The sequence below is a fragment of the Papilio xuthus genome, unplaced genomic scaffold (assembly GCF_000836235.2).
Source record: "Papilio xuthus unplaced genomic scaffold, Pxut_1.1 DF825752.1, whole genome shotgun sequence".
NCBI classification, from domain to species: Eukaryota; Metazoa; Arthropoda; class Insecta; order Lepidoptera; family Papilionidae; genus Papilio; species Papilio xuthus.
Genome location: NW_013532897.1, coordinates 467,988 through 599,809, shown reverse-complemented (window position 1 = coordinate 599,809; position 131,822 = coordinate 467,988). Strand labels below are relative to the sequence as shown.

Here is a 131,822-nt window from a genome sequence, read left to right as displayed (position 1 = left end):
ACTTTTATAATTGAAATTAATATCATTTAAATAGTTAAAAGATTATCAAGTTCTATCCGCTATTGGTACTTTAAATTGCTGTTCTGTTTATTTAATTTACAAGTCTTTGATTTCATGTCGTTGAAATCTTTTACAAGTGAAAACAATAAAGATATAAAATGCATTAAATTTAATTAGTAAATAACATATAATAATGTATTGAAATATGATATTGAAGTATGACTAACAGGGGTAGACAGAGTTCATTAATTTCGAATCACTGACTTGAGAATCTTTTACATACTTAGGTTAGGAAGTATACGGCAAGCAAAAGTAAGTGATTTGGTAGAGATGTGAGACTCATTGTAAGACTACGAAATGTGCCTATGGTGTGGGAAATTAAATTTTACTAGGATATGGTAAATAAAATTAACAAATAGAATCGCTACTATTACTGTTATTATGTTATGATTTTAAATAAATAAATGGATGGATGAAAAGTATATACTTCTCTCCTCTAACAAATGTAGGTACAGATTACAAATTATTCGATATTTAAATTTGAAACAAAAAATGTTAAATAAAACCTTCTTACTAATATTATTATAAAATTTACATGAATGGCGAAAGTTTTGACGGATGGATGTATGTTTGTTCGTTATCTCCAGAATGGTTGCATGGATCTAGCTTAAATTTGGCATACATGTAGAACATAGTCTAAATGTAGAACATATAGGCTATATATTATTTAATTAGGTGGGGATGGAGTCGTGGGCGACAGTTAGTTATATAGTCATTCAGTTAGATTGGATAGCTAACAACGGTAAGCAAATAAACATGATATCACTTTCAATTTTAAACGTCTGTATTTGATGATTCTTAGTTCGTGTATTTACTAAATATATAAATACTTTGATCGCTAGATGGCGGTAGTTGTCATCGCAGTTTTTAAATTGCTATAGATATGGTTAACCGTATTATTGGTGAGTTAGCTAATCTTACTTCTTACTAATATTATAAACGCGAATGTTTAGATGGATGGATGTTTGTTTGAAGGTCCAGAACGGCTGAATGGATCTTACTGAAATTTGTCATAGATGTAGACCACTTTCTGGAAGAACACATAGGCTACCAATTAAGTTTTTTCTTCAATTCCTCGCGGATGGAGTCAGCTATAGAGAGGTATAATTGGTACGATGAATATTTTTTTTTATTTTGCCTTCTATTTCTTTAATAGGGTTAAACAAAAGCTCAATACTTCGCTGTACTAACCACAGCATTGGCTTGTATTAACGCTGTCGAAGTTTTCCATTCTGTCAACCCTCTATTTTCAATTGTGAGGAGGGAACATGGTTTTCAATTTAATAATTACGAGGGTATTATTCTATTGGGGGCGTTTTTCAATTGGATTGTTTTATTTCAAACCTTCCTCGGATTTTACTGTGGGGCCAGTAACTTAGCGAAATGTTAGTACACTTTAAGTATGAGAGTGTAGAATGTCAAAGTTTAATGTTATTACACTATAAAGTTATAATTTAAGACTTCACTTTACTTATCCTTAATTCCTTACGTAACTTAATCAAATAATCTTTTAAAAAGTCAAGAGATATTTTAATGTCTAATACTAGTACTATACTATACCTGAGGGAATATTACTTCTGCCTTCAGTTAATTGACTACGCTTGTTTCATGGCCCCATCGCGAAGGAAATTTCAACAACTTTTGAATTAATTATTAGTTCGGGCGGTCATTGTCGCGACTTGAAGTATTCAGAGAGATTTTGGTGACTTCTTTGTTGAATCAGTAAAGTGGATTTATCTTTTGGCAAGTAAATTAATTTGCCAATTAATTGAAAATACTGTGAAGCGAAGTGTATTTTGATGATTTAATAATTCAGGTGAGCAATATTAATGTTAAATATTTCTTATTTTATGATATCTAGGGAGCATTTAGTTTATTTATTGATCTTTTTTATAACAGAAGAGGGCAAACGAGCAGCGGGAACACCGAGGTGTTCAACGACGCCCATGGGCATCTGCAATACCAGAGGAACCGCAGATGCGTTGCCGGTCTTTCAGATGGTGATACGCTCGCTTCTTGAAGGACCCTAAGTCGTAGCGGTTTGGAAATACCGCAGAGGACAGACCATTCCACAACGCTGCTGTGCGAGGCAAGAAGTAATGTACTCACTAGGTGTCGTCCGTGACTCCGTCTGCGCGGAATTGAATTAAACTTGATTAGTAGCCCATGTGTTCTTCTAGGCTATGTTCTACATCTATGTTAAATTTCAGTGTGATCCGAGCTGTCGTTCTGTAGATCTTCAAAAAAAACATCCATCCATCCATCTAAACATTCGCATTTATATTAGTAAGATATAATATAAGGCCTATTTACATCATTCCAGTCCAGTGATCGAATCCAGATATGGATAACAACTGGAAAAATGTAAACCGGTCACGAATGTATTCTTTTTTCGAAATATTTTAAAAATGGAATACATTATAGTGTTACTAGCATATTGAACGGTTTTCTGCCGTCTCTTGCTCCATTTTACGTGGACGTGGCGTTCGAAGGAAATACATTTTGTGCGAAGATCGCAACAATGGTAGAAGTACGTTATTTATTTAGATGTGCGCATTGTGCTCCGGGTTCGATTCCAGCAGGCGGCCGCCATCGAGAGCCGCGTAGAACGGCGAACCAAATAATTGAAACCCTTTCCGCGCTTTTATTACAAATGTCCGGAGAAATATCCACTCGTATTAATAAATCAGAATTTTATTCAAGAGAATTTTTGATACAAAAAGCTTCTACAGTATGATAAAGTTTAATAGGCAAATGTCCCTTTTTTATGAAAAAACCGGGTAAATATAATTTGTAAATTCATATTATGAGAAAACACAAATAATAAATTGCCAGATTTAAAATTACCGTCTCAGTCTATAAAACGATATAAAGATGCGCAAATACTTAGGAAGGCATAAGTCAAACTAAATTATGACAGCTCACTAGCGCCCCCAACAACGTCAAAAAATGTCACAAAATCCTCTTTGTTCTGTAGTTGTCATGTAATTTTTTCTTTTAAATAACTATCTCTCAAACTACATAATTAGCTTATGTGTTCTTCCAGACTATGCTCTACATATATGCCAATTTTCATCAATATCTGTAGGCGTTTTGGAGATATCTTCTAACAAATATCCATCCATTTATACTTTCGCATTTATTATTTATTATTAATATTATTTATTATTAATATTAGTAAGAAGTAGGAATTTCTATGTTTTATATGTATTCTGACAGAACTGAACGCGATAGTAACGCCTCTCAACAGTTTAGATATCCTTGTTTGACTATAGCTCTGTCATTCACGTTGAGTTTTGTGACGTATACAATCGTCGTTGTCAGTTGCGACGCGTTTTTAAACTTCCCGCCCGCACCTTAAGGTTTGAAAGTGATAAATGATGCACCAATCCACCACAAAGCCGGTGTCAAGATTAATTAAAGACGAATAGTTGGTTAAATAGCTAGTTAGGCGCTGTAACTCTTTGAATGTACGCCTACAATACAGATGCGTTGTTAGGCTCATTCTTTTATATTTTCGTGTATTTTTTTTATATTTTACGCAAATATGTCAATAGGTCAATGACCCTACGTGTTGCCTAAGTCATGATAATTAAACAGTAGAATTAATTTTGTATGAATATTAATAAGTCTAATATTAATTATTATTCTTACAGTGAAGGAAAACATCGTAATGCAACCAGCACGTATCTGAGAAGAAATTCAAAGAGATGTGTGAAGTCAACCAACCCGCACTTGGCCAGCGTGGTTGTCTATGGCCTTATCACCCTTAATTCAGGATAGGCTCCGAGCACCTCGGTGGGGACGTATAGTGAGCTGATGATGAATCTTGATGATTGTTAATGTATCATACGAGTTCGATGATTAATAAGTCACACTTGTAACATGTAACATTGTCATCTCTTTCATTTTATTTGAGTAAATAGAGAGAACAAGAGACCGTAAAATAGTTGCGAGGGAAGTGGTTTACAATTATTCTGACATTTTCAACTCAATCTAAGATCTCTGGGATTTACTTCAAAAATATCTGAGTAAACCATTTTTAAAACTACCAAAAAACCCTAAACAGTGTGTATTTGATACAATTATGTATAAATTCACGTGTAAAGAATTGATAAATATAAAAGATTACCAAACATTTTCTCGTAATAATACTTAATAGAGTCTACAGAGAGATTACTCCCCCACACGTTACGAAAAGAAAATAATAATAAAACGACTTATCAATGAGCGAATACAAATAAGGAATATATACATGTTTTTGTGATTTCCTCCGTATAACAAGCGAACCCCTTATTCCGAGACGACTTGCTCTTTGAATATAATGCCATCGATTTTTATTTCGTCAGCGTCAAAGAAAGTATTGGATGTGTCTCGTGACACGTATGAAAAGATTTGCTTTTTATACTTGAGAGCTTAAATTTGTAACAAGTTTTTGATAAATTTCATATCATTTCAATCACATTTGTTAGTAATATAAGACTGAATTAATCATTCTCGAGAAATTAAAAAAAACCTATTTAGTAGACAATGTGTTCTCCAAGACTATGTTCTACATCTATGCTAAATTTTAGCAAGATCCGTTCAGCTGTTATGGAGATATCTTCTAACAAACATCCATCCATACATCCAAACAGTCGCATTTATATTAGTAAGATATTCATCTCTTTTAATTCAGTGTCTGTTGGACAACGACCTGTCAATATGTTTGAAAAAAAAAACATTGCTTTACTTAAAAATTTAAATAGAAATTTGAAATTGGAAACACTTTTTGAAAACACCATAATGCGTTTAATGTCATAATTTAATAATAACAGATTTATTTCAACTTATCTCACGACAAACTTTTTCGATTCGCTTCATTCACTGACAACTTCATTCGGTCATTCATTCACAAGATTGAAGTTAATATACTCAGAAATGTTCGGGTCGCGAGTATACTATCCTAAAACAACACAACAATGGGGTAAATAAGCTTTGTATGGCCACACAGCGCTATTAACCCGGCTTGTAACTGTCGGACCAACTTTGACAATTAATACCGACAATAATAGAAACTGTAGCACAATACTACGCACTACAAATTAATATATTCATAGAGGTCACAATTATATGTTAATCAAAAATAAACCTTATTCTAAATGAATACGATATTAAATTACAAATTTTTAAAAATATATGCAATTTTTTTTCCGATTAAAACAAAATGAACTTTAATTTAAAAATAATAAAATTCATTTTCTAATGTTTAATTTGTTGTAGTTTTGTTACGTTTTTATTATTTTAATTACCCAGAGTACATAATACGATCGCAGTTTTATTACACCGAGTAACAGCGATGATAATACATTCGCGACAGTGTAATTGTGGCCATTATTCTTTGTTAAATCAAAGCGTATTGTGGCTTGATATATCGTGTACCAAGTTTTAATTGAACTTTAATTGCATTACTTCGATTCTTTATACAAGTGATGGCTCTTCATATATCTCTGTCGAAGCTTAATGGTTTATTTGACAGACACATTGTTCGGCAAAAGATTCGTGAAACAAAGTTGTTTGAACTTCAATATACATTTTGCTCTTTCTTATAAACTATCAATGAATGTAATTAAGAATCAAAGATACTTTTAAAATTCCATTAAGATAATCTTGATGAGAGCGTCGCTGGCTCAGTGGTTTCAGCACTTGACTTGTAATCTGCAGGTCCTGGGTTCGAATCCCGCAATGTACCAATGTGTTTTTCGATTTTCGATTTACATATGTACATTGATCCGACGTTCTTACGGTGAAGGAAAACATCGTGATGCAACCTGCACATATCCGAGAAGAAATTCAAAGAGATGTGTGAATTCAACCAACCCGCACTTAGTCAGCGTGGTTGACTATGGCCTAGTCACCCTTAACTTAGGGTAGGCTCCGAGCCCCTCGGTGGGGACATATAGTGAGCTGATGATGATGAATCTTGATGATTGTTAATGTATCATACGAGTTGGTTGTAAAGTCAATTTATTCATATCTTACTAATATTATATATGCGAATGTTTGGATGGATGGTTTGTTTAAAGGTATCTTCTAAACGGCTGCATAGATCTCGCTTAAATTTGGCACAGATGTAGAACATAATCTGGAAGAACTCGTAGGCTATTAGTTAACTTTTTATAATACCGCGCCGATGCAGTCGCGGGCAACAACAAGTTATTTATATAAATAAATATGATTGTTTGTCCTCTATGTGTTCGGACTGTTAACTAAAGAAATGTTTTTATTAACATTTTTTTCATACATGAGATTTGTGACAAGCCTTTTCTGTTGCCTGTTCTTTTGAGCAAACATTTCCTCTGTATGTATCTGTAAACTGGTCACGCACCACATAAACACCCAATTAATATTCCAAAATCATCCCTCCGCATAACTGGATTAATGTTAGTGATAAATCTCGCTAATAATACATAACAATACATGTTTGTGTGTGTGTGTGTGTGTTGCTTATAAAAAATACACACGTGTCTACTATCCGCGAATAAATGTCACCCGCCATGTCTTATACGATTTATCTCTGTAACAATCATTTTTACAGCATTTCCCTACCACCCTCCAGTGTGATTAATGATGGATGGATTCCTGAATAATTACCAAGACTTTTAATATTCAAGTGATTTTTAAAACGGTAACGAAACGTTTTGAATTTTATAACGTTGTAAATAGAGTTGAAATTATAGTGATTGTTTCAGATGACCCTTCAGCTTTTGTTTAGTTTGTTAATGATTTAAGTACAGTGTACTGATACATACGATTACATGCTTTGTGTTGATGGAATAAGGTTGTGATTGAATTGGTAATGTTTTGTATAACTAACAAAAGCGAGAATACCATTGAATGCAAATCTCCACTCGAGTTTCGAGGGTAGTGTACGTTATTAATTTGTTATAATTGTCCCCTACATCTCATATTTGCTCGCATGCGGCATTTTTATTGCGAATTAGAAGCAATCATTAATTTTGTTTTTCTTTTCAACGGTTTAAAAGTAAATGTGGAGTGGACTTATTGTTCCTCGCGGAAATATATACATCAATGACTTTTTGTAGGTTTTTGATTTATTATTAAAGCTTGATATCGGTTACAATGGCTTGTACAGTTTGTATGGATGATTGTTGGAATAAATATGACTTTTATTGTATTGGTAATGGCTCGCTTTGAGTGCGCAATACATTTTTGTTATTATAATAATTGTAGGTTAATGGAATATTAAAATACATATAAAAAAGCCACAGAGAAGGATTGATAAGGAAGAAATAATATCGTTGATTTCATATTTTTTTAAATAACAGTAGTAGAGCCCGCTTTAACATCTTCGCACGCATTGGCCCGGCTCCCCCGGTGAAACACCACGACCACACAGAAGACGCGCGTGAAGTGGAAGCAATTCCGCGTTTCGTCTGAGGAGTGTGCATGCCGGAGGCCTAATTTAGTCCTCTTCCCCTTCCTACCTTTTTTCTTATAAGGAAAGGATGGGAAGTGGAAGTGGACTTTCCGGATCGGAGGATGCATGGAAATGATTTCTTTCTGTGCATCCCCTCCTAAGTAGACTAAAGGTAGGCAACGCATATGTTATGGCGTATGTCTATGGGCAACGGTCACTTCGCTATTTCAGCGATTTCAGGTGGCCGCTCGCTCGTTTGCCACTTTATATTAAAAAAAAAAACTAAAATTACGTAAGAAATAATTTAGTCTTTGTGCATTTACCATAGAAAACGATGTTTAAAATCATACATTGTGTATTTTCTAATGGCACATACAAATCTTTCTGGAATTAAACAGCAAAAGTATCAAAATAATTTATACTCTAATAAAAATAATGCTCTGTTCCCATACAATATCTTAAGAGTAGCTTTTGGTTATCTTAATAAATCTCAAAGGATGGTATTCTCGCCCTGTCTCTTGTAATATCCGTTCAATTTTCACGCGTGTGCATTGTGTTCCACCCTCTATTTGGCAATAAATTAATTTGCATATGTTTTATCATCGGGGCGCTGCGTTGTGCTGTCGGCGCGGCGGCCATATGTATTGATAATGTTTATTTGCTAAATTGCATTTGGAGAGGATTAGAGAGATCTCTCTAACAGTCTGCGGACATTATTTTATTGAGAGGGAATTAATTTGAATAACAATTAAATTTTGAGTTGTATAGTTTTGTTTGTTTTGGAAGTTGTTTTTTTGTTTAAATTTGTTTATTTATAAGGAAATAAATTGCATAATTTTGCCATTTTGTGTACGAAGATTTATGTATAAGTTTTGTTGAAGCTCAAACTTTCAGATCTGCTAAAGGAACTTAGGAACTCAATCACCAAGTCGTCAGGCGTAAAAAGAAAGAGCCGTAGTAAAAGATTTGAATTATTTTTGTAGATATTCTGGCAAAATATTATAGTAAATTAATATAATTGTGTATGACGTAATCTTTTTAAAAATAATATTTGTCCTCCTACCAGTATTATAAAACCCATTAAAGCAATCAAGTATAGGTACGCGCAATCAATTCCTTTATTTTTCCCTCTTTATTTGTTGTGAATCATTAATCGGCGATAGCTAACGAGGCGGGAGGGGCCGCAAATTGTCGCCGCACTCGAGGCAAGTGACTCGAGGCAAGTCATTTGAGGCAAGTCACTTGAAGCAAGTCATTTGAGGCAAGTGCTCAACCTCAGTAACCGTATTGATTACATGGTGCGGTTGTTTTCACAATCGGCAGTTTGTACAATCGGCTCTGTATTTGTGAGCTATTAGGCAAATATTAGTTACCAAAGATAGGGTGTTCTCAGTATGATGGCTTCACAATATGGTAGGAGAAAGCAAACCATACTAGAGGAAATGATTTCAGGCGAATGGCACTTTATCAGTGCAGAGACAACAACTACGATAGTAAAAAAAAGCTAGGGGATCATTTGAATTTGTGTCAGTTTTAATTTTGTAAAAATAATTTTTAAATTTAGTTTTGTATTTTTTTCGATCTTAACATTTAGAATTTCTCATCAGCCAGCCTATTATCTTATCTGGCTAGCCCAAATTAACATAATAAACAATGCAACATGTACAAAAACAGAAGCGCCCTCTGTAATGCCAATGAAAAATTGTATACATCGGCGTACGAGGCCGCTCTATGTCTATTGTTGCCGTCCTGTATTCATTCACGTATTTATTAAATTGCGTTATTATAATTCTATTAAAAAGATATAGGTACGGCACATCAAAAGTATTCATTCGGAGTCGGTCGCGCGCGAAAACTGACGGGAACTTTCCGGTCTTCAAGTGGATCCGCTCACTCAGCGGCTCTTTGTTCCGTTCTGGTTTGAATTCCTTCAAAACACACGTGTTCCATTGTAATAAGGTTCAAAACGTATCGCTCTTTGTGTACCTCTGTCATTTTTTTTGTTTACTCCCTGAAGTGGTCACGTTATCTGAAACCGATACAGGCTATGAATACGTACTTCAGTTTTAAAAACGTTAAAGCAACAGCCCCATCTCTGGTTATCCTTCAAATCCAGATATCCCAAAAGCAAAGCATACATCACTTCCTTATTCTCAACTCATTCTTACCACTCCATTGTAAATTATGTCATGAAGAAAAGCGAAATGATTTAGACAAAGATCTTTTCAAAATATGCATCTTTTTTACCAAGCTTTTTTCCTATAAATAAATCTGTAGCTACGAAGTCAATATTGCAATAAGCTGTGTTTATCTCATCTTGCATCTACCTTAAAATATAAATGCAAAACCAAGACGTATAAAGTGGACAATACAATGGTTAACCAACTAAAGTAGCGTGATGAGGATAATGGAATCTATAAGTCTATCTACAAGTAGTTATTGTATGAAATTGCCAAACAGTGTACACTATCATTCTCTGTTCTCCTAGTACCCTGTTCCCTTCATCAGGGAACAATCGGTGCTATCTGAAGAGAATCTTGCAGATCGTAATCGAGGCGAAGGGTCCGAACAGTCTCCAACTATGCATTAAACGGTTCCGCAGTATTCCTGGGGGGCCGGACACGTGACTTGCTCGTTTAACCCTAAAATAACGCAACGTGGACTGTTCACATTGACGAGAGTAGTTCCGAACGCATTTATACATTAATATGAATTTGTTTTTAATACCAAAATTATTTTTTAATATAATTTAAAAAAGAAATTTAGTAAGTAAAGCTTGATAGCACTATTTTATTACAACCAAAGATTTATTTTGAAATCTAAATTAAATAAATTTATTGTAAGTTTGGTAGCGATAATTTAAGAAATCTGTCTATTGAGGTCAATTGTCAATTTTAATATAACTATGAATATTCTCTTTGATATTCTAAGATTTGTTCAATCCTTCTTTTCCAGGCAATGTGAACGCACCCTTATGCAAAAAGGGTCCTGTTCAAGATTGATTGTCTAAGTATCGCGCTTTGAATATATTGAGAGCTATTTGAGTTATATTGCGTCGCGCAAATTCAGTAAAAGCCTCTTTATAGCTTCGTTGCGTTGGACTTTGTTGAATAAATTGATATTGATTGACCGCTTCGTTTACATTTAATTTAAATACAGTATCTAAATAACTGGTTAAATTTATATGTACGGTAGTAGAGACGTAATCTCATTATAAAAGTTTCACAATTGAGAAGTAGAGTCATGTAAAAATGATGTGTTTTTGGCGAGGGAGGTGATGTATGTCTTATCTCTTCTGTCTTATTAAACTCTTAAATTAAAAAAAAAGACTTAGTAGCCTATGTGTTCTTCTAGACTATGCTCTACATCCATGTCAAATTTCAGCGACATCCATGTAGCCGTTCTAGAGATATCTTCTAACAAACATCCATCTTAACATACGTATTGATAATATTAGTAAGATGCAATGAAGCTTTTCATTTTTATCATGGTTTTTCTTCATCCCAAGTGTTGTAAATTTATTTCCGCACAGTCTAAACTACATTATGTGAATTGTCGAAAACGATATGTTTGTCGAGTACGGCGCCAATATCTATAATAAAAAGATATAACATCCTCCTACCTTCAATGCGATTGTTCAATTCATTTGTTACAATCCTTAGTTGTCACAATTTGTTAGAGGTTTGTTTTGCGAGCATTTTTAGCGGCCATTGATCACGTTGTGTACACAACACGTAAATGCGTTTAAATATTGTAACAAGTTAGGAAATTTTTTACATAGTTCTCTTAAGAAATACTTGGGAATTTCAACCGACGATGTAAAAATGTAATCCACGAACCATCTTGATAAGTGAATCTTAGATTAAAAAGAAGACCCGAATAGATATTAATGTTTTCAAAAATAATTTCGCTTATATTCAATAATATTTCAAGTTTTTAAAAGTAAAAATTAAATTAGATTTTTTATATAGTTACATTTTAAGGGACTCAAAACAACAAGCACTTTATATTATTAGTAATATATATTAGATATAATTATAAGGAATATCAGATTTATGATTTACTAGCTTTCACCCGCCACTCCGTCTGCTCGGATTAAAAAAAAAACATAATTAGTAGCCATGTGTGTTCCAGACTATGTTCAATATTCATCGAGAACCGTTGAGCCGTTCTGGAGATACCTTTAATCAAACATTCGTCCATCTAAACATTCGGATTTATAATATTAGTAAGATTTTTATGCATTTTTTTTTTAATTTTTAACTAATATATTACTGTGACAGGGTTGTATGTCTCTGTAAATATCCTAACGATTTCAATTAGGAAGACTTCTATCATTCGCTGGTCGTGTGTTGTTACATAAGATAAAAAAACATTTTTGTAGTCATAATGTTCAAAATATTAAATCAAACAATTCATCAATGTCATATTACATTGCGTCTGTATATACTAATATAATAGAAAAATACGTACAAAATGTGTAAGACTCGTGATAAAAGAAAATAATAGCTTGAAAAAACACTTCATTTTTATACGAAGAGTATTTTGCTGAAGTCCACTGATGGTACATTCACGTTTTAGATTTAAGAATTTTCGTATTTCAAAATAACTTATATATTAATCAATTGATTTTCAACTTTATAGTACGTTCTGGACCGATGACCTGGTCAAGGTTGCGGAAGCGTCCTGGATGCAGGTAGCACAGGACCGGTCATCTTGGCGATCTTTGGGGGACCTATGCCCAGCAGTGGACGACTCATGGCTGACAAAAAGAAGTATATTAAAGGACGCAGGCTACGTCGATAATTTGACACTACAACTTTGCCTCCCTGGTCTTCATAGACAGATCCAAAACTAGATGGAAAGATGTAGTCGTAAAAGACACGAGAGCGTGCCAAGTTTCAGACGAAGGTATCGAGGATAATGCGATGTGGAAGAGACTGATTGGGAAATCTGACCCCACCACATTGTGGGATGCAAGCTACGTAGAGAGAGAGAGAGAGAGAAAGGGGCAAAGTATGTTTAAGAATTAACAGTCAGACAATTTAATCTGGATAAGCGAGAAACCTCTAGAAGCGAGAGTCGTTGACCAATCACAACGAAATATCTCCATAAGCGGGAAACTCGGGTTAGAGAGAAACCTCTATAAGCAAGGAAAATATCGCTGTCCCTTGGACTCTTACTTATCCAGGTTTTACTCTATACTCTATACTAATGATTTGTCTTGCGTTGGAACAAAATAAGACAAACAAATTGTGTGTTTATCTGATTGAAAAACAGCGTCATTAGAGCGATATTCATTTCACCGGTGAGATAGTATACATCGCTGTAATATGACAATGACAAGGTACCATCTGGGAATATCAGTGAATCAGTTTACGAGAAGTAATGGCGTTCGCTAGAACTTTGTCTTATCATGATCCAGATAAACCGCTTTGAGTTGAATGGATACATAAAATGTGTTTCTTTATATCAATCAATTTTATCAATAACATATGCGGCTGATTTAAAATACAATAACATAACCAAATAAATGAAAACAAGCACTAGTATGATCAACTAGCTGTAGCCCGCGACTCAATCCTTTTGGTAGTAAAAAAATCCTATATGTTTTTCCAGACTATGTTCTATACCTATGTCAAATTTCATCGAGATCCATACAGTCGTTCTAGAGATAACTTCAAACATCCATCCATCCAAACATTCGCATTTATAATATTAGTAAGATGAATTAATATGGTTATAACGACATATTTAATATATGCTTTTAAAGCTAAATTAATTTCACCACCTTGCTAATTTGCTAAAACTAATATTAACATTAATTATTTCAACCCTCGACCCTTATCATCAGGCTTATTTAAGCATAACGTCATAGTATCATTGCATCAAAGTATTAAGTCTTATTACAAGGTAATAAAGGCGAAATTCGTGTATGTTTAGTTCAAGGATAATGGTGCATGTCGTTAATATTATGTACAAACAAATAGTTAAATATTTTTATGAGAGATTGCTCGTAAAAGTTGATTGAAGACGCGTATTATACATTTTAATGGGACAAGTTATTGGCGTGTTTGTTATGGCGAGATATGTTTGGTTTAATAAAGGTACGCCATTAATCGACATGATGACTATACTTGTTGGTGTATTGTATACAGAAATTGGCGAGCTTTGGTTTTCTTTTCATGTTAACTTTAGCAACACATTTTTTTAGTCCTTTTTATTTTTACGAGCGTTATTTTTTTTAACTATAATTTAATCTAAGATTCTTTTTGTCGCTGTACTTGTATAAATAATGTTTATGTTATAAATTAAAAATTATTTTATTGTAAATTTAAATGTATTTAATATGGTTGAGGTATCAGTGCGGGCCGCGCAAACGCACCCGTCAACTATATATAAAACACGTCATAACGTTTTAATATTGAATTATTTCACCGAGCGTACAAATCGATACTGTGTATTCATTGTTTACGCAAACACAGGAGCATGGGAATTCGAACCTACAGCCCGGCCTGAGCGGGAACACAATCCTGCAACAATGCCAGTGCCCACCCCTTCCCTAAAACGAATTTATTAACTGGTTCCGAATAATACGTATTTAAAATACATGTGTCCGCGCTTACTTGAATACATTATTGATATTATATGATAGTTTATTTTACTACATTGTATTGACTAAGAAAACATTTTTCTTCTTTGTGAAGGAAAGGGTTAGAACTGAGTCTAATGCTTTGCGACGGACGGGAAGCACAAAGCAAATTGCTGGGGATTTTGGTCTGCGTCGTTAGTACGGGTCATCGGCCCCGATGCGATTTGGGCAGCTTTTGACGGCCTCACGTCACTTATTATTAGCTTTCTTGATTGACAAGCCCCGGACAACGGAGACGTCTCGTTATTTCTACTTTTGGTTAATCCTTCTCCTGTGTTCTGTGAAAAATGGGTCCCAACACCCTGTTCATTTCATAAATTATATCACACAGTTCGCTAATAGATTGTGACGTAACAGTTCTTGTTACTTTTGTAATTGTTTTCTACATCTTAATTTAAGTGTGTTGCATAATTCAAATGCAACTAGAGATATCTAAAATCTATTTCTTCCTGATTTTTTTTTCTGTTCAAATTTCTGTTATCAGCCAATTCGTGTCATACTTTATTGTTTCATCATAAATTCATTGCCAATGTTATTGTGTGTTCGTGCTGTGAACATTTTTGTCAAATCCATCGTGACAATACATTAAGACATGAGTAGATATAACGATCGAAATTAAGCATCTATTGTTGTTCAGTTTGAACGGAGTGTCGCGTCTGTTGTCGATTTGTATCTTTAATCTTTGCTCGTTAATCTTCCGCCTGTATTGCGGAGCTGTTCTAGTTACATTGTTTGAAGCCACATCTGTTTATACTCTTTGTCTTAACAAGAGCTTTAGTATTTGGAACATTCAATTTAAAATGGCTCTAAGATGCTTTAAATATGATAAACAAGCTAATACTTAATTTCACAAGTCACCACAGCTTAAAAACCCAAAGCTTACAAATCCATGATTATCACTTAGACTTCCAAGAAAACAAAGGCTACCAATCTTACACACAAACGGGACCCAATTCAATGTTTGTTCGTCCAGTTAGCGCCAACGTTTGGTATTGTTCGGCAAATACCGCCGCTGGCCCAGCTTGTTTCTGCCGGATGATAATTAGTGGGATAAAGAGAAAAATTAGATCGGCAGGCAAAGGGTTAGCTTCTTATTTGACTAAGCCCACATCATGTAGACACGCAAGAAATAAACAAACATTATTTGTTCCCTGTGAGATTTTGTTGGATGAGTTTTATTACTAGGTCAGTAGTTTACTTGACTTATGCGACTTATGTGTTTAATAGAGTAGCTATTGCAAGAACAGACCCGTTCAATTGAGGTAAAACCACGATCTTATAAATTAATGGTGTGAGTAAGATCTGTCTATTGATCCTTATTTATTTCTGTCTTACGTAAAGGTTGGTAGAGTTTTGGTCTTCTAACCTCAACATAAATGTAGTGATTAAGGAATGACAGATGAGGTTGGTCGATGGCCACTTTCTTCTAAATTCATATATGTACATATATTATTGTATACATTGGAATCTTATAGCAAATTTCGACTTTCAATAGTTTCGTTTGCGAATGCCTCCTCTGGCGCTGCCGATGTCCATGGTCGTCGGATCAAATAATATTAGGCGATTCGTTGCTCGTTTGCCCCCTTCTCCTATAAAAAAAAAGTTTTCTGACCTTCATATTTCACCCAGAAAATGCTTTAATTTTAACTAAATAAATAAAAACATCAAAAAACAAAGCCATTGTATCGTCCATTACAAATGTCAATGAAAACGAGCAAAACAAACATGACCACAGCAAAGCCAGGGTCTTCCTTTCGAGCGAAATACAGGGAATTTTAGAGAGGACTCTGGTTAAAAGTGTTAATTTGGTCAAATAATGATCATAGCCCCACTTAGTGGGTGTGTGACGCTTCTCGGAAGGATATTGTGGGCAGTTTATGAAAATAAAAGAGACTTCTGTAGTACGCGCCGGTGTATGGAAAGGAAACTATGGAGAAGATTACACTAAACTTTTTGCTAATAGTTTCTAACTGTAATACATTTATTAATATCACTTACTATTCCATATTTAAAAAGATATGAGACAGTCATTTTTCATATCTGGGATGGACTTTGAAAGAACTTTCGAATCAGGTCATTCAGCCAAGAATTTTTTGTTAAAATAAATGTCACAGTATGCTGCATACCGGTTTAGAATAAAACAACTATAAAGTCTAGCAACTATATTATTAATTGTAGGACCTATAAAAATAAATTGCGCAGAAGATATTCGTCTCTACGGCAGTCGTGTGCTGCGAGGCAATGTTCCTGGCGTAGTCCATTACTTAAACAAACCGGGGTGTGTAGTGGCACCACTTTACACCCACGTGGGGCTGTTTACCCGCCACTCCCCCGCGCAAAGACGAATGACAACTTAACAAAGTAGACCATAATAACATTTATAATATAAAGAAGCTCGTTTTGCATTAAAAAGTTTACATGTTAATCTTTATTATTTGTCTTGTTGAACGTAGTCTTCGGGTCTCTTATCTCCATCTTTCTCAAGGTCACTGACCAACAATTCACTATTTCTCACAACGTTTTTATTATAATAGATCGTATGAAAATTTTACTCATTAATTATGTGACCATTTTCTTTTCTGCGTGTTATCGACAATTTTTTATTTCTATCGCCTAACGGCTACAATTTGTAGACTCCGTATAACTCAAAAACTACTGGACCAATTCCAAACGTTCTTTTTCCATTAGAAACGTACCACGCCAAAGGATATTACTAGAATATAATTTCACGTGGACGATGGTCAAAAGCTAGTACATCATACAGCTAACCGTTTTAAAGCAAAATTTTATGTTTCAACAAATTTGTTATAGAAACACGGAGAACAAATTGATACAGTCTACATTGGTTGTAAGTTATATTGAATTAGATTTACTTTTCAACACTAACAGCCGGGACGTGTTTGCGCAACTACTTTGTATACGACTGCTGCTTTGACACGTCTTCTATGGGCAAGTGATATGAGCTATGAGGTAATAAATAACATCGAATTTAATCCATTCTTATGTCATCTTCATATAAGATAATACTAGCGGTCGCCTGTGACTTCGTCCGCGCGGAGCCGCGGTATAATCCACGATAGCTTTTCGATAAAAATCTGTATTTATAATAGTGAAACTAAATGTAGGAATGTAGAATGAAATAACGTTGCGAAACGTGTACTATTTGTTATTAGCCGAACTAATTTGTAGTAAATTCCACACTACGCTACGAGTTGAAGAAAAAAACAACCAAAATCGTACAACACATTTATTGGCCACTAAGCAGTTGTTAAGGAACCGAGGTCTGGTCGTAAAGAGTCGTGTTTATGTTGTTCGAACAATGGAAGATAAATAATGAAAGTGATCGAAGCCGACACGGTCTGGCCGACGACCGCGCTAATACGACAACTCTTTGTGCTCTAGCTTTTAGAGTCTTTAACACCATTAAAATCTTCTATAAGTCCTGGTGCAGCGAATTTGATTCTATTAAGTATTAGCTGACTTTATTTTGGTCAGATTATAGGTGGATTCTTACGACCTTTCATGTTTACTGACCATTTAAGAGTGGAAATATAAGTGAGCTTAAAATGAAATTAAAAAGTCTGGGAATACTGGAATTTGTAGAAATTGTAAACACATTATGTAAATATGAAATAGATATAATATATAGAATAGAGCCTCGGTGGCTCGGGGGTTAAGTAATTGACTTGCAATCTACAGGTCCTGGGCTCAAATCCCGCCATGTACCAATGTGCTTTTCAATTTCCGATTTACATATGTACATTTATCTGACGTTCTTACGGTGAAGGAAAACATCGTGATGCAACCTGCACGTATCTAAAAAGAAATTTAAAGATATTTGTGAAGTCAACCAACTCGCACTGGGCCAGCGTGGTTGACTATAGCCTAATCACACCTAACTTGGGGTAGGCTCCGAGCCCCTTGGTGGGGATGTATAGTGAGCTGATGATGATGAGAATTGAAATATAACCAATATGATAGATTTGTCGGAATTATATTCTATCATCTTTTAAGTTCTCTTGAATTTTGATGTAAGAAAATTAACCATCGAAAGCACTAAAAATTGAATCACGATTTACAACCTGAGAAGAAAAAGTCATTAGACTTGCTTGTTTTTATCCAAAAGAAGCAACAATTTTATATTTAAAGTTGTATCCTGTAACTTAAGCAATTAGGATCAAAGCAAAGGGCTTACAAAAGGAAAACAGAGAAACGTGCACCTTTTGTGCTGTCGAAACAAATGGACAGGCGGACGGCACCTCGTAAGTATATTGAAATATTGTATCGTAAAATTTGCCTCAAAGCCCCACTCGTTCGGCCTAACCGCTCGACGCGTTTGACGTATGACTTCATTCGTCTGATTTCGATATACTTTCACCAACATTCACTTACACTAGTGTAAAGTCACCAACGACTTTACGTCTTTGGAATACGTCAGAATATCGTATAGCATTGTGAACATGAACCGCACCATTATTTGCATTTCCAGATGATTTCGAATGCATCCCGACCGCAAAGCAATAAGATCCTTCGCTGTTGTGGAAAACAAAGATGTGTTTCGATGGGCGTTTGCGTGATTTAGAGGACCTTATATCTCACATAGTATTGTTAAACAACCAACTAAAATAGAGTCATGTTGTAATAGGCCTCACAATAAAGGTTTGCTCAGGAAAGAGACGCGATAACACAAGATATTTTAATACTCATTAATCCTTGGTTACTGAGTTCAAAATCATACGAATATTATAAACGTTAATGTTTAGATGGATGGATGGATGTTTTATTGAAAGTATACCCGGAATTATTTAATGGATGGACGTAGAACACAGTCTGGGAGAACACATAGGATACTTATTAAGTTTTTTTAAATTCTGCGCGGAGTCGCGGACAGCTAGTCTTTAATAAAAAAATAAAAAATATCGTCATCCCTGTCATCATTATCTTTGACAAAATAGAGATACTGACATTTTTTAAACGGGGATTTTAGTCTCAGAAACCCACGGTGAATAACATAAGAATGACCTGTCTAGTCTTGATTAAGATCATGAAACAGAATAGGATATGATATTGGAAGAATAATACCTAGGACTAAGGAAAAATTCAGTTTATGTTATTTAATTAGATTTCATCAAATATACAATTGTTGCATAATGTCCAAATTAGTAAATTTATTAAGACAAGTTTCTAACAACCAACAAAAAGCAACGTATCTATTAAAGTTGTCGTGGTTACTATTAAACAAATTTATAAACTAATAAAGTAAAATGAACTTTATGTCTATTTGTTTATGGTATATTTTCGAATGTATGGAATGTTAAACATCTGAATATTAAAAACAAAAAGTCATAAAGGAACAAAGTTAGTATTTTCGTAGGATTTATTTTGACAAGGCACAGCATTGCATTTTTGTACGTGCATTGTTGAATGAGCGTGGTTTCGGTGTAGTATGTTCATTAATTAGTCAGTTAATTGTTTCTACAAATGTTTAAGACATTTAGTGAAACGTCTCTAAATTTTCTTTTGTTTATATTATTATTATCGTTTGATTTATTTCAACGGTTTCAATTTCAATAGGTGGGTTTCTGAGACAAAAATCTCCGTTTAAAACATATAGTTATTCATGTTCAGTCAACGATATAGACTGGCATGACGATTGTTTTGTACAAAGATTTTGGTCTCGGAAACTCACGGTAAACTAACATTGAAGTATTTATTACTTGAAATAAGTTTTAATTTATTTTGCTTTTTATATTAAGTAGCTTTAGGTCCTAGACTTGATTTCTACCAACTTGATTTATTTCTGTGTTAATAGTTAAAAATAGAAGAAATTACTTGTGAAACTAGTAATTTTTATATACATATGTAAAGATGTTAAAATTTCAATTGAATACAGCTATTAGTAGACAATATTTTTTTATAACACACTAGTTTTAGGAGAATAATCATTCATATTAGTTACGTATTAGTATTTAATTTCTTTCTAATCTATCATTCTGATCGTGCATTTTCATTGTAAATTCCAAAATTATTGTATTATTTAGAACAGCAATAAAGGCTTATTTTATTTTATTTTTATTTTTATTTATTTATTTAGTATTAAATTGACTAACTTCTTGTCTTTTAACAGTGGTAGAGCCCGCTTTAACATCTTCGCACGAATTGTCCCGGCTCGCCCGGTGAAATACCACGACCACACAGAAGACAGGCGTCAAGTGGAAGCTATTCCAACTACAGTCTGATGATTGTGCGTCCCTTCCCACCCTGTTTTCTTATAAGGAAAGGATGGGAAGTGAAAGTGGACTTTCCGGATGAGATGATGCATGGGAAGGGAATATATTTTCTTTTTGTGCATCCTCTCCTCCGTCGATTAAAGGTAGGCAAAGCATATGCAATTGCGTAACTATGGGCAACGGTAACATCGCAATTTCAGCGATTTTAGGTGGACGCTCGCTCGTTTGCCACCTTATGATATAACTTATTTTAGTAAACTTATTAAGGAATTGTTCTTTCTTCTTATTGCTTTTGATTCAATTTTTATTACTTTGTAGGTATTTAAATGAAAATTAGTCTAGGTAAAATGTTATTCTCCATCTTCTCCAAACTTCAATCTTGAAAGTAATAGAACAACGTTGATATTAAGTAGTTTTTTTTTATCATCTGAGACGAGTTTGTCTCAGCAGGTGTCCTCTAAGATGCGGTGGCAATTTACTGGCGTCTTACGTGATGGCCCGCAGCGGTATTCGTATTATACCGACTTAACACGCACGTGAACCTGTGCGAAATGCTTCCTACAATTTATTTTATTTAATTTTAACATAAATAGGAATTATTGTGAGTTTTGTAATGTTAATATACAGGAGGAGTTCTGTATAAATAACTAAATTTTGAAGTATTTATTATTATTATTTTTTATTTGCTATGTGGCTTACAGTCAGTTAAAGAGCAACGGATATATATTTCTGGCGATATAATATTTGTGTTCCCTCTATTGTTCATTGGTCTGTGCTCCAGTTAATACGTTTCCCAACAATCGGCGCTGTCGGTCCGCGTTACTGTCTCCTAGGGTTTTAATTTTATATTCATGACGTCACTTCTGCACATATCCACTAATCCTCTGCCGATGCCCGATGTACGGTCTGCAAACAAAAGTTTTGTTTTTAAAATTTTATTTTAAAAGTGTTTTGCACTCTGTTAAAATAATCTGTTGGATTATGTTAATTCATTTTTACTGTATGATTATATTTAATTTGTTTTACTAGATTATTTTAAGCATAGCCAAAATAATATAAAGAATTATAATAACTGACAAATGATTAAAATGATAAAATGATAAATGTACAATACAACACACATTATTTCTTTAAATTATTATGGACCAGTGAATTAGATTTAGGAGAATTAAAAATTAACTTATTTTGCTGTCAGTACTAGCACAATCACCCACGGTACTGCACCTCAGAGTTCGCTATCCATACCCTATTGTAACACAAACTTAAAGCGCATCCCCTTTGTAACATGTAACATTGAGTGACAGCGAAACACAAGTCCCATTGTGATCACAACAAACGCAAGCATTTGCGTTACATCGCCATTGAATTAACCTATGTTTTATTGAGTAAACTGATTCGACGATATAATTGAAGTTGAGATATGAGTGATAGCAGATGTTTCACGATACGAGGGTGTTTTACGAGCTGGATGTAGTCTTATACAGTGTACATCATAAATATATAATTATGGCCACATCTAGATATATATAAAAGAAATTCGTGTTAGTTACACTATTTATAACTCAAGAACGTCTTTACCGATATGGTTGAAAATTGGTGAGGAGGTAGCTTAGAGCCAGGAGACGGACATAGGATATTTTTTTTTTCGAATTAATGCCTTGAATAGCTGCTTTTTATTTAACTTACTAATATTATAAATGCGAATGTTTAGATGGATGTGATGGGGATGGATGGATGGGTGGTCTACACTAATTAAGTTTTTTTCATATATCCACGCGGACGGAGTCGCGGGGGCAGCTAGTAACAGTATAAATTAATTTTAAAACACACTGTAGAGCAAAGTACTATAATGTGCTTTTGTGAAACAACATTTTTGGACATGTTGTGTATGTTTTTGTTCATGAGCTGAAATTGTACTTTTCTAATGAAACATTTTTCGGGCTTTAATCATTGGTGCTCGTGCAAGGCATGAGCGTTGTCGTAATTTTCGTCAGTGGACTGATTGAAACCGCGGCGGAGCTCATTTAGGCAACATTTGGCAACTGAAACTAGAAGCAAATAGATAAGAGACCAAATTTGCCAAATGTTAAGCTACGTATTTATGAAATAGTTGTAACAAGACATATTTTTATGGAATGTCAAGGAAATTAGATTAGAAATGTTTTATTCATGACAGTAGTTCAGAGTGTTACACAAATATTACGGATTACCATTCCACGCGATCCTTACTAGATTCTTCATCCATACATTTAAGTATAATACCCGAAATTCGATTAAGCCAGTTGGGTAGAAAAGAACACTGTTCTCTACCAGCCAAATTATATATCATGCAGTATTTTACGGATGGATGGACGTTTATTACATGGTATCTCCAGGACGGACGCAGCATGGACCTTACTAAAATGTGGTACAGACGCAGAACATAGTCTGGTAAAACACACAGGCTACTTATTAAGTCGCGTACGACAATAGTAATTTATTAAATCTAATCGATATAAGTTTTCCTATGTTTAATAACAAAGTTAGCCAAGGTATTAGACAAAGTCTGAATAATGGAAACATGAGTGCACAACAAACAGTATAGTGAATTGAGACGTACAGACAGAGGCACTCATTAATTTTCAAAGTCAGCGAGTGTTTCCAAAGCGACCGCTGAAACAAAGAGAAGATGCCAAAGGCTGGCCAGAGCATTGTAATGACAATGAGTGCTGCTGAGTGAGCCGTGTTACACGTTACATCTTATTGTCATTCAGATTTCTTCGATACGCTTGATGAATTGTAATTTTGTATTGTAAAACTGCGTCAAAGATTCTGTCAACTTAAATATTGTCAAGAATTGATGACTCTAATGTCTCAAATCTCACTTTACTCTGTAATTAACTTTAGCAATTGTGTAGATAACTAAAAAAGAATATTATCATGTCGCAATCTTGGTTCCCATATTACTTCGAAACTGACAGATTTTTATCAAATTTAATATGCATATTCAGTAGGTTAGAAACGGTTATTGTCAATTTTTAATACCGCACAAAGCCGCGAGCGACGGCTAGTATTTTATAAAATTTGTATTAGAACACAAATCACTGTGACATTTTATACGACAAAGAAAATGACAGCAATTAAACTGAGTACTAATTGCGTTAAATACAAAAAAATTAAACGTAATTAAAAGAAATCTTAGTAACATTTTGGACAGGTTAGTGTCACTTAAAAGTAGTCAAAAAGGGTCATTATTCATTACTTTGTTTGGTAATGCCACACTACCGCCACGGTAGTCGCTGGTGGCAACGGTAGATGCCACCACAATGCTACAATACGTGACCACTTATTATTTGACTATCCGTTGTTTTACTCTTACAATTGTCTTAATTATGCGTCCAGTTTGAATGTAGCAACTCTTTGACTTAAAGTTTAATATAGCATAATACTTAAATAAACATACATTAATACTTTTTAATGTTAGTTTTTTTATTCTTCTTATATGACATGAGGTACAAAACAACACTAAAATTATCACGACTCTTGGCCTTGTTTTAGTTACCTTCTAACAAACTTCCATCGCAACATTTATATTTATAATATTTATAAGATTATATGACACACTACCAGTCGCTTGTGACTCCGTCCGCGCGGAATTAAAAACAAACTTAATAGCCTATGTGTTCTTACAGACTATGTTCTACATATATGCCAAATTTCAGCGAGATTCATGAAGCCATTCCGGACATAACTTCAAACAAACATCCATCCATCCAACCATCTAAACATCCGCATTTATACATTATTAGACATAGAACTGTATCTAAGTAAATTTTTAATCCTGTACAAGAGTAATCGTCACCCCCAGGGTTGTTTAATTTTATTGCGGGATTAATTGATCGGCAATTGAAGTAGAGGCGGTTAAGCTTGTTGAGTGGAGCATTGTCGATGAGTCGTGGGTAACAAGCTGGTAGATAATTGTACTCAATACGTTTTTGTAATTTTTTCATAGTAACATATTACAAACCAATAAAAAAAAATTTAGAATTAATTTAATTATCCTCTACAAAGTCATGAAGAAATTGCGACAATGGAAAATTGCTAATTTAATTTTTATAACTTATTTTTTTAGGATAAAATTTCAATTTTGTTTTTTACCTCATATAGATACTTAAATACTAAATAAATATTTTATTAACGTAAGACTTGAGATTCATTTGCATTATAAAAATTAATTTTGAAATAAAAAAATTTAATGAAAATAAATTAAATCAAGTTCACATCAATGACGCATCTAGTTCTTGTGAAGATAAAAAAGTTGACACAATACTTCGTTAAGGTCTCCCTCTGAAGACAGTGTCTCACGTACATATGTTTACGTTATAAATCTCCGCACAACGATCCCGCTTCGGTTATAATATGTTAATTTATATTTAATGTAATAAATTCGTGTGTGAATAGAGAAATGACCGGGGACAACGCGCTTTGTTACACCAACTACAATGCTTAAGAAACCTTCAATTGCTTTAATCCATTTTATGGCGTGTCGCGAGCGTTTTTTTATATTTCGTGCAAGGGATGTGGACGGAAGATCAGTGTGCTTTTGCCTCGAGTGATGTTTTGATTTAAAAAAATAAATGTCACAAATGTCATGTAATCTTTATATCTTTTGAAAAAAGAATGTCTTCGTGATTTTATTTGTTTTTAAGTAAATGGTTGCTGATATGCAAGCTGCCAGCTAAACAGCTGTTATTATCACTTATTAGATATCAAACTCAAATGTTTGATGTCGACGTCGAATGTAGTTAATTATTTATATTTTTTTTCATTTACTAAACCTTAACCTTACTAATTATAATTGCGCATGTTTAGATGCATGGCTGAATGGATGTTTGTTTGAAGATATCTCCGGAATGGGTGCATGGATCCCGCTGAAATTTGGCATAGATGATGAACATACTCTGAAAGAAGACATAGGCTACTTATTAAGTTTGTTTTTAATTCTGTGCGGACGGAGTCACGGGCAACAGCAAGTAAGTAATGAATTACATTCATCTCAGGACGTAAGAGCGGGATGTTTTTTTAATTTCTTAGACCAAAGCATTAATGCGTTCGGTCAATCGTTACTTTATGATATATTTTAATAAAATTCCTGTCCCCTAAATCATAGTGAATTGTGCATAGAGAATGTAGTGTATGGTAATGAGTGACTAGGCTAGTTGGGATTAGCACCAGTTGAATCGCGGTAATTAGGAGATTTATATGCAAAGCTTCAGTTGCGGTGCACTTTATTACGTGACAAAGGAGTCCGGGAACATGCGCTAATGCCAGTTTGAGTGCGGCCATTGTGCGCACAAATTTGTGGGTCACTCCCATTGCAACAGATTTATGACGCGTAATGATTTAATATCATAGAGTATAAAGGATTATATTTATGACGCGATGCGTTCCCAGGAATAGGAAACTAGCCGTTGGTCATCGCGGAATCTGATTTACTTAAGATTCATTGCTTGTTTAAATTTGGAATTTATTCAGATATTTTAATGTATTTCACAGCGATTCAAGAAAAAAAAGCTATAGTTATAATTTATAATTAATTAAATTATTGTTTCGATGAATTCAACCTTAATAAGATTGTCTACATTCTTCTATTTAGACATGGCACGTATGCACGTATCTCTGTAAGATAAACAAAATAATTTCAAGCATCAAAAAACACCGTAACACAAGAAATGCTAATTAAATATATTGTTATTCTTATTTTTGATACTGTCATTGTAAAGGTCGTATACAAGAAGGACGGATCAAAGACGTTATTGTTTACGTGTCAAAAGTGTGACACTGCCTTTATAGTGAACAAAGACGGGTCCACACTACGACCTACGAACTGTTTGAAATGGATTTGTGACTTCAATGCACGCTCTTGCTTCTGTCAATCAAATTTCCCTAAGACATGTTTGCTGATTTTTTTTATCTATTTTTTATTCGATATACCGTTTATTGTAGACTATGGGAAGATTTTTTGACGTATTTCTTAAACTCACTGCCTGTATATATTTTGTTGAGTGTACTATTGTTTAATGAGATGGAGGGAATCGAAAAGTAGGTACAGAAAATGGCAAAAAGCTCTCTAACCGCGAGTTTCTGAGTTTAAAATCCCAGTTTAAAACATATTTGTTTCTCGATTTTGTCAAAGATACAGACAGGGATGACGATATTTTATTCTAAGATTTTAGTCTCAGAAACTGACGGTTAGTAATCGAAACCGTGAACTGTGATTAGTAATAGTGACATACGGTGGTTACGTCTGCTACTATAAGGTAAAATTTATTTTTTTATTTTCAAATTTTACGTTAAATTTATGTCAACTGGTCAATCATTAATACGATGCGGGATTTCTCAGTCACGTTCATCTTTGAGGTAAATATAGCTTAAGTACTTTTTAAAACGAACCAAAACTTTAATTAACCTGAATATTTTCCGTCGTTACTATGGTATCGGTTGGATTGATCAAAGGATCACGAAGGTAAGACGCCATAGGAAATACGGTATAATTTATTTACCGGTCCTTGCCTACATCGGAACATTAGTTTATTAAGCCGGTAAAAAACGAGTTTAATTCTTTTCTAATAAACTTTACGTAGCGAAACCATGCTCTTATGTTTTCAAACTTTCGATACTGGCATAAAAAAGTTGGTTGTAAAAATAAAAAGGGGGTGGGGTAAGCTGAGAGGAGGTAAGTAACAAGTTTGAAGGAAAATTTGCGGTAAGTTTAACAAGTTACCTGATCTAAGGCTTCAATGTTGTCAGGCGGACTCCAGTTTCCAAGTAGGTATTGAAAAAGTTAACCCTTCGGTACAAATTAAGGAGACGGTGGTTGTTTCAATCTCATTGCGCCCGCTAATTTTACAACTGAGAGTGCCTGCCCTCTTCTGTTCGATGAAAAAACTCTTGGAAAATTTAGCGGGTTACTTCTTACTGTTTATTTTGTATATTAATTTATCCATATATAGTTCTTAAGTAGTTTATTTACATAAATTAATTTATTGCAAGGGGTTTTGCACAAGTTCTTTTCTGTTCCTCGTAATTTAATTTTGCGAATAAAATCGAAAACGTATAAAAAATACAAAATACAAATCCAAATGTATAATTTTTGATGCGACTGATACTGAAAATTAAGTTGCCATAAATATTCCCAATAAAAGGATAAATGCCATGTAAAAACTGTCCCGATGAGTGTCAACACTTACACACTAAATCGAATTTTTATAAAGAAATAAATTAAAGATATTCGATGAAGGAATACTGACCAAGAATATCCAATACATTTGATAACATTACAATCAAGAACCATTTCTATTCTTCGATATATGGATACGTTCCCTATATTCGTTCCGTACTCAAATGTCCAAAGTATTTTGATCCACTTCACTCTATTACAGTCTATGCCATTTTCAATTCAGTATATGACCGATGAGCTGAAAGGAAGGTCCAGTGACACTGGTCCATACCGAATGTATTTGTCTTTAAGCCTAGAGAGTAAAGGCCGCTGTATCTGAGACAGGAAATTAGGTTTCCACGTTCGACTGTAACGTGGTTTCAGTTGGATAGCGTTATGCTGTAATGCCCTATTATCAATTTAAGACGGTAAATCATTAAAAGAATGAAATTAACTCGGTGCCATGTCTCTTTTTTAATGCGGAAATAAGTGGTAGCGATTCACATTTGTCACTTCAAACCTCAAAAAAGTTTTATTTAAAGTTCTCTTTAATGATAAAATAAACTATAATATGTTTGTGCAATTTCATTGTAAAAGAATAAATGCAATTCTGGAATTATATGCAATAAAATATTATTCAAACAGATGTTTCAGTCTTGCATAAATACGTCTTGCATATATTCAAGCGTTCCTTTCGTTGTGCTCGGCGCGTCGTTTTGGGCGATAAGCTGTAGCACATCACGAGTCATACAACCGTACACCACACACATACAAACACACAAGTCACAAGGTACTGAGCTTTCAATTATCAAAGCTTATTTGATTAGAGCTTTCGTAACTGTACTGGTAAGAGTTATTTCTGTACGTATCTATATGTTTTAACACGTTTTACTTTGCTTTATCATGAAAAGTAGAGCTTTAAACAAAAGTTGATAATTTTACAGTTTACTTAATATGTTTTGTACATAAGCAAAAAAGTTTATTTATCAATTGCAGACTTTAAAATTGCATTTTTTTTTCAATGCAAATCTTACTAATATTATCAATACGAATGTTTAGATGAATGAATGGATTTATGGATGGTTAGATGGATGGATGTTTGTTTGAAGATATCTTTGGAACGGTTAAACCGATCTCGCTAAAATTTGGCATATATGTAGAACATAGTCAAAGAACACATAGGCTTCTTATTAAGTTTTTTTATTTCATTCCGCACGGACGGAGTCGCGGACGATAGCCAGTAAAGTATAATAATAATCATAAAACCCATATTCAGACATAGAAACTTTTGGCTCACAGATAGATTGATGGAAGATAGAAACAATAAGTTTCAAAGAAAGTCTGAGATTATGTCATTAAAAACATTGGCCTAGATAAAAAAAGAACACAGTTGAAGAAAAAGCTGGCAACTCACACTCTTTTGTATGTACCTCCTACTAGGAGTGAGTCGACAGAAAGCATATTGTTCTGATGTGTTATTCCAGCTTTAATTAGCGGGTGCCATAAGGCGGGGGCATAATTTCACGCGAATTATAACCTCATTTGTAAGAACAATGACACAGGCGCCGCTCTTTGAAAAAAAAGTAAAAAAGTTTTTTTTTTAACATATCGCACTATCAATCTAAACATATGAGATTGATTTTTGTTGAAGATTTAAATAATATGAAAGTAATGTACAGGTGGTCGTTTAAAAAAATATGCGTACAAATTACTTTAATATTTCAGGATTATTTAAAAATGTTGCGCACAGTTTTTTTTTTATAATGAAACCCGGTAAATGAGAAAAAGAAAAAAGTTTTGTGTAATTATTTTTCAAGTTTTTGACTAGTATGTTATTTCTTCTTATAAAGCGTAAAAGAGGCATTCCTCTTACGCAAAACCATTGTTTATTTGTTGTTTTATTTGGCAACATTTGTTATTTACACTTCATAGTTTAATTATATGCACTAGAACACATTGCATATACATAATTCAGTATAAACGGTGGCAATATTATTAAAAATAGAAACACGTCGAGTCGCGCGAGGCTAAGCGACGCGACACTCGCCGGCAATCGACGTCGCCGCGGGGCGTCTCCAGCTACTGGGGTTGGGACTAAACCAGCCGAGAAAATCACCGACTACCCTCTTAAAGCAATTAAAACTTTAACTCTGTGGAATAAAGTCATTTGTTCCTTGAATGGTTGTAATTTTGCATGCTAATTTCGTAGCTAATAAATGGTAAGAGCTTATAAACGATGATGATAAAGACTAAACGGACTTGGAAGGAGTTGTCTGTTTCTTGCGGACGTGTTATGAAACATATTGTATTAAAAACTTGGCGATAGTTTTCCACACAGACAAGGATCTCAAGATCTTTAATCGAAAAATGAGGCTACAAAAAATTATTACATTTACATGGATACAGGTCTAACTATGAGTTCAGATTCTTAAGTTATTCCATGTACTATGTTACAGTGATATCATAAATAGTGTTGTTTAAATTTGAACCTAGGTCACCGTAAAATAATTGTAAAGAAGCTTTGTAAGACCAGGATAAAAGCATGTTTTATGAACATCAGTGATTCACACAATTATAAACGAAACAGTTGTTCTTTGTGTTCTATAAAAGGATTTGCAAGTAACGCACCTGATAAACTAACTGATTACTATTCTGCCTTCAATAAAAGGTAGGTATAGCTGGTACAAAATAATCTATAGAATAGAGGGGCGCCAAGAATGCTATTAACATCGCAACAATGGAAAGCCGATGGTCCGCGGACTGTCGATATAACAGAAGCAATCCAGATAATTGTAATTACATACAATTCTATTCGACGTTGTCCGTCGATTTTAGAACGCATTATAAACAGCCGCGGGCGGTCTCCGATCAGACAGACAGACCGTCGCGCTCTTGTGGCACATCACTACTGGGTTAGCGGTTTTCATTCAGGGTTACCATAAGAAAGTTACCAAAAAATGGTAAAATAACACAGCATTTTTTTTTAATTTTTTTATAATTTAATGAGGCCCTTGCCACGCATAAAACTCTTTTGTAATCTAGATGTAGACAAATATACTATATACTTCTTATTTCGGTGTATTTTATATACAATTGTATGTGAATCTCGTCAAATGATAAAACTAGTCAAAGTCAAAAAACATTGGGCAACAGCAAAAAGTTTTCCTTACCCGGAAAAAGAAACCGTTTAAACTAGGTACAAAGTTTGGCAATTAAATGAGTACTTAAAAAGAAAATTTCTTCGGAAGTAAAATTTACCTATAAAATTGTTACTTATAATTTTGTTGGAAAGAAATGAAATGTACGATAGAATATATTTCACGCTTAAATAAATAATGTACAAATACATTACACACTATACAGTTTACATTTTAAACAAAAAAAATAAAAAACGCGCGCCATTTTTCTAGCAATGGTAACCCTGTGCGCGCCAAAAATCAACTGTCATCGTCCCAATTCGAAATTCAATTACTTGCAATTAATGCGAGCGATGTGGCGGTGGGTCGCGGGGGGAGCGGGGCGGTACAGATAGCGAAACAATGGCACGGCCCAAAGCGACCCGACTGCGCCTGGCTGCAACTCACGCCGCCCTTTGTCTTATTTTTTCTTATTTTTTTTTAATCTGTGAAGTCGATGATAGGCTATTAGAGCAGTAATGATTAATTTACAAAGCATTTTATACCGCCTTCGGCGTTTCAAGATCTTTATTACAATGCGAGGAATTTTGCATTTTAAAACCTTTTCACGTGTACGAGTAGTCAGCCATTGGTAGAAATTCCATCGTAATTCATAATTAAAGATTTATTAATATTTTTTTTTAAATATATGCAATTCTTTTTCGTATTAACTTATTTGTTAAAATTTCCTTCAAATATGTACAAAGCTAACTAGTAGTAAAAAAATTGCTTGAAATTTTATCATAATTCTGCATACCACTACTTAAATAAATAAAGCTTTGTTATCTTAAGAAACTCTAACCTAATGACAATTTTTCCTAAAGTGGATTAATATAGTTTTAATAAATTGATTAACAAATAGTTGAATACAAAAGAGGAGACACAAACACATCACAGAGTATAGAATCAACACAGAATGGTCATTGCCTCGAAGTAAATAACAAGTAGGAGTTGGTAATTATTCAACGGGATGCGAGGAACAAGTATCACAATTATACAACAGAAGTTGAACGTGTTCCGAGACAATGGAACAACTCTGACACATTAACAACACAAAGCAATGACCACGATATGTAATAATGGGGAATTATTTGAAGAATTCAATTACTGCTTAACATCGAATGACTTTCAAACATTCATACTGCCCTGAAATGGGCAGTATGAATGTTTGGGCAACGGTCACTTCGCTATTTCACTGATTTCAGGTGGCTGCTCGCTCGTTTGCCACCTAATAATATAAAAAAAAGAAACAAATAAAAATATTATCCTATACTTAGAAACAACTTTTGGATTTTTATAAGCATCATGCGGAATTTATAAATTAAAAAACGTATCTTTCAGCTCGATTTAGTAACAGTGCATATGCACTGACCAGTCGTTCAGTGACCACTTTCTTACGGACGCCATGTGTGGTCGTGTCGTGTCCGTGTCGTGGAGTGTAAATCACCTCGCCGTACCAAAAGACCGTAGGTAGCCGGAACAGGTACGCACATAATTAGTACGTGGGCGATGCGAGTGTTACATTTAAAAAATGAACATCAACAATGCAGTAAGCATCCGCCTCACAATGGCGAGGTGTTAGAACTATTGTTCGAACTTTGTTGCTTTTTTTTCAAACAACCCGCTTCTTATTTGTAAGTCATGCATAGTTTTAACTTCCTCGCATTGAATGTGTTATGACTTAACTGATTCTGTTTATTGTTTTACAAACTTTAACGGAGCTGATTTAATATTTACCAGTTGTAAAGTTTTGTTTTTAATGTTTCACGAAATTTCTGTAAGAAAGAAAATTTTAGAATAATCAGATAATAAATTCAGTTCATCATCAGCTCACTATACGTCCCCACCGACTGTCTCGGAGCCTACCCTAAGTTAAGGTGATTAGACCATAGTCAACCACGCTGGCCAAGTGCGGGTTGGTTGACTTCACACATATCTTTGAGTGACTTCTCAGATATGTGCAGGTTGCATCACGATGTTTTCCTTCACCGTAAGAACGTCGGATAAATGTATATATGTAAATCGGATATCGAAAAACACATTGGTACATGGCGGGATTTCAACCCAGGACCTGCAGATTGCCAGTCAAGTGCCTGACTCCTGAGCCACCAACACTCTATTATATAAAGATAATAAATAACACTTATAAAAATAATATACGTATTTGTTATCTTAGGTCTCCATTCATATTTACATTCTCTTCTTCCTAATCGGCATTTAAATATCAAATTGTTTTGAATTATTATATCCAAAATAAGAATTTAACGACATCCTAAAAGAGAAAGTACATGGTATTTAATTAGTTGAGAAAGAAGGGCGAGGCCCGGGGCGCAGTCCCCAACGCCCCCAAAGAAAAACCACCGCCGCGGCAAGATGTCGCCGCGAGCCTACAAAGCATCACTCATCCCTATGCGAGTCACACCTGCTGCCAAAGTACCTTATTAACGGCTTTCTATGTAGTATGGCTTATCAAGCTCACAGGCAAAAGGCTCGGTTTTAGAAAAAACTTCAAAGGTGGCCGGGAAATGTTTTCAGCCGGGCTTTCGCCTTTTTTCAATGGCAATTAGTTAGCGTTTCTGCCAACGCTTGCTCTTACGCCTTGTGCAATTATGATGTCGAGTAGTTGAGCGCGCATCGATCTACGAGAAAATGGAGGCGGCATACAATATATTTCACTATTTACTTTAAATTGGATAAAAAGTATTAGATTTATCGAAGACTTGTGATTTTCCTACTTTAATTTTTAAGTTACAATCAGCTTGTAATGTTTTCCTTTTACAAATGGAGTCATCATAACAGATTAAAACTTTAATTGACTTTTTATTGAGTTCCCATTTAATTCCAGTTGTTATAATTTGCGGCCGGCGAACTGCTGACATGTTAAGTAACTTTAACCTCAGTGAAAAGGGTATTTAATCACCTAATATTTTATGTAAAGGAATTTAATAATTGTTTGAGTTAAATTTGTATTTCGTTAATAATGTATAAAAATGAAAGAAATACCACATCCATGAAACGCAAAAATAGAAAAAATCACAGTTCTTTGTAACTAGAGAGGGTGTCTTAAACTAAAAAATTATTGATATAAAAGCGCGGCCGCGTTAATTAAGGCTTTCACTCGTTTAATTTTTTACTCAGTTGCGCGCGACTTTCGGTTAGTACTAATTTATTCAGTCATTAATTAGCAATGCATCGTTTTGATCGGCGAGGCGCGCTGCGTCAGCGGACAACTTTTTTTATTTTATTTGCTATCGGTCGCGTTTGTGTTCGCATAAAGGAAAACATAAAAGAGGTTTTAATGTTCAACTAATACGTGTGAACGGGCATTCAAGTCAATTACTCGTGTGTTTTTATTTTTTATTTTGTTAATTATAGCTGGCCAGCTTTTGTCAACAAGTTTTAAATCAAAGCCTTTTAATTTTTATGTTTTTTCTTTACTTTAAAACCTATCTTCTCATTAAAATAATATTGTTTTGTTTGTTATACAGTTTGTGTATCAAAATAAAAGTCCGCAATTACTGGATTATAAAAGGAAAAGAAATCAAAACTCGTTAGCAAACAACAATTTAAGTCTTAACGTCTCGTACGTTTACCCGAAATTTTAATTCAATAGAAACAGTAGCATTTGCAGCCGCGGATGCTCAGAGGCGCGGAGGCGAGCTTCAAAGAAGCGACTGTTACCCAATCAACAGATGCAGCGGACTCGCGAAAACGCCCCCGAATAAACAAAATCTCGTTAAAATTGTACAAACTTAGCATGAACTAATTGGCAAAGCAGACGCATTACCGAGACGGGCCTTTCCAACCAACTTCTAATTAAACAGCGCCGACTTATCTAAACGAACAAAGAACTATACCGCTTACGACCCTTGTACTAAGAGGTATTTTTGTGTACGAAAATCGCATTAATTATAAGATTGTGCGTGGATGGGGATGTGTCGAGGGAGTGGGAAGTGACAGTGGCGACGAGTGTTCACAATGTCGACGTGAAGAGGCAATTGCTTCTCAAACAGAACAAGCGTTTAAGGCGTCGATGGGGAAAATGTAAAGTGCTACAGTTTATGTTTAACGGAATACCTCATACATAGACAACGGACAATAAAAACGGAGAATAGATTGATCTCATTCAAATGTATAAGCATAAAGATGAGACTTATCAAAATGAGAAACATTCAACATCTCAGACTCCTCTGGTTATACTTAAATCGGTGGTCCAATGCAAATAATAAATGAAGAACTAAGCTGAATTAAAAACAAATGAAAAGCTGAAAGACTTCTTTGAAATTGATTTGCGAAATAAAACCATCTGCGGGGTTAGAAAAAGTGCATTCGCTAAGAAGTGATTCCATAGCGAACTTCAAAAATGTATGAAATTAACTGAAAATAGCTTTCGATGAGTCACGTGATTGTTGCGCGTCAGTTCCATACATTTTTGAATTCGCTATAGAATCACTTCGAAGCACTATGTCAAACCCCGCTGCTGTTATACAAAAAGAGATGTTTATTTAATGTTATTATTTCCAGATAGTTACAATAGTTTGTGTAAATATTTTACGAGTATTAAAACTTGAGATTTAATTGCTTATACATAATACCATGTTACCTTTACCGTAACAAATAATATTCAAGGTAACTTTTAAGGTTTCAACCCTTCTGAATATCAATTGTTTAGAAGGTGAACTAATTGTTCAGATGTCGTTTACTTTAATTGGACTTGATACTTTCGTGGAATAAAAAAAATCACAAACTTTATTGTCGTAACAATAGTGTAACCGTACAAAAAAAAACTTTTACATCACCGAGGAATCAAAAGAAAAAAAAAGAAAATTGAATAACAGAAAGAATTGAAATAAGTTATATAAGTTGAGTAAAGTTGCATAACCCTTGCAATACTTTAACCTTTTTATTTTCTTTGTAGAAACTTTACAGGGATGCCTTTTCTTCAGGTAGAGAAACAAAAGCCGATATGAAAACTTTCTCAGACAAAATGTTACACAATAGAACGAATAATTTTCTTGTTCAAAACTTCGCAAACCAATTTTACTGATGAAGTCTTTTCAATTGTTATTTAATGTAGGCTTTAGAAACTATTATGTGGTAGCTAGCACCCGCGACTCTGCGTAAGATTAAAAATATATAGGAGCTGATTCTAGAATTTTATAGAATTTCATAGAAATTGGTCAAGTCGTTACAGAGGAGTATGGTAACTAATTTTGTGACACGTAATTTTATATAATATATAAAATTATGTATTAGTAATTACTTTCTTAAGCGATTATCGCAATTGGAATTCAAATACATAATCTTACTAATGTTATAAATGTTTGGATGTATGGATGTATGGATGTTTGTTTGAATGTACGGCTGAACGGATCTCGATGAAATTTGGCATACATATAAAACACAATCTGGAAAAACACGTAGACTACTAATTATGTCTTTTTTATGTACGCGCGATCAGAGTCGCGGGCGACAGCTAGTAATCATATAATTTGTCGTAAAAATATATTTTTTAATCTTTATGTTGAAATTATTTCGTCAATTATTAGTAACTCAATAGGTATGACAAATGCGTTACATATGTATCTAATATTCCACGTGGCATTTGGAATTATATTGTTGGACATGAATATAAATAATTACACGGTCAAATAGCTCATTAACCACTGTTGATTCGTCCACCGGACAACCGGACACTGTCACGATTTAAATGAATAAAAAAATTACATAGGTCATTTAAAAAAGGACCTCTCTATTCCAACCACAACTGAGCTTCGAATCGACAAAATTACCAAAGATTACACGAGTGAACATATCCAATAAACGATATGATAGAATTATTTAAACATACATGTGTCGTACTCCATAAGGTTCAAATTTGAATGTTTATGTGTTTGTGAACTGCATCTGTTTATTTAGCGTTAGTTTAAGAACGCGCCAATTCACAATGGCGTCTGACAATTGAAAATTTATCGTTTATAAACACATCAGCTTCAGATTTACCTTCAATAGATACATCAAGAATATACTATCATTTGGCTTTCTACTCTTACAGATTTTAAACATTTAGCTATAGAATAAGCAACGTTATTACGTTGACTTTTAGGATAAAAGTTGCTTAAATCATATTTGATTGTACTGCAAAATACTTGAGTAGATCCGTAACATCTGATTTATGATGTGGCTCGGACACCCATATAACAAAAACTTCTATCAATAGAACAAGAAACATAATGAATACCAGATACAATACACTCTGTAATTGTTTAGACAAAGACATTACATTATTAACTTACAGCTTAAAGTTATTAAACACCAAACAATTTTAAACTTTAAATCCATATTGTAAAATTCAATTTTCAATGTACGCCAATTGACGTACGTACCAAACGTTATGATGTGTAGTTGAAGAAAGAACGTCTTTTACCATCAAAGCTATCGCCGAAGGTTCTAAAGTTAATTTTTATGACGTCTTAACAACAAAAGAGACGCTTTATAAAAGAAAAGACACATTCCATAGTTTCTTATTCACTAATGGCGCGCCTAGCACCATAACTGTTGTTTTAAAGTTCCTTAGTAATTGTCCCTTTTGTTGCGCGATCTCTTACGGTCATGCTTCTATAGAATTCTCCCAAAGCACGGTCGTAACAAAATTAATTCCTACTCTTAAATAACAAAGACATGTTTGTGGACAATTCTTTATATTCATTGCTAGAATTATTTGTATAAATTTTGAAACAGTTGTACGCCGCTAATATATTCTTAACAAAGAATTTCATCTTTAAGTCTATAGTGTTATGAGTTATATTTGTTTGAAGCGATGTAGTCGCCCCCCGCTGATTAGGCACCTCAATTCCGTGGGCAAATTACTCCTTTTTAGTTGAAAATAAACAAAGTAAAACGTTCATGCTAACTAACTCATTTGCTATGGTCATATTTTGTCTGTAAGCCAATTTTCTGCTGGTACAGTTCGTAATTAACATTTAATGGTTTCAACGAATCCATTTTTCTTGTTTCTTTTGTTTGTTTCTACTTTTAAATAAGATATGATATAATCAGGATAGATCTTTTATTAATATTTATAATTACAAAAATACTTTTACCTTCATTATTTCATGTACTTCTTACTGTTAGGAAGAAAATCCGACACCGCCGGTGTACTGGCGCAACACTAGCCTTACTAAAATGTCGACGTTTACGTCCCGTCACTATTTTGACACTTGACTTTTGTAACGAAAGCGCGCGATTCGCGCCAAAAGATTCTAGCTAATAATGTCTAAAATTACTAATATAAAGTTCATTAGAATGTTTCACTTGAACGGCTCAACGGATCTAGATGAAATTTGGAACAGATGTAAAATATAGTCTGAAAGAAGACATGGGCTTATTAAGTATTTTTTAAGCGACAGATAGTATTAAAAAACACAAAACGATTATAATTGACAAATAAGAATCTCATGATCGAACTCCCCGATTGCTTATAACGATGGTCTTTCAAACTTCCAGCTTATCATTCTCCGTGAGGCCGTGTCTTTGACAGTTCGCCTAATTGATTGTTTTTTATCTGCATTTCCCTCCGATTCAGATGTTTGGCGGGAAATTTGTGAAATCGATAGCCAAGTTCTAGCAAAAGTTATAATTGAAAATTCAATTGATTTTTTATAAACTAAACTAATGAGAACCGATATTTTTTAAACTTTTGTTTAAGAACATTTTATTTTTCCGAATAGAATACTTGATTACGTACACTGCAATAGAAATTATAGTAGTTACAATTTTATTATCTTTTTTTTATCTATATTCACAAATAAACATTTTTTTTAAATAATCCGTATTAATCGATATTAACTAACAAGGATAGAGAACTCTCCTCGTACAAAAGGAAACAATTAAGCACAATCCAGAAGGAACGTTTAGATATGCAATCTGGATTCACACCCTAATCTGAGTGAACGCTAATTGCACAAAAACGTCCCTCCGTATGATACGTAACAAACATAGACAAGCACAAAGAACAGATTAGGGACGATCCCGATCGTATTTAAGATAAAATAAGGTTTTTTCGCTAAGTGTACGCGAGGCTTAAGATCTAAGAGTCGATAAGGGGACAGCTGTGCGACTGGCCTAAACCTGTGACGTCACCGCGGAAGGTCACCCCGGAAGATTGCTTTTGACACACAAAAAATACTGTTTACGAAAACAAAAGGGAAAAGGGAACTAAAAAAAACATTGAAGAATTCCACAATTAATTTCAAATAAACACTTACAAGGGCAAAGTATAAAATCGTATATTCTAAGTTTTAGACTGCATTCAATTTGATTATGCTTTAATCGTAAACAATAAGGACTCTAGCCGAGGTTAGCAAGTTATTTTGATGGGACCCGTAATACTTTAGTGTCTAAATAAATCCCCAATAAAATTGAAACACCATAAATCCTAACAATTGTACAAAGCAAGGACTTTCCTCATATGAAAAGCCGTGACCAAACAAATTATTGACTCAAAAGTTGAATGCTTAGCTATCGCTGTCCCGCTCGCGCGCATACTTCTATCTCTGTCTAGTACACTCGGGCACATTAGGGCTACACGTATAAGCCGCTTATTGTATTTTTATAGTTATTTTGATCGACGCACACACGGTTTATTGTGCGGATTATCCAACATGAATACGGAATGGGGTATTATGTTATTGTTGCACGAATGTACACAGCTGATGCTGTACGAAACAATGAGGCTGAATGTTTGCGAATCGCCGGTAAATGCCATTGTTACGCTCTTTATTTTTTAATAACTTGTAAATATGGCGGCGCACAGTTCAATGTTAATTTTAAGCCATTTTTAATTTTATCTGTAAATGGAGCATGTTTATGTAACGATCGAAACGATAACTTTATTGATATTAGTGTTTATGTTTTTTGTATATTTTTATATGTAAATTGCAAGATATATTATATGAATTTAATTTGAAATCAAAGATAAGGTAGGCAGACCAAAAATAGAAAAGAAACAAAATAAAACGTATTTGTTATTATAACATTCAGAGTTAAGTTTTAACAATACCGATTTTAAAATTAAAAAATATATATTTTCCTTGATAATAGAAATTAAATTTGTGTGTAACGCACGAAAAAAATAAAAAGAGTTACTGTTTCGCTCCCACAAATCCTAAGCCGTAAAATACCACCAGTAAACAACAATAGCAAATTAAATGTAAACCCGCACATAAAAACTATAAAGTGCTCTATGGTTTATGGTACGATACAAATAGAAATATTCTCTTTACACGCACTGAACTATAGACAATTGAACGTCATAAATCAAATGGTTGACAAGAAAACACATCCAACCAACGTGTATGTACGATAAAAAATTAAGTTGCTAAACGATTATGTGCTTAACTGTACATGAAATACGGTTTATTGATATTTTTATTAATTGCTACAAATATTCTAAGGGCTACCAAATTGTTATGCTGTTGTAAAACATATTTGCAATGGATTATATTCTTTATGTCTATAGCAATAAGTTCAAAGTATTTTGAGATGAGAGTAAATATGATTTAATTTATGTGACTTGCATCGCCGCCCCATCGCTTAGAAAGCGAATGCAATCGAGTTTCTCGCGTAAATTATGACACAAGGCTAGACAATGCATAGAAAAAAAACTTCAATCGCTAATGTGTTCGTTCACAAATATTAATTTAGGGTACTTCACTAAAAGCTGTTGTACGCACCCAATATTGAGTAACCCTTGCTATAGGGTTGAGAGCTAAATTTCCAGTTTTATATCGTATTTTTGTAATGTTTTTAATCATATTAGCATGTTCTTTTTTTTAAAAAGAAGATTTCAGGTTAGGTTAACTTATAAAAAGTTTCAATTTCGAACTAAGTTTTAATACTGGCCACTATGAAAATGCTTTCTAACGTATAACTTCAATTAATATTATAGAATTTATAAAAAATTACCACATAACTTATTGCTTAAGCTTGCTCTGATTTATTGAATAAACACAGATTTAAAAGTCCCTTGGTTTACCTACCAACTAAAAGTGAAACCTTATTAAGACTAACACCGTTTGTTACAAAAAAAAGTAAGAAATTTCTAATTTCAAACTTTATATTTTTTTTTGGCTTCTTGTTAGTTAAGAACCGTACCTTTAATGTAATTGTAGAACTTTCTCCCGTCGGCTGCAGTCGCAATGTTCATTGTTTCACAACCCTTAACTGTTTAATTTATTAGCTAGAGGGTTGCAAGTCGTAAAAATTACTTTTATTGTCTGTAACGACGTCTCAGCCTATATGATAATAATATACGCGCCATAATTTACCTTTATGTTAGTCGTAGTTATAGTGGCCAGTTTAAGATGGCCTGTAAAATGTATGATGTTGGTTAGTGTTTGTGGTTTTAATAAATTTGGTTATTTGTCCGTGTGTGATGTAAGTATGAAGTGTCAAGTACAGTCGCGAGTGGTCGGCCAGTGGTGCCAAACCTGTTTCAATTATAACATTGATTTAGTGCGACGTGAATTGTGATATAGGAGACCATAGACAATGATACGGTTATAAATTTTAATTCACCGTGTTTATAACAATGAATAATAAAATTATAAGATACAAGTCGAAAGTAAAATCTAAAAATGTTTTTTTTTTTTTTATCGAAGTTAGTTAACTAAAGTAATATCAAATAGGAAAATTGGAACAATTGGTTTTTAAAAAGATAGATTAAATGTTTTATTTAAAATATTAGATTAGTTTTAAGAATTACTCGGCATAAGAATATTGTAATCAATACAAAAACATGAACTTACCAAGAGTTTCTGAGAGCAAAGTCTTGGTTTAAAGCACATTATTAATCTGTTTTATCAAAGATAATGTACGGGGGTGACGATATGTTGGTCTCAGTAACCGACGGTTAGTTTGTTCAGCATGTGGTTAACTGTAGAGTTTTCCACGATAGAAAATAAATAAAAAGTTTCCCCACAATAAACTAAATCAACCTTTTAACCCTTCAGAATAACAATATATAACTTCACCGAGCTTGTATTGTGCTGAGAAACTTTTGCAAACTAAATTTTACCCCGTATTCAAACGTCGTCTTATAAGAGGGGAAAACATTATCGAAAAACGCGACAGCACTCCGAAGAGACCGTGTTGATTCTATCAAAAATCAACTTGAAAATTCCCCACTCCCGTTAATGTAGTCGGATTGATATACTTCATTTGCAAGGGTTTAATAGTAATAAATCTAATATTCGTTTACACAGCACAACGCATTTAAAAATAAGGCTAAATTAATAAAATTTCATAGTAAAAGCTTACGTTTGTCGATGTTTTTTAATTGATTTATTGTATTTATACTTCACGTAAGTAGTGTGTTAGTTTTTTGTATCCAATTCGCTGTACATAGCGGAAGTAACATAAACAAAAAATTGTAAACGAAAATACCTTCTTGAGAAAAGGTCACGTTGGTTTTGTAAGCAAACATATCTTATGCCGATATAAGCCAATACTATATGAAGTAACAAAGACTATGTTAATACAAGAAGAACATTATTTAATAAAAAATATCTTGGTTTTCTTTATTTTAATTGTCACTTCTAGAAAGATAATAATCAATGATAGTCATAATGTTAATAAAATTATTAGATCCTGATTTAATTTTACTAAATTTATCATTTATTTTCCTTTCTCAAACTTTGATGTCTATAAAAATGTTTAGCATCTGTTTTACATTTGGTTGCCGAAGTCGACAGTTTTTCCCAAGAGGCGTCCAATATTTTCTATTCCAATCGGCCTCTTTCGATTATACGAAAAACCTCGCCTTGGTGTGATGTAAATAACGCATCTAAAATGAGACCGATGTCCAATTTATCGAGACTCTACTGTTCTAGAAACTACATGGATAAACCAACCCTAAGCAGTAAGAAATAGAGTTTATTGTTCTAGAGTTAAGATGACTTTTGTGGTGTCTTTAAATATTGGTGGTACGTAATATCAGGCATTCAAAGTCGATATTTTATTCTTCGTTGTTAAAATGTCATTGACGTTTAAAGATTTTTACTTGTTATTCGTTGCGGGAATAAAGGTTATTTTATTTGAATGCAGCAGATTTCAATGCGTTAATCCTGACTAAGAGGCAGCGCGGTGGTTCATAATGTTTTATACAGTTTATTTTTGATACTCAAATATAACATTTGGATGTTTATTAAAGTCTAGTTATAAAAGATATACGCCTTCGTAGTCGTAATATAAGTAAACTCAAGTACCGTATCTATTTATTATTATTCACATGAATCTGTGAAATATTTGTACTTTAAAGTTTAAGCACACGTATAAACTTTATTTGGTTTATTTCTCTAATTTACTTCTACTTCATTTATTTTTAATATCAAATATTATTGCTTATTTCATTATTAGCTGTCTCTCGCGACGCGGTCCACGCAGAATTAAAAAAAACTAAATAAGTAACTAAGTATGCTCTACCTCCATCATGCAGCTGTTCTGGAGATACCTTCAAACATCCATTTATCCATCTAAACATTCGCATTTATATTATTATAAGTACGATATTTTCACTTTCAACATGGGTTAAAGTTAACTACAATTGGCATTTTATAACATTGAGTCCTTTAAGAAGAAAGAACTTTATTATAAAACTAGCTATCGCCCGCGACTCCGTGTACGTGAAATGAAGAAAGAAATAGTTCCCGGCAATTATTCGAATTTTTCTCGCCGTAAAATTTTTGAACTTCAACGAACATTTAGAAAAAGAATTTGCCAAATTGGTCCAGGCGTTGTTGAGTTATGCGCTTACCAACAAATTTTGCGATTCCTTTTTATATTAAAAAACGTATGATACACACAATATAAATATGTAGAACTATCATAGAGCAAGAGATAGGATAACAATTTGCACCTTTACAATGTCTTGTTGCTATAATTCTAATAGATTTATTGCGGGGACCGAATTAGCACCTGCCTTGTGTCATTGTATCGCATCGTATTAGCGCTTTACTACGAGATACTAAATAATATAATTAACTACCACTAACAAGCTCCATTTATTTATAGTTAATATTATTTTATTAATTTTACTTATATGGACAATTTATAACTGTTTTAAAGCGGCTATTGATAGGGTTCCGGACCTCATAGGAAAAGCGGAACCCTTATAGGATCACTTTGTTGTCCGTCCGTCTGTCTGTCAAGACCCTTTTTTATAACACAATCTTTAATCTATACCTAATCTATAGTGAACAGTTTAGAAACTAAGATAGTACTTACAAAACTGTTTAAATCCCACAACTAAATGTTTACATACAATAATAAATACTAAAACATTAAAATTGTCGACAACAATAAGCACTTTGTTCGCGCACGGCTTTCACGGCATGAATTCCCGCTAAAATTTCAAACCATAGCGCCCGCAGTGTCACCAAATGCGTGAAATTATACAACAATACACGGTAATGATCCTTCACGGATGAAAAAATAAAAATAAATACATAAAATGTTGCTATGGACGGGTGTTACGGTTGAATTGATCGTTGAAATTTGAACCCTACGACTATAGTTATAGAATATATTATTTGATTTATTAACTGTAAAACAGATTTTGTTAAAGTACAATGTTACAATATCAATTGTACGAAACACATTTTTGTCTTATTGCTACGGAATAAGGGTGATAATTTGTTAATTTTTGGTTAATGAGTGAAATTTTTGTAAACATTTAAGAATACAGTACACCTTTACTTGTCATTACGAATTGTGATCCGCGGGGGGCGTCCCATCGATTGTTTTCGACTTTTTCGGGATACGGTTGATTGTGTGAATCGTATAGAAAATTAAATTTACAATACATTGTGGCGTAGAAAAGGGTAGCTTCTGCTTAGTGTTTACTTGGTCGTCGCTGTTGTGATGCGGGCGAATCCTGGGAGTTGATTTCAAGCTACATTTGCTATGACAATACAAACAAAAAACACAAACCCAAATTTTACAATAAAAATATCTCATACCATGACTGATTTGCGACAAATGTCGTGGATGTCGAGACAACTAAACTTTTCTTATGAATATATTCACTAAGAATGTATTGTTTTAAAATTTACAAATAGATTCTAACCTTACATAACCTAACATTACAAAAAATTGCAAATAGCGCCACCTATGTAACTTTTAACGCAACTTATATGCGACCTTTTATACTTACTAATATTATAAACGCGAATGTTTGTAGGGATGGATGGATGTTCGAAGGTATCTTCGGAACGACTCAAGAGATATTGATGCAATTTGAACATAGTCTGGAAGAACTCACAGGCTACACATTTAGTTTTTTAATGCGGACGGAGTCACGGGCGACAGCTATTTATAAACCTATTTATAAACTATTTAATCTGGTATGTATCCTGGAGTTTGCAGTATTACACACTCGACTACATTAGGCGTATATCTCAACGTGCGTATGTCGGCGTCAAAAGGTCTGGCCGCGCCGCCGCCCGCCGGCTTGCTCACGGAATGCGGTCCAGTTGCGATGTGGAACATGAATGTTTCACAATAATCCTTTAACGTTATTAAATAACTCTAGTTAGTAATGGTGCAATTACAGTTACTTTACATATATATTACTACAATTGTTTAAAGTATTTTGGTGACAGAAATTTGGTGAGTTATGTGTAAAATATAGCTCTTTTTAATGAAAAGTCACCAACGTCAAAACATGCCCAGACGTATTATTTACATTTAATTTAAATGTACTTAATATCGTTATCAGTCGCTGTTTTGATTTAAAAATAGAAATAAATCATCATAATATACACTTTCATGCTCACTCTAAACACAAAGAGGACCACATCTCACACGATTCCGACTCAAATAATAACGTTATTATAACCAACAGCCTTTAACAATATTTATATATCAACTGACAAACTCTTTAACAAAGAAATTTAGATCTTAACATCATTCGATAAGGTGTCTATTCAAATGATTGCATTGCAGCAGTGATTGTGGTAAATTTCAAATCAGTTGTATATTTTAAAGCTTCTTTGTCACCTGATCACCGTTCACGAAGCGACAATACGTGCAATAGACGCATTCAGCCTTTCTACTTCTACCACTCGCTTGTAACTCTGTCACAGAGTAAAAAGTTCCTAATCAACTACAACACTGGCCGTTTTGTGTAAAAAAGAAAAAAGCTCCGCGACCGGTCACGTGTACGCCAGGGTTAAATGGAACGCACCGTAAAAAATGTAATGCATTGAGTTTATTGAACACAATTATGTCTACGATTGATCAAATGAAATTACTGTTAAAATAAAATAGGAACAGGTTTTGTGTCTCAGAAGAGTAACTTTATGTTTCAAAACTTTTTACTGTGCAAAGTCTGCCAAAATATATTCATGGTTGATCTTTGCCTTAAGAAAGTCTGCTTTAGATTCCAAAGTAATGAACGTTTTCCAAATAAGATAAGAACTAAAGGTCTATGTTACCAGGACATAAAATTAAAAATAAAATCTGGTTTAGATATCAGTTGTTTTAAGTACTTTAAAATTGCATTTTAGTTTTCTCATTGAGTTGTCTTATTATAACAATGATGCAAAATTAATAATTAAAATTAATTTGATATCGTCAGAAAATGGTCAATGATTAAAAAACAGACTAGACAGTGTGGACCTTAAATATTATTTGATGAACAGATTATGATTTTACGACACTGCGCTATCATTGTCATAGTTATCGAATCACATCGGTATTTAACGTCTCGATACGAATTCCCACATGAGATGACTCACTTAACCGTACCCGGACATTCCGAAATTAATCGTGATTTTGGTCTTAAGAAAATATAAATAAACACAACATAGAAGAAGCAGCATTAATTAATAACAAAGTTATATGTCTCCTGTGACTTCGTCTGAGTGTCATCGCAATACATCCATCTATCCAATTTATAGCTAGTATAATAAGAAACTATATTCTTTTTCTATAGTACGCAAGTTGTTATATTTCTGAACAAAAATGTTTGAATAAACTGATATAAAAACGGCTAAACACTCACGTATTCGCGGCCCCGAAATAATACCAGCAACACACATCCTAATGAAGGGCTCGAAACTAGTCGGTGCCGCCACCGGACGAATATACGTGAGTGTTTAGCCGTTTCTATATCACTTTATTATAATGTCTCACGAAAGTTTGAATAGTTTAAAATGTTATATAATCTTTGATTACAATACCAATGAATGTTCCGATTTTGAAAATAATCACATTTATCGATGTCATCTTACGAACGGCATTTTATAATCTGTCTGTGTGATTCAACCGCAAAATATTTACAAAATTATACACAAAAGAGCGCCATTTGCCATTGACTATTCGGTTCACGCCTTTGAACGTTTGATCTTTTTAATGTACGCTTCCACTGTTGATTTTTTTACTTTATTAAAGTTTTTTTTTTAATTTGAACAAATCAATATAATTTAATTTGACGGTTATTTTATTGGGATGTAATTAGACTTAATATTAAAAATAATAAAAATGTACTACGGGACGCTATTATGAGATATTTCGATAAAACTATTATCCTTGAGATGTCGAAAATAAATTCAGTTATCATTTCGGCTGAAGTTCAACAGAAAAAATATTAATGTTCAGAATAAATATTTAAAAGCGACTCCGATTAACCTGTAAAGTTGATTCGATCGAACCACTCCTTAACGATTTTTGATAAGAAATATTAAAGATTCACTTATTGTTCAAATCGGGTTGGCTTTTAAGATGGCCTGATAGCCGTGATGTTGACAAAAGAGATCGCGGCGGCCGCAAGCTTTGTCATACAGAGATCCTAAGATAATACCGTAAACGATTGGTCATCTACCATTTGTATTAAAATGTGCGGGTATACAAATATGTTTTACTTCTTTGTTGCAGAGGAATTTAAATATCCACAGTTAAAAGACATGGATATTATGGTGTTATAGCAAATATTAATTCTGTAATCAGTCAGGAAGATTATTACGCAAAGAAATGTGCTACAACCAATGGAACTAACGCATCTAACTTCTTACTAATAAATGCGAAAGTTTAGATGTATAGATGGATGTTTGTTTGAAGGTATCTCCGCAACGGCACAACAGATCGTAATGAAATTTGGTATAGATGTAGAACATAGTCTGGAAGAACGTATAGTGTACTTATTAAGTTTTTTTTAATAACGCAAGGACGGAGTCGCAGTACCAGCTAGTACAGAATAATGAAAACATTTTTAAGCAATTGTTATGTTCAAAAGATATATGTTCTTTTCTTTTCTTTAAATATTTGAATATTTTGATGCAGAACCCACAGATTATAAAAGTGAGATGCAAGGGCTGTAATCTTTGTCTAATTCTTGTCGTTATTAATATGACTGAGCCATCGCTCACAGGACACGGGTCGTGTGATTTATTGCTCACAAAACTGATTTATACATACTCGTCTTGTGTTCTATGCTTGTTAAAACTTGATGGGTCTGTAATATTTAATATTATAAAGACGGACATTAATTATTTCTTTATTTGATAAGGTTATTTAGACTTAACTAAGTATCAAATAGTATCTAGTGTTATTTTCGATACTTCGTTCTATATTTTTGTGAGTTTTTAACGAGTCTAATAACAAAGTTTTTTGCGAAAGGACTTGAAAAAATCAAAGTCTGGAGAATTGCCATTTATGATGCATTTAAAAACCTATAGACAATTATTATTTAAAATATTCTTTCCGGACATACTTAACATGCGTGACGTGAGGGCATGATTTATAAAAATCGTCTTTGATTTTAAATGGCGACCCTCTTCACTCTGAACATAATCCGTATCCAAAACAAACCGCAGCTGAAGTCGAGGCGTTTTAATAACTAATTTAACGAATTCAAACATCCACTCGATTCTCGACTCGCTAAATTTACGATTCGTCCGTATCGATGTTTATTATCGATATTTTGTCTTATTTTAAATTATATTTTGAATAGAATATAAGCTTTTTCGTGATGAGTAAATTTTAGCGTAAAAATATAATTTTTGAACATAATTCGAAATTCCATTTAATTTTAATCTTTTATTAATTTTATGATTTATAGTAGAAGTAAAACGAAATAGATAAGCTTTAAGTTTGTAGTCAATTTAAATATTTAATTAAGGTAATCAAACATAGGTTTCCTATACCAGCGGTTGTCAAACTTTTTTGGTCACTGAATTATATTAGGAAGAACACTAACGTCACTATAAATTTTAGGTTTGATTATTCTAGATATTACACTAATCACACAATTTATTATCTCGTTGTACATTAAGTCCTATTATTTTGTTGATGCGTATTATTAGATTTTTCCTAGGGAATGTTGCCGCTTTAGTAATTTATTAATAATGAAGATCAGTAGATTTTATCGTACATAAGCAGTAAGGGCCCAGAGCTCCGCGAATCACACTTTGAGTAACACTGCTTTACGCTATTAATTTTTGTAATTTTATAATTTTGATATATTTATATTTCTCTCGATCATTAAATACTATGTTTCATGACTCACTAACATTCATCATCATCACCTCACTATACGTCCCCAACTAGGGGCTCGGAGCCTACCCCAAGTTAGGTTTGATTAGGCCATAGTCAACCACGCTGGCCAAGTGCGGGTTTGTTGACTTTACACATATCTTTGAATTTCTTAGATATGTCCAGGCTGCATCACGATGTTTTCCTTCATCGTAAAAACATCGGATAAATGTACATATGTAAATCGAAAATCGAAAAACACATTTGTACATGTCGGGATTCGAATCCAGGACCTGCAGATTGCAAGTCAAGTGCTTGACCACTGAGCCACCGATTACCACTAACATTAGTACAGTATTAATATAAAATTAAATAATATAATAGTATTGATTAACATTTAAGTTTTGATTAAATGTACCCATACAAATAGTTTTAATATATTTTAAAGGAATTAACAAAACCATCATTGAAATAGAAACTCGAAGTATTAAATGACAGAATAATGTTCAGTCTGTAAACAATTTAATCAAATAAATATTTTAAGTGAATTCTATTAAAGTCGATTATCGTATAATTTTAAAGCCACAGTGCTAATTGGGACGTACAGTTGTTATAAATTATCGCGCAGCGCGATGATCGTGTGATTCGTATCCTTAATTAAAAAACCGTTTACGATGCCGTAAATGTGTCTTAGAAATGAAGAGTTAAGAAAAAATAGATTTTAGAGTCGACAAATGTTTAATGTTATGTAATTTCTAATTAGAAAATTCAGTAAACGATGAATGATTCGACTAAAGTATTTAGTCATTTCAGAACTTATTATTAGTTTGCAGTCGCTTAATTTTTTTCTAGACCATCAAATAGCTATATGCTATAGGAAAGTATCAGACTCGATTCTATATTTCCAAGCAATTTCGTAATTTTTGATTATAATGCCGTGTCTAAACATTGTTAGTTCGTGTGTTGATAGTATTGCCGGTAGCCCATCATTAGAGGCGGCGTACTTACGACACCGGTTTAATTGCTCGCTATATATCATCTCGTCCGTCTGTCCGTCTGCCTCATGTTTATTGTTGCACCACAGTAGCCGCAATAAACTTGTGAAATGTGAATTTATTCTCGCGCCTTGTATATGTAGATTTGGTTTATTTATCATTTAGATATTTAAATGTTGTGTTTACTGTTTTATTATGTCAATAATATATTATGGAATTAGAATATGTTCAAAAGATTCTATTAAATATTGTAATAAAAGTATTAGGTGTGCTTTAGTCTTAAACTTTCAATATTAAAATATTATTCAATAAAAATACGTGTTAATGCGAATATGTAAATTTTTAATTTAATCGTTAACAATAAATCAAACATATAACCATATTACGTAAAGGTTAATTAAACGTAACTGTTAATTGTTAACTGAATTGGTCGTGTCATGTCATTCAGTCACGTAGTACATAGTCTCGTAGAGATGACTTGAAGTAGCGACACCGCCCGCCGCGCCCCCTGCTACCACAATGACTCATTACGCGATAACATCGAGTTCAATTAACATTCCGTGCGATCTCCAATATGGCCGCCGCCGCGTAAATGTCAAAATGTCTCTTTTATGCCAGCTTCGGATTAACCGTGTGAAATTTTAAATCTTATTATATTTGATTAACTACTGTTTAAATGGACAGGTTGTATAACGATACTTTAGGATTTAAGGAAGAATTAAATTTTTTTTATATGGTGGCAAACGAGCGAGCGACCACATGAAATCGCTGAAATAGCGAAGTGACCGTTGCCCATAGATATACGCAATTGCATATGCGTTGCCTACCTTTAATCGACGGAGGAGAGGATGCACAGAAAGAAAATATCTTCCCTTTCCATGCATCCTCTCATCCGGAAAGTCCACTTCCACTTCCCATTCTTTCCTTATAAAGAAAAGGATGGGAAGGGAAAGAGGACTAAATTAGGCCTCCGGGACGCACACTCATCAGACGAAACGCGGAATTGCTTCCACTTCACGCCTGTCTTCTGTGTGTACACACGGTAATGTTATCATACAGCTGAGAAAAGGCTTTGTAAATTGTCTATCAGCATTTCTTCTGAGATAATCAGATTATATTCTCATGGTAACTTATTGATAGAACTGAAATTGATATATAATAACATATTCGTATAACTGTTTACACGTCAAACACAAAAAAAATTTAATCTGAAAGAAAAACATACACCTCATGATACATATAACCTATTATTTATATGATATTTGAAGATAACTTTATTTACAACCATTAATGAAGGACGCAAAAAAAGATTGCCAAATTAAAAGAAATGAAAAGCACACAAATTATAATTAATCTCGCTCCCACGTCACGCTCACGACGAACTCGATACAACTTCGATATTAAGAATACAAAAAGAACAACAAAACTTACAAACACTTCGCTCCGGTTGCGTTCTTTGTTAATCAAAATACGAGCTCTTATACAAATTAAATTAAGCCAAAGAATTGGCATCTGAGATATATATGGCCACCGGATTAACCAGACATGCAAGAAAATATATGCAACGGATTATAAATCTTATTTCCAAGGATTAAAGTTTAAATTACATTAATGAAGCTTCATCAGTAAGTGGTGGTCGAAACATGTCAGCAATACACTGCGTTGTTTTTTTAAGTTAATACGGATTTTTCGTTTCGACTGACATCAGGTTGTTGCTTAAAAATAATAGCAAGAAAGACAAGTAATTAAATGAACTCTTATTTAAATAATAATATTCATATATATAATTGAAAAAGATCAAAAGAGACTTATTTTATTTGTTACATTTTCTTTCACCTGTTTGCTGTTGGTTTTGTTTAAATAAATGTATTTTAGTAAATAAAGAAAAAAAGTGTTTGAGAAGTAATGTAGAAACTCATGGTAGCAGTTTCCCGGAATATCAAACGAATAAAATTTAAAACACGATTTAACATCTTAAGAAATTGTTGCGGAACTCCCACACTGAATTACTTCAAACATGAACCGATAGAGATGAAGCTTAGGTTATTTACGTAATAGTTTTCAAAACGGGTATCACCGACATCACAGTTTAGTAGTAAACTATAATAAATATCAAATCGAAATTGCCTATGAACTCAATAAAAGTTTTATAAGTATTGTAATGGCGCGGTCACACACGGTCAGTGTGCCGCGGCGAGTCGGTGCGGCGCGCGCGCAGCGGGGAGCTCGATGCCACCGCGATCGCATAAATTCGGCATTTGTCACGGCATTAACACTCCAAAAAGGGTTTTTATCATGTCGCCCTCGCATCCGGCGACTGAGAGCGTATGAATATTTTGTGCTTTACGAATCTTTTGTTGTTCGCCGGCTAAACTGAAGACGGATTATGGTGCAGTAAATCTATTTATGCCTTGTATGTGGTTAAAGTTATAAAGTGGACCCAACATCTAAATGCCAAGGTTAACTTGAAAAGGACCAATGTAGATGAACTCAAAAAAAAACATGTACCAAATACTGTCAATTATTGCCACCATGTAAATCAAAGATATGAATAGAAACTATAATTATTATTTAACAGCAACATTTTTTTAACAAAATCTATATTAAAATAACTGATTTATTACTATCGTACACAAAAACGACTATTAAGCCATGTGCACAAAACTAATCAAATTTCCACGCCACTAGACAAAACATAAATCGGAGTACACGAAACATAATATCAATAGCACAATGAGACACAGGCGCGTTAAAAATCGTCCGAAAAAGCATCGATTCGAGTAAAGAGCGATTGTTGTGCAAACTTGCGATCCGATGCGGTAAATGGGGCGGAATTAAACGAGCCGCGCATGTGAACGCTGCTTAATGACATAGAATCAATACCCACATACAACTTTCAACCCTGATTCTTTTGCACTAAAGCACATTTTTCTATGCATTGTAATGTGTTATAGGATTTTTACGTTTTAAGTGTAAATGTAATATTAACAAAAATAAAATAATTTATTGTGATGTATTATTGATATCGACCGTTTACCTCGTTTTAGTTTTTTTTTCGATAGATTTCAAAAGCGGGCAAGCAACATGGCGGCGCAGGAGTCGGTGCCTTTGCGTAGCGCAAGTGAGGCGCGAATAAGTATACACTCAGAATTATTGAATATCGCAATGGCTTTGGGATATGATATGGCATTTCCGTTTTGAAGGGATCGATATAAGTGGCGGCATCTTTTAATTTAATTGATCACTTCCTATTTGCGCAATTATATCAAAGCTAAGCTTAGTTTAGCTATTATTCGTGCTCAGTATTATGATTATGTTTGAATGTATTATTCAATAATAAAGTAAATAATTCATATTATGTTGCCAGGTATGTCAGAAATTAATTTCATTTCAATCTTACTTATAATATAAATGTACAAGTTACATGGATGGATGTTTGCTAGAAGGTCTCCAGAAGAGCTGCATGGATCTCACTGTAAATTATTCAAACTTTCGTAAGACATTATACTAAACTGATATAAAAACGGCTAAACACTCACGTATATTCGTCCGGTGGCGGTGGTACTGGTATTAATTCGCGGACGCGGCCCATCGCTCACCACTCATCCTGATGAAGGGCCCCCGACGGGCTCGCAACTAGGCAGTGCCGCCACCGTACGAATATACGTGAGTGTTTAGCCGTTTTTATATCAGTTTAAATCTCACTGTAATTTGGAATAGATGAAGAACATAGTCTAGAAGAACGCATAGGAACGAATTAAGTTTTATTTTAATACCGCGCGGACAGAGTCGCAAGCGATAGCTAGTTATAAATATAATAACTGATAAATATTGTATGGTCGTATGAATCTTATTTGTGTTTGAAACAATAAAATTATTTTCCCCTCGGCATATCCATGATTATAATCTTCCTTAGTTAAATGATTTAAGTTAAAATGTTGTTTGTAGATTGAGATTTGGTTCTTTTTTTTCGTAATTAATTTATCGGGAAAATATCAAAAAAAAGGCACGCGAACTGCACCTTAAGTGTATAAAATATTTAAAAAACTCTTAATAGAATTCAAATTACACCGCAAGATGGCGTGTTTAGAGAAAGTATAAAGACCACTTACAAATTTATTACTCAAAAACAATAACTGTTAAAGCGCTTTTAATTATACGAACACTCAAAAAAAATGGATACGTCAAAAAATAAAGCGGTCTATTAAAGAACTGAAAACACCCTTTTATAGAGATACGATCGTTCTAACTACAGATTCCTATTAATCAGATAGAATGCGGCTACGATAGCAGCCAAGCTAAGCTGGATAATGAGCAATGGTTCCGTACACAAATACAAGTAAAAACAATTGAACAAGAGACTAAAATATATCATGAAATTATGATGATTACTGTGTAATTCCAATTCCACAATTTTCACAAGTTTTGAATTATCATAGACTTTAACCTAGTAGAGTTGTCACTTGGCCAGTTCATAGATAGGGTAAATATGTATAATAGTAAAGGTACGCGTCCACTGACCCTCCGGGACGCACCGATTAACCGCACCGCAAATTATTAAACAGAGTTACTCTGTCTTTCGATGCGTTCGGCGCGGATGATGGACGCAGCGCTATGTAAAATCGTACAAAGCAAATGAAAATCCGTTGCTGGTCGTACGATGCGTACCTTAAAGAGTAATCCATCCGTAATCGACTGACTTATACTATTTTGCTAAAAATGCCATATTACACGACGATTTAAAATTCATAACTTCATAAGCATGTTAAACCTTAGAAGAATACGCATATGCGGATCTCTAAAATCACTTGTATACGTCGTATAAGAACAAAATAGTATTAACTAGACGGAAAAAAGTTCATTGAGCGGACCTCGCTTTAAACAAATCTGTTTGCAATAAACGATCTTATTGTATTACAAAATCAATCGACATTGAACTTTATTCCATTGGCTTAAAGTATAAAATAATTTTTCTGTATAAAACAGTTTCGCGTGGCAATCCCAGCGTCAAAGTTCGTACACCTGTTAAGAGATGCATTGAATCCTTTACATATTTTTGTAACGCATTCTTCAGAATGCATTCTTTGTGTTTATTTTAAAAATGACTAGTCATTATCCGCGGGTTTTCCTAAATAGATTTTATACTTTTTTTACTATTAACTTCTACTCCTTGCATAATTGAGATTGTTGAGTAATTTATCCTTGAGAGCGATTTTTTGTGCTAGATTATTTTTGTCATGTGATTAGCCGTCAAATATCACGACAATGTAATTTTTACTATGAGTAAATTAATTGTTTCAGTAATTTTTAAGCAGTAACAGTTACTGTGGGTTTCTAAGGCCAAATACTCTGTCATTATATTGACAAAACAGAGTATTTTAAATGGAGATTTGCTCCCAGAAACCCACGATGAGTGCATTAACAGACAGTTAGAAAATACCGTAAGACTTGAATGTAGGCTAGATTACGATCACTGTGTTCTAAGTAGACGTACATATCACTCTGAGATCTGTCAGTGATTTGAGTGGAAAAAACACCGTCTCATCCTCTTCGCTAAATTCCATATTAATCATAATTGTACTTTAACTAACTAAAAATTACTTCTATTATGCTTCCTACATATATATCAAATCTTACTAACATTATAAATGCGAATGTTTAGATGTATAGATGGATGTTTGTTTGAAGGTGAGATACTGAAACGGCTTAATTCTTGATTAAATTTGGCAAAGATGTAGACTATAATCTGGATGAATACATAAGCTAATCATTTTTCAAATTCCTCGCACGTGGAGTCGCGGGCGACAGCTAGTATACTATAATTATTTTTAATTCGTTTTCTATATCCCTTTCAGATACGATCAGCGGCGTACCCCAGTGCGCTAAGACCCCGGCGTCGACCTGTCTGGCCGAGAACCCGGACACATCCCGGCCAGTCTAATGCCGTATTCAATTCTCCGTAGCGGTTCCCTATTGATCTATGTGTTTCTTTTTGTTATGACCGATGGAATTCGGCTTGAGAAGGATTTTATCTTTTTGTCTATAAAACGAATGTAAGCGATGAATCAATATCATAAAGTTGCCGGTTAACTAATAGTTGTTTCAATTGTACGAGTAACCATATTCCTTGTGTTTATAATCATGTTTAAAACAATAGTTTTATCCGACTCGAAGGACCAGTTTAGAAGGTTTTTAGAAAAGCTACTAGTCTTATATCTGCTTATATGCTTACTAGTCTATTATCTGATTTTTGAGTGACTGGATGTATCGAAAACCTTTTGGCTTAGCTAAAACTAAGGGTTTGATGTCTTCATGTTAAAATAAAATGTACACAAATACAATCCAAACAGACAGCAAGCGGTAATTACGAACGGTGAATCCGAACAAGCGATTTCGAGGCCGACCATTTATCTGACACACTCCAACCGTCAAATTTAAATAACGAATCTTTCATCACATATTTAACAAATATAATAATTCATTATATCTCACTCTTAAAACTTGTGTGATAAAGTCTAAATTCGCTTGTCATAATTGTAATTAGTTTATTGTTGGATTGTTGTAAACGTCAAGTTCTTTTTTTAAATGTAAGACCATTAAACAGTAATGAGTGGTCGAAGAAGTGGTGCTTTGTACGACCACGTGCCCGTCTCCGTATTATAAATACAAAGAGACCAACTACCGTTCGATATGTTACAATGGAGTCAAATAATTGTACAATTAATGTCTTAAAGTTTTGCTCTAATGACACTTGAAACAGTCGACTCCGGGAAGTAATTGGAAGTGAAGACTTCTTTCTTTTTCATTAAGAAACCTTTGTCCAGAGTGCGGTGGAAATAATTGCTACTTTATAAACTCTTGTTGTGGCGTCGTTAAAACAAATTATATATTAAATCAATTCCAATGATTTTTACTTATTGTTTGAATGAAAAGAATTTATTTCTTATATTTAGATGCTACTAGCTGTCGAACGCGTTTCCGTCCACGAAGAATTAAAACAAAACTTGATTAGTACCCTATGTGTTCTTCCAGAATTCTATGCCAAATATCACCGAGATCCATATAGCTTCCTTAGAAACCTTCCAACAAACAACCATCCATCTAAACATTCGCATTTATAATATTAGTAAGAAGAAAGATATAAAAAAAATTATATATTTTATTGAGATACATAAGCAACGAAGCATAAAAACAAGATTTTTAAAAATTCACAAAGCTTTTAATTGATTTGTGATGTGTTTATACTAAAAATTGGACTTACATAGCCGAAGTTCCTTTTTCTTGGAAGAACAAGTACTCATTACAATTAAGTATCAAGATCCTCGGTAACCGTTAACTACTAACAAAAAGAGATCAAAGGTGAAAAAGCGTATTAAAACCCTATTCAATATACATTGTTACCTGACCACAGTCGAACATAAGACAAGGGCCACTGTAATACTATAAAAGCAAAGGGTATTGTTATCCTTTATTATAACTCTAATACTATTACGCAATTATAACCTTTAATATACACTGTAATAAAGACTATATTTATTTAAATATGTTAACAACAATACACTAAAATAAATCCAAGATATCGCATGAGTTAATTTTTCCGCACTAATGCCTCGTCTGAATCAAGTAATTTGGATTGTCTATAAGGGTCATGTGTAAATAGATTTTCACACGATATGTTTATAGAATAATCACATATAATTTTTTATCGTAGCTCAGATAGTTACCAAACAGAAGTGATAGAGATTAGATTTCTAGAGCAGGACAATTTGTAAAGTTAGCACCAGATAAAAAAACACAAAGGCCTGAAATTAGGCCAGATAAAGATACAATAGTTATATCTAGAATTTGTGTATTACTTAAGTAAATAATAAATCTAATGCATCTAACATGGCTGAACTTAAATGAAACGGCATAAAGTGACCACGCCAACCGGTCGTTAACAAAATAATTAACAACAAAGAAATAACGTTCGGAACAAACCGCTCGCACGTCCGCTACCAAAGTGCAGTCGTTGTCATAATTGCCGATGTTTGAATAACAGAAGCCATTCACCGATACAGAAGCCGAAGAAGAGAGAGATTTAAAAATACAAACCTTTGAATTTTTATCTTCGTCTCGACAAACAATGGACAACGCTCGAGTGGGTGCACCGACGGCCCACCACAAAGGTGGGCAGGCAGGTCGCTGGCAAATCAAATATTATCACGCGACCGAAGAGACCGGTGGGCAAACAATAGTAGCGCAGCATGAATGGACCGGCGGGACACAACAGGACTGTACTAAGTAACGTTACGTCGAATCAAGGTTGAAAAGCTCTCACGTTTTTAACCCAATTCGAAGAAAGCAGACAGAGAACTATCTGGTGTGCATTAAATTAATCCGAAAAAATCAAGATGACAAAATATCTTAAATAACATTATTAATCGGATGAGAAATAATTACTTCAAGATTGTCTCTATACCTTGACCTGGTGCCGGGGCGCTAAGATTCAGGGCTATGGTACAGACAACATATTCATTCCAGGTCACACTTAGGAAAAATATTACACATTTCGACAGCTGCCAAGGACTCCAATTCCATAACAAAAGTGAGACGTGAGGCATTATATTATGATGTGCGGCGCGCGCCTGCGGGGACGTTCGTTAGCGCTGCGCTGCAGTGAGACAATTCCAGTTTCGCGAACTCCTCCGCGCACAAAGCCTCAATACAATTCCTCTCGCCAACAATACGCTTATTGTCATAAAATAGCCAATAGGTACAGAAATGACGGGTTACGATCTCCTTTGTCGCGCTTTCGGTGCGAGTCGTGCTCTTTGTTCCCGGCATCCTCGGGGAGACGAGACAACGTACACAATGCCACCGTCAAACGTATTTATAAACGTTATGATATGAATGGGTAATGCTCGCGTTGTGAGCTACAATACGAACGGCGGGACCTTGGGCTCCGGCTTGTACAACTTGAAGATTAGATGCTCCAAATATGAGGAGTACGGCAGCCGGCTCATTGTCCGCACATTCATATTTCATATTTACACGCTTCGCTTTCTTAACAGAGGTAATAATAGGACATAATATATCCATTCATCAGCCAGTCTTATATTTGTAATATAAGAAAAATGGACTGTTAAAGTACGTACAACATGATGACAATCATTTATCTATAAATCAATAAAATCAAACACTTCCAACGAATTATTAATATCTTTTCTATTATGTTAGGACGTTACGAAGACATATTGATTAGCAATACAACCACAATATAAGTTTTTTAAGTTAAATTAAACCGGACACCGTGTACCATATCTAACCTTAACTATATCTACATCAAATTCTTTTTCGCTATTAACCGTCGATGGAATGAGAGATTCGACACGCTTGGCTTTTTTCAACACACAATAAAATGCTTTAATGAGAATGTTGACACCCAAAAAACAATGTTGATAGGTAAGTAAAATACCAGGGCCGCAGCGAGCAGCCATTGTGCCCACGGAATAGAATAAAAGATAAAAGAAAAGAAAGGAGAGAAAAAAGATTGTCTCGTTTTTCTGTTTGAACAATGCGTTGTGTCAACGACAGCCATGTTGCTTCGGTGCGACTCCGTCCAATCCGGGGAATCGAATCTGTGCCTGATCCCTGGATTCTCTTGTTTATATTTAATTCTCTCAGTGGTTTTATTTAGAACTTCGCTAACTCTATGAACACATCGATGTCGACCTTTCGTGATATGATTTTGACTTATTTTTTTTATATATAAAATTTTAGCAGATTTTTGTGTAAATTTACTAATATTTCTTTAACCATTCCAACTAAGCTTATGCTAGGATATGGTTTATGACAATAGTCGAATGGCGGGATTCGAACCCCCGACCTCGTGATCGGAAATCCGTATCCTTAACCATTAGGCTATGGACGCTTAAGCTTTAAATGTAACGTTTGTATAAAAATATATATTATAGTGAGTTTAATTAATTTAAAGTATTTAATTGCTTATTAATATTTATTTGCTTATTAATTGGTTCAAATAAAATTTTAGCTTTAAAATTATAGTTGTACATTTTTTAAAGGAATTTAATTCAAAGGTTTTAGATGGTGTGTTATAAAATCCCATGCCACACTATTGTGGTGTTATTCAATGAATGGATAAATCAATCGACTTTTGATTATACGCACTGAATGTGAAAAATATCACAGAATCTTAAGAACCTAAAATAACACAATTCATTGTACTTGGATATTGGATTCTTGGATTGCGCATAGGATCCATTGTGACAATTTTTTTCGTTGTTTTTTTTTTAAATCTTTTTTCTTGAGATTTGATACGTTGACGGATCTCTTTTATGAATGGATATTTTTTTTAATTTTGACACCTGAATCCAAGATCCCTTTTTATGGTAAAGGGAGTAATGGCTGATCAATTTAGCCCTTTGTTAACCGCCTCCGTTGAAGAGGTGATATACCGGATGCAAGGGTTTTTGGTGTTATATTGTTATAAATAATTATAACTATCATAAACTATTTTACCTATAAATAGTAAGTAACAAACCATTGAACAATTTACTTCATTTTATTAGAATTGTAATTCACTTTTATAATTATTTTTTAAATTATTTCTCGACATCGTAACATTTTTAATCTGCCAATATGCATAGGGACCGGGTAAATTTGACTTGATTGAATCATTGTAGTCTTCTGAAATTTACGGCATATCTTATTCTAATTTTGAACTATAGTCTTGTCCACCGCTTACGAAACTAAAAAAAAAATCTTAAACAAAAAAAAGCGGCCATCTTTGATTCTCAAATTCGAAATTTAAAATTTAGAATATTATTATCGTGAACATGAAATATAAACACGTTTCTCACAACACATAAGGTTAAATTACAATTTTAAAAGTTAACACCTACTTTAAATCGGTCACGCCTAGATTTCTCATGACTTCTGGAATTCATAGTGTAACAAACTCAGCAGGAATGGCCGGCCCATCTTCGATATCCCGAAGAGTTCCGGAACGTCGGCGCCCTGCCGGGGTAATTGCGAACTTGATATTGTTATTATTAAATGAATTACATTCCAATTGTGATTAAATATTGAATATTATAAAATGTGTTAAATTGAATTTCAAAGAACATTCTAGAATGGCTAAAGTAAAATAGTAAAAGAAGCAAAATTCAGAATTAGATTATGTAGATTTAAAAACAATATATATAACGTCCTGTATATAGTTTCAGAATTTTTCATAATACTTATAAACTTACAATTACTTTACTTACATAACTCAAAAGTATATAGAACAAAATTTGTTTAATAAACTCTGCGAATGTTAAAATGTCAAGGGTTTTACGAAACCCAATCTTGCTAAAGTTTATTTCTTCAACAACTGTTAAATTGCTAAACAAACTTTTTCGAAAACATTTTAAATTAACTAATTCGATGCAATAATCAAAGTAAGGTGTTGGTAAGAATAAGTTATCGTGTGAACAATCCAACACTCTGCCGTAGCATGCCGCGGGTAGGGCGGTGCGCCCAGCGTGATCTGTTCCGCCCAGCGCCTTGCGTTCACACGAAGGCGATTGTAGGAACCCTGCCGACAGGGCGGAGGAGTCCTGGGAAATTGTTATCAATTGTTTACTAGTTATAAGTAATGTATTCGAGATGATTTTTTAAGAATAGTTTTTTAATCTAAAATTAATAAATTCATATATTTTTAATAATACTAATATCGTAGTTTATCGTAAGTTTCCACTATCATAACACTTGTATTAAAACATATATTTGTCTTTATTTTTTTCAAATAGAACGAGAGGAATAACAATTATGTTTTAAAACAAATATTCGACAGTGAAATTCGAGTATTTGCGACACTTTTAAATCTTCAATACACCTGAGACAAAAGGCATAACTCATCTTACGCAAGGGCTAGTCCCTTTGATCCATATATTATAATTAATTTTAACATATTCGTGTCCACCGTGTCAGTACAGTAATCCTCGCACCCAGAGACGTCACCGTAACACATTAAATCATTGACATTCCCATACAAAAGAGCATCACAAACGCAGACAACACTAGCCCGCCACTTAAATTATACACCGCATAACTATAAAAAGGTATTTTAGCCATAAAATTAACATATAGCATAATTAGTCGTATTATATAGCAGTTTGCAGGGCGCGCCACATTCAAGTCATAGACAAATAGAGTACGGACTCTGTTCACCCCGCCGCGGAACAAAGCGTCATGTTTACATTGCACAGGAATGTATAATTAATAAAGATATATTGCGCCGGCCATGAGAAAATCCGGGTAAAGAATAAATTAAACATGAGCTAGTACAGTTAGTATACACGTTTCGTTTTTAGATTTAAATTCCTAATGTAGTAAGTCAGAACATTATGTCTAAATAAGTAGCTGAAATTTTCTATTTTATCTAATCTTTGTAATAAAATTAAAGTTAAATTAATCAACAATGTATAACAGAGAAAATATTTTTGGAATTAACTGTCATCATCATCATCAGCTCACTATACGTCCCCACCGATGGGCTCGGAGCTTACCCTAAGCACCAACCACGCTGGCCAAGTGCGGGTTGGTTGACTTCACACATATCTTTGAATCTCTTCTCAGATATGTGCAGGTTGCATCACGATGTTTTCCTTCATCGTAAGAACGTCGGATAAATGTACATATGTAAATCGAAAAACACATTGGTACATGATTCGAACCCAGGACCTGCAGATTGCAAGTCAAGTGCTTGACCACTGAGCTACCGACGCTCACCGGACCGGACCGAATTAACTGTAATAATTGATAAATTTGTCCAATTTTTTATACGCAAAAATATTGTGATTTCTTCCTCGTGTCCATTGTAAATGTTCGTCTCTTCACGAAAACACAAATCAGAATCGTGTACGCGTCTTGAAATTGTTATTGATTGTACATTGTGGTGTGTAAATGATCGGCGGGACATTATTCAGGATTTCGTCTCGCTGTTTGCACTCAAAGCGCGAGCCGTGAAGGTGTGACGCATCGGGTTAAACGTGGCCATTGTTGAGGATGATTCGCAACGGTCTTGTTCTTGCATTGCCTTTTTAAACTGATACGCAATTCGATAGCGTATTGCGATTGATATCGATGATATTTAAGTAATAAAATAAACGAAGAAATGTGATGGATCTCCGATTATTGTCCGCTATTGTACAGTAAAAGACGTCTGCACATCAACGGTCAAAGCTCACAGATAATCTTAAAACAAAAATATCATTGTTTTGTCTAGAACATTTAGTCCGATTCGCAATGAATCCAAATTATAAGAAATCATTTCATTATATGTTATGTTTTATGAGTCGTCTAGATTGATCAAAACGACCAGAAGGTTTCGTAATAACCAAATACTAAAATGTAAATAAAATTTATTTATACACTAGCTGTCGACCGCGAGTCCTTCCGCGCGAAATTAAAAAAACTTAATTAGACTATGTTCTACAACCATGCCAAATTTCATCGACATCCATAGAAACATTCGCATTTATAATATAATAGTAGTATAATACATTAGTAAGAAGTAAGATATGTATGAGTACAAGCAAGTATCATTGCAGTTAATGAAATTCGCTTAAGAATGTAAACTACTAAGATCCCGTAATGCTCAGAGCATACATCGCGTGCCATCAATAACGTTTACAGTCAACTCATTAATTGAGCACTTGTCGTATAAATCATTGCACAGTCCACTCAGTGAATCATGAAGTACAGGATGTTTCGCCCACTGTGTCACCTCTATGTTAATGTGTACAACTGCAGAAATTGAATTTTAAGTCCGTACCACGAGAGATAAGCTGATGGTAAGGGTTGCCACTTGAACATGTATTTTGCAGCAATCTTTTCGATCTCCTTTAGGTCAAGTATAGAGGAATAGATTAGTGAAAAAGAAAGAAAGATATAATGTTACCAGTGTGAACTACATGTAAATTAATCTAAAAGTTAATATAATAAATACAAAGTTAGGTATAAAGTTATTGGCTAAGATATAATATTCAACACATTTATATTGTTTTTAACCATTTGATAAAATAAATGTGACATTTGAATTTTTATATTCTTTTGGATTTTACTCAAGGTTTTTACAGAGCCGGGCTCGGGCAGCAAGCGGGCCGCGCGGCCCGGTCCGTCAGTAAATCAGGATTATCCGCCGCGGCCAACGAGCCTCATTTGTGCGTTATTTATAAACGAATGCCGTACTGCGCTCCGAGCTCGACGGCAAACGTTTGCCCTTAGGAATTTTATATTCTACTAGTAATTTTATATTCGGAACTATGCTTGTTAGACATGAATGTGCCTAGTTTGTAACAAAATGGAAATAAAATACAATTTTGAAATTATTTTATTGAATATAAACGAGCAAAAGATAAATTTCGTAGTTATTTTTTTCCTAAAACCTGCCAAAGGAAACACATACTTACGTATAATCTTTAAAGAGGATTCGTGTTTACATTTTGCGTTATTAATGTATAAAAAATTATGGAACATCATTAAACATTAAATGTAAGTTACTTAAAACTTTACGTGTCATAATGATTTACACTTTGTCTTTAGGGAAACCGTAAAATACATGTTATAACAATTTAATGTAATACAATCAATTTGGGAAGTGTAGCGGGCGAGCCCTCGAGGGAAAATTATGACGACAAAGGAAAACATATGGCGGCCCGTTGGACAACAAAACCCTGCATTGTTCATTATATTTGCAAATTGCTTCACAAACTATTGTCGGGCGATTGAGTTCGTTTGACACTAGCGATAATGTATAAGCGAGGAGCGGGTAGCGATCGTAAAAAATCGCTTATACCATAACGATGAATTTTTTTCTGGTAACATTGTTAAATCTCCCAACTTTACTTTCATTATTTTATAATAAATTTAGTTTAATGCTGTAACTATTTTATCGGGAAAAACTTTCAAAAGTAAGACAATCATTGTAGCATTACAGAAGAGTTTAAAACTAGAGAGAACCGCTAAGAACACAATTCAAGTCAAAGTTGTGACAAATGTAATTAAATTCTCCAACGAATTATTTTCTAGAGAAGGAAAACACACACTTAACTTGTTAAGGTACTAATATTATACACTTTAACAACACAAAAATGTTTAACACACACTAAATTCGGTCTGTATCAGTAGCAACAGATAGTAAGTAACTTTTACGCAACAATTTTGTCTAATTTCCAAATGAATAGCTTATAGTGTGTGGTTTTACTTAGAAATTATTCTATTCAATAGATATCTCATAGCTAATTTGAATTAGTGGAATATTTTCTTCTTTGCTCATTTCTTAACGTAGCCTCTGAAATCTCTTGACGCTTATGAATCATACCATACCGTAAGTCATAGCCCGAAGGTACACACATGTTTTTTGAATACGTGTAATGCGTTTCTTTCAGGACAATACAGAGAAAGAAAGCGTTGTCTATCAAACTGTACAATTTGTGTTAATTTATTATTAAAAAGGGATTCCGTTTAAAATTAAAGTCGTTGTCTGTTTTATTCCATCTCTTGTTTGTCTTCTATTCAGTCAAATCAATTCAGCCACACTTTGTTATTATTACATTTTTAAATAGCAAATGCTATATCCTAAATATCACCAATAATGCTATCATTGTTCACTTGATAGATAAACTGAATTTGATTACTCCAAACCTATACTTCTAAGAAATCAAACAGTCACATAACTTCCCGGAATATTTACTATAAAGAAATATAATTCACAAATCAAAGGTTTCATTGATTTGAGTAATTGTGTATTGTGAGGCGAGCGTGCGACGGCTAATGTCCGGCAGAACACCGCTGCACCACCGGGTACGCATTTTGCGCACGTCTGCCCCCGCTTTGTGCAGCAATCGGCCCATTGTGGTGGGACAAGTAGCTTCGGAAAATATACCACCCTGTTGCTGGTACTAATTTGGACAGGTACGGATTTTGTAGCACTTATTTCTTTTTTTTTTCTTATTAATGTTTTTTCTAATAATTTTCATTAAGTAGTGTCTTTTCAGTGAGTAAGTAATATCTGTAAAATTTATTTTTTTACAAGTAAATGTAATTTTAGTAATAAGAGATATTCTAGCGTTTCTAGTATTTTGAGTACAACCTCGCTAAAGTAACATTAAAGTTACGGATTTTAATTAAATTTTAATACATAACAAGTTTATAATATCTTGCTTTCTGTTAACATTCTTTACAATTTATAATTAACTTGCTTTAGGTTTAATTTATAAACTTGTAATACCAAGTATTCTAGAATGTGTAAAAAAATTGTGGAGAAGAGATAATAATATTGAGAAAAACAAAGCAAATTTAGCTACATCAAAAATGTTCGACTATTTCCGAGTACGACCCTGTTCACAAGGTGCAACCCGTTGCAAAAACTGCTAGAAATTGTCCAAAAATTCTAAACTCGCTCTGCATTGTCCACACACACCCGCTACAATGGACGACAATGCGCCCATCCTTAGCTTTTCTTTTATTTAACACAATAGTACTTTGCTTACTTACAATGAAACTATCCAATAGCTATAAGCACTAAGCATACAAATAAATACACGTGAAAATAGTCTTTAATAGAATTATAGTAAGGTTCGTTTTTGTATTGTCTTTTATTAGAGTTTGTTACATTCTATACATGATGGTGCAAATGGCATTTCGTATGTTTGGCATAGTGTCATTGTTAGCTACACCTATTGTTGGATTGTTCACATGAATCGTTGGCGCGGATCAATGCGAAACATTTTAATATTATGAAATTATTAACGTCTTCCGTACGTGTTTTGGATATGGAATACAACTTGTGTGGAGCAGATATGTCATAAAATTGTTCATGCATTTTTGTAGACACATATTTCATTTAAGATCTATTTCTTATATCTTTCATCCGATAGAAGATCAATTTAGCATTTATGTTAAAAATATATTAATGAACTTTGGAAAATAAGTATTTTTCTAATTAATAAGATTATACATGATACATAAATAATCATTATATAACATCCGGGAATTGACCAATATTGCCAGCGTTGAACAACTTTTTCGCTTAGCACAGGACAGGAAAGTGTTCGCTGAGCTGACCGCCAACCTCCATTAATGTAGAGGCATTGGAAGAAGAACGTTTCAGAATTGTAGAAAAAAATAATTTAATTTAATTAAAAAAATGTTAATATGAATTTTAATTATACTATAAAGTCTAATAAACTATAAATAAACACACAATATAAAAGTAGCATTTGAAGTATAAAATCGAAACTACTCCACTCTTACCCTTGTTCCACCCACATAAACGATTTATTGGAATCTGAAACTGTCTCCACATGCCCTTTATTTTTCTTCCAATGCAACATAACGCTGAGTGCGCTGTATCCGGCCCCCGACATTCATCTACTTTTGTCTCCATACATCTCATTGTCGCTGATTGTATCCAACAAACGTGTTACTATTCTGATTGTTTGTGCAATACACGTTATAAATTTATACCCAACCTTGCTATTGTACTGGAATTTCTTTAGTACACATTTCGTCAACATTATCGTTAAATAGAAGGTTTGCATCCGGACAGTTTGATTGATTTGTACAATGGAAATGTAATGGATGTGTCCGGAAAGGTTAATTGAAATAAAAGTTAACGCATTGATGGAATTAACGTGTTCAAGGTGTCATTATGTCCATCATCTGATATATAACAGTTCTTAAACTACACACAAAATTCATTCAAGTATATTATTGTTATGTTAACATCTGCCCACTAATTATAAAGTACGTTGGTTTTTTTTAATATCATAAGGTGGCAAACGAGCGAGCCGCCGACTGAAATCGGTGAAATAGCGAAGTGACCGTTGCCTATAGACATACGCAATTGCATATGCGTTACCTACCTTTAATCGACGGAGGAGAGGATGCACAGAAAGAAAATATTTTCTCTTTCCATGCATCCTCTCCGGAAAGTCCACTTCCACTTCCCAACCCTTCCGCATAAGAAAAAGAGTGGAGGTTATTTGCATATTTAAATCAAAGCTTTAAGAAGAGTTGATTTAAAGCATCTATGTTTCGGTCAGTTCTTCATAATGAGTTCTCTTTATAGTTACTCATATTTGAAGTGTCCAAATGTATACAAAGAATTTTCCCACAAAAAAATCACGGCAAATTTACACGAATCTTTACTAAGAACGCCGAAACTCTGAGCTTATCCTCATTCACAAATATTTACAACAGCGGAATTAGAACGGTCCGATAGAAGAATGCGACTCCATTATTTCACTGTTCGCACAGAATTTTCATTGATACAAGAGCATTGTTGCGAAGAAATGTGGATGGATACTCCGGCAGCCGGTAATCCGAGCTTTGTTCCACGCTTCATTCATGAAAACGAGCGCAGATACAAGAAAAGCCGGAGTAAGTTTCTTTTTTAATTTTACTTCACTAATATTGTATTGTTAATCAATTTTGGATGTATCATTGGGATTACTAAAGTTTATTAAATGGTCATTTACTTTATTATATCATTCATTGTCGCCTTTTTATAAGAGAAGGAGGCAAACAAGCGGCGAGAACTTGGATATCCGCAACACCAAAGGAACTGTAAGGAGAAAATGGTATGCTCAGTTCTTCAAGAACCCTAAGTAGTATTAGAAGAAGTACCAGTTAAAGTAGAAGTTAAACGTTCTAAATTTATTGGTAAATGGTAACTAGACATTGAATTACTCCTCCATATTTAACATCTGGTGAACTAATATATTATTTAACAATTATAACGCAACTAAGCAGCTGATTCTTAATTATTAAAGCATTCTTTCATAAACTATTGCTTAACGCATCTGCTCCTGTATCCGTTAGGCTTGGCTATTTGTTAATGAATGACACAAAAAGACTTACGTATTCATTGAATATCTATTCTACATATTGAGCCGGAAAGACCAACAATTGACTTGTTACTTCCAGTAGTTCATTATTCAAATAGTTTTACAAGTGGACTACAGAGATGCCGAGTTTCCTCAGACATAGAGGCACCAGGTTTATCTTCAGACTTATCTACTATTTCATTAACAACCACATCTTTCTCTTTGTTGTTATCTTCTTTCTTTGTATCGGTTGAGGGGTAAACTGTGCATTGTTGTGTGAAAACGTCTTAAGTGGGATTAGGATCGTCTGTTAAGAAATTCTCGTTGGGATATACTCGCTTTGTGATACCGACGTGTTTGAGATTGTCAGTAGTTATACGGTAATACGGTAATCATTATTCTCGAACAATGAATGAAAGTAAATGAGCGTTGGTTTTCTTGATTAGTTAATTCAGGCCTTGATAAATATAGGAATACAAAAATACATAATTCATACTAACATTATAAAGACGAATTTTTTGATTGTTTGTTTAGTTAGCAGCAATGCAAGCTGCACAACTACTAAACCGATTTGAAAAAAATATTCATTGCTGGAAAGGTACATTAACCCCGTGTGCGATTGTTTACTTATTTCATTGATTTATTACGATTTTTTTGGTCCCGCTCGGACGAAGTCGCTTGTCCTATCCATAGTGAAGAGCGGGGAAATAATTAACATTCTGATTGTGTTCATGTCGCTCACTGCTGAGTATCCCAAAGATATAACGATCGGTCATCCCTCATCCAGGATACTTCCGTTATCTTCACCAGATCGTCGGTCCATCTTATTGTATGTCTAACCACGCTGCATCGACCTATCGTTTATTTGTTTAGGTGTTAAAGTTATGATTTGAAACTCTCAAAAATGATTAATTTCAGATATCAAATATATGAACAACTAAAGCTTCGATACGATACAATGCATTCGCCGATATCTGAATAGTATCCCCATACGAGTTGGATAGGATCACTTAAGCGCGTATTGGGACCAACTCGAGCGTATCATCCTCGTTGCTTGACGCACGATAAAATTAATTGATTAAACCCACCACAATGGTGGCTACACACACGTAACTACGACATTATGTACGCCCAGCCGGGATTCAACCGGGAACCAGCCGGGACTGTAGCCGGGATTAGCCCGGTGCCCGCTGTGTCCAATTATTCGCTCGTGAGACTTCCACATCCAATATAATGTATAAAGGTACAAATGATTAATAAAATAATGTAAATATTTTTATCCAACCATTATGATAATTTAATTTCGAAATTGATAAGTACATAAGTAGGAGAGAAGTCCAACGGAAATCTTGATGTTTTAAATATCGATTTTTGTGAAGCATCGTTTAAGAATTTCATTAATTATCGACAACCAAACGGTTTCATTTCTATGTCTAATTGGACATTCATCATTTAACAGTGTTTAATATTTAATTAAAACTTTAAAAAGTCTCTTAATAGGGTTTACTTTTGTGTAATAGAAGTTTTGTATAAAACGATTCATTCTGTTATCAAGTCTAAGTGCCATTATCGGTTATAAGCGTCCAAAGAAAGCCTCGTCATTTGATATTTCCATTTAATTTTCAATTCCCGAACTCATCTCAGTCTTAATAAGCGGTACAACAATAGAATCAGAGTCGTCTACACTGCTCTGTGTATAGCGTCAGATCACTTTGTTTTAGATATTCCTAAAATGTAATGTCATAGTTTTGTCATTTTCATTTCAGTTTAGTGATATGTTTTAACATTTTTGTAATAAATGGACATTGTAAAAGATAAATTAAATTCGTCGTCATCTTCCTGCTCTATTGCCTACTGAAAGTAGGGTATCTTATATCTTACTTCTTACTAATATTATAAATGCGAATGATTAGATGGATGGATGGATGTTTGTTATAAGTTATCTCCTGAACAGCTGCATGGATCTCTCTGAAATTTCACATAGATGTGCAACATTATCTAGAAGAATACATTAGCTACTAAATAAGTTTTCTTTTTAATTACGCGCGGCCGGAGTCGTGGGACACTTCTAGCGATTTATAAATGTATATGACAATGTTCATCTGTGTTGACAAATCTAACTACAGTATTGTTAGATTGCTATGTTCCACGAATTATTAGCGCATTTTAGTATTAACACTAGCTTACATCTTAAACTATCAGTTTGTAAAATGTTTCCTAGAACGATTCCTCGGTGTCATTTGCATCCATTGATGTTTTTTTCTCTGGAGTCGGGACCGCCTCGGCCTATTGTCCGTGGAGGTGGATATTATAAATTTCTTAATGTTTTTTTTCTTTTTCTTTCAACAATGAAATGTCATTGTTCATGTTTGTATTTTAATATATCTGGTCGAAACGGAAACTAGTGATGGGACATGTACGATTTGTTTGTTTTAATATTATTTAGAATAAGGAATATTTTTAATAGTAATCTTTTAGGTTTGCTTAGCCTATTACTATTAGTCCAAACTATGTTTCGTAGCTTTTTTTTCACTATGATGCTAATGTCGTGTTTTTCCTATATGCCTGTTTTTTTTAAAAAGGCTAATATTTAAAAATCATTATTTTTCTAAAGGTTTTTTTTTTTAATTCGATAGTATAACTATTTCATTTGACAGCAAGTCAAGATGAAGTTAACTAAAACTACACACTAAACTACTAAAAAACTACATTATTTTAAAAAATACTAAAAAACTACTAAAACATTTGAAAGTGAATTTATTTTGCTGCACATCCCTACGCATAGCATCGATAAATAATACGCGTAGTTTTTTCGGTTATTTGTTAGGGATGAATGGCCGGTTCCAGAGTGTCTGGCCAGATATAAATGTGAGTAAAAGATGCATCCCATTCATATCCTTGGAACACGAATACCTTGCATTCGTCATCGTGGTGACTTTCATAAACTAATGAATGCTTTTTGCATTATCTGTGGTGACAGAATGACCTATGGTCTTCATAATTGTAAGTTTTCTTCAAAGTTTGGAAACGATGGTTTAACGGTATTTAAAACGGAAAAATAATGTTGGTTCTCAGTGACGAAAGATGTCAACTTATCGGTTACTTTTGGTTTGATGTTTTCTTTTGCAACCATAAAATGTTTTTAATCTTATTTATATTATAAATGTGAAAGTTTAGATGGATGGATGTATGTTTGAAGGTATCTCCGGAACGGCTTAACGGATTTTGATGAAATTTGGCATACATATAGAATATAGTCTAGAAGAACACATAGGCTACACTTATTGAGTTCTTTTTTTATTTCCGCGCGAACGGAGTCGTGGGCGACAGCTATAAATTTATAAATCATAAATTTTATTTTACTTTCCTGAGCTTTTCGGTAGGTTTTTTTTTTAAATTTAACTCGTACTTAAATTCATGGATTACGTTTATTGTGACCACTACTTTTAATTGTTTAATATATTTGTCCGGTAGATGTCACTCTTGTAATTATGTCTATTGTTGGTACGAATTAAATTACCGCGCGATGACCTCGCGACCGATGCCATATGCCACTGTTTGCTGACACTCATTTGAACAAATGTGTCTGTTTGTCACCAACAGGCGCGGGACTGATTGATGTGTGTTTCAATATATACATTATAGTACAATCATGATGTTTGTTTTTATTTGTGGAAAGTATACAATTGGAAAAACGGTATATAAAGTGCAAATTCTATTTTGTATATAATATATGTGTTAGTATTTATTGAGACTAGATTTCATAACATTTTCTAAAGGCTTTTTAAAGGTTTTTTTTTACAAGGGTCACCTCAATCTTTTAAAGATGATAAAGTGTTAAAGAGGTTTAATACCTAATTAAGTTGTTTTTAATAAGGAAAATCGTCTTTACTTATTTCAGTATTAAACATAAAATCAAAGGCATGAAATGTTTTGCATCTCTTGTAAAGTGGAAAGTGAATTTCAAACATAACAGATCGATTTGTGAAGACCCGACAAGTGGCAGTCAAAGCAGTCGTGGACAAGAGCGGTCGGCTGGCCATACAAAAAAGTCTTTTGATGTTACTCTATGGTAAATCATAGAGGATTTTTGGAACAAAATAGCGCCCTCTATAGGAGTGCACTTGAATATACTTCGCGTAGCGGCTTTGGTGTCCGACATAGAAAAAGTTAGCAAAGGACGCTTGTTTTGAGAACTGTACCGGAAGTAAATCTGTTAAAATAAATTCGTTTAATCAAATTTGTATGCATTTCCGGTCACTAGCTTTTTACAATTTAATTTGTAAACATTTTTTTTTAAAGTTAATACCACATTTTTTTTTCAAATTTATACAACAAAACAGAAACTAAGTTTCATTACTCTGAGAAGTATTCGAATAGGTTTTTTTTACCTTTATTACTAATATGCTTTAAAATAACTTAACAATAGATATAACACATAACTTTAAAAGATCCGTCAAGTCACCCACATTTCTAAATCGGGAAGCATCTGAACCTGTTCCAACCCTAACAGTGCCTCTTTTTCGTTTGTCATAACATGGGTAAGGGACGGACAAGTTCACATTATTCCTAAACGTGTTTCCTTGCCTCGGGCTGCTTGCTTTAGATTGTTATGCTACGTCGCCTTACGTCAAGGGTTAAGAAATACAATTATAATTTTATAAACTAAGATAACATCTTATCATAGACAACTTGTTTGTTCCTTGTTATGGATAGTGACATAATAGTGGGTGACCTTCTAAAAGTATATTGCTTACGAAGTATATACCACGTTTTAATAATTTTACATATACATACGTGACATAACACACTTCTAGACTAAATTTATTTGATGTATTGGTTTTTTACTTGCACTTTTCTCTGCTCGAACGCGCATAAACCATAGTAAACTGTAGAAACAAGTTCAAAACTAGCAAAGTCTAGTAGGAATCTTTACATTTTATAATCAATTTTGGGGACAAAACATATTATTTAATAACACTCCCACAACACATTGGAAAGGTTCTAACTAAAAGATATTAATCATCGCGAAGAATGTATCCAAATTATATCAAAATACCATATCTGGTGCCTCTCTGTCTGGTGGTGGCAGACACCACGGCACCTACCTGGCTATCCCTTGTCTATCTCCCTCACACTAATGCTTTGAAACGTAAGAAGAACAGAGACAATGTCTACGTTCCTTTTGCTTTTGAATGAAACGGAAAAAAAGATGGCGCGCGCACGATTTTGTTTGTTCTAGCCGCCCGCGCTGACCCACGTCATTATAGAGTGTTATCTTCGATGAGGGGTATATATTTTTAATGTTTTTTTTTTGTATTTTTTATTTTAAACGTGTGAGGAATGATATTTCTTGAATATATCGTGTATTAAACTAGCACAGTACAAGCAAAAGTTGCAGATGTTACATTAAACTTGATTTAAAAACTTATATAGATAAAAATATAGTTCAATTATGTTCAAATGTTATCATTAAAATACATATTTTTAGTATGACAATGTTTAACTTATGTCTAAAATTGTTAAATCTAATAAGAAAATTTAATCTATAACTTATTTGAATCAGAAAAGTAGGATAATGAAAGTCTTAATTACGGCGCACTATAATTAATCAATAAAGAAAATATTTATAGTACTAATCTATATTTTCTCCTTGTAACACGTAAGAAAAATAACATTGAAGACTTTACCGAAGAATAATTTGACAAACAACTTTTACAATTTAACAAGATAGCTATCAAAGAATAAACGTAAAGTATCATCTTAAGCTTTGTATTATACTACGCCCACACTAGGGCGCACCACGAAGCCATCGGGTTTTATTAAGGGTTTTATTAATACAGAGTGGGTCGGAGGCATTTTTATTTTCCTACCTTGCTCCCGGACACGTGGGAACAGACGCGGTGACTCTACAGTTTCTTGTATTGTGTCCTCTCTACGGATTCTCCTGGTCTATTTACTTTGACTATCGTTTGAATCTAGTATAGTATATGAACGTCAAAGAAAAGAATGGATAAAATGCAATAAAATAAAATCTCCTATTTGTATTTTGGTATAAAATAGGATATTTACAATAGATCACACATCTAGAAATAAATTGGAATAACAGCAAGAAAGCCCAAATCTAAAAGAGTAATAGTTTTTTTAAATAAAATGTACCATAAAACTGTAAACTTTGTGGTATAGTATATGGCTGTCTTCCTTCGGCCTGGATCTAAAATGTCAAATAGTAAAAATCTAAACCAAATAAGTACTTTTAGACAGTATTAGTTGGAATCATTTGTCGTGAATGACGTGCTGTCGTTACCAAGTCCAGTATCAGAATGAATTTATTAAGACTAGTGTTGAGTCAATAGAATGCCAGATTTTCGGATTTTCTTCCTAACAGTACTTAGATTCGTGATTAAAAAGGCATAGTGAAAAGTAAGGTTATCCTTGACTGATATATAAACACGGCTAAACACTCACGTATATACGTCCGGTGGCTGCACCGACTAGTTTCGAGCCCATCGGGGCCCTGCAACAGTGAGCGACGGGCCGCATCCGCGAAATAATACCAGTACCACTCATCCTGATGAAGGGCCCCCGATGGGCTCGAAACTAGTCGGTGCAACCACCGGACGAATATACGTGAGTGTTTAGCCGTATTTATATATCAGTTTAGTATAATGTCTCACGAAAGTTTGAATAAGTTATCCTTGACCTCAATATTGAGTATTATTTTCAATAACTTTCGGTTTATTAAAAGCCCTGCTAAGATAAAGAATGCCTTATAAATCTAATAATTGAATCAGTGTTATCTCTAGCTGAAATTCTACCTTTTTTAAATTATTAGGGTTGTCACCCTCGGTGAGTCATAAATGATTTAGCAAAACTCGGTCCTATACATATATCCTGAACTAAAACCGGCCGCGGACAATGTTACCACCTGCTTAATCACCGTTAATCTACGTTGACCACAGTTCCCATAAAAAGAGATTTAAAACACGGCCCATAAATAATGTTTACTTTATTATTTATTGTTAGCACAATGTATGAAGCGATTTAATTAGACACGGTTTGTGTGCGCGCCCTGTGCTTGTGTATTCAGTAGTTCTTTGTCGCACTTTGTATGACATTGGGTAATCTTTACAAGTTAAAGATACTCATATAAGTAATGCATTATTCTTAATATCACTCAACGATACTATATTTATTGAAAATATATGTCATATTGTTAAGCACTGGCTAGGTACATTAAATCTGTTTTTTTCTAGTTGTCGCTCGCAGCTCCGCCCGCGCGCAATTAAAAAATAACCATAATTCATAGTAGCCTATGAAGTCTTCCAGACTATGACTTTTATGTTGGCCAAATTTTAGCAAGATGCGTGCAGCCGTTTTGAAGATACATTTAAACAAACATCAATCCATCTAAACATTCGCATTTATAATGTTAGTAAGATGCTAGTAAGGAATAAGATTAAATACAAGATTATAATTTTATAAGATTATATGACAAGATTTAAACAGAAACTTTACAGTTGCTTCCCGAACTACTTAAATATCTGGAATCAAATGAAATACTCACTTTTACTTTTAATGCAAAAATACAGTTGGACACTATTAAGTTAAACACATGTTTTAACCCTTTGAACGCCGGTGATTGATATAGACGACAAAGTGGTGATGTTAAACCTTTAAAATTTATCACCAAAACTGTTTCCGGAATAAGTACTTTGTTATTGATATTGATGAACTTAGAGGTCGCATTTCGAAAGCCGTAGTCATTGCCTACGCATAATAATTTTCAACATGATTTCTAGTAATCTCTAGTATCAAATTGGGATACAGGGTTGCCATATGTTTGCTAAAATGTAATTGAAACACTGTCTCACTAAAGTTATTTATGGTTTTTAGTCTTTAGTGCTTACTCTTTTGACTTAGTTTTCCGTAGAAAATGGCAGACTAACTTTTAAAATAATAAATCGGTCGTTGACTCTTTCTAGGAATTAAAACTACATATGTTATTTAAAATTTATGACAAACTTTCTTTAATCATCTGTTTCTTTTAATAGAATATTCTGTGGAAAGATTAAATATACTGGAAATCTATAAAAATGCAACGCTACTGTTTTTTAATTATTTATTTTATATTTTTGCATATATTAATTCGACAACAGGTGAAAAGGTGAACACTAAGAAGTAAATTTAAATGACTTATGTTAAATTTTAATTTCCAAACGCTGGTAGTTAACTAACTTTCATACGTAATTTACGATTAGTCAAGAATTATGTGTCATAGGTTCGTTTATGAGTTTTGGACCGAGACACAAGATATAGCGTATTCTATTTGGACAAATGAGTTTATAAAGATATCTTGAATAGAACAAGTTAGGTAATTAGTTTAATGCACGACTTTCTCTTTTTGAAAATCTTTTTTTTTAATTAGTGTTTTGACCGGCTACCCTAAAAGTGCAACTCTTGATGGAACGTTTCATTTGTGGTGGGGTTTAGGTCCTTTAGGTTTAACTGCTCGAGTAAATTCAAAAATCCCTGTTTGTCCTCCCCTACTAGTGGTGGTTGTCAATGTTAGCCTTTACTCTACTGGTAATTTCTATCCAAAAAAAATATGATAACAAAATTCGGTAAAAATTATCTGCTGTAAAAAAATCTGTATTTTTACAATCGACTTTTCTATCTCTTTTGTTTATTTGTTGCTTGTGAATTTTTAACGTGACAATTGCAATTAAAGTACTTAATAACTGTTTAAAATAGAAATGCATAATCATCATCATCATCAGCCTATATTAGTCCACTGCTGGACATAGGCCTCTCCCATGGCACGCCACTGAGCACGATCCTCGGCCACTCTCATCCAGCTCTAGCCAGCTGCCCTGCGAAGATCATCGCTCCACCGAATGCATAATCGATGGCATATAACTTATCACTTCCAATTAATAATTTTAATAAACCAGTTTTGTTTAGAGACGCGACATTATAACAAAACAAGCGAATAACATCTCATTTATTTTTCAAAGTAAATTTTTCCTTTCAGAAAATAATATGGAATTCCATTAGATGTATCTTATTTTATTGCTTTTATAAATCTTATTAGAACAGTGGTTAACAGCTTGTATTAGTGGAACTCCGCGGGAAACCATACTGTTTGAATTTATAATCAGTTATTTTTTTTTTTCTTATTGCAAAATATAATTTATTAGGCCATTAACTTTTAGTGTGGATTCGCTTTTTACATATTTGTTCTAACTGCGTTGACAGTCTGGATATACAGAAAATAACCTGACGATCACAAATCGAAACTTATTAATATAAATGCGATAGTTTATATGGATCGATGTGTGGATGGATTTTTGTTTTAAAATATCAAAAGAACGACTGAATGAATCTTGCTGAAACTTGGCATATATGTAGAACATAGTATGGAAGAACACATTGCCTACCTGTTAAGTTTATACTTTAATGTCCCGCAGACGGAGACGCGGGTGACAGCTAGTTACAACAAATTATAAATATTAGCTTAAGTATACAATAATGAGAAACAATTACATATATATCTACACAATGACAACAAATGCATAAAAAAATCTATGAATGTCGTATAAAAGAACACATTTGGTCCTACTAATGCATTTGTACGAACTATAGGGTGAGGTTCTCTATATATGTACATCTTGACAGACTTTTTAAAATCAATGAGAAACGTTCGCGAATATGAGGAGTGATTTATGAAAGAGGTTTGACTACAATCGGCAATATCTTATTCATGATTTATTAAAGTCGACGTACAGTCCCGCCCACAGCACCCTAATATCCCTACAAATCTACAACGCATTACGGGGAAACAATATAGCTCCTACATGCAACCGTCCTGCTCTAATGTAAGAGATAAAAAAAGGAACACAAGTTAAACCCATGAATGCCGAATGAAGACATCAGTATGTTCATTTTATTGCTAAATTATACAAAATGCCTTCCGTTGTATAAATGCATGATTTTAACTTATCCAAACTTAAGTAGCGTATCATACGGTTTATTAAATAAAAATGTATAATACGATAGAAAATAGCGTCGATTGGAGAATGAATAATCGAATTTTAGATCGAAGGAATAATTTCAACACAACTTTGAGTTGAAGAAAAAATCAAAGAGATTCATTTATCTTAAAGAAGATATGACTCGAGGATTCCGAGAAGCTGACACGTAGAGATTTAGCATCATCATCTTCGTTTCACCAACTTAATTGTAAATGCCTCATAAGGCAATGTAGCATATTATTATAAAGATAAAAGACTGTTACAAAATAAAGCTCAAGACTATTTTGCTCCGAATCTTTCTAATCAATGCTTGACTTTACTAAATACTTTTTAGTAATTGCTTTTCTAAAATCAAGTTTTACTCGTTTTATAACCTTAAAATAAATCCCAGATTTTATTAAGCTATGTCAACTAACTCTTGCATGTGTATTAAAAATAGATATAAAAACATTTATGTTACGATGTTTAATTTATACGAGAATTTTAATTCGACTTTGTTAATTCATTCGTTTAAAATTTTACTACGTTCGTAATAAACTCGGCTTAGCGACGACCGTGAAGTTGATGAGACGAAATAATTTATTCATACGTTGGCATATATTTTTAAAATGAATAATTATAGTTAAGAAACTTAGTAGTATGTTATTGGTTAATATTAAATTTTACTATGCATCCAGTATAACATATTAAAAAAAAATTACGTTTAAAACATATTGTTATCACTATTTTGTCGAAGATAAATGACAGGGATGTCGATATGATTTACAGAGATTTTACTCTCAGAAACCATCAGTTAACTGGTCAGATTATTAATATCAAGATAAAGTACCAGGGCATCATAAATTAATAAGAGGTTAATTTATCCCATTTATTCAATAAGTGGAGAGACTTCAGTATCACGTTACGTTAACCTATTTTTACTATGTCTTGTAACGCAAATGTAACCTTTGTTTTAAGTAATTTCTACTCATATTTTAATACAAAGTAAAGTGTATTACATCATAGTATCTTATATCTTTAAATGAGCAATTCTTGTATATATATATATACAATTGGAATCTCGGAATCGGCTCCAACGATTTTCGTAAAATTTAGTATATGGGGGTTTTCGGGGGCGATAAATTGATCTAGCTAGGAATCATTCTTACAAAATGTCATTTTATTCGTGTTTTATCGATAATCAACTTAATATGTTTAACTTAACTTTTTCTATCGGTAAGATCGAAAAATATTATTCATATTTCATCATTTTATTAGTAATTCGTACTAAAATAGAATTTCCAAACAACACAATTTAAAAAAAATATACCAAGCAAAGCTCGGTCATACAGGTACTAAGAATTAAAACCACAATCAAAGGATTAAAATAAATTACAAACTAAATGCACAATAAACATGGAGCTTAGCAGTGAAAGTGTTCATGATGGACACATGCTTTTAAAATATACGCTAATATTGTCATAAATTACCTTTGTAATATGGTTTTAGCATATAATTATTAATAGGGGAATTATTATGATATTCATCAAAAATGATTTAACTATGACCGGTGTGTTAATTTGAAATTTGTTAGCGAAAATGTTAATAAACTTTAAGTAGATATATTTATTGTTCTTACTGAATGAAATTTGTATTAACATAAAACATTTAAAAGCTTATTTAATTATAGCTAAATAGGATTCAACCATTATTTAACCTTTAGTAAATTATACATTTTACTGTTATAGACCTTCAACCTTATTAAATATCTGAGATCATGGACTTTGGGTTTGACTGTTCCTTTAAATAATTAACCGTAGGTTTCCGAGACTGAAATCTCCGTTTAAAATATTTTGTTAATTCTGTTTTGTCAAATACAGGGTTGTCGATATGTTTTATACAGAGTTTATGGTCTCAGAAACCAATGGTAATCACTAATCTATGATATCGAAGACCACAGAATAGTCTTAAGAAAGGCTAAACAAATGTTAGTTCGTTCCCATACTCCTCCGCAACGGCTTGACCGATTCTCATGAAATTTTGTGAGCATATTGAGTAGGTCTGAGAATCGGCCAACAACTATTTTTAATCCCGCGCGGACGGAGTCGCGGGCGACAGCTAGTTTTTATGTATAGTTTAAACTCGTATAAATTGCAAACTCATTTATAACACTTATATGAATAAAAAAACTTGAAATTCACGTTCCACTTATCCTTAGTAATGATAAACAAATGAAGATCACAAACCATATAACAAAACATAATGATGTAGAAAAAAAAACTCCGACTGGTACTTAAAGTAAATTGTAATTTTCTAAAGAAGGATTAATGTTACCGGTTAAGTAGGAAGTGTTTACATATGCTTGCTGCTTTAATCTATGTTTAAAACCTTTCCAAATAACAGGCTAGTTATGAATGAACGCGAAAGATTTTATCGATTTTTTTTTCAACCAGTTTGTTTGGCAAACTATGTCTATCTGTACATAGAAATGGGCAAATATTATTATAAAATTGACATCAGAGGCAATTTTAATTTAGACTTGTCTTGTCTCCTTTTTAAAATGACTTGCGGCTGTTTTTAGGAACTATTTACCTTTATTATATGTAATTTAAGTAAGAACCTGAGAGCGTCGGTGGCTCAGGGGTCAACCACTTGACTTGCAAAGTGCAGGTCCTGGGTTCGAATCCCGCCATGTACCAATGTAGATTTCCGATTTACATATGTACATTTATCCGAAGTTCTTACGGTGAAGGAAAACATCGCGATGCAACCTGCACATATCTGAGAAGAAATTCAAAGATATGTGTGAAGTCAACCAACCCGGACTAGGCCAGCGTGGTTGACTATGGCCTAATCACCCTTAAGTTAGGGTAGGCTCCGAGCCCCTCGGTGGGGACGTATAGTGAGCTGATGATGATGAATGAAGTAAGAACCAATCACGCATGTTTCCTACTTTCGATAAATCTGTACTAATTTTATTATTCTTGTGCAAAATTCACGGTGAAATTGACAACAACTCTAAAGGTTTGTTTACAAAAATACAATCTGTCAGCGACAATGTCAAGACAATTGCGAAAAAAAAAAAAGCTGAAAATCTTTTGAGATTCGCATCTCCTGCAAACGCCAACAATAAACCAACCCCAATCGAACTAATATTAAATTTAAAACCCTTTTAAATACAATTGAATGATATTTATTGAGTTTTTTTTCTAGTCCACAATCGATCGCATTCATACGTTACCGTGTAATTCTGCAGATAGTTCGACAATGGTCGTCAAAAAACTGAAGATTGTGCCTGAGGGTGCGCAATGGGTAACTTGAGGTCATACTTGCTCACACCCCTGTACTTCCTGTGTCTTTAAATTCAGGGCTGTCACTTTAAAAAAAACAAAATATGTTTTTCAGGTTTCATTTAATTAATTTTATTTTTTGTTTAAATTGTTTATGCGATTTGACTATGTCATCCAGAACAATATTACTAAATCCTAGTTTTATTTGATTTGACATCTATTTTGTTACTTTCCATTTACTAACTTAAAAATAATTATTTATCGTAATTTTAATATTTTTAAATAAATTTACATCAGACAAAATGTCTGACACAGTTGACAGCCCTAGGAAGTACGAAATGTCAGACAATAGGGACACAAGGCACAATCAGTGTGACAGGTCACGGGGCGCGGTAAGTTCCGTGAGAACAGGCAATGGCCGGCTGGCTGGCTGAGGCAGATCAGCCAACTGCCGATATCTGCCAATTTACAACAATGATATACAAGCTATAACAATGTTATTAACAATAACAATCTTTAAAATTCTACGATAATCTTTTACACAAATCAATTGGAGTTTGGATTCGATTTATTAGACAATTGTTTTTTTTTAATACCACGAATAAGACGCAAATATTATAGACTACCTATCGTCCACGACTCTGTCCGCTAGTTTTAAAAACAAAAGTTAATATTTAGCCTATATGTTCTTCCAGACTATGTTCTACAGCTGTGCCAAATTTCATCATGATCGGTTGAGCCGTTCCGGAGATACCTTCTAACAAATATCATCATCCATCTAAACTTTCGCATTTATAATATTAGTACGATTATCTTCAAATACGTTGGGTGATAAATCGTATCGTTTAGGTCCACTATATCAATACGTACATGTACTAAAACTGTTTCGTTTACCTTGCTTAAGATTCTTGAATACTTTTAGTCATGTTCTCAAATAAATAAATGTTGACCGTATTTAGAAAATTTAGAAAGTTTTCATCAAAAAAAACGTCACGTTGGAAATCATAAAGTAAATGACCAACTCGAGTACCAACAATGATAATATGGGATTGCTTTTAGTGGTGCACAATATCCTGGAATTCTCAGTATGAATGGTCGCAGAGCACACGCGTAGACTTAGCACCTTTATGTCAAGTCCCTGCTCAATGGGGAATCTTACTCCTCCACTTCCGTTCGCGGCACAACACTAATCGATATTACAATACACCTTCACGTTACTTTGCTTGTTAAAATGCTACCGAAATATGTTTAATTACAAGCAATATTCAACCTTATGTACACAGAACAATTTTCATTGAGAACTCCAACATTTTAAAATGTAATTGAAATTAAGCTTTTTGCCATTGTGTTAGAGTTTAGTTTTGCTTGATATGTTTTTGTATGCATGCATGAATATACGTTTCAGTAGCTGTTGCGTATTGTGGTGTACCTGGTAATCTGCTCTTTATTTACGCTCGTTGTTAGTGGACTGTTTAATAAAGTGCCGGCAACGATCAACATAATAGTCATACGAAAAGAAGCCATATTTCTTTAACTTTAAGTTAGATTTTTCATTGTTTGTGTTCAGACATGAAATTCCATTTGTTACTGTTGAATGATTCGTCTAATTAACACACGGATTTATCCTAATTTGTTGTTTTCAAATCGGCACTAATTTAATAATGTTTGCTTATACTTTAGATACGTTTTTGTCGAGATGTGAAACTGAAATTGTTAGGTTGAATACACTAGACTGTGTTGCCTTAATATAGTTATATTACTTTTATACATTAAATTTAAAGACGATTAATAAATAAAAGGCGTGTATCGTTATAAAGTCTAGTGCCAGAATGAGGGGACAGAAACGTCGACTTTTTAGTAAGGTTGTTGTGCCAGTACACCGGCACAATGTCAGATTTTCGTCCTAACATTAATATTATAAATGCGAAAGTTTGGATGGATGAATGTTGTTGGGAGATGTCCAGAACGGCTGGATGGATCTATGAAGAACACATAAGCTAATTAAGTTTGACACTTAGTTGCTTATAGATAAAAGTGTAATATGTAAACTCCGTTTAATATTCAAGTTGAAGCTAAGCTCTTGCAATACGAATAGTATTGTGGGAAATCGTACAGTAAATAATCTTCTTCGTAAATAATACCTTTAACGTAATATAAACGTACCTTTATGTCAAGTATTGATGTAGATTCACAATTATTTTTGAAGTAGCGATGTTGTTTTTTTTTCTACAAAGGCACAAACCGCACTTAAGCTTATCGATTGTATGTTTATCTGTATTTCGGTTTTATTTCTATTAATACGACCAGTTTTTCTGCATGTCCGGTTTGACCATAGTGTCATTATAGTTGATTTTGAACTTTATTCTGTAAGGGATATGGTGTTGTTTGTAATGTTATTAAGATATAAGAGATTATTGTTAAGCGAAATGCGGTTAAACGGAAGAAAGTGATTCTTTCCGTTGATAGCTCTCATTATGTTTAATGAAGAGGTTTATGGATTAAACGGTTAAGGATTTATTGTCACCTTTAAGTGACATTGTCATAGAAAATTTCTCATGAATGTTCGAATTTTACCCATGAAGACAAGACTAAGTTGAAGCTGAATCGTTTTCTTTGGTAAGTTTATTGTTGGGATTAAGATTATGGATAATTGTATAAAGATAGACAGATGGACATTTAAATTTTGTATATAGAAATACTTTCAACAGATGTGTCTTTATTGTAGGCTAAATAGATAAAGTAAAAAAATAGGCTGCTGTCGCCCGCAACTACGTCCGCGCGGTTTGAAAAAAATCTTAACATTTAGGGAGATGAAAAATAGATGTTGGCCGATCCTCACACCTACTCAATATGCTCACAAAATTTCATGAGAATCGAAGAACACATAGGCTACTAATTAGGTTTCTTTTTAATTCCACGCGGATGAAATCGCGGGCGACAGCTAGTTAGTGAACGCTCATGTAATTTAAACACATGTAAAGCCAAAAACAATGTTAACGGCATAACTAATTTTAAATGAAACAAAACCTCTTTATGTCGATCTTTTGACACCATAAAATTAACCAGGAAATAAAAAAAGAAAGCTTATCTGTGCAAATCGCAAACAGCTCTTGGTTTTCAGGTTTCTCATAGACCACTTATTTATGGCGGATTTAACACAACAAATAACCCATGAGCTAATTTACCATGAGGATATCATTGCACCTAAATAAATACTAGTATAAATGTTGCATGCGATTTTGATTCTTATCACGTCACAGTTTAAAGCGCAATCGGTTTGCACTTATTAATTTTAAATGCAATAAGATTTAATTCATTATGAGCTTCTTCATTCCGCGCTAAGTGACGGTGCAATTCATTAGCTGTAAGCGATTATTAAAACAAATATTTTGTAAAAAGTATTTTCGTGGCACATGAAAAAAATAGATTAAGTTGGTCGCAAACGTCAAGATATTGAATTTAAGATTTTTAGAACTACATTTTTACTTATATTGTTCACCTATATTGTCACAAGATGGTGCCTTTACAAATACATAAGCTAATAAACTACATTACCTTAATGACATAAATAAAGTAAGTTTTTTTTATAATATATTTACTTTATTGACTAATCGCTGAGTTGTATAGAATCACGACAGTGCAATCGGATACACTACATTCCAATCGCTTTAAACAATTTGAGAATCCGCTTTTCGCTTGTGCATTACACCATAGTAAAACTTTCGCATCCGCACCACCCGAAACCCCACAATCGGACACGTGAAATGATCAACCGAGATTAGGCGACGGATCTTACGCTCTACTGACATCCAAAGGCACTTAATTTGGAGGGCTTCGCACAATGCGCGGGACGCAATGAATAAAATTCGACGAGCGAAAAGTCGCCGAGTGTAACGGCCACTAGATGTCGTGTAATTGAGTTGGTCTGCGACACTTTTATCACATAGTGTTGTCTTTTATCGATACTTCGTTTATTTATACTAAGAAAAAAATTGTCGATTGTAATCAACGAACTTTATAAGATTAATGTAATGAATCGTATTTTCGCTTGTATGTGATTTTTTTAAGTTAATTAATTAATTTATTTATGATACACCAACGGGTAAGTAATAAGACATGCGAAAACAAATCTTATTACAGAAACAGAAAACACATAATAACTTATCACAATTAAAGGTGTACACATCATGCGAGACTAATGATGAAACAAACAAACGACAACACAAAAACATAGCTAGATGCCAAGTTTTAGACAAACCTTTGGTTTAAATATAAATTCTAAGACGTCAACTATTAACGATCTAAAAGTCAAACAAAACATTTAATGCCAACAAAACTTACTAAACATGCTTCCAGTCGACGCAGCAACGGATCGAAATCATATCTAAGAAACATAGAAGTATAATTAACAAACTTTTATAATAGATAAGGAAATATACCTAAAAGCTAACGATATCTAAGCTTGGATTGTGTTGTCCTTCAAAAACATGTGTACCAACAAATCCCTTACGATATTGTCACTCGCACACCACTTAATGTCACTACCGTAACATCGATAATCGATAACTCACAAGTGGCCATCACTGCGCCATTGTGAGAATTGTAAATAATCACTTATGTGATGGATTTGCGTCATCCACACAATATAAATGTTTTCATACAAACTAATTTATCTGATAAAGAAATTTGCATTCCATAGAAAAAAATGTTATATAAAAATACATAAAATTACATTTTAGACCTCTTACGCCTGGTGTAAATAAAGGTAGTCAAAATTTCCTCTATAAAATTACATCTCTTATATATATAAAAGAAAGTCGTGTTAGTTACACTATTTATAACTCAAGAACAGCTCTACCGATATGGTTAAGAATTGGCGAGGAGGTAGCTTAGAGCCGGGAGACGGACATACGATACTATTTATTCAGTTTTTTTCGAATTTATGCCCATGTTATAAATGCGAATGTTTAGCTGGATGTGATGTGGATGGATGGATGTTTGAAGATATCTCTAGAACTGCTGAACGGATCTCGATTAAATTTGTCATGCGTATAGAACATAGTCTGAAAGAATACATAGGCTATACTAATTAAGTTTTTTTTATATATCCACGCGGACGGAGACGCGGGCGACAGCTAGTATTATATACATATAAAACCAATAAAAAGGTAACATGCGTTAGTTAAAACTTTTGAAAAGTCTATTACTATGATCATTGTCTCCTAATGTTACTTGAAATGATTTAAGTGAAAGATTTTAAATAAGCACTAACTTAAGTACAAACGTAATAACATAGATATTTCTAATAGCATTTGTGTAATTCAAAAAATTAATTATATTTGCATAATAAACTTCGACAAATAACACAATGAAAGAACGCAATCACGTAATAAATATCTAACAACGAGTACTTTTACATTCGTTACAAATCAAATGATTATTAAATAAGAGACGAATCGAGAATTTACATTTCAGTGGCGATTCGATCGAGCGATCGATTTCGCTCGATTCGTTCACGCCCATTCATACAACAATGACGCAGTAAAAATATCGATTATGCATTAACTTAACAAAAAAAAGCAGAAAAAAAATATTTGCATGAAAATATCTATCGGCAACGGATTTGCACACCGAACAAAATGGTGCACAATGCGAGACAAATTTTTGTTAAATTGAATCCGTTTTGAACGTCAATCGTATTACATCGAATGAATTATAATAGTTTATTCACCGACCTTATGGTAATATTGGATACCGTACTGTCGACCGATTTCACAACTGAATAATGATTACATACTATCAAATACGCATTATAAAATTGAACATTTCGATACGATAGTAGCCGGTATTAGACTACATCTGCAATCATTCCTATGTTCGTTATTAGTAAATAAATTAGCGCTTGATCACAATTCCCACTCGACATGGATGTATAATCAGAAATAATTACAAACATTTTAATTGCTATTTATAATATAACTAGCGGACCCGACAGACGTTGTCCTGTCTACACGTCTTTCATTCGAATATTATTTAAAATTTTACACTGCGATGGTAGCGCCGTCTGTCGGATCCATTGTAAAACATTCCAAAATCAACAACTACTAATAAATTAAAAATTAATTAAAAAAACATTGTCCAGCGGACAAAATTGTGAATCTAAACCATTCCCAGATGCCCGTGAACACACACAAAAAAATTCATCAAAATCGGTCCAGTCGTTTGAGAGAAGTTCAGTGACATACACACGCACAGAAGAATTATATATATAAAGATTACCAAGACATATAATTATACTTCCTAAAATAGTGTCATAGAAGCTTATCTAGTGACTACATAATTAGTCCTACTTTCTCAGTCACTTGTTTCATTTTCATCTCAATTTGTATGTTTCCAATGTAACGAAATATTAATGCAATATCAAGAAACAAATTTGTAACGGTCTGTCGCGTTTTATTGTACGAACAACAACAATAAAAACATTTAAATGACAGCGAGTCGAGGCGATATAATCTGAAAGCTACCTGCATTCCGCACATGTTTAAATTTACATTGAGCATGTTCCATTCATATATTGGCTTGTTCGATGTCATATGCAAAAATCATTTAGAGGCATTTAAAAATTTCTTTCATAACAACGGTTGTACTGTGCGATTCGAATCGATGAATTGAATATATTATCGGAATATATTTTTTTTTGTTATGGGCAATAAAAATTGAATGCGTTCGCAGTTAATTTGCGTACGACACAATGCGGAGCGCGCGTTGCAACGTTTTATCGTAACACCTCCCGCCCTGGGGCGCGACCTATTGCCCTCGTGTCGCCAAGTTATTCAAAATTATAACAATTCAATTATTGAACATGTGTTTAATTCATGAATTTTTTTAAGCGATTGTCAATTTTTTTCGGTAGCCAATGCGCCAATTGTGGGATATTTGAATATGAAAAGGAATGACACGATCGATATGAAATCCGTAACGTCTTCGTTACGTATCGTTAACAAATTTGCATTTTGCTACCATTGTTGATATTATTGGATCATATTTGGATGATGGACGTATGATAATTTTTCGTATAGATTTGATTGTGTGTTCGATTTCTGTTAGAAATTGAGCGTATTCAGTTATTGCTCCTTGCGCTTTGCCTCAATACTTGAGAATGTTATTCTTTAATCTAGTTTCCGTTGTACGATCTATTGATGTGAAAATTTCTTGATATATTATATGTATCAGGCTCTTGACCTCAGATATTTTAACGGTCTCTTTAGTAATCGATATGTTATTGTTGCATTTATAATAAAAATCAGTTTGCGTGTGAAAATATGACCTTAGTGAGAAGTACCTATACTGTTATTCTAAGAATAACAAGATTGAGATTTCTATTACTTTTATATAATAAATATTTATAATTATGATAATAAATACTTTTTTCTGAAAATTTGACATTCTAAATTTATTAGGCTTTTAATTAAATGACATTACAAATATTAAAAATAATCCTATTATTTTATGTATAGAATCTGTAAATTTCTAACCATACTAGACTATCAAAACAAGAAAGAACATGTTTGATTGCCCGGTAGTTCTCAAAATTATCTTACTAACACATTTATTTCTGCATTCATCTAGTAACTGTAAGATTACTGGTAAGAAATAAATATATTTTAGAATACCTCATCTTAAAGGCACAAAAATTTATTACGATTTTTTTTCTTTCAGTTAGATGTATCCTTATTACTACTATCTCTTACTTTGAGATTTTTCGTTAGTTCCAATCTTCATTGTAAAATTTGTTCCCATATTAATAGCATTACAAAAATTCTAATTACAATTAAGATCTATTAGTCGAATATAGATAATTTAAAAGCTGTGTCAAGATACCATCTAACAGAGGCACAATATAAAGTAACTTATTTGTATTGCTCACACGGCATACAAAATGAAATATGTTTGTAAGAATATGAATATGATTCAGAATGTGTGAAGCGAGTGTGTACTAGCGGAAGCAAAACAATCTGTTACTACACAGAATAACGATCAAAACCTGCCAAACAAAATGATTCTTATTCCGGCGCAGCGGCGACGCGAGCGAGTCATAAATAAAACAAGAAGCGGTGCGGTGCGGCGATAGAAAGAGACCGCAGCGCGCGCAACCAATTTGCATTGTGAGGCGGCCGGCAAGCGCTTCGAATTCTTATTTCGAATTTTCGAACAGTCGGTCTCCTTCTGCATAATAACATCCGTAAGGGAATGGCAGTTGCTTGGCCAATGGAAGCGCGAGACGAGTTTTCGTGGGAGGACTGGCGCGCTGCGATTGGTCGGGCCGCGTGAGTTTATCACTCGATTTGTCGGCATCGTCGTCACCGCAGTCGCTTACGATTGTCGATTGTCGCCATTGTAGCGAGCCCGCGACGGACGCACGACGCACGACGAACGTGTTCGCGATACGCGATCGAATCGAGGGAATCAATCGTTAACCCATTTGATAAATATGAATCGGTCGTAGTTTGTTTTTACATTGAGTAGTGTTTGTTGTGGTGTGACTAAGGCGAAAGCGGACGACGAGGCACTAACGCAGGAGGAAGGAGCCGCCAACGTGGATCTGGAACTACACCAACGTGCCAGCGGTCACTTTATGAGGTAACTTTTTCAACTTTTTTAGTAACTGTTGTTTATCATTCGATTATTGTATTTTAATTCAGGCAATATTTAAATTTTATCTTATTATAATGAAATTTGAATAAGAAGGTAGGCAAATAAATATGTTAAATAAGAAACAAAGACCTTTTTATCATTCTAAATATACATATTTAAGCTTTTCGCCTACCTGGATCAATAATAATGTTTCGTAAACGGAATTCTTGGATTTTTTGTACCCATTTTGTTCTAAAGTGTTCAAAATTTGTAATTTATGTTTGTCTTTATATGTATATAATTTTTTAAGGCTGTGCACTCTTACATAATAGGTATAATTATTATAATAATCGTTTTCTAATAAGCAACTTGATGGCAAAGGAACCGACAAACTCACAAACACACAGACAAAAATATCTGCCTTAATTACCTGTATTTATTTAAAACAATTAACTATTTAGTGTTTGAATGGAAACATTTACGTAGATCTCACGCCGGCAGTGTACGTACACTCGGCAATTTTTATCCGCCACCATTTCAAGTGATTTAAAATTCGTGAGAGCTATTGTTACTGTGCTGTTTTTTAACCAGAACAACTGATGATACTATGTTTTTGTATATCGGCAGTGGAAACACACTGCAGGCAATGATATAGGAAAAGATATAAAAACAGTTGTTAAACCTTTCTGATTCCGTATCCTGCTATACTAATAAGTTTTGAACATTTAATTATCAATTATAGGAATAAGTTTCATCCAGGAATGAGGTTGGGGAGAGCTACTAAACCTCCGTCGGATCCGCTAATATCTATATAAAAATGATTACTGTCTCTTTCAAGAAGTAAGACAATATGACAGTGGCACTACATTACTATAACCGTGGGTTTCTGACACATGAAACTCTTTATAATGAATATCATCACCCCTATTACAATCTTTGACATAACAGAGATAACGATATAGTTTAAAAGGGGGTTCAGAAATCCACGGTAAGTTTACACATTGTTATGTTTTATATTTGAAATACAAGAACACCGATCTGTGCTATTTAAATGAAGAAGAGTTATCTATATTGCCAACAAATTAATTAAAAACAATTTACTTCTAACTAATATTATAAATGCGAATGTTTAGATGGATAAATGTTTGTTTGAAGGTATCTACAGAACGGCTGAACGGATCTCGATGAAATTTGGCATACATATAGAACACAGTTTAGAAGAACATATAGGCTAAATACTCGTATGTTTTTGTTTTAAGTCGTATTAAGACGGAGTCGCGGACGACAGCTAGTATAACATATGATTTATTGAGTACAATGTTGTATGTATTAAACACTAGTTACTTAACCACGACCCTCTTGCAAACCATTCAATTATTTATCATTCAATACTTATTAGAAATGATTTCTTATCAGATTGTCTGTAATTGGATGTAAACAAGACATGGAAAGCGATCATAATTGGAACCTATGGATTCTTATAATCATCACGCAATAGACATTTTACCTGATTAAACCAACCATGTAATGATACAAACTGGCACTTACCGTACATGGGTGATGTTATGTGTTGTTTTTTTTTATATCATAAGGTGGCAAACGAGTGAGCGGCCACCTGAAATCGCTGAAATAGCGAAGTGACCGTTGCTCATAGACATATGTAATTGTATATGCGTTGCCTGCCTTTAATCGACGGAGGAGAGAATGCACAGAAAGAAAATATTTTCCCTTTACATGCATCCTCTCATCCGGAAAGTCCACTTCCACTTCACATCCTTTCCTTGTAAGAAAAAGGGTGGGAAGGGAAAGGCGACTAAGTAAGGCCTCCGGGACGCGCACTCATCAGACGAAACGCGCAATTGCTTCCACTTGACGCCTGTCTTCTGTGTGGTCGTGGTATTTCACCGGGCGAGCCGGGCCGATTCGTGCGAAGATGTTAAACAAATATCCATCCAAACATTCGCATTTATAATATTCGTAATATCCGCTACGACTTGGGGTCCTTCAAGAAGCGAGCGTATCACCATCTCGGTTTTCCCGCTGCTCGTTAGTCCCCTTCTGTTATAAAAAAAACTGAACTATTAGACCAATAGCTTAGCGGTTAATATTTCGATATGATTTCTGATTTGCGGAGTTTGATTCTTAAAATACATTTTTTGATTTTAATTCGAAAAGTCAATTTTAAAATTCAAAATGTAATTTTTTATTTTAATATTATTTTAAAGGTTATTCATTGTTTCATTAGACTACAGTGGATAGATATATGAATATACTCCTTTACATCTTACTAATATTATGAATACGAATGTTTGGATGGATGGATGTTTGTTTGAAGATATCTCCGGAACGGCTCAACGGATCTTGATATAATTTGGCACAGATGTAGAACATGGTCTGGAAGAACACATACTCATTATTTTTTTAATTCCGCGCTGACAGAGTCGCGGGCGACAGCTAGTTTATAATAAAGAAGCCGTTATCATTCTGTTTACAATAAACCGTTTAAAAGTTGCTTATGAAAATGCATACGTGTAAGATATAAAACTTGCAAGAGTATGCAAAATTGGCCAATACCTTATAATACCAATTAGATGTGTTCAGATCGACTAATGAAGGCACAATCGTCCCATCTTTATTATGGAAGTCGTTAAGCCTTTATTATTTTTACACGTTTACAATAGTTGATGCTCTTTGTGGCGCGCCGACGGCCATTTTGATTTGCTCTTACTGAGTTATTGACCTTAAAAGTGCCTCATTTGTGAGATACGAGCTATAAATGTGTATAACATTGAATCACTGGTTTGAAGGCTTCGTGCTTAATATAAGCGCTAAGTCAGGTATAATTGAACACATCGAGTTGTAAACAGATATGCCCATATTTTGAAAACTAAAGCTAAATGATGTTTGATGGGGAGAGGGTTTAAGCAATCAGTGTTTCTGAGCGACTGACAATTATGATGACGTCACGATGTAACAGAGCAGCGGATTAATTATATCATCCCCATCTTTTATCTTGACAAAACAGAGAAAACATTGTTTTACATTTTGCACTCCGAAACCCACCGTAAGACAAACTGACATTAGACACATGAATAAAATAAGTGAATTCAAAGCTATACGAATATATTAAAACTGCATTTCCATAGTCGAAATATTAGTAAAAAAAGTAACATTGTAAATAGTTGCTGATTAAAATTATAAACATCTGTCTACGTCTTTAATTCACGGGATTATTATTTTTTTCTTGTTATTGGGTAAACACTACAGCATCGTAAAATCAATATTCTACTATACCTACAAAAACGATAAACTATTCATGTGTTACAATATTAAAATCTAACAGATATGTAAATTTATTGTTTGTTTAACCCAAATTTCGATTACACAATCACAAGCGCCATAGTTCCTTTAAAATTGCTGATAACTTTGACTCTAGTTTATAAATAGCGCCATCTATTAGCTGCATTTTAAAACAAAGTTTATAAAATTGAATTTACAAATATCTAAAACTATAAATTGCCTTGTATTTTTATACTACATTTCTCATCTACAATTTAAAAAGTTAAATTAAAATTCTTCCATGTATCTAACTGAAGATACAAAATAACACTGGCAAGGAGAATGTAGGTAAAGAGAGACTAAAATCACTTGAGAATTAAGGCCAGAAAAAGGTAAAAGACAGAAAATAAAAGAATTTTTTTAAAACATTAATTTAAATGAAGAGGAAAAGGCAAATTATAACTTTATAGAACAAAGAAAAAAGAAAAAAAATACTGTAAAGAAATGAAAGTTATTAATGAGTTTGCTTGAAGCAAAGAATCTAGTTCTTAAATACAATGATAAAATAAATTTATCCGTTAAATGGAACTATGTCACAATAATGAGCCTTAAAATGAGAAATTATTTAATTTATAAAATTTTTATTATATTAAAATAGCGTAGCAACATAAAGCGAAAAGGAATTTTAATAAATATATTAAATAAACCATGCTTTAAAGGAAAATTAAAAGATTACTGGATCTATTCCTTGTAGAATAGTTACCAACGCTAACAGAGTTTACACTAGGACATGTGAATTATTACTGTCTTCATTAGTCAAAGCTATTGGGATGTGCCATATTTAAAACTAGCCGTCCGCCCCCGCGGTATGAAAAAAGGAACTTAATTAGTAGCCTATGTGTTCTTCCAGATATGTTCTACATCTATGCCAAATTTCATCGAGATCCATTGAGTTATTCTGGAGATACATTCTTACAAACATCTATCCATCCAAACATTGGCATTTATAATATTAGTGAGACTAGGTTATCATGAAAGGAAATTTTACCATTACCACTTTACCACTATTTTACCACTATTTCTTTGGACATTTTAAACAACATTCTTTGAACATATCTTTCAAGATCTCCAGCATGCTAACAAGGTAATTTAGAATCGCTTCGTACTACGTGCTCAAGTGAAGATTGGAAATCATTTCTGTCGGTGATATGTTAAAACAATCCGTACGTCAGTAGTCGCCGCCGTGTAAACAGTCGTCATGCCCGTTTGCGTACCGTGTTAGCGCCCAGACATGCGCAGGCGCATTGTTCCTACAAATCGGACAAGTTTCGGTCAAAGAGCAATCATACAAATAATCTATACCTAATCTAAAAAGCTTCGGTAAAGGTTTAAAAAAAAATAATAATTACAATCGAAGTAAAAAAAAAACAATTCCAAATAATACTGGCCACAAAGTTGATTGTTACAGAACATAAATATGAAAACTTTTAGTAAAATCTAGGTCTATAATATAATTTCACGATATTTTCGAGCACTTTAACTACAGCAAATTGGTCTGAAAATAAGCAAGTAAGAAGCTTACAACTGTTACAAAAACATAAACGAAATGTAACAATGAATTTTCATGTTCAAAGCAACTTAAATTTATTACTAACCAAGATTTAAGTGGATAAGGCTTAATAGCTTTGCCAATTTTAAACGCATTTGAACCTTCTAGATGTATAATCTTGGTACATTGTCAATCCGACCGTCGGTTATTGGTGGGCAAATAAGAATAAAAAAAACCGCTTCGGCTCCGAATCGTAGCCGCTAACGAGTTAGACAAAGAGTCGTCTTGTTTGCGGCGTTGCTTGCTGCGACCTCTAAGATAGTAGTTTAAACAGTAGCTTGTTTGGACGCCGCGATGTTGCTGGCTCAATTCTCTTGTTGCTTTCGAAGATGAGGTGTCTTTGGAGTAAGTAAAAATTGGATGCGGTATTTGTCAAATCGACGGCTTACAATAGTTATAATTCTAAAGAACAACTGTAGATAAACGAAGCTAATACCAGGGACTCCAAATAATTGTAGAATATGATTTCAAGGTCACGATAAATCCCCTTTCCTTATATGAAAGAGAAAGAAGATACAAAAAGGTGGAGTAAACGAGACAGATATATTCGCACGAATTCGCACAGGCAAACAAAACAGTATTAGGGACTTCTATAAATCTTTATTACCCAATCTCTGCTTTATTTCGATTCGATTTAATTATTCATTTATCTTCTAAACAATATACTTGAATGAATGAACAAGAACGGTGTTAATTGTGTAAAAGTTCTGTTTCTTTTCGTTTTTATTAACTCGAATATACAAAGCCTTGATTAATTTTTACAAGCTTCGAATCGCACATCCGAATAATCGTATATCTGACTAGTCAGTCAACATGTCCGACCTCATCACTCACCAGTCACCAGTCAATCTGCGTGTTTGCGATGCGCGGTGCGCCGACACTGGACAAGTAGCTGTCTTGTTTCTGTTAGACTAACGCATTCCAAATTCAAATGTACGACAATCTAATATTTTTTTTGCTCAACTGAAAAGAGGCAAAGGCTCAACTTTCAGCCTTAGCTACACTTTTGTACCATATTTTGATAATTATGAGTTATTCTTAATGGTGTTAGATGAAAAAAACGAATTCAACTTTATTTTTAAATTTAATTGACAATGATGTAGTGAAACCTGGCATATAATAGGATTCGTAATTTCATATATTAAAACACGACCGTGTGGCCTAATGGATAAGGCGTCGGACTTCGGATCCGAAGATTGCAGGTTCGAGTCCTGTCACGGTCGAAAATTTCTTTTTGTCAATGAATTTGCAAAAACCTAAAAGTAAGTAAACAACTCATCAAATAATATCCTTTACTTATTGCTAGCTTATAAAATAACTATTTAACTAAATATTGAATTAACCACTAAACAATATTACTCACGGCTTATATATTACAAATTGCTTTTACTAACTTTAGAAAAAAAATCTTACATACACAGCCCAAGTAGCCATCAACAGAGAACGTAATTATCACCACACCACTAAAAGTCAGTAGCTGGGCACAACAAACTTGCAGTGTCTTCGGTCTTCGCTCATAAGACTTCGTCCTTGTCACACTCAAACAGGAAGATCAATATTGACTCCGCGAGGACAAACACAAGACTTGTCCTGAAGGCATTATTCCTAGAATTACATTCAGTATAGAAATATCTAGAAAGAAAAGTTCCATTTAAGATTTAATTTCAATTTGTCTTGACGTGCTGAAACATAATTGTTATCTTTTTATTATATCAAAGACGAGGAAAGAGATGGAAATACTGTTGCTGAACATGTAATAGTGAAAACTCATAGGAATATACGAATTTACAATATCTTCGAGTGACAACCCTATCTCGGCCGTGTTATAGGTATTATTGTAGATACACACAAATTCATGTTTCGTATTAATTATGAGAAATGGTTAAAATTAAGAATACATGTTTGATTTCAGACAGAAGCAAATTGCCTTGAAAAATTTATCTTCGACAATCGAAAGTCGTGTGGCATTTGCATCATTCTGTGGTTTGCTGTCAGCGTCCTCTAGCGTAAAATAAATAACATTACAAAATAATTATTTAAAAATCACCCCCCAGAGGGTGTGAAACATATGTTTATATTATCCAAATCGTTAACAGATTTATATTATGGGTGCGTAAGGGTTGGATTCGTAAGAGGGTATGTTTCGTTAGTTCAAGTGATACCTCCCCGCGGGGATTTGCGGTTTCAACATATTAATTTAGCAGCTCGTTCAACATCACTATTGGATTTGTTACGTCCGCCCGCCGCCGCCGCGCCACGACCGCGCCACCGCTGTGCCAACGTCGACAACTAATTTGTAAATGGTTTCACTGAGTTAATTAGAAATTTCGGATGATTTATACTATTTGCTAGGTCTTCATTTGTTATGGATAGATTGAGGTTTGGTTAACGAGTTTCATTTGTTATTAAGATCAATAAAACTTTCTTAAAAAGTCTTACGATATTTTCTGAAACTCATGTTTTCTCTGAATCTCTTGTTTCTATCAGTTCAACGGATGAATATTTTCTTTTGAATAGAAAGGTTGCCTAAATGTGACTATAATAAGAGCCTTTATCTTGAAGTGCCTCTTCAAGACAACCCAAGTTTAGAAACCGCAAAAAGGCGACTTACTTAAGGAAATTAGAGTAAGACTCTTGAGAGGCAAATCCTCGTAAGGGGCTTTGAGCCAATCAGAGACAAGCGTGTGATCGCTTATAAGCAGCCAATTTAAAAAGCGCCCTCTTTCTTATGCGCGATGTATTAATATTTTCCAGTCCCGTGCACACTGTAATTGTCGCAGGAGTATTAAAAGTTGCGATTGTTGCGCACGTGTGCAGGGGCCCTAACAATGGACGCGACACCGTCGGGGAGATGCGACTTATATTTTTAGGATAATTAAAATATTTTTGCGATCATCTCAAATTGATGGCGCACATTATCTCGATACCCCGGGGTGTTGATGAAATTGCTAATTTTAAATACAGATTTGTCAAATACTTTATTAAAGATGTTATATGTTATCCATGCAGCCGTTCCGCAAATACTTTCTAACAAACATCCCAATATCACATCTTACTATAATAATATTATACATGTGAATGTTCTGATGGATAGATGTATGTTTGTTAGAAGGTATCTCCGGAACGGCTCAACAGATCTTGATGAAATTTGGCACACATGTAGAAGATGTCTGGAAGAACACATAAGCTACTTATTAAGTTGTTTTAATTCCTCGGGGACGGAGTCGCTGGCGACAGCTGGTTTACAATATCAGTAAAAGATATTTGTTTCATTTCAGTGCCGCTGGTGCGATGTGCGAGCGTGCGGGCTACGGCAGCACGATGGGACACTTCCCAATGAGCCATATGTCAATGGGGGCTATCGGCACGATGGGAGCGATCGCCATGAACGGACAGGCCCAACAAAAGAAAAGCCAGGAGGAGCATATCAAGCGACCCATGAACGCGTTCATGGTGTGGTCGCGCCTACAGCGTAGGAAGATAGCTCAGGACAACCCTAAGATGCACAACTCAGAGATCTCGAAGAGGCTAGGTAAGAATTGATACAAAATCAACTTATTAGGATATCTATGGGCTATGATCACTTCACTATTTTAACAAAATAAGGTTGCTTTACCACTTTATTGAAATTAACCCTTCCCACCCTCTTTCTTATAAGGAAAGGATGGGAAGTGGAAGTGGACTTTCCGGATGAGAGGATGCATGGAATGGGAAAATATTTTCTTTCTGTTCATCCTCTCCTCCGTCGATTAAAGGTAGGCAACGCATATGCAATTGCGTATTTCATCACCTCGTATGTCGTCACCTCGCTATTTCAGCGATTTCAGGTGGCCGCTCGCTCGTTTGCCACCATCTGATATAAAAAAAAATTAACAATTTTAATGTTTACAAACATATCAACGTTACTTTAGATGTTTCAGGTTAAGGTCGAATTTTTAGTTAGTGCTAGAAAAAAGGCGACAGTAAAATAAATCAATGAAAATTTTGAAAACGTACTTTTTAACAAAAGACACTAGTTCGCTATACTTAGGTTAGTCATTGTCAATATTACTAAGGACACTGCACGTACTTTGTTCATAAATATATTAGAATGAAACTAGTATCGATTACATAATAATCGATGAATAACGAATAACATCTCTTATCCAATTTATAAAATTTGAATACTTACTTTTTATAACACAAACCAATAATTTTAATATCAACTTCTATTTTCCTATCGAAATTTCAATTCGATAAACATCCGTTACGATAATATTGTATCAATCTATTCTTAATCAAAATTAAGATTCGTCGGAGATGAATCGACAGTTGTGGTGATATATTGTTGAATAACCAATCAGTTATAATGCAAATAACTCACGGGCCCCCGGTCCTTCATAGACAGTGGTATTTCAATTCCAATCTACATCACGCATATCTAATCTATATTAATATACAAACTAGTGTTAAGTCGGTAGAATTCATTAATTAATATAACGTTCGATAATTAATTTAATTAATTATAATTAATCATAATTAATTTAATTAATAGTAATTAATTTGACACATGAAAGATCTTGCAAAGTAATACAACTCATCATTTGCTTATGCCAACATGTATCTGGTCTAATTAAAATGTTTAAGGCAAATATTATTGTACCAAAATTCCTCGATAACATTACTAAAAGAATTGAAGGGATGGTACTTACTCTACTTACTTGGAAGCCTATCGAATTAACAAGGCTTAAAACTTTTGGAAGTAGTTAGATGTCAAAAATATTAGAATCTGAGTTCTTATTAGAAATTGGGACGTAGACGAAAACTTCCTTCAATGAGATATTTTATCTAGACTAGAAAAGACTGGCAGTGATGTTATGATATAACGTATAATGAACATCACGATACAATCAAATTGCAAAACGATTAAAACATTTAGAACAGATTTAAAATTAAAGCATAGTAAAAAAATTGAACGTCGCACGAAAAAAAAAGAGGGCGCAATCATGCGGCAGGAGCGCCGCAGCGGGACACCGGCCACCGAATTAATCAACGACGAAAAGTAAGCAAAACTCAAGCCCAACACAGAGAATTTAAAAATGTTCAGAGAGAAGAGACAGGGGAAGAGACAGGGGTGGAAGAGTGGGGAAAAATAAAACCGCCGCCGCTGGCCGCCATTCTGCCGGTGACGGCGAGAGGAAGCGCCATTTTCTATTTTTTCCCTCGTTTTTCAACGGTGCCTTGTGCGGTCTGCTCCGCATAGATACACTGTTTACACGTATTGTGTAGTCTCTTGTTAGTTTGTTGATTGTGAAACTGCTACGATATGCTCCACCTGATCGTACATATTAACCAATAAGATAACAGACATCATTTCCCGATCTCTTCAAAATTATGTTGCTCTTAAATCGCTTAGATCATTCTATTTACTTGGCTTACATACAGCAGAGACCATTCAAAGCCAGGAATCTCATTTTAAACGAATAATACTGATATTGGTAAACATGAAACATAAAAACAACTTAACCACTGTTGCTGTACTACGCGGGTTGTAGGAGTTAAGATGGGGAGGGGTTTGTTAAATCAGTTTCTTTTTACGAGCGCATTGTCCTCAACAAACAGCGTATCATTTATTCATGCCATAATTACGTACATCGAGTGCTATTGTAAAGATCGACAAGTTTCATTTTGCAATTTTTAAAACATTTTCACGACCCAGACTAAACCTACTGCTGTCACATTAATATCCACATAATGGACACTATTGGAGTCCCTAATGTAGATTTTAAAACTACACTAAGGGGAACGCTTAGTGACCAATGAAGGCCTTAAAGTGTACTAAGTACAAAGGGTTAGAAGTACATTCTGATTTGAATCATTCTTACAAGTAAGGATCATTCTTATAAGTCTTAAGAATACAATTATTTACGGTTATTTAACCGTTTAAGTAAACCGCAATAACTAAAAATAAAATAAAATGAGAAAAACAAATGACAAAACAAGTTGTCTTGTTGTCAAACGTCAGTATTTTGTTTAACAAATGAATGGAATCATCAATCAAAAACAAACAAAAGATCAAAATAATGGAATATCATTTGAAACCATTTAAAAATGGTTCGTGAATCGAGTACAGATGGCAGATTTGTGTTAATACCTGTCGATAATGAACGGGGAGCATTTCGTTCGCTCCATTGTCTACTCGCATTAATAGATCGGTACACAAAACGTGTTTTGTTCGCGAACCAATCGCGACGTCGAACGCCCGACAAATGTCGATGCGTTCGACAAAGCTGTTCGCGTAATGTTCAATGTTCACTCCCTTCCTATCTGTTCACTATCGAAATATGCAGACAATATAGTATACATACGGATAGAAAATTATTTTTAAAAAGTGAAAATTCTTAAAAAAATAATAAAATTTAATTTAATTTAATGATTAATTGAATTACTTCCAATTCATGATGTAATGTATTTTTTGCACACTGTATTATTGCTTATCTCTGACAATACTTACAACTTGAAACTGATATCAAGAACCAAATCTTACTAATATTATAAATGCGAATTTTTGAATGGTTGGATGTTTGTTAGAAGGTATCTCCAGAACATCTGGAAGAACACATTGGCTACTAATTAAGGTTTCTTTAACTCTCCGAGGACGGAGTCGCAGGCGACAGCTAGACGTAGAATTATTGATCGAGTGTCGAAAGACATATTCCCTTATAACATTTCACAAAAAACAAGTAGTTAACTCTTATCCGCCGTGTGTCGCCGTGTTTGTTTACCTCGCTGTCCGATGCACCAGCGTTCCCTCAATAATTCCCTCCGCCAACTGTTAGGGGCGTCGCTCCGTAGTTAATATTAATTAAGGGTGGGGGTGGTTCATTGTACTTCATGTAATTGCTTTCCATTTATCGTCGAGGTGTCGTACAACCCTAGCAAGACACCTTTATCCTGTCATTTTTTAATTTGTAAGAAATACTTATGTCTTTTGTGTAATAAATACTTAATTGTTTTTAAGCTTTAACGTAACTTTAAAAAACAAAAGAAAGATTAAATTATCTTTAGCTTACCTATTGTAAATGTTTTTAATTTTATTTTTAAATAGAGAATTAAAATTGCTCTTTTTTTAAAAAAAGGTGCTCAATTTTGGCGTGTTATTTAAAAAAAGAATCCATATTCTTGAACTACATCCTTAATACGTTCTTGACTCACTTATATATAGAATAGAGGTTCATGTTATATAATGGTTATATATTACATAACTATTAATTCAACTGTTTTTAATTGTTATTGAGCTTTTTATAAGTTCCTTTTCAAATTGAGTGAATAACACAAAAAGTGTAAACTATCCGAACGAAGTAATAGTTTTTGTTAAGCCAAACATAGCAACCCTATTATCCCCCGATCACTCCTAAAGTCATTACCCCATCTAATCATCCACGCCCCACTGAAACTCGAATTACATAATACGAACATATGTCGCAGTTGGATTCCAATTTACGTCGATTTTCCTCGCTCACTATATACCCAACTTTTTAACTTTTGTAATATTTTTTGTTTCAACCGCCTGCCCCATTTTTTGTGGCTTAAAGTGTAATTAAAGCATAGCGCCAACAATACCGAACGCCATTGGCTCTAATCCAGCATAGAGAAGCATCCAATAGCAGGCACGTCTGTGATCTCACAGCGCGGTGATCGTTCCACAAAGGTGTTTTTCTATCCACGTCAAAGAAACATTGCATCGTCGGATCGAATAACTATGTACTATGCTGCAAGAAATCTATTAAGGGCAAACACGGTGTGAACGCGATGGAATGACTGAGTGTTTTCCTCGCTTTAAACGGGAGCTGGTATGTTGGCAAACGCCACTGAATCGATATGAATGCTGGAACTAATCTATCGCTAGATAGTTTGTGATGATATTTAGAAAAACGTATCTTACAAAATGTTTGTCTTTGGTGTATTCAATACAACATTTGGAAAAATTTCTTCCATTATGTTAGAAATATTAATATTCTAACTTTAAATACTTACGTATAGACTGACAAGGCTATCTGAACCGGTGGACATAAGTGAAACTAAATTATGACAGCTCACTAGCGCCCCCCTGTCAACGTTAAAAATGTCACAAGATCGTCTTCGCACGTTTTTTTGTTTAAGTAGGTTTTATATGTACTGTGACGGAACCAAGCGCGATAGCAGCGCCTCTCACCGGTTCAAACATCCTTGTTTGACCCGGTTTGAAACAAATTCATTATCACACTCAAGAATGTATAGAATCACAAAGATTCGTATGGCCAATTTAAACAAAATTCTTGATTGTTTGATGTGTCAATACGATATGTTCTAAAAGCGCTCGCGCACAAACATCCAACTACTTAAGGAGTCACGGGCACGATCGACAAGAACCGGCTTATATCTGAGCAAACATTTGAAGTGCAGGCGCGCCGATATTGGCCAACGTTAAAGTAAAACCCAAATATCGATTCACCGACGCAAATAAGAGAATGGAAAGGATCAAAGTCTCAATCTCAGCTGTCAATTCAACGCATCAAAAAATCTTACAATTATTTTTGAATCATAAACAAATCTGGCTGCTAAGGAAGGAAACACAAAGAAACCTAAAGATGGTCTCCATTAAAGTTTCAAACGAGATATATAATACTTTTTTCTTACACTGTTCTGCAATGTATATGGAAGGGATATAATGATATTTTCTTTCATTATAAGTACGTGGATGTATTGTAGATTTCTATTATTTCGTTACGAATTGAAAGTTATTGTTAACGTTTGTTGTGTTTTTTGAGTTGTGCTTTCGTTATGTTTTTTGTTATTCTTTCCAGTGCTGATTATATTTATATAAATGAAAATATCATTGTATTTTATAACGATGTGATTGCGAATTTTAATGTAACGCAAAGAACTTCTTGATGCCACTAAGATACGAAGACAACCGTGAGGTGCCATGTTTCTTGCAAGAAAAATTCCTCTACTGAAATATTCATACAATATCATATTGTTACCTTAGGTTTTTTCTTAAGAAAAATCAGTGTTTCGACAATCAACATTAGATTATTATTTATAAAATAATATCAACAACTTCAACTGCCTCGTATTCTCTCTTCGAATAGCTCTCTTAAAATGAAACATTCAAACTAATTTCATTTCTAAAATGTTTCCTTACACATTCAATAATCATTGTAAAAATTGTTATCGTCACCACTGAAACACATTTACGTCGATTCACCGAAAACCAAAAAGAGAAGCTATTAAGATTTAATAAAATCATGACCTAAATACCATTTCTTACCATTTCAATTTTCCGGACGAAAGGGTGGCGCGCCTTCACCGTGCCGTCTTTGTTGCTCCCCCCCTCCCGAACCTTCCCCCCACCCCGGTGCCACCCCCGCCGGCCCATTGTCGCACGGCACACAAGCTTTCAAAGTAATGAAGAGCATTTTCGTCCGATTCTGAACACAATGGCCGTTTTAATACAACGCAGAGAGGAAACTCTTTGTCGTGTTGTGTATTGTGCCCAATGCGAGTGTGTTACATACGCCCCGTTGTTTTTTGTCTTGCTCTTTGTTTGTGCGATTGTCGTTGACAAAGATACGTAATGTAAAACATCTCTGTCGCGACATTACCGCCGGCTTTCATGAGCGACTCGCGAACTAACAGCTACGAGCTGATTCGCATTTCCAATCTGCAATCGACTTCACTTAGGGAAATGACGTTTCTTCTGTTTGAAGTTGTTTACAATACATTATTATTGTATCTAGAAACGTATAATAAGAAATATTTCTATGTAAATGTTTAATTATTAAGTAATATTATATTTTAAAATAAGAACTTTTAAGCCGAGTCTGTTGGTGGAATTTGCGTGTGAAAATTACTCTATCAAATAGCAATAGTTTTAATCATGTACCAATTCCACGACATTCATTTGTCAGGTATAGTATCGTCATAAAATTTCATGTGTATTAAATCGTTTGATACCTCTTTACGCGTCTGTGAGAGGCAATCATTGCTCTGTGTTGCCGTTGCCATTGTTTGCCGAGAAGGCGGGCTGTAGGAAATAATTATTGTAGAGTGGCAACACTTTGCAGTGACGGCACGTGTCCCCGGCGAGTTCGATTGGCAATTGTTAATTAAATTTGGAATAACTGACTATTCAGTACTTTAATAAAAAGTATTTTAGGGACAAAATTTAACTTGAAAGGGTGTTGTATCGATTTCCCATACGTTATGTAAGCTTTCATTCACACAGGCGCTTTTTATCGCGCGTTAAAGAGTTTGAATAGAACAAATGTATTTCCATGTAACTTGATACGGAAGCGTTTAAACGCGGCACTTTTTTTATCGCGCATTTGCATTTTCAGCGCTGGATGAACAGGACAAGAGTAATTTTAAAGCGTTCTTCACTCAGGTGCCCCTAATGCTGAGTTTTAACGCGGCGTCAAAAAAGCGCGCGTGCGTATTAGGGCTAAAGGTTTTGTTAGCCTTAGAGAAGTTTTCATAGTTACATAAAAGAATTGTAGCAAAACTAGAACACGTATAGGTAAGATTAAGTATAGACCTACCAATAATTCGTCCAGTTTTTTTAATTTACTTACAAAAAGATGAAACAAATGAATGTAATATACTTAAAGCAATAAAATTTAACATAAATAATGACCTAATGAATAGTAACCTAACGAAGAGCGTCGGTGGCTCAGTGGTCAAGCACTTGACTTGCAATCTGCAGGTCCTGGGTTCGAATCCCGCCATGTACCAATGTGTTTTTCGATTTCCGATTTACATATGTACATTTATCCAATGTTCTTACGGTGAAGGAAAGCATCGTGATGCAACCTGCACATAACTGTGAAGAAATTCAAAGATATGTGTGAAGTCAACCAACCCTGACTAGGTCAGCGTGGTTGACTATGGCCTAATCACCCTTAACTTAGGGCAGGCACCGAGCCTCTCGGTGGGGACGTATAGTGAGCTGATGATGATGAATAGTAACCGAAGATATATGTATAGTGTAGTCGTATTGAGACGTGGTACAGAAACAATTCATAACACAGAATACTTTACACCAAATGCTAAAACTATAATTTGCATTAAACAAACAAACAGAAACATTAACAATCGTCATATCAACGTTCAGTGCTGCATTAACATCACAATTACTCGACTCATTGTCATCCGAAACAAAGGCATAGGGAAAAATTCTTAGCAACATTTGTCCTCCTTAGGCTGACTACAGTGTCGACATTGTGCGACACAATACGCACAAAACCTGCGAGTTGGAGCGACAGCCGTGCACCGTGTACTATTGTTGGAAAACGGGAAATCGCGAAGCTTCAAGACACATCATTGTCGTTGTAAGGCCCCGCGTATGTTTTAGCCGGCGCGGTATTGTGCAATGCAAATGTCTCCGTTGTTATACGAGATGATGTGTAATTAGTTTGCTTTATTGATAACTGAATAGTTCGTTTACATGCAAATTTAGTTCGGCCGCTGTGGAGCGTGTTTCCATTGCGTTTTAGTATTGTTTGAAAATGTTGATTGGTGTTACGTAGTTAGGCTTGCGCTTTAATTTGCACGTATTTATCAACGTAAACAGATTGACGTGAATATTTCACGTATATTTATTGTGAAAAAGCTTTGCTTTATAACGTCTCTAAAAGATTTTAGAAAAGACAAACTATCAAGAGGGAAAAATTTTTTAGACGGAAATAATTTTTTAACAAAATTTAGGTCAATTTTTTCACTGTAAACGCTTTAGAGTTGTCCTGTTTCTCGGTTTGATTATGACCTAAAACAATGAATATAGTGTATCAGTTAGAAATATCATGAATGCATACCTAACGACCGCGCCGTGCTGGCCGTCCCACAGGCCGACAAAAGGCAGCCTCCCCAAAGTATCGACAGAATAATGAGGATCCGGGAAAAACTTGTGTAGCGGAATGAAAAGCGCAAATTCGTCATTAGGAGGCGCTTTCCGCCATTGTTGTATGCGTCCCTTTTCTATAACAGATACTCCGCGGGGGTGGGAGCGAGAGGACAGTACTGTCGGATTGTTCCTTTCAATGTTGGTGACATTGTTTTCGCTTTTGTGCTCGCCTGAATCAGGATTGTCTTGTCTGTTTGAATGGACGGTGGCGCCCCTCCACGGTATCGATGGGATGAATAAAGCCTTCCCATAAATGGGGGGAGACAAAGGGTTGGTCTCTTGAATCGAGCTCGGCTGGTCGCCGTGCTTTCGATTATATTGTATCGATTGAAAGGCTTTGTGTCCGCAATGAGGGATGGTTTAAGCAAATTACTTTACTCTTTTTATCTCAATGGTACAATAGTTTGAAACTTCATGATTCCATTTCAGTGATCAAAGTCGTGTTCATTAAATCTAGATTAATAATATTTAATATAACAAGGTTGTACTTTTGCTATCCGAATATTTAACTCTTAAATGAGTTTTGAGACAAAACTCATGTACAATATTAGGTTATTACGTTACATAAAAACTTATTTGACCATGTAATGCTTTTTTCTTCTCAATTATTCGGCTTTAAGGTTTCAATTACCTATATCGTTTTCTCTTGAGAAAGTGGATAAGAAAAGTTTATTTAAAAACTAGTGAATGATTGTAAAGCAACTTTACTTTTCATAGGTGCAGAATGGAAGCTTCTATCAGAAGATGAGAAGCGGCCCTTCATAGACGAGGCGAAGAGGCTGCGGGCCATGCACATGAAGGAACACCCAGACTATAAGTACAGGCCGCGGCGGAAGCCAAAGACCCTCAGGAAGGAGGGATACCCCTACTCCATACCCTACCCCAGCGTGCCTATGGATGCGCTCAGAGCTGGTAAGTCTGTCACACCCCTTACTTGCTTTTAAGCGTTTCATGGAACACGGCAGACGGCAAATGGCAGTAATTGCACTATCGCAAAGTTAAGAAAAAGTGCCATTCTTTCTCAGCCGTAAGTCGTCCACTGCTGGGCATAGGCCTCCCTCAAAGATCGCCACGACGATAGGTCCTGTGCTATCAGTGCCATACAAATTAATGTTCTAAAATAATGCTGCTTGTTATAAAACGTGCCACATTGTATATATAAATACTACAGTAGTCCAATATAAGAACAAGAAAGGTATCTCTACCTAATCGTCTACATTTAGTCCTGCCACATATCGTAGAATTTCATGTAGAAAATGTTAAGAGAGAATCCAAAGGACCGATATATTTTTTTCGTTAATAAAGGTTTTTCTCTTACCTGAGATTCTCGCTTATTTGATTCTCGCGTTGTCCGTCGAGACATTGACTCTTTCACACTTATCCAGATTCCACTGTGATAAAATTGTAATTCTTCTTCTTCTCTTCTAGTGCCTCTTCAGTCTTGAAGGTTGGCCGCTAACTTGGAATATTTGGTTCTGACAAGCGCAAGGCGAAACAGTTCCTCTGCTGACCTAATCCCCGTCCACTCCCTAATATTACGTAGCCACGAATTTTTCCTACGTCCAGCGCGTCTCTTGCCGTCAATCTTGCCCATCATTATCAACTGAAGTAACTAAAAATAAGTAAAATTGTAATACTTTAGAATAACTATTCAATTTACTATTCATAATAATCATCAGTGAATACAAATTAGCTAACAAATCAAATATCATTTAAAACAGAATATTTTACGTTACAGAAAGGCTTAGCATCAATAAAACACTTGTTCAAACATTTGTTCAATTGTTTGAAAACATTAACAAACTTTACTAATAGTTTATAAACTGAATAAAATCAGAAGAACAGAGAGAGAGAGTTTTTAACAGTGGTAGAGTCCAATTTAACATCTTCGCACGAATTGGCCCGGCTCGCCCGGTGAAATACCACGACTACACAGAAGACAGGCGTGAAGTGAAAGCAATTCCGCGTTTCGTCTGATGAGTGTGCGTCCCGGAGGCCTAATTTAGTCCTCTTTCCCTTCCCACCCTTTTTCTTATAAGGAAAGGATGGGAAGTGGAAGTGGACTTTCCGGATGAGAGGATACATGGAAAGGGAAAATATTTTATTTCTGTGCATCCTCTCCTCCGTCGATTAAAGATAGGCAACGCATATGCAATGCAATTGCGTATATCTATGGGCAACGGTCACTTCGCTATTTCAGCGATTTCAAGTAGCCGCTCGTTCGTTTGCCACCTTATGATATATATAAAAAAAGACAGGTCATTGATTGGGTAAAAATTGTTACATTAAATTGTCTGAGCTATTAAAAAAATATATCATATAAATTGTGTGATTACTATTTATTTCTAGATGTGATATCTAAACGAAAATATCAAAAAAAATGTGAAAAAAATTGTCTTTACAAATTGTATTTCAAACGCCATCTTTTAGAAAAATATGAAACTAAAACATATGTATAATCCTTTTTATTAAATACAAGCTGTCGCCCGCGACTGCGTCCGCGCGGATATATAAAAAAACTTAATTAATGTAGCCTATGTGTATTTTCAGACTATGTTCTATACGTATGCCAAATTTAATCGAGATCCGTTCAGCGGTTCAGAGATATCTTCAAACAAGGATATGCTCTTCAAGGCATAAATTCGAAAAAAAAATTAATAAATATTATCCTATGTCCGTCTTCTGTCTCTAAGCTACCTCCTCACCAATTTTCAGCCATATCGGTAAAGCCGTTCTTGAGTTTGAAATATTGTAACTAACACGACTTTCTTTTATTTATATAAGATTTATTTTTAAATATCAGTACAAATTATGAGAAGTAAGGAATATTCGCACGCTCATCTAAGACACCACTTTTGATAATATTAACTATTATAAAATAAACTTGCCAATATCTAATTTACTTTCCAATAAACAATTACAACGCACGAGTTTAAGCAGTTAATGTTTTACTATAGCCGTGTCACTCTGTCTTTTATTTTTTACATCAAATAATTAAACTTCATTTGACACGAACTGTCAGAGTTGTTTGTTTTTAGTCGGAAAGGCGCACCGCAACCCGCCATTATGCGCTGTAAAATACTGTTGGCTTTATAACATTCTGTTACAGATTATCAACGAAAAAATCGCTGCGATGTTACAAATGAGCTTTAATGAAGATAATTTTAATTTAACCTTAGGTTTTTTTAATTCGTATTAGCCTTTGTTTATGGTAAAACGTTTATTCCTTATCGTATAGCGATGTTCGACGAATTTATAATTATTTAAAGCTCAGTAATTTAGGTCTGAAAACTTAACGTCTTCTAACATTTAATTATGCACAAATTTTGAAGTATCATTAGAAGTTGCTCAGATGTTTTATAATTATTCTATTTTACTGTTATACGTAAACTACGTTCGTTACTTAGAGAAAATGTTAGGACAAATTTAGAAGTAATAAGTCCCATGCCACTAAAATTTACCAAAAATATAATCAAAAAATTTATCATACTTAATCAACAAACCGATGAACAGTGATGAAAAATGATGATGTTTTCAATATTACAATGTAATCGTTGACCCCTTTGTTTCGTCTACAATATTTTATATTTATAAATTTCATCTCCCTATCAGAATGTACTACTGTCACCTTACTTGGCCAAGTGCATTTGAAGACTAAACGCGGCACAGTACCGCCGCCGCGCCGTGCCGGCCGCGACAAAAACCACGTACTCAGTCACGATTTTCACTCGTGACTCCCAAACTAAGACGCAATAAAAGACAACTTGTTCTTTTATAAATACAATCTTTTGTTATAAAACGTATCCATTATTGCACTAACGGGATTACCGCGACTAATAACAGCAGCAATAATAAAAAATACTTGCCCAGTCATTGTCGCGAGCACGCACTAAACAGTACATTTGGTAATCGAATTTTAACAAGTACCTACATTCTAAAATATTTGATATCTCGCTTGAATCTTTCTTACTCGTAAACATTACTACAAGAATCAGGTTTTAACAGTGAAAGAGCCCGCTTTAACATCTTCACACGAATTGGCCCGGCTCGCCCGGTGAAATACCACGATCATACAGAAGACAGGCGTGAAGTGGAAAAAATTCCGCGTTTCGCCTGATGAGTGTGCGTCCCGGAGGCCTAATTTAGTCTTCTTTCCCTTCCCACCCTTATTCTTATAAGGAAAGGATGGGTAGTTGAAGTGGACTTTCCGGGTGAAAGGATGCATGGAAGGTAAAATATTTTCTTTCTGTGCATTCTTTCCTCCGTCGATTAAAGATAGGCAACGCATATGCAATTGCGTATGTCTATAGGCAACGGTCACTTCGCTATTTTAGCGATTTCAGGTGGCCGCTAGCTCGTATGCCGCCACCTTATGATAAAAAAAGGTTACATCTTTTTATATTTTTTTATGTACCATCTTTATTTACAACATAACAAGGTATTTGTAGTATAAATAAACTCAAAATACTTACAATAAACTCCTTTGATAGAACTTATCTGATTGATGTTTTCCATAAGGTTAAACAGTGAATCAAACAAGTGCCAACATGACCCCAAACAAAACTATTTTACTCCGATATTGAACCGCAGTAACAGCATTACATTTACCCTCATTGTAACAACGGCGCGATAATACGCGAGTCCGCAAAACATCCCTTTCAACGTCTAACGCGACCCCAAACTGGCCTTTAAAAAGCGAAAATTTTCAATAAGTTTAATCGCGTGTCAACCGGGGAACTTTGACGTACCCCCGCAACTAAATCCATTGTCCCCTTCTCCCCCGCCCCAGGGCTTTGACAGCGAAAACTGTCAACTGTCAAAAGCAGTCAAGGAGGTTTAAACTATGCAGTAGTGAACGGTTCTGCGTATTTGGTTCTCTATTGTTGGATAAAAGGGAATTGAACGTTAGACCTATACGGCTTTGTGTAAGGTATTGCAAGGGAGTCTTCATTTTTACTTGGGAATAATCCCTAAGTTATATGTAGTAAGTGTTACTATATTTCTAGACTAGATATAGACCAAAAGAAATAAAGAAATAGTAGGATGTGTTTGGAAATCTTAACTTACCTTGCCTCAATAATATTTTAACGATACTGAAGATTATGAATAATATTAACAAGTGGTATAATAAGTAATAGCCGAAAAAGCGACGGGCCGCGTCCGCGACATAATATCAGTCCCACTCACCCCGATGAAGGGCCCCCGATGGGCTCGAAACTAGTCGGTGACGCCACCGGACGAATATACGTGAGTGTTTAGCCGTTTTTATATCAGTTTATTATAATGTCTCACGAAATTTTGAATAATTTAATAGATTTAATATGACTAGGTTTTCAAAAATAGTTATAAAAAGTATCTCGATAACAATTATTCAGTTACGTAACAGTAGATCCAATGTTTTATTTATAAGTATCAACTGTCCCTCGTAACTTCGTACCTGTCACGAACGTACCCTAATCAGTCCGTAACGTTCTCTATTGTAGTCTAACCTTGACTTTAGACTTAACTTAGAGGTCTGTGAGCACGTGAGATTTGACTTTTTATAACATCCCAAGGCTTAATAATAAACTAAGTGCTTAATTACATAATTTCAAGAATATAAAATTCAAAATAAGGCAATCGTTAACAGAAGAAAAATAAATTTGGACTCGAAAGGTCACGTGTTATTAATTCTAATGTCTTTAGATTGTTATTTAATAATTGTAGTGAAATAAGTAACAGAAATTAAGAGGCAAATTATCAAAGAATTTGTCTCCATTGGCAAGGTCATTGAACTCGCATCATGACCGCGCGACCGGCCGAGCGGAACAAGCGAAAGCCTTCCGAGAACCAGACGAAAACAAATCAATTGAAGTGGACTTAAAGAGCAATGTGCACGATCACATTTTTTTCACTTACTCTAACATTAAAAATATTAAAGCATTGTCTCAGCTGATTTCGAAACAGACCCAGTAGAAACTTCAACAACGACTCAGTCAGTTTTTCATTAAGAACTCACGAATGATCTTCGGGATGCACACATTGCCAAGTTAGTTTACTACAAAACTCTTATTAAGTGTAAATTAACAAAATTATTCTATACGTAAGAGTATTGATACTTTACTCGATACTTGTAGGATATAAATTTGTACCTGATATTGTGCTGGATTACATCTGGATACTTATCAGCATTATACACTTTTGTGACAGGAAAAACGAGCAAATAAATACATATAAAGTTCAGTCATCGATCTAGCTGGCAGTAACTCATTTGTACAAACTGCGGTATAAAGTAGGCGTGGCCGACACGTGTGTTACGACCCTTATTTAAGGGTCAGGACGCACTGAACTCTGGAATAGCTATTAAGTTAATTGCAGACGCGAATTTATGTCGGATGTTAAAGTGGGGTGAATTTTAAGCATCGCGCTTGCTTGTTCAATTAGTTTAAAAGATTTGGCGACGAACCGTTCGAGCGTGCGTTGCTTTTTATTAGTTGTTTGCGAAAAATCGTTTTTTATAATAATAACATAATATACAATTAAATAGTTAATATATAATTAATCTATTCATAAGTGAATTTGAAATACAATTAACTTTTAATATAATACTTTGGAGATTTGTTTTTAATTCTTAATTGATTATGCCACTTTTCAATAGGAAACTGTAATAAACAGTGGAATTTACATCTCTCAATTCCAAGGGCATGTGTCCAAATTACGTCATTAGTTAAATAAGTATGAGCAGTAATTTTGGTCAGATTGCCCTTCAGAGTGGTCTGTGGGCGGCGCCCGACCGAGTGTGTCGCGACCCTAATGTTTGCTGTAACGCCGCTTCGGCACGCGCCTGCCGCGTGTGTCGCAGCCCTTATGCACTGCTTTTACGCTATTTATGTACAAAATATAAATTTTGTCAATAACTGTCGATATGCTTATAAATATAAAAACGATATGTCTTATTACTACTAGATAATACTGTCGCCCGAAACTTCGTCTATCAGATTTAAAAAAAAAATGACAAGCCTATGTGTTCTTCCAGGCTATGTTGTATATCTTTGACAAATTTCAGCGAGATGCACCAGGCGTTCTGTACATACCTTGTAACAAACATCCATCCATCCATCCAAACATTTGAATTTCAATATAAGTAAAATAGTAAGATATAAGTAACAAATTTATCTTTATTTTAGCAGGCAAATTATAAAAATGTTTAAGCTCCAGCTAAAAGACTATCATCTTTACGGTACAGCTTACAAAAACATTGTTGTCCCTGTCATTCTCTTTGAAAAAACTGAAACACTATACTTTTGTACAGTCCGATAGTAATACTGTAACGTTACACATCCCCCAACTGCTACTGTTCACATGTTTGCTAGACAAATTTCACTAACGTATGCCCAAACAGAAGCACATGTTAGTTTTTAATAGATCCATTGTGTAAGTGTATCGAGCAAACATTGCGATGACTTACAAACTAACTCTTTGTTTGATTTTAATTGGTGCTGTTAGTACAATTGTGCACAAAAGTTTTTTGTTACAAAAATTCAATTTAAAAAAAAACAATAGACAGTACTTGCGTTTTGATTATTATTGGACTTTAATTCTATATTGTTTATATTCGTTATATTATAGATAATTTTTGATATTAAAAAAATCAAGGAAACAAAACGGTTTTCTGTTTGGTTTGTTGCATACAAAAATAATCTCATAAAGCTTCAAATTATTCTAAAACATTATCAGATTCATTTAATAAGACGTCATATTTTGTCATATCTAATTTATTTAAACTTATGTTAATAGTATCTTAATTTAATAATAAAGACACCTAAGGATGTTCTAATAAAATTATCTGTCAATACTTTTGTACGTGAATGTACGTACTTGGACAAATTGACTCAGGTGTGTGTGTCGTGCAATGTATGCTTGTATTTCTTTCACTCAAATCTTAAGAAATGTATATTTCAAAAGCCAGTAAGTACGATTTTACTTCTATTTCCCAAATCAGTACAATGATCTTATCTTTAAATTTACAAATAAAATTTACAATTTTATAACTTCTACGAACAAATGATAACTATTCGTAACACTGAGTGATCAGATTGGTCGTTACTTTTAAAAAGTTTAACTTTAACAAAACGAAAGAGACATTTTAAAGTGTTCAAATTAAACTCAATGACAACACATTTTAGTAACTTTATACTAGCTTTGTCCGCGACTTTCATCGTATGCAATAAAAAAAATCTTCATAAAATTTAGATTATATGGGGGTTTCGGGGGCGATAAATCGATCTAGCTAGGAATCATTTTTAGAAAATGTCATTTTATTCGTGTTTTATCGATAATCAACTTAAACATATACTTAACTTTTTCTATCGGTAAGATCGAAAAATATTATTCATATTTCATCATTTTATTATTAAGTAATTCGTACTAAAATATAATTTCCAAAAAACACAATTAAAAAAAAAAACCCAAGCAAAGCTCGGTCATCCAGGTACTATTACATTATTTGTAGATGTAAACACCACAAGGACATATTGAATATTTTACAACACGATTTCACACCATTTTCATTATTTGTTATATAAATTATTAAACAATGCTAATTGACGCCAATACTTCAATTATAACATTACTTTATTTCTTTTGTATTATTCAATAAGTGTTGAGTTGTGTTTGTCTTTACTCCATACAAACACAAGGTTATAGCAATGTTTATTGTATGAAGATATTAATTATTATAAGATTAATAGATCTCTGTATGTATGTAAGTATTGTTAGGAAGAAAATCCGACACTGTGACGGTGTATCGGCGCAACACTAGCCTTATTAAAATGTCAACGCTTATGTCCCCTCACTAAGCAATCTGGTACTGGACTTGGTAACGAAGCGCGCTATTCGTGCTAAAGGTTTCTTACTAATTATATCTAAAATTATGTACTGAAAATCATGAAATATGATGAGTAAACGTTCTACGTACACTCTACATATGACAAAGATTGTAATTTAACCATGTTTAAAACCATCTTTGGATACAATTATTATTCAAATAAATTATTTCTTACATCATTGTAAAAGTCCTGGGCTAAAGGAAAGTTAATGTAACATTTATCTAGATTTAGACATTATTAGTTAGAATCCTTTTTTAATAAGGCTACTGTTGTGCCGGTACACCGGCACAGTGTCGGATTTTCTTCCCAATACTAGGCAAGGCCCAGAATTAATAATTTTTTTAGACTTATATTCCAACAACGGCCATACGTTCCCTTAAAATAGATTCATTAATAACTCCGCAGCGTAACGGAGTTGTAGCAAAATATTTAACGACAAAAAAAGCCATTCGTAAACAGGCAAACGGTACAATAGCACAGCGGATATATCCCATAATTGCCCCGAAAAGAAAATTTATTCGCCAAACAAAAACTCCCTTAGCTTAGTTACTGCCATAATCCAATAAATCGCTGCATCACGATTAGCATATTATGCCAGTAGTTTGTTACTAAACGGAAGTGACCAATCGCGTGCGCCGCCGGAAGTCCCTCCCCCTCCGCCCGGCCGCTTCCGGTCACGTGACGTCATCTACATGACAGACGCCGCGGGGACGCCGAGCAGAACAGACGTGTATAATGTTATGTATTGTCAATAGACTGACGATTACTGGCAGTTTAGTACGAATATAATATTTTCTAATAAAAATTTAAACAAAAAAAAACTTTTTAACATTTACAAACATACTGTTCGCATGTAATGTACTTATTCAAAGCGTTTCCAAAGTTACAAAAGAAATCTTTATAATAATTACTATATAAATATTTCGTGATATTTTTCTTTTGTTCATGACTTGGTTAACTTTTTTTCAATGGGTTGAACTACTTTATAATGAAAACAACATTAATTAAAGAATTAATTTTCCAAATAGATAACGATGTTACATCTCAAGTGAAGCGATATCCGAAACTCGTCGGTCAACACAAACACGCCATGATTTGCAATATTACTGCTAATCTATCAATTTAACCACGGTTTGTTAGTTGCGTCTCTACTCTGTACGAGTGGGGGGGTGTATCTACGGATGAGTTGGCGCGAAAATTCGCCATGTCATTTGTTGGGATGGTTTTTAAGCGCGGATAATCGGGGCATAAGATCCTCGAGGGAGAGCCGAGAGTTATATAGTTTGATTTTATTATCACGGCTGTTTGTCTTTACTGCTAAATTAAATCGGAAGAATATAATAATTTTGGATTCTATTTATTCTATGAGTTCGTTGGATTATGTTTTAGATGGGTAGATGTTAAGTTAAGTTACCAATTTTCCTGAAATTTTCAACCTTACTCCCTTAGTTGTTGTTAACGAAACATAACTAGATAATTAAGGAGCCTGTTTATCAAACACATGAACTTTATTTTAATGTACATTGTCAGAAATAACATATAAAGTACTGAATTTTATTTTCACGAAAAATCTGTCTGAATAAAACCAAAAATCTCATCAAAAGCTACAATATAGTTATACTTATAACTCTATATACCCCTGTACAGAACTGTCGCGCCGTCCTCAAATCTCACTTATTGCGACTCCACAAAAATATCATCGACGTAACAACGCCACTACTGAACGATCGCTAATGGGGCTCTAAACTTGGCGTTTTATTTTTTTAAGTGCAAAGAGCACCATTTTCCGAGTGCACGCAGATACTAAATATTTTGTTGCTATTTTAGAAGGGTATTTTAACGTACACGTTTTGCGAAGCTCGTGAAAGCGCGCCGAATGTTCACTTTTACTTTTTAACGCTGACTTTTTTCCCTAAAAAAATAAATTAAGGGCTAAAACGGATGAAAATCAAAGCGTACACCCTCGCTTAAATTGCTCTAATTCACGGTTGACATTGCCAAAAAAAAATTCAATTAAATTTTCCTAAAGAAAGAGTTTGAATATTAGGGTATTTGTTGACTATTTCGATCCGAGAAATATTAATGCTTTCTTATATTTATTTATTACGACGCATTTTTTGAGTGTAATTAATTTTAAAACAGTATTTTAGTAAAAGCAATGAAATGTTAAATTACCTTTATATTGCATGATGATATGAATTTATGACAAAAAATGTATTATTTTAAAGAAAAATTAATTAAATAGAAAACAATTTAATGAATTACATTTTTTAACTCGGAATACTTAATACATTTAGATTTAACATTGATTAAAATATTAAATATAATTCCACTAAGTCGTTATACAGATTTTAAAAAGTTATAAAACGACTCAGATACGGCACTTGAAACTCAAACATAAAGATTGTAGGTCCAGTCATCTGTAACGGTGTAGTGTGTCGCGGCCCTTACCTTGTACAGCGTTGAAGCCGTATTTAGCTAATTTTAATTACAGAGGACGAACTTGCAAGAACTGCGGGAGTTACCTAAGTTTTTTATAATTTTTACTCTGTGCTACAATTTTGAGTGGGCACTCGTTTTATTTCAACCAGGTCGCTTTAAGTAGGAGGAAGTTATGCGGTAACCTGAGACATTTGTTTTGTTTGTTTTCTTTACGTATTTTGTGTTTTATAAACTCATTCTTCTGACTGCTACATCGACCTATGTCTTAAGAGGAAACAGGATTTTTTTTATTAATGTATAGTCGCGATTCAACGAGGATTTCTTTTTCATTTCCACATTACGGTGCACGGAGTTTAGTACCGACTCACTGGTTTGCTTTGTAATAACACGTTAAGCACAAACATAAATATACAATAATTACAAACATACACACACATTATCAATTTTCTATTATTCATTTTGTATTACAAATATCTTAACGATAAACAAAATACTTCACACTTTCAAAAGTAATCTACAAACGAGTCGTGAAATCGCATATTATTTCCACAAAATTTAACACGTATACCTGTAACAAAAAAAATTGAAAAAAAGAAAAATGCTGCTCCAATGGAAATCCCATCCCGCGTCCGACCTTTTCTGGGTCGATTCTATATGCACAATACGCGGCATATTCGAAGGAAGCCGGTCATTACGGCCCTCAATAGCCGTCGGTGGAAATGGACTTATTGTGGACGCACACGCTGAATCCTCTATGAAATTACATCGAACCCAATTTTGATACTTTCTTATTCAAGTTTAAGAAATGAGATATGGATGTAAAGTCCCCTTTTGACAGGTTACAATATGAATATCATTTAGGGTTGTTTTGTTAGTAACCACTATAACTCGTAAGTGTTTTGAAACTTTTCTGCTGACCATAACAACATTAACAATTCAGTAAAGATAAATTAAAAAAGAAATTAAAAAAATACGCTTTAACAGTCACCCAATTTAATCTACTAAATGTGAATAATTAATCTAGGTACTTCATATTACACCGTCATTAAATTAATTTAAATAGCCACTCTGCGAACAGAGAATCATGATCGTTTTATTATATGTCCCCATCCTCCTGTCATACTGTCACCTAAATTATTTATAAAAAAAAATAAACTCAATATTCGTTCGAGTTAAATTATTAAACTCTCGAAAAAAAACTTCGAGGAGAAAATTCATCGTTATTCACGCCAATACCAGGCGGAGACATCAGCCCGCGCGTGAGATGACAACCAATTTAATTATAAATATAATAAAAAAAAATCTCCAACGGTCCCTTTCGGAGGACTTGCGATCTCCCTCTTCAGCTTGTTTATCGATTTTCATCCTTAACACAACAGCGATAGAGTTTGTATTGTATTTGATCACCAGCAAATACGGTGTTGTCCTGGCTTTCAATATATTGTAGATTCGATTGACGTCACCACAATGAGGGTGTCTATTTTATTTTTATTTAAATTCGGATCTTGCACGTCAAGACGAGGTGGAGTGCTCAATTACGTATGATGGCATCTGAAGCGTTGATTGCTATGACATGTAATTCGGTAATGGGATAAAGAGACATTTATTATTTACAGACTCATGGTACACGCGTATTAAAAATATTAAGGGTCACTTATTATAACGATTTGATAAACTCAAACAAAAGTGTAGCTTTACATAACAGTATTGCGGTTGATTATTCTAGAATATTCCAATAATATTGCATAATAATTTACTCTGTGCTCACCAATATCTTATCTCGCATAATAAACAAAAGAATTCAAACAATATATCAATTAGAGCCAAACAAAGTAAAGCCCGCAGCAACGATGGCAACCCATTCATTACATCAAGGCAACTAGCATCCGACTAAGGCGTGTTTAATAAACACCTCTAAGGAACTGTCGGTCAGTTAATAGCTCTCTAGGGTCAGCGGATCGCTGCGCACAATCGAATAATTAATTGCTGCTCGAATACGAGTACCCGAAGCGCTATTGTAAAGGTGCGGTTTTAGTGTAGAGAGTAGCGGACTACGGCTTCGGTACTGAGAATGTATTGCTACTTTAGCTGTGTACGAGGAGGAGGCACATGCAGTTTACCTCATACAGTTTTTTTCATAAAGGTGATCGCTACTAACAAAACATTGGTAAAAAAAATCCGTCGAAAAATCTGACGTATAATGTCTAAAACAACTATAGAAATTACTTGTTTTTTTTTTAAACAAAAAGATGGTCTAATGTTATGTTTAAATCGCTAATCGACGTCCAGCATGTGATGAGTCTAATGTCGGGTAGTCAATGCAGTTTCTCTCCATTACGCCGCCCACTTACAACGGAGGTGTGAACTGGGCATTCCATAGCTCGACCTTCTCTAATCTCAATAGTTACAATATTACTAACTCTGACTACACATCATAAATATTTACACTATCAAATTATTAAATAAGTTGTCAATATTTTTATGCTGGTTTCTGACACCAAAACCTCTGCATAAAACATATCGTCATCCCTATTATTATCTTTGATAAAATAGAGATAACAATTTTTTTTAAATGCAAATTTTAGTCTCAGAAGCCCGGATTAATCTTTTTATAATATTTTATATATTATTTTTCTATGTGCTTGTTGACGCAGGTATGGCGGGCGGCGGCATGGGCCAGATGGGCGGCTACTACGGCGCGGCGTACGGCCCGCTCGGAGCCAGCATGGCGGCTGCTGCTGCCGCTGCTCAGCAAAGCGCTATCTCTGCTGCACTCACGCCAAATGCACAGGTAACTTGGCAGAGAACCCATCGGCAGTTCCTCTAGTGTTGGATATCCATGGGTATCATTTAACAGTACGCGATCCGATGTTCGTTATGTTAGGAAGAAAATCCGACACTGTGCCGGTGTACTGGCACAACACTAGCCTTAAAATGTCGGCGTTTATGTCCCCTCACTAATCTTTCTGACAGTTGACTTTGGATTGTAAGCGCGCGATTCGCGCCAAATGATTGACATTAATAATGCCTAAAAGTTTGAATCTTAAAAAATAATAGAAGATGCATTATGGTTCCTGACTGTATGTCTATGAGTCTAGAGAAGAATACAAATCAAACGCAACCTCATGCTTCAAAATCCGTCAAGCCTGTATAGACTTCAAGATGGATCATACATACCAAGCAAAAAACATTACCTTCTTATCATTGGGGCAAAAACTGCTTCAGTAAAGTAAAAAAATGGCCAAAAGAAGCCGCCAATGCAAAGCGTTGATGAGATCTCGAATTAACCAGAACGTCAAGGGATGATGTAATTTGATCCGTGAAATAGTTAGCGCCTTGTATAACATAAAAAAGTTTGCCATCCAACATTTTTTAATGTCCTATATCAACCGTTGAGAACACAATGATCTGACACGTCCAAACTCTAGCGCCGTGGGCGTTAAAAAATTAACAGGCGAGTAATAAAACGGCAATGAGTTTACTCTTTCCATTAACAGCGAGGCCGGGATGAGTTAATAATATTTGAAGAGTTGTAATAATTTGCGGCTTTACGTTTAGTCAAGGATGATCTTTTACCATATGGTCTTAAAATACATACCAACTTTTTTATGACAAAAGACGATCGAGTTTTATAAAAAAAAAAAAGGATTAATAAGTTGTGTGAAATAGAATTTAAATCGTGTTATGTAATGATAGTAAGAAACAGATGGTGTGTAGATCAACAAGGGTGACTAACATGATCATTGCCCCTCGCGATCACCAATTATTTGGTGACTACCCACCGCCCTAAACAATATAGGGTTGGATGCTCGGAGATAACATTACGCCTGTGACCATCAACGTTGTCGTTTAAGGGATATTGTTACTTCCGTTTTTAATTATTGTTAAAGATGAGTAATACATCCAAGTCTCTTTGATTTTGAGTATGTCGGTGAATTTATTTTTTAATTTTAATGCAATTTACGAAGACAAGTAAAGTAGTTTATTTTCAAAACATTTTGGTTTCAAGTATCTTTTGGCTTGTAATAATTAAATTAAAAGTAACAGGACGTCTTTTTGTGATTAGTAAAATTAGAGAAAGTATTACCAAGCTTTATCTAAATGTAGTATTATAATTATTGGGTAGAGTAGATATTATTCACCGTTAACAAAATATTTACCATTCAATCAAATGAACTACACGTTTAGTAAATATTTGACAAATAATAATTAATGGCTACCCTACATTCTTCTTAAACAAGACGTTCTCTTAATCGTATGGAATTTAGTTTAAAATATAAATCTTACTGTGGTTTCTGAGACAAAAATCCTCGTTTAAAACATATTGTTATCTATTTTATCAAATGACAGGGATGATATGTTGTTATTGATGATGATGAGATTTAGATCTTAGAAACCCACGGTAAAATGGAATAGATTTTATGTTTTATCTACGTTTTTGAATATGGAGATTTTGTCATTTTCCATCATTTGTAATTGTTTGCAATTAATCAAGTGATAAACAAGTAAGTCATCGAAGTTACGATCGTATTGACTTACACTTAAATAAAAGTACTCGAAAAATAATTTGCCGATTTACAAATCCGGTTAATCCTGTAAAGCGGGTGCAACCCCAAATCGCGCAAACACCCTGTTTAACACATCTACGTCAGAGGCACGAGATTGAACGTCAAATAGAGGGCGAGGGAAGATCGAGGAGTTTTTAAATCCGAGGGAACTCCGGAGGGACGACGTTTAATTGTGCGAGTTTTTGTGTCAAGTAGTGTTTAATCGATTTGTTTCTGTTCTATGAAAGATGTGGCCTATTATTGACTTATATTAGTTAGTTTATGAATTTAATAATAATCAATAAAGTTTTGTTTTAAAATGGTTTTATTATGAAAGGTGTATTGAAAGATAGAAGCCTAAAATTATGTCTGCTAGAAAAATGGCTGCCGGAATGACTGTCTGTAGGTTTATAAGACCACAATTGTTTAAAACATATTGTTATCTCTATTTTGTCAAAGATAGTGACAGAGATGACGATATGTTTCATACAGAAATTTTGGTCTCTAAAACCAATGGTTTGCTCAAGTCTTTAAAAATTAATACTTTACATTAATGGATAAGAGGTAAACATATCCATCCATCCATCTTAACATTCGCATTTATAATATTAGGCTAGATTAGGTTATTTTCAAGATGTTGCTTTTATGAGTTACACTTTTAGAATGAATCCAACTTATTCTAAAATCAGTGTAATACGAGTACTTCCATGTCCGATGTATTACCGGCCCTACAGGGGGACTTCCACCGATACATCAGCGGTTGAATAGCGCCGACACTATCCGATGAAATCGCACATTTTTCGATTAACGCATCGAATCGCCCCCTAAACTCGATGCGAAACAATATAATCAGCTGCAATTGATCGCGCCGCGTTTACCTGATATTAAAAACGGTGACTGGCGCTTTGCTTGCAGGTAGCAAGTTTTTAACGAACCATTGTGATTTTCAGTATTCGATTATTTTGATCGATGACTTATATGGTGAGGTGTTTATTGGTCTTTCACGGTTCATTTGGCCAATAATTAAGCAACACTTTTCGATGCTAACTAAATTTTTGAACGCAGGACTTCGGATGGCGGTCAGATATCATTACTACAACGGTAAAGGAAATTGTAGGTTTATAAAATAATCTTGTGTCATACATAAGTATGTATGTAAATTTACGTAATTTCCACGTTACGTACGTCGTGGGAACTAAAAGAAACCCCATCTATATTACGTCTCCCTTATCACATTAAATTGCCATTCGATCAATTAATATGTGGACAAAAGACAAAATATATTAAATATAAAAGTGGCTATTGAATAAAATTAAAAAAGAATAGACAGCGCATAATTCAAATGCTTCATAATACACACGGTCAAAAAGAACATGAAACATTCCAACCGTTTATAACTCGAGGTGCAATAAACTGGTGTAAGGACTGCAGTAAAACCTCCAGTTGATGTCGCGACGTCGCACTAATCCTGATTTAGCGCGCGAGCCTCCGCCGGCCGTATGTTATGCGTTAACCATATACACACAGACAACAAGGATCTCGAACCTTTCCTATTAACATCCGATAAGACTCTATATTGAATTTGCAATAAGTTTACTTGGATATCGCAAATTAAAATTAATGCAAACATAAAATATCATTCTTCATATGATATTAATTAGGTAATTCTTAATTTCTAAACACGTTTCAACATGTAATTTGAACAAATACTATCATTAAAGATTTCATTTACCAGGAATTCATATAAAAATATTATAATAAATTATATTATCATGCTCATTTTCGTTATGTCAATCATATTTTTATCACGTCTTAAGTATCCTTAAAAATTAGCTAAAAAATGAGCAGCTGTAGAATTAGTCGGCAGTATGTCACATTCGATATTCATATTTTCCTCGCAATATTGTGTACGGCTCACTTCATTAAAAAATTTAAAACTCGAAGCATTATTGCGTGGCTTTGTTACGTTTGATTTGTGTGTCTGGCCGTGTAAAGTACAATACTACATTACGTTATTATATGCTCACTGCTTTATTCGATTTTAAGCCGTGTTACAATAGCATTAAGTGGCTTTTTGTGGTCATCGCGCGATCAAAAATTTGAATTGATTAAAATTTCAATGAATCGCGTTATTTGTAGACGAGATAGATTACAAAATATAATCGGCTTATGAAATTAATCCAACTGCTGAATATACAATATTTTGACCTGCGCCGACGATGCGGATATTTGATAATTACAAGATAATTATTTTAAAGCCTAACACATTAACTATAGCGTTAATTCAAATCATTATAAAACGTACGAGTATCTATGTATTATAAGGTTCAAGGTTCATTTAGACAAATGTAGGAATTCTACGAACAACGCTCGGCAAACGCTTCAGAACAAGACAAACGTATTATGTTCCTATTTGTTTATTTCTAAATGAACCTTTAGGCTTCTATTACGTCTCCTAGGTTATTCATTAGCAAATCTTCCTAATTACAATTAGGTACTTTAAGTTTCCAAAACTATTCACGTGTATCTTATTCTTCTCTCATTGTTCCAGATGGGGTCAACAATGGATATGTCCAAATATTCAATAGAGGACAAATACCGTTACGGTATGTACACTGATCCTTCCCGAAGCTACTTGGATTCCGCTGCTCTATCAAAAGCTTACATGTACATGGACCAGCAGCAACAACGCTCATATCCAATGGACATCAGCAAGATGTATTCAGAAGCATCCGCTGCAGCTATGGCAGGGTTGAGCTCCGCCGTTAATTCATCATCCAGTTTATCGCCCAGATCTCCCGCGGAGTCCCCTGATATGACTCCAAAGACATTACAAGAGAGAGCCGAAGGCAGTTCCTCATCCGGTTCGAATCCTTCCCCTTCTCTGTCGTATTATCAAACATCATCCAGTCTTTTATTGCCCCAGTACCCGGGGCAATACGCGCAACCAACTCAAGCCGGGTCAGAATTCCGGAGGCCGTTGACTGTTATATTTTGACCTGAAGTGTAAATAATTTTGGAAGTTTAACAATTTATTGAGAAACGTCTATATTATTTAATGGATGATTGGAATCGAAGTTTTTGTTTCGATTTTATAGTTCTTGATAATGTGTTTATCAGTACTGGAGTTTTATTTGTATTTAATATTAAAATTTTGAATTTCAAAGTTCCTCTTTCCCCTTTTTAAATGTGTAATTATTTTTATTGTTTTTAATTTAACGTTAGACACGCTGTTATTTGTACATATATGTAATAAAACAGCGTTAACTTAATCAAAAGCTTATTTAAACCAGGTCAATACTAGGCCCAATATAACAATTTAATTTCCTATTTGTTTTTTGGAAAACCTGACTAACCGTGGGTTTCGGAGACCGAGATCCCTGTTTAAAACTGTTTTGTTAATAATAACAGGGACTACAATATGCTTTATACAGAGATTTTGGTTTCAGAAACCGAACGAATATTTTAGCATCTATTATTGATTTAAAAACAATTGCATTAATTTTAATACAAGTTTTTTTTCTTGTGATTAAATGATTCCTTCATGATTTAATTGACCGCAAATTTCTGTAAATAATATTTAATGTAGAAAAAAATATTTAATTCTTACGGCTAATAAATTAAGAATAATTTTAAATAATGTCCAAGTTAACACAACGACATATTAATAAATAATTTTGTAAATATAATTTAAGGCGAACATTCAAATAGTACTTTTAATTCTTAGCAAATATATTTAAAATTGTTATGTTTTAACATGGGCCTTCTATACGAACTTTTACATGCAAATGACATTATTCTGTTTCGTGTAAACAATATTATAAGTATGATTTTTTTTTATAAAAATGGGCCGTGTTTGTGACGTAATGCATTTATTTGTTGCCATAAAAATGTTTTTAAATAAAAAATAATATTTTATGGACTCATATGATTATTTATTTTATTTTTTCGTATTCTTGACATTTGTATTTTATGTTAATTAACAAAATATAAAACAATTAAATTTTTTAATAATGAATTTTTAAAAATTATTTTCAAAAATAAATAATCGATGTGCATTTTTGTTAATAATTAATTAATTTCTTATTCATTTCGAATAAAAATATGTGTAATAATGTGCTCAAATTAATTTAATATTATTTTTATTAATTACAATTCCGAAATTCGGAATTCATTTTTTTCTGTGTACATAGAATGAAAATGTTTTTTTTTTTGTTTCTGTTAACCAGTGAACATTTGTTTTTTTTTAATAATATTATAAGTGTTCTATGTAAATTATAAGAGAATAATATAGATAATTTAATTGTAAAATGACGTCGATTGTACGATGAGACAATTTAAATATTATTAAAAATATTACAAGATAAATAAATTAAAACGTTGAAAATTCCACTTTGTCGTTTTTATTATTTCTTTCATTAATCTTACTTATATTATAAATGAACAGAACATAAACTTGAAGAACACATAGGCTACTAATTATGTTTTTTTTTTATACCTCGCGGATAGAGTCGTGGGCGACAGCCAGTACTTAATATTGACAATTTTTTTACAAGTGTTCCGAAAGCGGGAACACAAATACCTTATGCTTTTAATATCATGTCGGTTGTAAAGGGTGCTTTTTTCGCTGTAGTGGAGGTGGTTGCGGAGGTGTAACTCGCCTCGGCGGATGCGGAGGTTAATTAAAGCGATGGCGAAAATTAAAAAGAAAACCTAAGAATAGAAAAGGATATGTTTTTTATAAGAGAAATTCTAAAAAATAAGGCTGTGGAACTATTCATATGGAAGTTCCGCTCTTGCGGAGGCGAAGTTCATTTTTAGCACTAAAGCATAACTTTTAGATGCAAATGATTTACATCCAAAATATGATATTAAATCTTTCACCAGATACTAAAAGCTGGAAGAAAATATCTTAGCTAATAACACTCGCCAGCGCTTTCATGATTTTGCTACAGCGTTGTGTAATAAAATTACATAAGGATATTATATAATATTAATAACACATCAAACGTAAATATCAAATTTAACAACAACTTTTAAATATAATTGGTTTCTTTTATTTTCATTTAAATAGATATTTTATTTATTTACCTTGCGAGGGCTGATATATATCAGAGTGTTATTCATAGAGATAAAAGACTATTTAGTTTAAAATAAGCAAAACACGCAAATATATTCCGCTAAATCAACATATCATACGCACTCATACTTGCAATGAATTTATAATGACATTATAAATGTTCATTCCGCTTTTTAAATCGCTTAAAATAATAAAAAAAACACCCTTTATCAAAATAACCAAGAAAATGTAAAGCTATTAATCACAACAATAACCTCTTTTCCAATGCAATAAATAACATTTTTGTCTGACAAAGACATATTGGTCTACATATAATACGTGTCCATTTTTAACGCTTGAATGCTCCCCTATGTTTTTTAATAAAATATGCGCACTCGATAGATATCACCGCGACGGCGACGGCGTGGGCTGGGGGTAGTGATTTGGCATAAAGTAAACAACTGGCCTGTCTTTTGTGCGGCAAAATACGCTGAAATAACACAAACAATCGCGAACCCTCTTGTGAACGATAGGTGATAATGTACAGGGTGTTTCAATAATGATAGACGATGTCCGGAATTATTGACCGATTACACATAACTTATTATTTGTTTCTAATACAACAAATTTTTATTTCCTTTTCTGCTCAAGGCTTTTTAAAGGGTACTTTACATTTAGTATCGATTCGAACATACCTAACTAAAGTAGGCATTTCGAACTGAAACGTATAAATGTAACCAAATTTGATTTGTCAAATTTGGTGCAATAAGCAGAGCTGATCATTTTAATAATTTTGCCATCTAAATCTCGCTGTAAATCAACTTTTACAACATCCTGTAGTCAACAAGTAAGCACCTACTCCCCCATAGCTAAGCATTATTATGACAAAACGAGAGAAAATAAATAATGAATGGCGTCGGATGCAGCGACTCAATTGTTTTCATTTCAAACAAAATCAACACTAATAAATACAAAGCACCTCTGCCTCTGAAACGTGGCAGCTACAATAATGTAATTACATTTTTTAATTTAGTCACGAAAAACTAACTTCTAACCTAGTCACTAAAAAACTAACCTAGTCACTAAAAAACTAACTTCTAAGATAGATGTTTTTTGTTTTTCAATTCAAAGAAAAAATGTAATTTTAAAAAACTCGTGTATAAATATCATAAAGAAACAATTGAAGTTTAGAGACTAGCGCTCGCCCTCGACTTCGTCAACGCAGAATTTAAAAAAGTAGCCTACATGCCGACGTGTATTAGCAAACTTCTAGTCAAAGACCCGTCATAATCTGTCCTGTCCGGAGATTACCCAAAACAAACGCACACATGGAGAAAGACAGACAAAAAATTCAAAAATTGGTTCAGACACGCCAATTTTATTTATATGTACACGAGTATTAATAACATGTTGTCATCTCTGTTTTGTTAATAGGTATGATAGGGATGGCTATATTTTAGTTCTACATTTGTGTCACGACATTGGAGATTCACCGTTAGATTACGTGTTTAGAAAGCTTCAATTGTTTTAATGAATGTTCTAACTTAGTTATTAAATCGACACTATTTGTTTGCTATAACATACAATTACGTATGATTGTCGAAGTGGTGTAAGACAAATTATACCCTGGCTGTTATTATCAGTCCATTTTATGGTAACATTTTGGTGTGCATAATCTTTGCATATTTTTTATTGTAAATTAAAAAGTTCACAGGTAGCATAAGAAGTTGGAATTAAAAAAAAACAATTTGATATGTCATCCAAATAAAAGCTAAAAGCGAAACACACTAAAGTTCCCTTAAATGGCGATTAAAATAAATATAAATAAATACCGCTTGACCCGCACGTGCAAAAGTCAATTTGTCTGACAATAGTTTGACCGCCGCCTACACCTTTTGTCTGTATCCAACTTGACAGTTCTCAAGTGTCACCGACCTGTCAACTGTCAAACGACACGTGTCGGCGCGTGCAATTTAAACTGTTATCACGGGATTTGACAGGAGTCTGTCAAAAGTGTGACTCTACAATTGCAAGCTCTATTGAGTCTTTGTGTCAAGGAAATTAATTATAATTCTTGATCAAATTAACAATGAATATTATCCAAAATTGTGAAGAGAGTTTACATCTCTCTCCGGAGATTCTTTCGGTTAAATATTGTATATTTTAAAATTTGTCTATATCCATTATTGTGACCAAATCATGAATATATATTAAAACTAGCTTAAATTAAAACTAGACTATGTCAACATGTTCAACAGTGGTAGAGCCCGCTTTAACATCTTCGCACGAATCGGCCCGGCTCGCCCGGTGAAATACCACGACCACACTGAAGACAGGCGTGAAGTGGAAGCAATTCCGAGTGCAGTCTGATGAGTGTGCGTTCCTGAGGCCTCATTTAGTCCCTTCCCTTCCCACCCCTTTTCTAATAAGGAAAGAATGAGAAGTGGAAGTGGACTTACCGGATGAAAGGATGCATGCAAAAGGGAATATATTTTCTTTCTGTGTATCCTCTCCTCCGTCGATTAAAGTTAGGCAACGCATATGCAATTGCGTATGTCTATGGGCAACGATCACTTCGCTATATTAGCGATTTCAGGTGGCCGCTCGCTCGTTTGTCACCTTCTGATATAAAAAAAAAATGTTCTATATCTGTTCAAATTTCATCCAGATCCGTTGAGCCGCTCCCGTGATACCTCCAAACAAACATCCATCCATGTATCTAAACTTTCGCATTTATAATATTAGTAAGCTGTAAGTCAATGTGATAAAAACGGCACAATAGTTTACATTAATCCTAACTTACAATACTTATGCAAGTACGCTTACATCCAATAATATTATTGCATAAATACATAACAAGGTAATATACATAATTTAGTTAGGTAATTAGTTACGAGTAAACTAACCTTCCAGTTGACAAGCTATAGGATATTACGACTTCTCTCCTCATTTGTAAGAAGCTGTAGAGTTTACCTTGAGAACTACTGCATTACGCGATAATATTGAATATAAGACTTCG

At 34.0% G+C, this 131,822-nt stretch overlaps 1 protein-coding gene and 1 non-coding gene across 2 annotated transcripts; both read left to right on the top strand.

The window, feature by feature from the left end:
• The first annotated feature begins 90,798 nt into the window (after positions 1 to 90,798).
• On the top strand, positions 90,799 to 127,108 carry Sox21b (SRY-box transcription factor sox21b). Its single transcript, XM_013323277.1, has 5 exons — positions 90,799 to 91,083; positions 99,244 to 99,497; positions 108,606 to 108,800; positions 121,852 to 121,988; positions 126,296 to 127,108. The coding sequence occupies exons 1-5, from the start codon at positions 91,079 to 91,081 to the stop codon at positions 126,740 to 126,742; spliced, it is 1,038 nt and encodes a 345-aa protein (XP_013178731.1). The 5' UTR covers positions 90,799 to 91,078; the 3' UTR covers positions 126,743 to 127,108.
• TRNAR-UCG (transfer RNA arginine (anticodon UCG)) lies at positions 97,116 to 97,188 on the top strand. The gene has a single exon. It is a non-coding gene; the product is annotated as a tRNA-Arg (tRNA).
• Positions 127,109 to 131,822: the final 4,714 nt, after the last annotated feature.

What these genes read in the sequence shown, in the direction of transcription:
- Sox21b (XM_013323277.1), top strand. An exon ending in AGAGATCTCGAAGAGGCTAG is followed by an intron (nt 99,498 to 108,605) that starts GTAAGAATTGAT and finishes TACTTTTCATAG; the next exon opens with GTGCAGAATGGAAGCTTCTA. An exon ending in CACTCACGCCAAATGCACAG is followed by an intron (nt 121,989 to 126,295) that starts GTAACTTGGCAG and finishes TCATTGTTCCAG; the next exon opens with ATGGGGTCAACAATGGATAT.